The sequence below is a fragment of the Nasonia vitripennis genome, chromosome 3 (genome assembly GCF_009193385.2).
Source record: "Nasonia vitripennis strain AsymCx chromosome 3, Nvit_psr_1.1, whole genome shotgun sequence".
Classification (NCBI taxonomy): domain Eukaryota; kingdom Metazoa; phylum Arthropoda; class Insecta; order Hymenoptera; family Pteromalidae; genus Nasonia; species Nasonia vitripennis.
Window position 1 is genome coordinate 18,846,990 of NC_045759.1, and position 143,151 is coordinate 18,990,140.

At 48.4% G+C, this 143,151-nt stretch overlaps 3 protein-coding genes across 13 annotated transcripts; all 3 read right to left on the minus strand.

Moving 5' to 3' along the window:
- Positions 1–1,791: 1,791 nt before the first annotated feature.
- On the minus strand, positions 1,792–73,368 carry LOC100117520 (EF-hand calcium-binding domain-containing protein 1). 10 transcript variants are annotated; one of them, XM_016984697.3, is made up of 14 exons: positions 73,156–73,368; positions 72,919–73,079; positions 72,763–72,843; positions 71,850–71,960; positions 71,520–71,778; positions 69,361–69,570; positions 64,968–65,006; positions 46,568–46,672; positions 46,289–46,490; positions 46,101–46,213; positions 45,800–45,984; positions 45,529–45,675; positions 45,368–45,451; positions 44,736–45,202 (listed from the first exon to the last, which is right to left on the minus strand). In XM_016984697.3, the coding sequence occupies exons 1-5, from the start codon at positions 73,280–73,282 to the stop codon at positions 71,590–71,592; spliced, it is 669 nt and encodes a 222-aa protein (XP_016840186.1). In that variant the 5' UTR covers positions 73,283–73,368; the 3' UTR covers positions 44,736–45,202; positions 45,368–45,451; positions 45,529–45,675; positions 45,800–45,984; positions 46,101–46,213; positions 46,289–46,490; positions 46,568–46,672; positions 64,968–65,006; positions 69,361–69,570; positions 71,520–71,589. The 10 variants fall into 10 exon arrangements, with proteins under 10 accessions (XP_016840183.1, XP_016840182.1, XP_016840189.1 ...); XM_016984698.3 differs by lacking the exon at positions 69,361–69,570 and adding an exon at positions 71,421–71,453; XM_008207122.4 differs by lacking the exon at positions 69,361–69,570.
- On the minus strand, positions 42,357–44,375 carry LOC100117480 (gastric triacylglycerol lipase). The gene is made up of 8 exons (XM_016984692.2): positions 44,132–44,375; positions 43,854–44,055; positions 43,662–43,776; positions 43,335–43,572; positions 43,091–43,234; positions 42,917–43,004; positions 42,683–42,834; positions 42,357–42,624 (listed from the first exon to the last, which is right to left on the minus strand). Exons 1-8 carry the CDS (start codon positions 44,294–44,296, stop codon positions 42,472–42,474), a joined length of 1,257 nt encoding a protein of 418 aa, XP_016840181.1. The 5' UTR covers positions 44,297–44,375; the 3' UTR covers positions 42,357–42,471.
- A 23,713-nt stretch (positions 73,369–97,081) lies between the features above and the next one.
- LOC100117558 lies at positions 97,082–98,768 on the minus strand. 2 transcript variants are annotated; one of them, XM_001601708.5, is made up of 5 exons: positions 98,615–98,768; positions 98,315–98,523; positions 98,164–98,245; positions 97,893–98,090; positions 97,082–97,830 (listed from the first exon to the last, which is right to left on the minus strand). In XM_001601708.5, the coding sequence occupies exons 1-5, from the start codon at positions 98,681–98,683 to the stop codon at positions 97,402–97,404; spliced, it is 987 nt and encodes a 328-aa protein (XP_001601758.3). In that variant the 5' UTR covers positions 98,684–98,768; the 3' UTR covers positions 97,082–97,401. The 2 variants fall into 2 exon arrangements, with proteins under 2 accessions (XP_001601758.3, XP_031783269.1); XM_031927409.1 differs by having other exon boundaries at positions 98,315–98,549; positions 98,615–98,713.
- Between the last annotated feature and the right edge of the window lie 44,383 nt (positions 98,769–143,151).

Here is a 143,151-nt window from a genome sequence, read left to right on the forward strand (position 1 = left end):
TATATAATGGAATACGCGGCGCAATAAATTTATAAATAAAATTTGGGACGAAAAGATAATTCCTTCACTCCTTCGCGGCGACAGCAACACGTAGTTCGGCTGTATCGCAACGCCATGACACTGCCCCACATGGAACTCAGCCTACATGCGCACTACACTTCGGGGCTATTTTTCTCTGCCTCTATTCTCGCCCTCGTCGGTAAAAGTCCGCATTTAGCCCTCCTTTCTATCTTTGTCTAGCTCCTGCTGGGGAACGAGGCATTATTCAGCCGAGCTTTCAATGTCTCTCACGCACGAGCATAGCCATACACACTGGCGTGCATAGGCATGCGTGTAGTGTAGCCCCCTCGTGTGTTGGTCCTGTTCAGAAGCTTGCACAGTGCAGCATAGCAGCACACGCTCGCATACATAGCTATAAACACGCACACGCGAGCACAGGCATCAGGGGCGACGTAAAAGGGAGAGGGGAGCAGCGGCGCGGAGAGAAAGGCCGAAGAAAAGAGGATCACCTGGCGGCAGTTCCCACGTTTCTGCGATTCGCGCGCCCGCCCGCTCTGTGGCTACTGCTGCTGCTGCATCAACCCCATCGAGAGCAGTCCGTTTTTCAAGGATCTCTTTCTCTCTCTCTCTTACCCGCGAGTCTCGAGGTATGCGTGATGCTCGGGGCATGCGTGCACGCTGAATAGGGGATAAAGAGGAGGGCAGCAAGTAAGCAAAATCGACAGGTATGAGGGAGAAAAAGAGAAAGAGCGAGAAACAGACAAGCGAAAAAAGGAATGTGGAAAAGGGGGACTGCCGACGACTCGTGCATCTATTATACGACCTGACCGCTTCTCTCTTGCGCGCGCCGCCGCGCTACGGATGCTATTATAAAAGTGCGCGTGGCCGACACACGAAGGGCGCGCGTGGATTCGCCGTTTTATAGCAGCGCCGACGAGCCGAGCCGAAGAAAGAAACGCGACGTATAAAGGGTGGGGAGAGGCAAAAGTTCGTGTACCTTTGACCATCATCAGGGCCCGACGACGGCGCAGGTAGAGGAAAAGTCCTATCCAACGCGCCGACTAATAAACCGTCTATACATAAACCTTTCTGCTTGCCGCGGCGTTAGCGACGCTGTATAGCGGGAGGAAAGGTTTTTTTACAGACACCTCTTTTTAGGGTTCTTTTTTTAATGGCTCGAGGATGGCCTATGCGTGGGGCACGCGCTCGCCAAGGATTTTCCGCTCGGGGAAAAGCGCACGAGGACAGAGAGCGCGGCGATAATAAATCTTTATTATACGGGCTAGGGTTTCGTCCCTATACGCGTGCGCGCGCGAGTCGGCCGCTACACGGGATTTGTAATTACCGAATTGAAGGATGTAAAATTAATGGCCTCCGATTTTCCGATGCCTTTGATTATACGGGCCAGCGCTCGCTTCGAAGACTCTTCGTTCAATGTTTTAAAAAGAGCGGCCAACTCGCTTTCTCCGGGCAAGGATAAGTGATAAAGTCAACCGGAAAAAGGAAGATAATACCGTCGAGGGTTGCGAGCCGCTTTTTAACGTAATCTAATCGCTGCGTTGTTCACGTTTTCTATAATAGTCCGGCGTGACGCGACTCGGACAAGTGTATAAACAATAATTTGCGGGTTCAATCACTCGTCGGCCGGCCTTTTGAGCAACTCGATATGTTTAGTCTCGAGTCATACACGCCGAACGTAAGGACAACAGCCACTTATGATAACAACGATGATAGTTCTGCACAAACAAGGAAACGTGTTTTTAATTATTGTTCGGAATATTGAATGATAGCTTTTACTGATTATTAAACATCCGTTTATCTCTGCTGGTTCTGTGTCGAACGAAAGTGAAATTGACATTTCTTTTGTAGAAAACAAGTTTCGAAGGCGATACGTAATCGAAGCATTTAAAAAATCATCCATTCTGCTCACCTATACTATCCATTTTCATGGCCGCCGCTGGCGTATGCGAGCTCGATGTCACACCACAGTCGGCCCATTGTCTTTGCCTGGTAAACAAAAAGAGAGCGTTGTTAAATTTTTATCCGCCAAGTCGAGTCTGGTATAGAAATGTAATGTACAATCCCAATTTTTGGCCGATCGCTTTTCAGGCGATCTTTTTTTCAAAGCACCTTAGCCAAAGCCCCCCCCCCCCCCTCGTAGAGCTGTGCTCATCGAATCTCGGCAATAAAAGTCCGGTGCATGCATAAAAGGTTGAGGGGAGAGATAGAGACCGGCGGTGCATCACAAAAGAGCATAGGCTCGCTTATACATTCGGCGGACGAGCGCGCGACATACGATACGCCATCAGCTCTCCGGCGGTATGTATACGTATACAGCTTATGAGAGCGTGTGCCGGTGCGTGCGTGCACGTGCGTCAGCGAATGAGGATGTCGGGTAAAAAAATTCTCGACGTCGAAATTGCTCCTCCGCTCGCTCGCGCGCGCCAATTTTCTATGATTACGCGCGGGAGCAGGCTGGGCTATCAGCCTGCGCGCGTTTTCGATTTATGCTGCTCGATTTTTCGTCATTAGCGGGCGTCGAGCGATACGCGCCTAAAGTTACATGTTGTGTGCGCTCCGTTGATATAGCAATAACTACATAGAGAGTATAAAGAGCTTGCGACGATTGTCGAAAAAGAAACAAACAACGACAAGCTCTCGGCATCGGCGTCAAGTGCACGAGCAGTACGCATGTACATAATACTCTCCGCTTATAAAAGAGGGGGAGAGCTGCGTGCGTAGCGCTTGTTGCACGTACATCGCGATATAATGTTACCAGCGGCGGCGCGAGCCGAGAGCGTGCGACGATTTCGCCGACCGCCGCCGCGCGAAGAAGGAAAAGGAACAAGAGGAAGCGCGCGACTCGCGGACCGGCTGCAGCGGCAGCAGCAGCCACAGTAGCGGCCCACTCTCTCACACTCTATATCGAGAGGAGAGCGAGGCACCTTGCGTCGTCCCCCGCTCGCGCCAGGAACAACAAAATAAGCAAGACGACGAGAGAAGAGAAGAGAGCGAGAGAGGCAGAAGCAGCGTTCAGTAGTAACAGCAGCAGACCTGCACACGCTCGCTCGCGAGCGGCTGCTACACTCTCTCGGGCTGCCGCCTGGCTGCGAGCAGCCTGCTGTGGTGAGAACACTCGGCGCTCGGCGTTCCCACCATCGGCCTCGCCGCTGCTGCCACTGCTGCTTCGGCCCGGCCCGGGCGCCGGCAGGAGTGACGCGCGCCAGCGAGCGCTTCCCCCCCTCCCCCCCCTGATCATCTACCTTGCGCGCGCGCACACACACACGCTCGCAGTGCTGGCACGCTTCGCTCTCTCTCACTCTCTCTCTCTCTCTCTCTCTCTCTCTCTCTCTCTCTCTCTCTCTCTCTCTCTCTCTCTCTCTCTTCTCTCTCTCTCTCTCTCTCTCTCTCTCTCTCTTCTCTCTCTCTCTCTCTCTCTCTCTCTCTCTCTCTCTCTCTCTCTCTCTCTCTCTCTCTCTCTCTCTCTCTCTCTCTCTCTCTCTCTCTCTCTCTCTCTCTCTCTCTCTCTCTCTCTCTCTCTCTCTCTCTCTCTCCTCTCTCTCTCTCTCTCTCTCTCCTCTCTCTCTCTCTCTCTCTTCTCTCTCTCTCTCTCTCTCTCTCTCTCTCTCTCTCTTCTCTCTCTCTCTCTCTCTCTCTTCTCTCTCTCTCTCTCTCTCTCTCTCTCTCTCTCTCTCTCTCTCTCTCTCTCTCTCTCCTCTCTCTCTCTCTCTTCTTCTCTCTCTCTCTCTCTCTCTCTCTCTCTCTCTCTCTCTCTCTCTCTCTCTCCTCCTCTCTCTCTCTCTCTCCTCTCTCTCTCTCTCTCTCTCTCTCTCTCTCTCTCTCTCCTCTCTCTCTCTCTCTCTCTCTCTCTCTCTCTCTCTCTCTCTCTCTCTCTTCTCTCTTCTCTCTCTCTCTCTCTCTCTCTCTCTCTCTCTCTCTCTTCTCTCTCTCTCTCTCTCTCTCTCTCTCTCTCTCTCTCTCTCTCTCTCTCTCTCTCTCTCTCTCTCTCTCTCTCTGATGCTATGTAACTCGCTCGCGCCCCCGACTCCATAATGCTCCTGCTGCAGGGGCCCTAATTCTCCGCATCTCTGCGCACGCGCTTTTTTAATAGCTCCCTCTCCATAGCTCATTTCTGCGCGCATCCACAGCCGTTTTCTTGGATCAGTGAGTTGCTCGGTACGAGTATTACTCTCCACCGCGTGGAACGGGAAATTGATGTAATTGGATGATAAAGATTGGAGCGTGCCCGCGCGCGCTCGAGGTGCCTCCGTAGGCGGAAGGAGCCTCATTGTGCAGCAGCAGCAGCTCAACTCGCTCTCCTCACACCAACGAGCGCCTGCACTATCAAAGTCAATCTCTTTTTATTTCCCATACGGCCTAATCACCATACAGGATAAACGCGTTCTGCCGCTCCGGCTGTTTATTTTTCATGATAGGCGGCAGCGACGCCGAGCGAAGAAGCGGGAAGAGGCGAGTAATACCGGTAGCCGGATTATAGCCGGCCGAGAGAGCCTCCTTTCTTCCTCGCTCGCGCGCGAGCAGGCAATTACCGGTATCCTGTCCGCGACAACACGAAATTACGAAATGTCGAGGATGATTGTACGGGTTGTTGCGGAGGAGAAACTCTTATTCTTTGTTGAGCTTTTTATGAACATACTTAGCTCGCGACTTCTCCCTCGCTCTCTCCCTCTCAAGGGCCTCGTCAATTGACACGGTTGTCGATGCTTTAATTTTCTGTTGCTTTTAGGAAAAAAAGTCGCGCTTTTTCCATGAGAAACGCCGCCGATACTCTTTACACAATGATTGCACAGAAAACGCGCCAGACCGGCTTTTTTCGCCGCCTATCCCTCGATCCCTTCGATCAATGAAAAGTTAATAGTGTGTACAGATCCTATATACAGCCGGAGAGGATATACGCGTGTCGAAACGCGATCACTCGAGCATTTAAAACAAACCGACGCCAGAAACCGTCTTGTATAGTGTATAGCTCCGCGCAGTCGCCGCGGCTATTGTGTATCGCGAATGAGCGAGAGATAAGAGATGCATAATACCAAACTTCCGCCTTTGTCGCGAACACACGTATATGGTTTACTATTATAATACTACGCTCCATTGATAAAGCTGAATAAAACGAATTCGGAGAAAATACGACGCACGGCTCATTCAGGAGGAATGTCTTCCGAGGGCTTCTCGGAACGGTCAGTTTAGGATGCGATACGCGAGCGAGCATCACGCATATGGAACTTCCAGCACACTGCGGTCGCCATACGGCGTGGCAGCACGTCTCTGACTCTTATCGCCGAATTCGCTTGAAATTCAAACAGGAGACGACGCCGGAGGCACGACTCCGGCTCTCGCGGTGACATCACGAAGAAATCGCGCGTTTCGTCCTTGTGCGCACTAACAGCGGGACGTCGCTGTATATTTTTCTACATATTGAAAGGGGCGAATCGAGAGCGCTAGAGAAAAAATTGTACAGAGTTGCGAGGCGGACAAAAAAGTCGCCCCTTTCTCGTCGTCGTCGAGCCAGCGACAGCAGCAGCAGCAGATGTAAGTATGGACACACTGCAGCGCGGAGTTTGCATAAATATCACTTGAAATTAAGAAAAAGGGCGCGCCGAGACGCATCTGCCCGCTCGGAATACTCCTTTGGCGAGCGAGGCGCGACAATTACGCGGCGCGCGAAACTAAAAGCGAGCGTAAGTATGTGTGGCGGCAATTGACGCGGCTTAGTCTCGCTTAGGACCTCCGAGAGAAAAGAGAAGAAAGTGCGGCGCGACTCGTGTGCGGGACGAGACAAAGAAAACAGCTGGTCAGTCAGGAGCTAGCAGGGCACAGCTCTATGCAAATTCGTCGATACGTACCGCGCAGCTGAAATTGGTACGCGCGAACACTAACGCGCGCCCGGGCACGTAAGGGGTTAAGCTCTCTCGCGAGAAAAAGTGTATCGGGAATAACCGGCTGCGCAAGAGAGCACTGCAGCCGCTCTGCCGAGTGTGAGAACTTTCTGCGGCTCCTCACTTTGTCACTCAGCACCTCCTGCTCGCGCCACGTCATATGCCAATACCGTGTGTGTGTGTGGTGCGTCTCTTCCCCGTGTCTTCGCTCTCTGTGCAGCATATTGATCAGCTTGCACACGGCTGTACACATACACTTTAATGACAACTTGCTGTGCCGCCTTAGATTGTCGATGTGAGACGGAACGAACGATTTTTCTCAAAATTCCGTCCTTTCGAGAAAGATAAAAAGTAAATTATTCGCGCGGACCGCTACACACGAATGTCCGCAGCCGGCCTCGAGCCGAGACGGGGCGGATAAGAGCGAGAGAAAAAAAGCGATGATTTAAAGTAAGTATATCCTTGCCGCAGGCCTCAATATTAAAATACAGTTTTACACAAGGCTTAAAAATGATCGGTTAAAATCGAATATTTCAATGTACCGATGAGAAAGCAAAAAGCCGAAAGTCCAGATGCACGTACACGCCGGCGCTCGCGTTAATTGAGGGAAGTAAGCCCGTAAAGCAGAGGCGGCGGCGGCAGCAGCTACGTGTACCTATATAGATATTTCTTGATCCAGATCTCTCGTATGGCACGCTGTAACCATCGCGACGTGTTCATCACGCGCGGCTTGCACTGCTGGGCTTCTGCGGTTTATCTGATAATGCAACTGAAACCGTAATGCAAAAGTTCCCATCATTCCAGATCCACAATCTGCAGCCGCGTGTTCCGAGAGAAGGGTCTTCTCTCGCCGCCGCCGCTGATGCTGCGCGCATGTACTCATTTTACTATACGCGCGTTTGATATACATTTTCAGACGAGCGCGGCTTTCGATATTCTCACGATTCTCGTAATATATCGAACGAGATGAAAATTCATACGTCATTTTTTTTATTCCGGTCCACTCGAAATTGCTTCGCTGCGTTAGCGAGCTGAAAAAATTGTAGCACAAAGCCGGTCGACTTGGTATTTATCAGCTGTTTCGCGAACAATGAACGGCATTGCATCTCGCACGCGTTCTCCGGGCTCCCTCCTCGCGCGTCTCGTCCTTGTTCTTACGTGGCGCGTGTGGATATGTTCAAGGGCACGCACGGAGACAAAAAAGGGGGGTCTTACCTCTCGGGGGGCCAAGTCTCTCGCGCGAGCCCAGCAAAAATCACGGCACGTGCCAGACGTCACCTGCCGCTCGATTTATCGATTTTCTAATAACCGACAGCAGCTGCGACGTGGAGTAACACAATTTAACGGACGGAAATCCGCGCGAGAAACGTCTGTTATTTTTTTACCGAGCGAGACAGATAATCCTGGCGTAATCTGCGTTGACTTTGAAACGAGCGCATCAAGAGCAATAGCGGAGTGACGCGTCCCTCTCCGATCACGCGTCGACAAGAAAATCCCTTCTAGACTCGAGCGTGGGCCCACGTTGTGCATTCACTTAGCCTGTTGTGCCTTATCCGCGTGCGCGATGGTGTTAAAGGGCCAGTAGGGGCAGCGAGGCGAGTCCGTGAGAAAGGGCGGGCTAGGACAATGGCTTTGCGCAAGATGCTTTTCTTACAAGCACCAGCGGCAGCAGCGGCACATACGAGTAAGTATGGGGGAAAAAAGACGAGAATAAGAGCCGAGTGCAAGCAGGAGATTGGGAAGGAGAGAGAGAGAGAGAGAGAGAGAGAGAGAGAGAGAGAGAGAGAGAGAGAGAGAGAGCGAGAGAGAAAGAAGAAGGAAAAGAAGGGGGGCCTTGGCACGCGACCAACGTCACCTGCCCGCTGTATTATACGTATGCCGCGAGCCGAGACTCTCACGCGCCTGGGCTTCAGGCCTCGGATCGTCGAGGACTTCACGTGTGCGTGTGTGTGCGAGTCTGGCGGTATATATAGCTATAGTGGATACAACGGTGGGAGCGTACGAGAGCGGCCGATTTTCTTGTATAGGCAGCTGCAGCAGCGGTAGTGCCCGGCGGTAGTAAGCCAGTGTCATGGGCCTTGCGCTTGATCATCAGAGCGAGACCTCTTTCAGTGTTCATTACGTAAGACGGACATATGGCGGGAACGTTGAGATTCGTGCATCGTTAAATTGTTTAACGTATATGCGTATACCGGTTCGACTCTCTGCGGCATTGAATCGTATACGCCCGAGGCTCGGATTCGACAAAGGGGATGCCTAATGATCGTCATATTTTTCCAGTCTAAGCTCCCGAATGCTTTTTTTCTCCGTTTTTTTCAACCCTTTTTTTAATCTCTCTCCGCTATGGATTGAGCTGTTACACGGGCACGGCCCTTTGAGAGCGCGCGACTTTGATTTAGGCACACGATTAATTAAAAAGCCCTGCTTACACAAAGACTCTTCCTGAGAGTCGAATATGGAATAGCGAAAATCGGTATGCATCGCGTGTGTGCGGCGGACTCGAGAAAGAGAGATGCGAGCGCGCGCGAGTCAGGCAACAACCCGCATGTAAGCATTCCTGCGCTGCGCACAGGTAGAGTTGTTACGCTCTTTGAATTTCGATGGATTCCCGTAAAAACAAGGAGAGAAGCAAGAGAAAGAGAGAGAGAGAGAGAGAGAGAGAGAGAGAGAGAGAGAGAGAGAGAGAGTGAGAGAGAGAGAGTGAGAGAGAGAGAATAGAGAGGAGAAAAAAGATCCGAGCGCACGTTCACACACACGCCCAGCAGCCTGCGCGTCCAGGTGTCAAGGCCATTCGTGGTCACATTATACGTATACACTCGCGCGCGCGAGTCCCACGTGCCGGGTTCCCACGTGTACCGCCGTCTGCCCCCTCTTGCTTCTGCTGCCGCTGCTTCCCATCCTCCGCCGCCGCACACCTTTGCGTGCACCTCCCGGCCGTATACTCCTTCTCTCCGCAGTTTCTCTCCTTTCCAATTGAGCGTCGCAAACTTCACCCTCCCGTCTCTGCGCGCGTGTGTGTATCGACATGCGCACACGCGATAACCCTACGTACGCGCGAGCGACGGATTTCGCCTGGGGAACGATCGCACCCTCCCCTATATCGGAATGCACACGACTGCGCGACGACCCTTCCCGCTCTATACACATCCATCCTGTTTTCGTCCGGTGAGTCACCCCGCGCTTTACTTACCTACGTCACGCGTGTGCCGGCTCGTTCTATACCTGACGTCATGAATCGTGCGCGTGAGACCACACATGGCCCGTTTCGCCCTTTTTTCACCTCGTTCCACGCTTTTATAGCGGCGCGTGCAGCGACGAGCTTTTTTGCTTTCTTAGACTTTCTATTGTGCTGCGCGCACACGCGCTTTGCATCGAGAGGGTGAAAAACGCGGAAGCTCATGTACCTCGACGGAAGAGGAGCTAAATGCGGGATTTTCGTTTTACCGCACCGAACTTTCACGCGTAACGATTGAAAGGCGAGCAAACTGCATAATATTATAATATTATAATGAGCATGTAGCGTGTGCAGTTTAATGGCAGTAAAAACATTAATCCGTCAACGACGTTCATGTTCTCTCTTATCTGCTCTCCATCTTGTTTGCGTCATGCATAATATAACGAGAGAGCTGCGAAGTGAGAGTTGAGAAGAAAAACGCGGAATGGAGGAAAAAAATTCAGCGCTTGCTGAAAAATAATGAAAACGAAATTACATACACGCGTATGCGATGCAGACTCCTGCATCATCGGACGGACGGTCGGTCACACGCCAGCATGAGAAACGGCACTGCAGATACAGCCATGCGTATATGAGCACATACATAAGCAGACAGGCCCAGGTGGGCCTCGTCCGAGCGGCCACGACATATGCAGCTGATTACCGCGTGCTATCGATGTGGGAACGACTTTTTACCTGCGGCGCTCGACGCTCTCCGCGAAAAGGCGGCGCAAACGTAAGCAGCTTTTTCGACTCTTTGCTTCTTATCAACTTCTTATCAACGTCGTCGCAATCGATAACGTGCGTGGACTGCTGATCAAAGAAGCTCGTATGGCTTAAACACAATCACGCGTACATGCTTACGAGAAAAATAGCGATGGTTGACAAGAGGCCATACACTCGAGTGCAGGATAAGATTATGGCATTATCAAGGAGAACAGTTGGTGCTTGTCGCGTGCTCGCGCCCGGCTGGACCACCGTGAGAATCCCGCGATGATTTATCAACATGATTCCCATGGATGCTTCAGCACCTGGCGAAGCGTGGCCGCGCGCCGTAGACCGGCAAAGTATTGACCGGCAAAAAGAAGCCGGCCAATCGAGCGGGTTGCGGCCCGCAAGGCCCAGGAGCGGGGACAATACTTGCCAGTCTCTGGCGTCCGATGGGGCATCATCTGGCCTTTGCTTCTACGCACACGCGAGCGCACGCGGCAAAAAGCAAGGCGCATTGCGACAGACGTTTTGGCAATCACACGTCATAAAAAATGCCTTCCTTATGCGCGGATACTTATTATTATCCCGGTAATTAGCTGTTTCATTTCGTTTCCCTACCACGCGCATATGCGGGAGCAGTGTAAGAGTCTGTATTTATTATTTTCCTTCCACTAGCGTTGGACCAAATTTGACATGCGATGAAATCCGAAGAAAAAACGTTCGAGCGATCGCGTATCAGTGCGGGCAGCTGGGAGAGAGAGAGAGAGAGAGAGAGAGAGAGAGAGAGAGAGAGAGAGAGAGAGAGAGAGAGAGAGAGAGATAGGGGTAGATCGAACACTGCTTGAGCTTTCGCATCGAGGCTGCGCAGCGCCTTTTTCTTAGAGTATCGCTTACTCGTAATGGAATGCGCTTCCTGTTGAAAGTAATACTCCGTGCGCAAGCCGATGTCATCGCGCGTCGATGAACGTGCAGAGACGCGTGTAAAGGCAACGTGCAATGCATTTCCTGACTCGACTTTGTCTTCTTTAGCCGTGAGAGCGTACTTATGGACGAAGAAGAGGACGACGACGACCGGTATGCACGGGAGATCCAGATGCAAATTGCGTTTTAAGCATTTTATTTTCCGCTTCGGGGGAATCGACCGAGAGAGGGAACGGACGAAGATGCTGAAAGTAAGGCGAGGGAACAGGTGCCAAGTGATGGCACTGTCCTTGATTGCAAGCCTCGTTTCCGGTCAATTACCACGGGGTAAGAGGCACTCCGTGAGAGAAAACCCGAGCTGACTTCCCCCTTTCGGACACATGTATATTTATATGCCCATGATCTGGAACGTTTAAGATTCGTTATTTTTAACGGTAAGCCGTTTGTACTTCTGGTAGCGTACAGCCGTACCGACAGTTTTCATCGTTTGGAATGGATTTCATTTATAACATGTCTCTGTTACAATGCCGCTACCCTAAGCGGGCCTTGGGCGTTGTCGTCCAGATGGGACGGGAGGGTGCCTATCACCACTACACAGCGCGTCCTCAGGATGCGGATAGAGGAGCAGCCCCTGAGAAAGAGGTTAGCTGCAAATAAATTGAATAAGCAGTCGCGGACAGCCGATAGGAACAGGCGTGGGTGTGATGAGCCCACACTGTCGAACGTATTTATCTAGAAACACTACCCAAGCACCACAACAAAAAACACTTTAAATTATCTCTTATCTCTTAATCTATCTCTTTTATCACACATTACAAAAATGGGCAAAAATTCTGCTGCCGAGGAGGATGCGGGAGCGATGACAACTGCCCCGAAAGGGGGTGTGTAGAATGATTCGTCACCTGGTCTTACGCGTATCTCACTTTTAGCAACGTGCTACAAAGTTCTGTCAAACGTAATACAAGCTAGGCTCACTCCATTCGCAGAAGATATAGTAGGAGATTATCAGTGCGGATTTCGGCGCAACAGATCGGCGAGCGATCAAATGTTTACCATAAGACAGTTGTTAGAGAAAAAGTGGGAATTTTGCGAAACCATACACCAACTATTTATAGATTTTAAAAAAGCGTACGATTCTATTAAGCGAAGCAAAATTTATCAAATTCTAGTACTTCTCGGTGTACCAAAAAAACTCGTGAGATTGATTCAAATATGTCGGAACGGAAGCACGGGAAAGGTCCGAGTAGGCGGTAATGTATCAGAACCCTTCACGATACGCGATGGTTTAAAACAAGGGGATGGGCTCTCTACAGTGCTGTTCAACTTAACGTTAGAGTATGTCGTTAGAAAAATGCAGGTTAGCCAGCTGGGCACAACGCTTAATGGAACAACGCAGATACTAGGCTACGCACATGATTTGGATATACTGGGGGATTGTAGGGAAACGGTAGCAAGAAACGCGGAAATCCTCATAAAAGCGGCGGAGTATACAGGGTTAGAAGTGAGTGAATAAAAAACAAAGTACATGATTGTAGATAAACTAGGCATCTGCAGAGGGGAGGGAGAACTCAGAGTTGGGAATTTCACTTTTGAAAAGGTTAGCGAATTCAGGTATCTGGGTACGACCATAAATGATAGAAACGAGATTAATGTCGAAATAAACAAGAGACTCCATTCGGGTAATGCTTGCTTCTACGCCGTGAGTAATTTACTTAAGTCGAGGCTGTTGTCTAAAAACGTTAAAATAAGAATATACTGTCGGTGGTTCACTAAGCAGGCGGACAACCGTTTTAGGGTATTTGAAAATAAAGTCTTGCGAAAAATATACGGGCCGAAGAAAGATGAGGAAACCGGGGAATGGAGGAGACTACACAATGATGCGTTACACAATCTGTACGCATCACCAAATATTAACAGAATAATAAAATCACCCAGATTGGGATGGGCAGGGCACGTAGCGAAAATGGGAGACGACCGTACGGCAGCGCGTGTCATGAAGGGCAGGCCGATAGTAACGCGACCTCTAGGTAGACCTAGACGCAGATGGGAGGACAACGTAAAAGCGGATCTAGTAGAAATAGGACGGGTGGGTGTCGATCGGAGGGGTGCATCTTGGGTGGGATTGACACAAGACAGGGCAGTTTGGAAGGCTTGCGTAGATGAGGCGATGAACTTTCGAGTTCCAAATGCCATTAAAAAAAAATCTGTGTTGTGTCTTGCTTAACGATTGTGGTATAATTTTATACTTAAATTTAACATACGACTTCAATTGAATGTTTCACTATCATAGATTTGCAACGCACACGTGCACCCTAAACTTCAGACAGATGGAAGAGATATCTACGTTACCGGCGCAAGGAATCCAACTGTAGTTCCCTGTAATGCAGCTACGGGTAAGAAATTTCTACGAGATTTCGCTCTTTACCACCAGGAGCGCGCGCGACCAGATGCAGTTTTAACTCTCCACGAGTGCGACTGGAATCTACCATATCCTCGTAAGCAAACCCAAAAACGGAGTTTCTTAATCGCAGATGGATAAGCAGGTTGTCTTTAGATTTTATCTAAACCTTCTAAACAATCACTAACTCTCTTGCATACAGGATGGAACAATGCTTTCACTCGCCCTCATTATTCCGAATGACTGACTGCGATTTTTGGGGTCAACAAGTACTGTGGTTTTTTTCTTTTAAAAAATACATGTTATTACGAGCGCTGACCTCTGGGCTCAATCAATACAATCCGAAAGAAAAGGAAATGAACCTCCCTCAAAAGCGAAAGTCCAGTGGCTATACAAAGAGAATAAACGTAAATACCGCAATTTGTCGAATCACCCAGGACTTCAACCTCCGTTTCAACAAAACCCTCGGTCGTCCTTCGTCTTTTCAATTAAACCAACGCGCCGCTAACTCCCGCGAACCTTGGAATTATTTCTTGATTTTTCTGAAAAGCAAAAACCGGACAGACGGCGATCTTCTGACCCAGATTTCATCTCCTCCCGAGATGCTTTCACACAGGATGACAAGAAAACATCAATACCGTATAGACAAGGGCACTTTCATGTTTCGTTGGTTTGAAAGAGAAAAAAATTCGCTTTCGCCATATGGCGAAACTTCAATTTCCTCCCACGATTGCGGGGTTTGAATGCAGTATATTCAGTCTTGTCGTGATCGCACACAATCAATAGAACTCTTGGGTGTCTCGCGTGTGCATCCTCAGAGCTGCCGCACGTGATTCGCTCTCTCCTTACACCCACGCAAACCTTTCACGTGCGGTGTTATGATTTCCAAGGGTCCTCTCTTCTACAGGTGCAGCCGAGATCGTGGGACTACTACTCCACACGCCCTCGTCCCCTTATGCGATTCAGAAAGAAATTTTTTTTTTGCTTCCTCTCCGACACGGGATCTTTTTCACCTTTCACTGCATACTCATGCGGTACAATGCACTGCACGTGCGGGGTGTTTTTTCTTCGTACAATAGTATGGGGAGTTGCTGGGTTACGCAATGTTCCGTTACGCGGGGGCTAGATCCTAAAAATTGAGGCGTCCAAGCGCACCTGTCGCAAATTTCATTCAGTCGCGAGACTCCTTACGAAGACATAACGATTTTATAACTGTTACGAGATGTACGTGTAACGGTGCAGCGGTATTTTATTATACTCAAGGAGCAGGAAAAAACTTTCTCGATCCGCGCGGTAGCGTGGGAAATGAGATTTTTATATTTTAGCGGAGTATAAGAGCGCGCGAGCTTCCTCCCCAGATGCGAGCGGCTCCGGCTGTTTTGATCCCGGTGTGTGGTCCGAAATTGAAATTAAGCGACTAATCATAGGCATCATTCCGGAGAGGAGGACCGAACAGTAATTCCAAGGTAGCGAAAACGTGGAGAACAGCTTGGCTGTGTCATCCCTCGTTAGCCTAATTTTACGATCTCCGAGCCGCAGGTTAAGGGTTATTTTTCATAATTTTTGAGCAATTAATGGCGGTTTCAAACTCGTGAGTGCACCAGCCAGTACGATTCCGAGGACAAGATGCGCTCCCTTGCTTGTTAGTTTGATCCTGTAATCGAGGCCCGAAATCGCTCCAGACGTTTTTTGTCGCCGCTCTTCTCTATGCTGTCCGTGTGTCTCGTGCTCCGTCGCGCAAAAAACGACAGCGAGAAGGAAGAAGCCAGGGAAAGAGAGCCTTTTGATACGGAACTCTCGCCAAATGTGCAAAACTGCGCTGGCTCGTCCTCGGCGGCGGATAATTGTTTTGCTCTCGTTTCCGCGAAAGCCCGGCATTATAAGGAGATTCCCTTTACGCTGCTCAATTTAAAGAGTGCCACTCGGCGCCGTAAAATTGCCGGATACTGAATTACTTTCGGAGACTTTCCGGAGAATTCGCCCTTAACGACGGTTCTCATAGCTTCTTTCGCGTTCGTTATATTAAAGACAGAAAGAGGCTTTATTGAAACCGAAATGACTCCGCTTAATTCTACTCGGAACAGTCGTCTCCGATTTTAAAATTGGGCGGATTCATTCTAGCCACAATCGCGGCATTAGGGGAGTAGACAAACCATCAGTCTATCCCGATTAAAATCAATCGCACCAAAGTCCCGAAAGAGCTCTATACTCCGAAATACCAAAAAGAGCGTTAAAAACTTTATAGCGGAAAAAATTGGAAAACGGAAAATCATAAAAGACACAACGATTACTATCGGCTCGCGCGCACGAGGCATCGGCGGCATAACAACCGCGAGCGCGCCGCAGCGTAAAGAAAGAGGTAGGCGCGGAGGCCGCGAGGAGAAGGAAGAAAAAGGCGTGCATAGCTTTATAGCCGAGGCGCGCGCGAGCGGATCGCGGAGCCGGACACGCGACGCGCATGCGCGAGTCGTTCGCCGCGCGCGCGAGCGTCGCGTGGGAGGAAGCGGCGGCTCGCCGCGGACGCGCGCTTCACGTGTGGTGAGAGCGTGCCGCGCGTGACTCGTTGCCGAGAGAAGTGGGGGTCAGCGAGCATAGCACAAGCATCACGGCGAGCTGCTGCCATCTGGTGGCTGGACACTCAAGTTTCGCGGCTGAATCTTACTATCCCTTTTCGCCTATGTTCTTTATCGAACCATCCTGTATCTTTTGAAAAACAAGGACAATTTGAAAAACGGAGCAGTAGGCACGCCTTTATCAACACTGCGTGCGCAACTCAAGGCAAAAACTAGAGTCGTTTAGTCAGACTCGTTACTTTTTATTAAAGCGAAGAGTCAGAGAAACAGTTGCAAGGCGAAACTTTCTTGCGCCCGCGAGACAGATTTTCAATTTGATTCTTGAGAAGCCGCAGCGCTATAATTAAAGCGTTAAACGCCCGAGTTTCCCGTGGAAAGGCGAATTACCGGCGACGGCGTTCGCACGGCCGGCGCAGTGCAGGACAAGTCTGCATCTGTGAAGCAGTCGCTGTTCTTGCAGCGTCCCGGAGCAGCGTTATAAAAGTTAATTCGCGACTTTTTGCCACGGCACGGAATCCGCGCATCCGACGGTATTTTGATGTGGAGCCGACCCGAGACGATAGCAGTGTACGACGGAATTGCAATTTGAATTAGTCGCGAAAGCCGCGCGCGGCTAATGATTTGAGAGGAGAGTGAATGAGGGGCTGCTGCACAGCTGCAGCGAGAGGAAGCCTATAAGTAGATGATATTCGCCAGCCTGCAAGAAACGATGGCCTCTTCTTGCGCGCGCGCCCGCGAGTCTCGGCGCATTTTTTTCCGGGCAAAATCCAGTCAGCCGCGCAAAGCAAGAGACGAACGTCAGTTTCGTCGAAATGCACTCGATTCGAGCGTAATGATTGTCCTCGTTATCGAGTTGACGAGTAGTGCCGGCTCTGCCGCGTCCAAGTACCAAGTTTCACACGACAGAGAGTCAGAAAGAGAGAGCGGGAGAAATTAATTTTTCGATTCTCAACTATTAGGGTTTTTCGATAATTGCCAATTAGCGCGACCCTTCCTTTCGTCCGATTTTTCCCAAAGGAGTTTCATTATCGCTCGGAAATAAAACAAGGGAGCTGCGTTATTAAATATTTCTGCGCTAACGTTAGCAGCGAATTAGCGCTTTCCTACGCGTCACTGAACTTTCCAGAATCGTCGCAAACTAAATAATCACTTTATTGACTTATAATCGACTCCCACAGCCGCACTTCCTCTCGCCTCGAGAAACAATAGTTTCCACCTAAGGCATAAGCGTGAGGGAATGTCACACGTACCCAGGCACAAAGACTCTAGAATTTAATGAAATTCTTCCGGCGCCTCGAATCCGCTTAGAAATTTGTGAATCCCCGCGGACGGGAATAGCCGGGACGATCGTCGAATACGTAATATGAAATACGACTTGTTCGGTAGAAACGAGAAGTCCGTGAGAACCTCACTCGCGGCGAGCACAATTTGACGGAATTATTCAGAAACACGTGTTACAAGTTTTTTCCTCCACTCCTTACACGTTTTTTCATTATTTTCCATTGTCATTCTAATGCGTCGAGATTTATTCCTCCATTATGAGGGACATTCACGCGTTTTCTGTATAAAAGCCTCCGCGCGATTGGAAGACGACGAAAAAACGACTTGGTCTCGCTCGCCGCTCCTGTATAACATCTCTCGGCAAAGTACAGTACATTGTCTCCCATGAATGGGTGAACAAAGGCAAAAGTTAATAATGACAATTTCGGCCAAAACGTCGCGGCGATGATTTAGCACCGCCGCGTCTCATTAACGGCTGCGTATAGCCGGCCGTCGCACGGTAGCCATAAGTCAAAAGCTCACAAAAGCATGACTAATGAGGGTAAAAAGTCCGAGGGCCAAGGAAAAAAGCAGAGGCTCTCGAAGAAGAAAGCTCGGTGGGTCGCGCGCAGGTACAAAGCGCGCGTAAAAGTGCAAGGCCAGCTCTAGCACAGTACAGAGGAAAAGTGAAAGAACGCCGGGAAGATCTAATCGCGGCGGAGTCCGGCGCGGTGACGTGAGTTACGCGCCGCGCCGGCGGAGGCCGACGTGTGCGCGCACGCTAACCCCCATATCGCTCGGCCTCATCATATTTATATACCTTGCACCTCGCCGCGGTGCGGTTCTTTGATCTTCCGTGATGTTCCGCCGCCGCTGCTGCTGCTGCCTCGTGAAATCGAGAGACAGATTCTCTGTCGCGAGTGTAGGCATACATGCGCCCCTTTTTATATACCCCAGAACCGGTTGAAGTACAATATCTAGAAGCTTTTCGACTACACACATTTTTCCAACAATGAACCGGCAGCGGCAGCGAAAATCGAGGTGTGCGGAATCCGAAAGTGCCATCGGGAGAAGATGCACGGCGTGCCGCGGAGGAGAGAAAGATACGGATAGAGGGGGTATACGCAGCGCTGCATACGTTTATTATGCACTCGCCGAGTCATGAATCATCGGCGGCGTTCTCCTCGTGGCGGCGGCAGGTGCCGCGGAATTTTCATTCTTTGCCCCGTTCGTACGTCGCATCGCGGAAGATGAATGAGCCACTGTTTTCGCATTGGGAGTAGCATCGGCAGCTTATATAACCACTCTCTCTCCCGCTCTCACTCCATGCGCCTCTCTTTGCCGTAGCGAATTATTGGTATGAATTTTATTATTGTTTGCTTAGTCAGCGGCGATAGCTTTCGCTTTGTATTGCGATGCGCGATCGCTAGATTATGCATAAGATGTATGGGCTCCGTAATTGACCTTGCGATTGTCTACGGAGTATATTATATCCCGCGATTTTTTCTCCCGAGAGGAGCTCTCCGATAAATCATAATCCGCGTGCGCTTGCATTCGAACGGAGCTCGTATATTACCCTGCTAAAGATTGCGTAATTCCCGAATCTGCCGGCTGAGCAATAAAAATTAGTCAAAACAGAATTTTGATTTTGACAAATGCCTCGGGAGATCTCCGTCGGATCTCTAGGCCTAGCGAAACGTCTCCCCCTCGCACGAAAAGGAATGCAAGATCCGGCGAGATGTCTGCGCGAGTCGGCGCGTCCCTAATGAACTGGCCAATTACGAAATCGTCGAAATTTCACGCAGGCGATCTCAGCGGGCATACATCAAACAACCCCCGTCTCCATAACTGTCACGACGCCTCGACGCCTCTCGTAGGCCGAACATATATAATAAACAAGGACAGGTGCGTGTGTACTCACACGCTCCCAGATAATAGCCCAAGATGCACTTTTGACCGTAAGCGGGGGTATCCCCTCGAAGGTACTTGTTCCTCTTCCTCGATCCGTTCCCAGGCAGACTACAAGCTTATAGTTAGGGATCTCGGCAAAGTGTCGCGTCTCTCGAAGAATGCCCTTTTCCTGTCGCGGCTACCGCAGCAGGGACGACCAGACAAACGAAGCGGAGGGAAAAACTACTCGTAAGCTGATAAATGAAAAGATGTCGAGCTAGCTGGAGACGCTTGTCGTACATCCCGGCTCCGGCGATAAGCTTTCTCGGGATTTTCGAGACAGTTTTGTTTCCTAACCGTCGGCGACAGATTTTTTTCTCTCTACGTGCGCAGACGTCGGCTACACGTTTTCCGATTGTTACGGTGAGTTTCGGCGGCTGCAAGAACAGTCAAAAAGTCGGGGATCTTAACGAAGTTGTATATCTCACGGGGACACGCTGGGGAAAGTTTTTTTTTTCCCGTAATAAAAAAGAACTATCGCCGAGGGAGATAAGAGTTCGACTATCGTGTATTTACTTTATATTTATCTGTCCAAGTTCCTTATACATGGAGCTCACGTATCAGAGCAGATGAGACAGGTGCGAGCGAGAGGAGACGCGAGATCTATTTCTGTCATTCAGCGCCCAGTCAGAAATTCGCATTGTCCCGTCAGGCGAAGATCCATTTTTCCGGCCGCATCATCGTCCCTCACTGTCGAGTCCAAAAAATTTCAAGGTTTAGCATAAAACGCCGCTACATACAGAGCGAAATATTTCGAGAGCAGTCTCGTGACGTCCACAAATTGACTGTAGGAGAAGAAGAAGCGAAGCTAGGCGCGCGCGCGCGTATATATATATAAACGCCTGCGCCATCAGCATCAGGAGCAGCGCGCGGCGAGGCTTTTTACTCAGCTCTCTTTCTTCTCGCGGCGGCCTTCGCGCTCGCATGCGCGCCGTAAATTCATCGAGCCATCGTCGTCGCAAACTTGACCGTCGTCGTCGTCGGAGACTTCTTAGAGGCCGTCGGAACTCATTTATTATTCAGATTTATAGCCGGACTCGAGCTGACTGCCACAAATCGCCGCGCCGAGCGTGAGCGTTTCGCGAGGGAGTGGACCGGGAAGGGCGGCTTCGGAAATTCGACGTTTTGCATACGACACGATCTCCAGGGCGATTTGAATGAGGGCCCGCCGCCGCCACAGCATAACAAGCCGCCGCGGCTCACTCCTTTATATAGCCATGTGATTCCTCTCCGTGGCTGGCCCTTTTCGCTTCGTTTGTGTGTAGCGCGCCCGACTTTGCCTACGCAGGCCGGAGAAATAAAATTCAGATCACGACCGCCGCGGCTACTCTGATGCCGAACAATAGACCCGATCCGCTAGACCATATACTTGCAAAGCAGATGGACTTGCGAGATGCAGTTCTCTTTTCTAGACGACCGACGCGAGGATCACCTCAATGATCGCAACAATTTCGGCTCGAGCGAAACTCTTATTTTCGCGGTGCAGTGCGTGTCTCGCGTGCGCGAGCGCGAAAAGACGAGGGAGTGAATGAAGGAAGGAGGGACGGCACGCGGCAGACAGTATCGGATTGATCTGGCGAGCGGGTGAACCCAATTACCCGCTCGGAAGAGAGGCCAGATTTATTGTCACGTCGGCCCTTGTCACCGACGTTGCGTAGTGGCGGCGACAGTCACTCCGTCTTTCATCCTCGCTCTATACACGTACACACGTACGCGTGGAAGCAGTCCTTTGCGAAGCCGCTGAAATCAGGAGAGAGAAACGCAAAGTAAGCTACGCCGTGTGGGCTCCCTGCGCGACGATCGGCAGCTCACCCAATTATCAGGAAGAGAGAACGCGCACGCGAGCGGCAAAGGCCTTTTGTGTGTGCATCAGCTTTATACGCGCGCGATTCTTTTCTGGATCCTCTTTTCACGCACTCCCCGTAAATATTGGACGACGAGGGAGAAAAATGGTGCCTTTTTCACCCTGATGCTTTTTTCTCTCATTATTGCCAGTGCGTCATTAACTACGGAAAACCATACCCTCAGAACAGCAATATAAATAACGAATCTTTGATGTATTCTTTTGAATAGCTGCGCAAAGTGAAAGCTCGAAGTAGTTTCAATTCGATATATAATTTATAACGAGATTGTTAAGGAGCGAAGCGCTCGATGAAACGAAAGAACCGCTGCTGTAGTCGTGGATATAGTCGGGCGATTACGAGGCTGAAAAGTGGTCAAAACATTTTTATATACTTGAAGAACCGATAATCCGAGGCCGATCTGAAAATCTCTTTCGGTATCATAAACAATTCATAATTGACATGATTTAGTGCGCGGCGCGAGAGCCTCTCGACTGTTATACTCCTCTCGCTCCGCATCACGCGAGAGTTCGATTCTCTTTCGATATCTGTGCATCGCAATACATAAATCAGGCGAGGAAATTCTTTGGCAAATTTGACGCTGGCGAATATTATTCACATATATGAGAAATAGCTGCTCTTCTAAAATTCAATGGCTCATTGAATCGGAATAAAGCCTGCATCATATCACGAGAATAAACAGAGCTTGCGTAAGCAGCATCTACAGCTCTCACGAGATTCAAATCCGTGACGTGCCCAAGCGATCTCATCAGAAGTACAAGAATCTGCATAAAGGGTAGAAAATAATCGGTAATCGATCGAGGGGTAATTCGGATTCTCGGCCAATTAACATTTTCAGTGAAAGCATCTCTCTCCCCCTTGCTCTTATTCAGCACGGCGGCGGATCGAGACGGACAAACTCCCTCCGCGAGTGCACGCCCTAAAGCGTATACAGGGCACGCATTCGAGGATTAATTGCTATCGGGCCGAGTCGATCAGAGATTTCCGGCTACCGTGCGCGCGCGCGCGCTTCCCGAAATCGATTTCTGGCTTAAGCGCCACTGCTCTCTCGCGCGCGAGCCCATAAAAGCGGTCTCTTCGGGCTCTCGCTCAAATTCTCCTCTGTGCCTCTCTTTCGCGTTTCTTTCTCTCTCTCTTTTTCTCTCGGAGCGATATGCAGATATCGGCGTGCGCGTGCGCGCGTGAGAGAAAGAGAGAGATGCACTCGAAGAGAGGCTGAGCGCAGGTGGCTGTCAGCGAGGAAAAACATACTTTAAGTCCGCGGACGTGCGGGCGCGCGCGCGAGCGTTCGCTTTGGGATTTGCCGCTGCCGCTGCTTCTGTTTCTCTCCACTTCTCTCTCTCTCTCTCTCTCTCTCTCTCTCTCTCTCTCTCTCTCTCTCTCTCTCTCTCTCTTTCACTTCTGCGCGCTCTTTTTGCCGGCGCGTGTAATATGTTTTCCCCCTCGGCGCACTGCGCTGCAGCAGCACCGAATTCTTTTCCTATTCGCTATCATTTTCTGTCTTCTCTCTGCTGGAAAATGGAAAGCCTCTCGCGTCGATCTCTCGTTTTCCTCGCTTTTCCCCCCTGGAAATAGAGCAGGCGATGTGTGCACTGTCAGTTCGAACACGGAGATTTGTGCGGCGAATATGGAGCTCGGTAAACTTACGATATTCTATTACGCGGTGCAGCGGTTATGCGCGCGAGCGACGCGTCTAATGCTCGCGCTCACGTAAATAACGGTGAAAGCCCGCCGCACGGATGTATTTGAGTATACGATGATCCGTGATTAACTTTTACGGGCCCGCTAAATTTTGAGCGACCCCGGATATCTCGGCCGAATTTCAGGAGAAACAAATGAGCTTCGTCTCGACATGACAAATTCGAACATAATCTGCCGCGCACACGAGCTGGGTATACATCCGTATCGGACTGAAAGCCCGCGAGAGCTGCAAGAAATCCCCAGCGAGCATGAGTGCGATCTGAAATTATGAAATTTTTTCGTTATCGCGCACACGCGGGGGTACACTCTCGGCGAGATGAAGGAGGAGCTCGAGCCATCGGTATATCTCGGGCTGATATTGAAATCCACTTGGGAGAGTGAGCTCGGGGAACCCGCGGAGAAGAGGAGGTGCTCGCGCATAACGAGGAGCGCGCGCGCGGGCGAGCGGCGCGTAAAAAGTGTCGGCTGTAAATCAAACGAGGAGCTGCTTGCGTGCTGCATACGTACACACACGCGCGCGCGCGCGCGCGCTCGCGAGCGGTAAGAGATGCGCGTTCTCTGCCTGGCGCAAGAAGCCTGAAACTGAAACGTCGCAGCAAGAAGCGCTGGCAGTCCTATAATTATATTATTACCCGCTGCGTAGCTCATGACTCCGCGCGAGAGCTCCAATTTGTCTTGGGCCGCAACGAGTTCGTGTAATTTGTGATTTATCACTGTCCCTGGCTTCGTCTCTCCTTTTTCTCGCGCAGCGACGCGATTCTGAACACACGTGAGAGACTATAAACGCGCGCGTGTAATTTCGGACGTGCTCTCACTCTCTCTCTTTCTCTCTCTCTCTCTCTCTCTCTCTCTCTCTCTCTCTCTCTCTCTCTCGCTCTCTTGTACTTGTAGGGAGTGAGAAACCGAGGTGTCTCCCCGTGCGCGTGCGAGCGCAGATTCTCGCGCGTATTTGCTTTTTGCCAAAGTGCGACGCTTCCCATCTCGCTTTCTTCCTCGACGAGCGTTATAACTCGCGCGTATAGTCGTGCGGAGAAACCGCCGCCGCGCACTTATATAAGAATCCTTTATGCTCCGAGTTGTTAAAATTGCTCCGAAGGAGGTCGTATCACATTTTTTCGGCTTTTGCTTTATTGCCCCCGTATTTTCCCTTCTCCTTTCGACGCGCGTACGCGATATAAATCCTATGGCCGCACAGAGTCCGGGCTTCGTATATTTTTCGCGGATGAGACGAGCCGCCAGTCGGGAATTCGCGACTTATACGTCCCCGGGGGACAGTTTTCACTCGCAGAGCGATTAAAAATGACTTTGGATGTTTGTTTGACTGCATATCTCAGTCTTTATTAATTGCAAACGTGCTTTTAATAAGCACGCCCGACGAGCGCCGGACCATATCAATTGTGCGACGCGCGTAATAACAGATCGAACGAAAATCGCACGGAAGCTGCGAGTCCGGTCCACCTCGTGTACAATATCGGGCGTTTGAAAAATGCCCTCGTACATATTATCCGTCGCCTGCGCTCGCGATCTCGTAAAATTGCAGCACGAGACTCGCTCTTTTCGACGAGAGAGATCGATGGTCGAGTTCTCAGGATGCCGATTAAAATCCGACAATTATAAGCGCATTATACGTCCAGGCGCGCGTATACTTACAAATAATCACGGGTTGTCCGAGGCCCGCTCTACAAATAGACACATCTCAATTAAATCCCCGCATTTAATTGACGCGCCAGCAGCAACGTGTTGACCCGCCTCGACAGAGTGGATCCCCAATTTTCTCGTTTTTTGTTTGCACCGACACACCGCCGCATTGCAAATATGCTTACGTGCAGCAAAGTCGCCGCTCTCCCTCTCACTGTTATTTGTTGATTGACTGATTATCTAACGCGAGAGTGATTTTCTTCCTCGGGCAATTCCTCCGGGCACGTTTTGCTCCGAAAGAGAGAGAGAGAGAGAGAGAGAGAGAGAGAGAGAGAGAGAGAGAGAGAGAGAGAGAGAGAGAGAGTAATTACGCCGGGGCGGGGAAATTGGCCTACTGCGTAATTCGCGCCGCAGAAGCTCGAAAGAAAGAATGTAAATTGCGACGCGACGAAGACAGACAAGCGCTGGCAACGACGATCGCGTTTAATCGTTTCACAAATCAAACTCATTCCTGCGCTGCCGCTGCAGAGGCAGGTAAAAAGCGGCGCAGCTTCGTTTCTCTTGTTAGCGGGATGCGAGAGGAAACTTTGCGCGCTTGCGTCAACGTCGGCATCGGCGAGTGCGAGCGAAACGAGCCGAAAAACGTGCCGGTTTGAAGAACACAGATCGCAGCTGATGCCGAGGAATGCGCCCTTGTACAGAGCCGCGAAACTCGTGCTTAAAGGACGATGATTGTCGGCGAATTTTTGTCGAAAAAACTGCGCGATTCGTCGGCATTATCTTGTCTTGTCTCCGAAGATTGATGCGTCGCGAGCGATTCGCGATCGGCCAAGTGGAATATGTATTTAAATAATACTATACGTTTGTATCCTCTCTTCATTTTTGCCGACATAATTCATCCACTGCCGTAATACAATATAATAAGTCCACAAGAGAACATAATAAAAGTACAGCGAGAGGCGAGTAAATTCAATACACACGCTGCACGCTGCAACCTCCTGCGATCAATTAATTTTTGAACTACCCCTTGATTTACGACTAGGGCGTAATTCTTAATCTCCTCGGATTTTAATTTTCCCGCAGTCAAAGGCTTGTGTGCGTGTAGTGTCGGCGCGGCCGGCTTGCGAGAGAGCGAGCGCGTTGTTAAACAATTAAGCGCTTTCGATAATGGATACCGGCGGTACGTACCGCGGCTACGAAGAGAGCGGTCTTAGAAGGAGAAGAAAAAGGGCGGCTTGCAGGCGGCGGGGTTCATTATCGTGTCGACGTTCGAACGAAGGGGCGCCGGGCTTGTGCTTATCAATTATGCCGATTTATTCGCGAAATCTACAAGACAGGCCGCAGGTGTATACCGCGTATATAGAAAGCCTCCGATGCTCCTCGTGTACTCCCGCGAGAGGCGAGTTAAATTAATTATACGGGGGGCTCGTTGAAGACGCCGCGAAGAATTAAGCGGTTTATCAGATACGCGTGAACGAATCAATGAAGATAATTTTTGCCGAGAAAAAAGCGGATCCGTCGTGGAAACGAGATTTTTAGCTTGCAGGTGGTAAAAAAAGCGCGGCCCACTAATCAACGAGCCGCAACCAGGGCGTGAGCTCAGAACGGGTGATTAACAGTCATAATTCTTTTCCAGCCTCCCCGAGCCTCATCTACGCGGAGAGCAGCTCTAACGTGGGGTAAAAAAGGGGGAATCCAAAGGCAAGGCGCTAGAGGACGGCCGTTTAATGGTTCTACGAATGGGCCGCTTCTCGCCGATGCGCGTCTCGGCTTCTTTCTTCGGGAGCACATAAATTCGTAAGTGTCGGGGCTCGCGCGCGCTCGTTGTACCTGCTGCTGCTGCTGCTGCATCCACTCCTTTTCGGTTCCCCGCGCTGTATGCTATGGTGTAGACAGAACCTCGAGAAAATTTATATGGAGAGAACCTGTTTAATGAACAAAGTCTAGTCGGTGTGTGTGTAATTACCAGTTTCGGTGAGTCGGTGGCACGCTCAGGTCCTATAATTCGATCCTTTTTGTATGGGCCGACGATTCCGTTGCCGGGTTGCGGTGTGTACCTTTCAGGAAAAATTTCGAATATTCTTCGATGCTGCGCGCGCGAGTTTTTTTAATCGCTCGGAGCTTCCGTACGTTAAGACCGTGATATAAATCGAAGCCTGAACAATCGTGACGACCAGCCTTAATTTTTCCGCTCGGACTATTGCCACGTACGTGCATACATACAAACGTGAGAGGCATAACAAAAATTGACAAAAGCGCGCTAAACGACTGCACGAGATTGCAAAAAAGACGAACGTGTGCGCGCCCGGTATCCGCGTAAAATGCGAAATATATATAATGGCGAAGGCAGCGATACCGGCGTAATGGAAAAAAGTGTGGAAGACATGAAAGAAGATGAGGCCGCGCGCGAAGGACATTATAAGTATAAGAGGAGGAAGAAACCGCCGCCGCCGCAGTTGTCGAATGTTATTGCGGCCCGGCTCAATTCTGGGAGAGATTAAATTAACTCCGAATCGCTACCGGAGCTCCGCGCGTGGACAAGCCGAATGTATTATAAGCGGAGGCTGATGCGAGGGAAGATGGGAAACGAGAAGGAGACTCCCCAAGTGCGTGCGGAGATAGCAGGAGATAGCTTTGCATCTGCCGTGTGCCATTGCGATAATTGGCCGATATCCAAAGCGTTCGGCAGCTCGCGACTGATTGAAAAGTTCATTGTATTCGCACGGAGTTTTTTCAACCCATTTCATAAAGTATACGATGCTAATGTTATTTTAATTTCGAAACAACCATCAGAGCCCGCGATTCAGAAAAGTGTGCGTGGTACCCATAACGAGGAAAATATTTGACGCATTTGCGCGGAACACGCCCGCTTTTTTGCACGTGCGAACCTCGAGCCGGGTTTCCGAAATCGTTAAAGCGAATCAACGTTTCTTAAAGCGTGCGCGCAAATATTCGAATTCTCGCGTGGCCGCAACGAGGGTTGCAGCCTTGCGCTGCATATACGTCATTAAAAAGCGATTTGCCGAAGAGCGAGCCGCGCCACTGCCCGAAAAATCCTCCTCCCGTATACCTGTGCGCGCAAAAACGAAACGTGCAGCGCGCATTAAATAAGCATTTGCATTTTTATGCCGCGAAAAAGCGTGCGCGAGAGGTGCCGGCCGTTATCACGCCGTATATACGGGCGCGAGGTTAATAAGAAAAAACGGCCGGTTAAAGCGCTCGTTCTAAATTCATTAGTCGTTGCCGAAAAATACCGCTGCTTTATACAATTTCGTCACAGGAGGAATTCTTCGCGACAAAAACTCGTCCTCCGCGTCGTTTCGCTGCCGCGTGCTCTGGCGACGAAAGTGGAAATTTAGCACTCGAAAAAACGGATAATGAATTTTTAAGGGATAATAGGCTTCTCGTTAGCGGCCGAGGTTGCAGCTCCCTCGCACACACGTGTCTTTTGCCATCGTCCTGCGGACTTTTTCATCTCGCGCACGCGCGCCTTCCCAGAAACGAGCCGTTATTACACACATCGGCGACGAGCTGACTTTTAATTAAACGCGCAAAAGCTGCCGGGGGAGAAAATTTATTTTCAACCTTTTTTCATAATTAGAAAAAGGCCATTGGATCGTATCATTATTTAAATCGCCGGTATATAAAGGAGATCGTCTTTCAAAGAAAGTGCGAGAGAGAAAACTTTCATTCCGCCATAAAAGAGCCATTTTCTCGAATCCGATTATGACGTGGAAGCGTGCGAGCGTTTCAAGTTTCCGACGGGAGTCGGTGTCGTTATGAGACTTGGCTTTGGCGTTAAAAAAACGAATGAAGCGAGGTGAGAGAAATGGACGACCTGCGTGTATGATGTATCCCGCGGAAAAAAGATCCGCTCCAGCAGTATGCGAGCACGCGGAATCGTATTATAGTAGTCGTAAAACTAAACCGCTTTGTATTAGCCCTTTCCTCACCGCGTTTGAGTTTCCGAGTCTCTAGATAGCGCGTAGGTACTTTCCAATTTCATTCATCACAATCCACTTGCGTAATATCCAAATATAGTGGTGTGGCGTTATTTTATTCGAAATCATTCTACCCTTTGTTTAGCTCTTGATGAATAAAATAAAGCCATCACGGTTTCCTAGGTTTGCGTCATACCAATGTTGTTGCCATTTACTCAGCATTCGTAATCATGTATAAATTAATTAATTTTTAAAGGGTAATTTGTAATTTACGCCATGTCTTCTAATCATGGCTAATCCTAATGAAATCTCAGACTCGGTAAAGATCATTTAGTGCGCACAGCAGACTAATTACGATTCAGAAAGCTATCTGCTTCTTAATTTCCACGGCATTATCTGCGTGCTATGTGTTTACTCGGCGATACTCCTTTTGCAAAAAGCGAGAAAATTGCGAAAGGAGAAAATTCTCAGAGATTTCAAACTTAATTCAGAGGGCAGGGAAATAGCGTACACGGTCGTATCTTGACAGATCATTGTTCTAACAGATATTTATGTATACGATTATCCCATTATTCTGGTTATACGATTATCTTATACGCGCTCTGCTGGCCATTATCGTTTAGAAGATTACGATCTTGGTGGCTTTTATAATTAAATTTTAAGGATCGTGTAGCGCTGGCTGCAAGCGCGATCAGCGGCAATCTTCAAAGGTTATATAATGAGTCCGATGTAGCTCGAAAGCTGTGTACGTACGTTTTCGCTGCATGCGATATCCTACATGTAAATGATTGCTGTACAAGCCATACTCTCAATATAAATTAATATTTATCCTCTGCGCAAATTTACGACACTTTGGCGAATATTGAAATTAAAACTTTTAATCGAGGACATTCCATTGCATCGCACGAATCAGGCGCGGCCATGCCGTGATTAATTTATCAACTCTCAAAACAACAAATTAAGCTTGCTCGTATACAAATGTTTACATAAATTTCGTGCTGCGCGAGCGTGTATAATTGAAATATCATGGAAAACGTTCTTTTTTTCTCAAACTTATTTACGCCGGGGCAGTCCGTCTCTCGGCCAGCATAGTTTGCAATAAAAGCAAGAACGCGGAACTTATATGCGGGACCGCGTTTAATGAAAGTCAAGGTATAATAATTCATTTTAGGTCAGGAGATCGAAATCAATCGAGCTGTAATCATCGAGCCTTTCGAAAAGGGAGAGAAACAGAGAGAGAGAGAGAGAGAGAGAGAGAGAGAGAGAGAGAGAGAGAGAGAGAGAGAGAGAGAGAGAGAGCTGAGATCCCATCGCGCAGTTTCTCGCCCTCGAGCCTATCAACTTTATTAAGTTGCGAACGATCGAGGGCCCCGAAAAATTATCGATTTCGTGCAGTAACGGCGCGCACACATACATAATATACAGGGCCGAGGGCCCGATCTTTATCGACGATATCAAGGCCGCAACATCGGCCTCCCAACTCGATAGGACGACTCAGCGGCTTTCACGGACGCAATTACCTGTGTGTGCACACCGATCCGTGTAAAATTCAAGAAAAATCGAGTGAATAGACAATTTTTAATTATCGCGTGTCACACAGAGTTATAGAATTTATCGCTGATATCCAGTTTCCTTTGGCAAAAGTGTTGCACGCAGCGAATATCGAATCGATAAATATCGATGTTTTTAAATTGGCACGAAGAGAGAGAGAGAGAGAGAGAGAGAGAGAGAGAGAGAGAGAGAGAGAGAGAGTAATAGGCTGCATCTCTGATTAACGGTTATGAAAGTGAAAACGAGCGAGTCCATAGGTGTTAAGTGTTCTCTGGTAGTTTGCGTGCATCGATACCACTCTCGCGTCGGCTTGCTGTAATTGCTCGTCATTGAATCGGGCCTTCGTTATAATCCAACTGTTAACTTAAATTACCCTCCTAATCGTCCGCATTGGAATTACGTGGAGCTCGGGCTTAAACCAAATAACCGGCAATTTGTGTAACGCATTGATATTGATGATAACATTTCGGTATCCTCAGTGATACCATGCCGATCGAGTAACTCGCAAGTTGCTAATACACAAGTTGTTAACTGCGGGTATCGGGGGGGGGGGGGGGGGCAACTTGTCGAATGATTTGAAGATTTCTCGCGACGATACGCGTGTATTCAAGGAAAGGATAATCCGATCGAGCAATTTTGAGGCGACGCACAGAGTAGACTCATCATATCATGAAACCGTGGCGTTATATTGAATACATGAAATCCGAACTTTTTTCCGAAACGAAAGCAAAGGGCAAACGCGAAATGAAGCTGGGCAGCACAGCGCTAAACGTCGTGATGCGCACCGTACATAGTCAGAGTGCAGACAGAGCGAGAGAACCGGTCGCGTCGCTCGTCGTTCCCTCCCTCGAGAGCGATCCATTTTTCAAAAGCATAATTGCATTTTTTATTGTGCGCGCGAGGCATATCCAGTTGGGACTGCAAGGCAGCGAGTGCTCGCACGCGCCCCGTGTAACAGCATCGGCGGGTTCTTGCGAGCGCACTGTACACGCTTTCTCTCTCGCTCGCTCGCTCCGGCCAGCAGCAGCATCCATATTCATGCGCGAATAAGGTGCAATTAAACTCCGCGAGGTGTCAGGCCCGCGGAGGGCATTAACCAAGCAACAAAGCCACATTGGATGCACTAACTACTGCTGCGGATACCATTACAGCCAGCTCAGCGTACAATAATGCGAGCATTATGACGCGGCCTCTTGTTGCTGCTGCTGCTGCTGCAGACATCAGTAGCGATGATGCCCCGTGCAGCTCCTGGTGCATCGTTACACAACTCGAGATCTGCACAGAAGCTGCGCAGGATCTTCGCATCGCAGGCCCATATACGCGTGATATGAATTGACTTGGTTATACCCGCGGAATTAACCCGGCAGATGTCTCTTTTATATATACACACACTCAAACCCCCCTACAAGCTGACTCCGGATCTTTCGCTCATGTGCGAGAAGCGAGAGCGGAGAAGCTCCTCTTAATTTACTGCTCGAATATGAAGCTCGCATATAACCTACCATTTTCTAAGAGCCGATGTTCGGCTGTCGTTTTTCAAGCCGCTTCTTTTTTACTCTGCAATTTTATCCCCTTCAACCAACCTGACAAGGATCTCTGGCTCGCTCGCTGAGCGAAACCATAGATTCCGCGATGGATCATTAACGCTCGATTACAGCGATTTCCTTCCTCCGCGCAGTCACAACCAGATTTACGATTCTCCCAAAAAAGTGTAATCGTTTATTATTCAAAAAACAATACACGCACGGCTCTCGAGCACGGCCGTACGTCGAAGACAATTTTTAGAGAGCTCGTATATCAAAATCTATAAAACGCAGCGGCCCAAACTAGCAGCAGTAGCTCAGATCGAAGAGAGAAAATTACGAGGGAAAGAGCAGCGCAGCAGTGAAGGGGAGATAGAAGTGGCGGCGGCAGTAGCGGACTATCGGGAGCCGGGCCGAGCCAAATGGACCGTACGCGAGCTAACGAATCAACGATGCCGCATCGATCCTTGATTAAAATCCACCCTCGGGCTGCCACCTCATTACGCCCGAGCCGCCATATTGAGGTACCGCTGCCGTCGCCGCAGTCCGCGGTTAATTTGACGTCGACGAAAGAGGAACGGCTGACGGTACGAGCGCGCACCTTCGACCACGATTTATACACCGCTCGGGCGAGCGTTAGCCCGTTTAGTTGGCTCGCTGCGTCGCTCGGGGAATTGATTGTTTCAGGCTTGAGTTGATAACGACCGGATTTTGAATTTCATTTTTTCCCGCTATTCTTTCGTCGTTTTGAGTTTTTACGGAGGTGTAGTAGTGGTAGTACTGCGCTAATGAGCAATTTATGGCGGTTTCAAATTCAATACGTGCAGTGCGTATAACGTGTTCGTATACCATACGAAGAGCTTCGATAAAACGATCCGAGCGCGTAGTCGCGTAAATTAGAGTATCACAAATTTCGAATCCCCTTATGTAAATGCGATCTTCATAAAAAACTATACTTAATGCACACATCTCGAACATATTAAGCGAGGAAATAACATAATCGAGCTGGCTGATGTTGCTGCCGTTCTTCGCGATCGTCGCGAGCGCGGCTCTACAGTTAAGATACAAGTTCGTTAAATTTCAAGTATAACGCGCATAATAATGCCATTACGGGAGACAATTTAATTTACTGTAATGGAATTTACGAACATATTTACATCGCGTTATTTGGGCGTAAAGAAATGCTGGCGAGCGCGGGCTCGATCGTTATTATCAACGGGTCATATTTACGCCCGACGACGAAATCGGAGAGAGGCGGCATCGCGGCCTCGATACTGTAGAACTCGTCCATAACCGTATAAATTCTAATTAGAACGAAACTCTCATCCCTCTCATATCTAAATAAATGATAGAAATATCGGCATCTTTTTGCCACTCGGCGAGAAACATCGTCCGCCGTAATCGCGCCGGCGCGAATATATCCACATGCATCCGAGAGCGACAGTTATATCGCCTCGTCGAAAGCTGCACGCCCACCGCAATAATAATCCAATAAATCGAGCGAACGCACACACGCGCGCGATATTTATGGGGACTCGGAATTTATGAAAATGGACTTTATGAGATAGAGCCGCCACTACGCCGCCATGAGAGCTTTAAATTGATTCGAACGCCGAATTCGGCCTATTGTTCGCGAACGAGTCGCGCCGCAGTGGGTACTTATTTGATGTGTAGCGCATCGCGACATTATGCATGTATGCTTCCTCTCGCTGCTGCGCCCGCTGCTTGGATTCGAAGATACCGCGAGAGTGAGAGAGAGTGACCAATAAACTTGTGGGGCCCCGAAATCCAAGAGGCATTGTCTCGCGGGCTAACTAGGCCCCTTTTACCCGGAAGCTTCTCTCCTTCGATCAATTTATTCCCTCTTTGTGCCCCGCTGTGCGGCATTGAATATTCCGTCGCGCGAAAGATGCCAATTTTTGTATACTTCAGGGGCAGCGACTGCTTGAAAGCAGTCGATTTTCAAACATCGCCACTTTTTTTGAGGCGAGCCGGAGGAAAGCAGGCAGCTCTCTCTTAAATTTCACTCGAGTCAGGCCCTTTTATCCGCGATGGGTGTACCGTTAGGTGCGCATGCGAGAGCGGGGCGCGTGTACGTATACACTGTACTGCGTGTTCCCGGGCATAAACCGCAGCGGGAGCGCGAAGGCGCCAATTACGCGGAATTGAAAATCTCACACAATGCACTCGTAAATCGCGACAGTGTGCAGACGACGGTATTTCACCTGGACGATGAACGTTCTCTCTTTTTTTAACTTTCGCTTCGCGAGACTGACGACCGCAGCTTATTTCTTTTTTTCCTTGCAAGCTGCACACCCGTATTATTTACGCGCTTACGGCCTGCCGACGTAGCTCACGGACTTTGGAGAGATCCTCATAATCATGCGTATTTTTTACAGGATAATATTTATAAGTTGCGCGCATTATAGAGCAATCCTACTATGGACTCTCTGTCGGTCCGTTTCTCGACTAGGTAACAAGAGCGAGAGACAGGCTGAGCTACGCGAAGGCCTCCCCCCCCCCCCTTTTAATCGGCTCCTCAGCTATTTCGGGCCGTTTAAAATCGAAAGAAGAGAACCGAGTGGATGCACGCGTCTCGCTCAGTAACCACCTGCTGCGTGGAGAACGAGTTGGCACCTCTCTCTCGGTCTATCCCTGATCTGATGTATAGTAGTGTATAAAAACGATCCGACAAACTTTCTTACAGCGGCGCATCTCGAACAAAATGACGAAAGCTTATCGGATATTAGTAGATCGCTCGGCAAGGATTTTTTCATAATTATTATACATGCAGCGATCGCGCAAAGTTACAACGAAGTCAGCAGCCAAGCATACACAGCATGTGCCTCGTCGCTGGCAGCATCCCGCGGGAGCCAATCAGAGACGAGTCGAGCAAAACGCGGATTTATGGCCAGTAGGCGGTCCAGCCAGTAAGGCCTTCGTGTGCTTCTCTCTCTTCCTCTCTCGCGCGCGCTTACTCTCCTGGTCTCCTTCGACTTCTCAGAGCGAGCCGCTCGCGCGCGCGCCGTAATTACTTCGGGAGTTCCAGCCGCGCCGGAGACGATTTTTTGCCGTCACGCTAAGTGTTTTTCTTAATTGAATTTAAGGTTATTTAATATGCTTTTAGGCCCCGATATGGAGCCCGTGCGTGCGCCTCCCTATACAGAAAATGCTCGGATACGACTCTTTTGCCTTAATCTCGAAAATATTAGTCCTCGATTATTCCCGTTATCGCTCGTTCTTGGCCGGCTCTGTTTCTCAACCGCAGCAAATAGGCTTTCGTATACTCTGCGCGAAACTCGTTTTTTTTTTCGTTATAAAAGGGGAGCCGGAGAAGCTCGAATGTAAGTACGCATCGCCCTTAAAAAGGATTTTTATTTGCCTTCGACGGTGCGAGCGAAACATGCAAAAAGCCAGATTACAAGGTGTACAGCATCAGAGGACTGCGTGAAACTAATAAATAATAAGGCGGGATTTTTATATGAAAGTCTAAAAAGTCAGACTTTTTGCAGCGACAACACGTTCCCAGGGGAAGGCCTGTGAGTACGCGTGTGCGCTCGCACATGGAACCTCCAAGATGGTTTTTCGTGAGAATGAAAGCGGAAAAAACACGGGCAGCAGATACGCGATAAATTCCAATATCGTAAAATTCGATCACGCATCGTGTACGCACATTATTTTATGCTTATGTCGTTACACTTATTTATGGCCGGGCTTTTGAGCGCGGTAATTTAGTTGTGCTCATAAAGTGTGATTAATATACCTGCATGATTCCGGGCATACTAATGAGCCCTTGACGTACAAGAATGTTCAGCGCGTCGCTGCGCGGTCCAGCTGCAACGGGTTGAGTCGTCGTCTACGCGGCGACTTAATTTGTCAAATTATTTTCCCGTAAGATTCCAAATTTCTCGCGACGATAGTAGATATATTTTCGTCACAATTCAGAAAGCTGTTGTTTGGCGTTCAAGGGATTTTTCAAAAGCAACATTCAGCACAGAGACCACTGTCAATACACTAGCATGTAACTTCCTGAAAACAAAATTATTCTAATTCATTCATATGTACTGGTCAAGTATTAATTTATTGATGCATTAATATGCTAACAATTAAGAGGGATTGAGTGACAGTTAACAGGACAAAGTCACGCAATGGATAGGTATAAAATGCATGTTGTACCGAAAGATAGATAGTACCTTGCTGCCAAGATATCGAAAACGCCCGATAAGTGAACCCCAGAAATACGCGGTTTTCGAGGTTTCGTACGAAGAAGATGCAAAAAAAAACTTCAAACTTTCACTGCTTTCGCTTTCGGCAGGGATCAAGCTTTTTCATTCGTCCCGCAGTGATACCTCTTGTTTTTCTCTTAGTGTAACATTATACTGGCCGCTGCGAGAGTATGCAAAGTTCTTCACCGTTACTTACGCTTGCAATGAACTTCGTAAGTTTCGGGACATTCCTGCGTATCTTCGCGGCCGGTGGCGATGACTTTTACATTTGTAAATGCACCGCCAAATTTTTCTCGTAAATCGGTCGGCGCTCAAGCAGGCACGCGCAGAACATGTTCCTCAGTCACACGTACATGTGCGTATGTGCGCTCTCTCTCTCTCTCTCTCTCACTCTCTCTCTCTCTCTCTCTCTCTCTCTCTCTCTCTCTCTCTCTCTCTGCAGAGGGAACCCGGCCTGAGCGCGATTATAAATTCATCTGTGTGTTCATTTCGCGCGTGCAAATCGAGTCGGGCAATAAATTTTAAAGATAACACCTTTACGTCCCGAGCATAAAATACAACTCAGCTGCAGCGGAAAGCTGATAATTTGAGGATAAAGTGACCGTGAGAGTATCAAAATACAGTGGGTTTTATGTTCAGTTTTTTATTTATTTTTTTTTTTTCGTTTTCGGTTACTGGCGTTACGATAAATTAATTGAAATACTCCACGACGAGAGCTTGTTGAATGAATAAGTAGCGCACGTTTGGTTGGAACAAGAACGATCGCGAGAACAGAGAGCTTCGCGTTCGAATATCCCTTTTAGCCGCTACGATTCTGTAAAAGCCGCAGCCTCCTAATCTCAGGCACGTATAGCGCGCAAATTTAGGACTTTGAAAGAGGCTTCCTCGCCCTGAGCCAGTGTCGGAGCACATGCGCGTCTCGGCAGAGACGAGACCGCAGCCGAAACGGAGGTAGCCTGTAATTTCGTAAGTCACTCGAGGAGCTGCTGCTGCTGATGATGCTTCTGCTGCTGCAGCCGCTGCCGTGTCGGTGCGCTTTAGCAAAGCCGGGGTTACGTAAAGAAAGAGAAGGCCCCGAGCTTCGCGTGGTCACGTAGAGTTATCATCGAAAATAAAACTATCGGTGTCTTGATTGCATCGCGCGCTCGTATAGGGGTGGGACCTGAAACAAACGAGAGGATGTCTTTTCTATAGGACGTGTTGTATCAGCTGCGAGAATTTCTTAACGTCGGTGTCTATTACGGCTCTTTTATTGCTGTTTCGAAGAAGAAAAAGAATGCTCCGTTAACGCGCGAAGCGTGTTGCAAATCAAATAAGAGATTTATATCGCGAGCGCGCAACTGTGTATATTTGAATATGACGCGAGATTGCGTCTAGAACGTGACTTCGCGTCGATTTCTGTCAATTTTCACGTCGAATGTAGAAAGTCTCGAGTAGAAAGAGACGAGAGAAACAGGTCCCTTTGTATACACGACCCTTGAGAAGCGAAGGCCTTTTATTTGACGTGTATATGGCTTGCATTTTCCAGCGTGACCTCGCGCGTGATCAGTCATATCCTTCGAGCCTTAAAAGCAGCTTTCAATCTTATGCACAGATGGAGGGAAAAATACAGGTGAGTATACGTCAACAATGATCGCGCTAATGTGGATATACTTGCGCGCGTTCCTATAGAGATGTTTTGTACACAGGCATCGGGGCCACAATGATGTCCCGTCGCGTCCGGAAAAACATTGCTATATTAGTCTCTCGAGCCGCACGGGCGCTGGATTCATTTTGAATCCTGACCGGGAATACTCGCCGAGGATTACGCCACCCGCGCACACACACACAGTCAGTTGGCCGGCAGTCGCGCGATCTATACACGCATAAATTTCAGCCCTCCGGAATATATGGCGGCGTACGTAAGCGGGCTTCGTGTGCTCCGCTTCGCAGATTAACCTAGAATTATGCGATCTGAAGCTCCCGTGCGCTGCAGCGTTTCACGTCCGGTGGGTATACGTATACGTAGCTCTAACTCCATTCCCTCTTGCGCGCGAGATTTTCGCTTTTTATTCAAGATGAAAATATCGTTATGGCTTCATCAGTCGGAGATTCGAGATCCGAGTGCGCTGGGTACTAAACTTCGCGTGGGATTAAGTTGGAACGTCGAATACCTATACGCGCACTTGTGGAGTTTTCCGGCACGTACGCGCGAGCTCACCGCGTATAGCCGGATTTGTCGTCAAAGTTTTATACACTCGATCGATTCACTCTGCCGGGATTTTTGCGTGAGGAAAAAAGAGCTGCAGAGATAAGCTGCTCTTGAATCCGAAATAAATAGGCTCCTACGTTTAGAGTGAACTATTTAAATTGATACGGCATATAGTTGTATTGCAACGTTATAATGGGGCATTCGTCGCAATCACTTACACCTTCAGCGGCGCTGATGGCTTGTTGTTGCAAGAAAAAGATTTTTCTTTCTCCTCGCACGAGAGTCTCGGACGTGACGCGTAGAAGACTGACCGGCGAGCTGCCTCCGATAAATAAGCGATTCGCGGCAAAAGCGAGACATGCGCGACACCATAAATCACTGTCAGGGCTAAGTAGAAGGCGGTGGACTGGCAGAGCCGAGCGAATCCAGACGCGTCTATCCGTCAATAAAACGCGCTGTAATTGGTCCTTAATAATCTCGTCATGACTCGAAATTGCCGGTCAATCGAGCAGCGCCCCGCGCTCTGTTATTATCCGCGACGATTTAATTACAAAATTAATGCGACCCATTAACCGCACAGGGTCGCAAGCACTGCAGCCGCGTCCGAGAATGGAAAGTGCTGATGGCGGACAGAAAGGCGATACAAAGAAGAAAAGAGTAACGAGAGAGAATGAGAGAGACTGGAAGGGGCGTATATTATATTCCCGCACATCGACGAGCGAGAAGAGAAGATTTTGTCGCTTCATCTTGCAAAAAATTTTATTCATGAAATTACGGTGTATAATGTGCTTCGACCGCGCGCTGTATATTATTCTTCCGCGAGAGTTCGGCGTGACTCATCCGTCGCTACATTATTCTATAATGAATCCTTAATGGCCAGTCTCTCACGAGCGAGGCGTTACCGTTAAATTTCTTTAAATCCCTCAATGGTTCTGCTGCCGCTGCTGCTTCTTCTTCGTCGAGCATCGCGATATCAAGAATGGACTTTTATTTTATCGTTTCTACGCCATAACGAGCCAGAGATCTTTATCTCGGCCGATCAAAAGTCGCGATCATTTTGAAGAAGCTGCTTTTTGTGCTATCACTGCTGAGCATTAAGGCGGCCTCGGGCATCTCTTCTTACTTCGTGAAAGTATACACCATACAGCCTAAGAAAATTGTACACATAGATGAATGTGCGATCCTTTAGAAAAACTTGTATAGCTTCGTTTATCACAACTAGAGCTTCCCTTATTGAGCATTTATGATAAATCTTTGTTTAACCCATTAAAGACCAGGCAAAACCTGGCAGAGATATCGAGAAACGAACTGTGCCATCCTTTGCATAACCAAAAATAAAAGTACCCGTGTTTTTTCTTTTGTCGATTACAATTGTTTGTAACAAATTATTTAAAATTTAAACAAATAACCCAAAATGTCATAATTTTGCAAAACTGAATGCGGATATCTATTCTACGGGCAAAAACACGACAAAAACCTATGTAACGTTTTTTTGTCATAGTTCAATTTATTAGTCTAAAACAGGAACAAACTTTTCACATGTAAATCATCCTTCTCATCCGTCTTAGATGTAGACCTGCGGAATAGCGTAGTGTTGCATGCTACAATTGAATGAGCTTATTTTTTGGGTTCATAACTCGGAAACTTATTGAAACTTTTACTACTTTGCGCACGATTGTTTATCCTTATTTTACACTAACAAATTGAACACTGACAAAAAAACGTTACATAGGTTTTTGTCGTGTTTTTGCCCGTAGAATCTATATCCGCATTCAGTTTTGCAAAATTATGACATTTTGGGTTATTTGTTTAAATAATTTGTTATAAACAATTGTGATCGACAAAAGAAAAAACACGGGTATTTTTTTTTGGTTATGCAAAGGATGGCATAGTTCGTTTCTCGATATCTCTGCCAGGTTTTGCCTGGTTTTTAATGGGTTAACGCATCGTGGAAAATACGCGACACCAGCTCATTCATTTATTACATTCATCAATTTTTATTTGATAAAAATAATGGCATGTATGCATGCGCACGTGAAACCGAAAAAAAACAATAAAAATAATCTTGACACGTGTAAAATAGAAGCTACAATAAAAAATTATCATTATACGGTGAGGTCATAGTTTAATAGCGAAAATTTAGAATGCTCGAGAATCAGATGGAAAGTATATGATCGAGCAACCTTGTACTTGCAAATGCACTTTCTCCCCCATCGTGAGGTTACGAGCTCGGCTTATGCCCGCCCGGGTAATATCAAGAGCAAGGCTAGTCACTGCCGCGCATCAAGGAGCGCCATAACACTCACGATTCTCGCCCTTTACGATTTCATTCTCTACCCAGCTTTCATTTTGCCAAAATGAAGCTCACAGTTAACTCCTTTTCGACTTGGCTCGCAATTGCTGCTCATTTAAACTTAAAATGTAACTTTGGAACTGCGGATTAGATATCATTAATGAATATCAACAGTCATGTGGGAGAGGCACTTAATCGCCAGAGCTACTGTTAATCATTCGAAGCGGTTGTACTTAGCAATTCAATATTGGCCAATCAGGCGGGAGGGTAATCCCATTTCGCAGCCAGGTTCTAAATTTATGCAGGCATCCCGTTAATTTCACGCAGGCAATGCCTGGCCGTCGTTCCACCGCTTGACACGTCAAACGCACACATAACTTAGAGAGCTAGAACATACTGTGCGGCAGGCCGCAGCGTAATAGGGTTTACAGCAAGAGCGAGCCCGCTCTGACTCTTAATTGAGTTTCGCGCGTCCGTTTGCCGGCTCCCTCGTGAAAGTGCCAAAGCTAATCTGAGACGCATTTACGAACGCAAAAACTATCGGGCGAAATTGGAGAAGGTCTTGTTCGCTAGCCTTCTGCTGATATTCGCTATACGGTCGATAGGATACTCTGCGCGGGGCCGAGAGGGGCTACCGTTGGCCAACGGACGGATCAAAAAAGACCGACGGGAACACGGGGTTTTTTTACTCCCGAGAACTAGCTGCGCTCAGAATGAGTTTCCGAGCGACCCTGGAGATTCGTCCCGGTGATAATCTCTAACGGCTACCGGTTATATTGATCAAAGAAAGTTCGAGATCCACACCGATACCCTCGTGCAGATGGATATTCGAGACTTTACGTATATATAGTATGACCGAGTGCTACGCGAGCTGTCAACAAGAAGGACTCAATCGTGTTTATTTGTGTTTTTTTAAGACGCGTCATAAAAAAGCAGCAGTTCGATAGAAATATATCAGAGGACTAATGAAAACTATGGTTCATTAAACTTGGGCAAGCAAACGAATAGCCATTTGAATTCGTTCAAGCCGAGAACTTCCACACATCATCGAGACCCGCAGCCCGATCGACTACATTTCGTGCATCTTAACTTTATTGCGTTTCGAATTAAAGAAAAGAAATAAGATTTCTCGCTTCGATTTACAGCCTCGTAAAGTCTTTGCACAACAGATGGTCTGGCTTAGGAAAAAAGAGGGCAAAAGCAAGGAATATGAGGTGCAACAGCGACAGATCGCTGACTGAGTTTCTAATGCCAATAACAATAACTCAGTGGGTCTGTTCAAAAGATAGAGAGCGCAACCTCTGAAAGGCTAAGCTGTAATAGAACGTGCGCGATTTCTTTTAAAGTTACGAGTTATGAAAAGAATAAGACTCTCGGCTCTATTGTCCGGGACAAACCCGCCCCGCACCCTTCGACCCGCCAAGGTACCACTTTTCCATCCGCACATAACTTACTGCTTTAGCTGCCCACGCGAGCAGCCTGTTCGAACTGTGCGTCCCAACTTCTCTATACATATAGTAGGTTAGCAGGTAAATGGCGATTCGCGCGCCCGAGGAAGTCCATTTTCAAGTTACCCGCCGCAGCGGTGGTCGGCGATTATGTGTCACATAAAAAAGTGAACCTCGAGGGATTCCATTGTCTGGCTTCTTCGGCTTTTCTTTGATTTCATTGGAATAAGCTGATGCTGCGTGTAAATTCCGCCTTAATAACTATGTATACACACAAGCGGCTGATGGGCAAATGAAAGGCAGAGAAAACACTATGAAGATGACTTTTTTATGAGCGATTTTGAAACATGAAGTCAATAAAAATTGTATTGTGTACAGCAGTAAATAACGAAGTAAAAAAAAGATACTTTTCATTTATGGCTCCAATTCAATAACAGAAGTAAGGAAAGTAGAATAGGCTCGATGAAAGTTTCGTTGGTATAATATTTTGGCATGAAACATAATAAACAATATTTGTTTCGATATGATCAAAAACTTGTTTTTTCAGTCTTTCTTCCTTTCTTCGCAGTCCCTTATTCAACATTTTATGGTAATAATGATGTACATTTTAAATTAAGTTTTCATATATAACACTTATAAAAAGTACCTTATGCAGAAAAATATTTCAAAAAGTAAAACGGCAGAAACTGGAAGGCTTTGAATTCAAATTTTAGAAGGAAGATACCGTCATCAACGGGCCGAAAACCTGTAATCAACTGCCCTTCTCTTTTGTTTCACTAAATCGAAATTAATTGCGAAATGCGTGGTCTGAAGTTGTGGAAAACATCTTTTGTTATGTATTGGAGTAGAATTGATAGTGTATCATTAAAAGCTCATTTGCCACGTAAATGGACATGCGCGTGTCAATTTAGTAACTACAAAGCCTCTGGCGTTTGAGGCTGAAAAGTTTATTTCCGAAAATTACGGTGCACCTCTATTATTTCTTTGACAGACTCACTATAGGTTTAATCTAGACAGCCGCACCAGCAACAAGTTTGTTACAGCTAAGGAACTCGAAGTTTTATCTTTTACAATGTATTTATTGAAAGTTTCTTTATTAATCTTGCATACAAAATGTTATCTACAAAAGTTATAGAAATACATGACCACTGTCACAATGCCAAAAATAAAGCACTAATGATGTTTCGACATTATTTTCAATAGTGGCTCATAAACCAATTTCTTGGCTTCTACGGACCAAATAAAATCTACATGATTGAAGTTCTTATCGGCAACTTCTTCGAAAGCTATAACGTTCTTCATATTATCCTTCAAATACTTGGCATCCTAAAATCGTTTTATAAATTAAATATAATATCGACAAAAATTTGAATATTAGTCTTACCTCAACTTTTACAAATACATCTGCAAGACTGTAAATAATTATATGAGCAGCATTGATCGATGAAACATCGTACTGGGGCGGTGTCGTTTGATAGTATTTCCCCATATTAGAAGTATACCACCTTGTATTAAAGTCATATTTTTGAAATTTTCCTATGAATAATCGTTTTTTTTAATAGATGTCTTAATTTTTTTAATTTTATTACATTCTATTTTTTAACTTTTAATCACTTACGATCATTATTCATGAGTTGTTGGTAATGTTCAACTGTGTAATACGAAGTGCCAGCTGGAGTATAAGCAAGAATTTTCTGAACATCAGGCTATAAAAAGCAATAATACAAATCTAGTAAAGCTATTAAACAATGAAATTACAAATCAAAGTATTAAAAATGTTAGTTATTTTCACCTCTGATAAGTTGTGAATTCCTCTCGCAAAATGAGATAAAAATATTTTACATGGGTTGAAAGCAGAATTATTGCATGAATCTTTCGCAAACTGAGCTATATCAATTGACTGAGGTAGAATTTCATTTGAGAATTTGTTGGCCAGCTTAAAAAAGTAATATAGTATATTTTCACTTCTTTCATTTGCGAAACATCCCATAAAGAGCATATAAAATGTAAAATTTGTACATTATCAGAGTACTTACTAAAATCGTCGATATCAATGACTTTATAAGAATACTTGCTGGAGGTGTAAAAAAAGCAACGGGTGCCAAACTTACAAGGAGATCAATTTTTTCATTATATTCTGGTTTTGATGATAACAGCATGTAACTTAAAGTTGTTCCCATGGAATATCCTATGTAAGTTAATTTAGTTTGTCTCGTTTTTTCTAATACAACATCAATAAATTTGCTAATATCCTTTTCTGCCATTTCATCCATTCTGTTACAAGCCATAAAAATGTATTTTCAAAGTATTAATTTATACAACTAAAATTCAAATATAATGATCGTTGACATGATCATTATTACCTGAAATTCCAAAACCTGCTAGATTTTGGTCCATACGTGATATGAGATTTAGAGTAAACATTGCCTCTTACGTTTCCTAGCCATACATCATATCCTGCGTCTGCTAAGTAAAAAGCTTAAAAGAGACAAATAATCAAATTAATAACGATAACAATGTATTTAGAATACTATCAATAAAATCTAATTATTTACCTAAAGAACGGTGGGGTCCTAATAAAACTAAAAAATCACTTGAACCAAATAAACCGTGCTGTATGTAAATAACCCGTTTTCCGTCAGTTTTAGGGTGAGATGGGCTGCCACTAATTCTGTGCAATCCTAATATGTAGCCATCATCCGTCGTAATGTTATATTCCTCGGCTTTGTATCCATCATATTGTTCAACAAGACCGATCTTACATTAAAAAAGGGCACAATTATTATTTTTAATGTTATGGAAATATTCAACGTATCTGTATGATAATACTTACAAAATCCAGTATTACTGATTCATTAGTTCTGCTATTGCATTCCTCCTCTGTCCGTACTCGTGCAGGAGAAACATTTTTTGAAAAAAGAATTTTTTTTAAGAAGTCAAAGTAATCTGCTGACGAAGACGTTACAAACGCACATAGGAAAATTGCAATAATTTTCATCGTGTTTTCGAAACTTAGTGACTTGATAAAAAAAATAAAATGAAATAGCAAGGTCTTATCAATCAGCTACTTATAGTAGAAAACTAAATAATGTTTCGAATCAATATTCTTTTTATACAAAAAATATTGCAACAAAGCTACATTTTAAAATGTTTTTCGTGTAGAGGCCATAATTGTTAGTGTCATTTTATTTAATAAATCGTAGTTCAATATGTGTATATGTACCTTTATACTTCAATTTTTTTTTTTCAATTATACACGATATTTGTGTTTGCGCCAAAAAGCAGTACTAAGAAGGCAACTCACGATGATCGAGCAAACCTTGGCTATTCACTGTTCAGCCATACATTTACAAGAAATATCTAAGTTCTTCGGCTCTAAAGCGACCTTTGATTACTATAGAACGATAAAAGGAAAAGGTAAATAAATAAACTATTAGTTAAATTGTAAAACAGTAGACGGTAAATATATTTTATTGGGGCAAAACTTATAAATTTTTCTTTAGAAGTTCTAACAATGGATTCTAAACTAATTCTGGGGCTTTAGTTGACCAAATAAAGTCAACGTGATTAAATGCACCAGAAATTTTCTTAGAATGCACAATTTTGGGTAACTTATCTCTTAAATACTCGGCATCCTAAAATATAAAACATTACATTATTTATGTACATAGTATGACGAATGTATTTTTGTACATTACCTTGGCTTTGACATATAAATACATATTATGCATTTATATGTCAAAGCCAAGGCCACAATATACATCAGCATCGCTGTAAAATATAATGTTAGGAGCAATAATTAATGATACATTGTACTCTGGTGGCGCTCGCTGATTATATTTGATCTTATTTTTACAAGATTCGAAAAAGCCGCTACATCCATAATCATATTTCTGAAAAGTATCTGAAATCCAAGTTTTCTTAAAAATGTGTATTTTTTAAATAGATAAGTATACTCGGTATATTTGTTATTATTGATTTTTAAACCATTAATAATTGCATGCAGTTTAATATAACGATATTTTAGTAAATCTATACTGTATTGTTGCAATTATATTAATATACATACTGTCTGATTCAAAAAGTTGTAGATAATGTTACTCAATATAATAGGATGTACTAGCTGGATTATAAGAATATTCTGAATAGTAGTCTGAAAAATAATTTCAAGGTTATAAAATTATACTAATATAAACTCATTCGTATATAAGAGGATGAAACGACACCTACGTCATTTAAATCACTGATATCGCTTGCAAAGTTCTGAAGAAAAGCTGTGCACGGATTAATAAACGAAAAATTGTGGCAATTTTCTTTTGCAAATTGTGCTCCGTAAACTGATTGAGGGAGAATTTCATACTTAACGTATCCAATAGTCTACACAAAGTATTTCAGATTAGTACTAATCAGAAAAATTTATATTGTACTTTATGTTTTTTTCAAGCTACATAAAACTTTACTAAATCAATTTTCTCGCAAAAATATAATTAGAATTGCTTACCAGTACTGTTCGTATGAGAAAATCTATATTAGAACTTATTGGCATTGAAAAATAAGCTACTGGTGCTAAACTTATTAGAAGGTTAATTTTTTCGTTATATTCAGGTTTGGTAGATAAAAGCATATAGCTCAGTGTTGTTCCCATGGAATATCCTACGTACGTTAATTTACTTTGTCTTGTTTTTTCTAATACAACATCAATAAATTTGTTCCCAGAAACCAGAAAAAAAGTTAAGCACTTATTATTTGAAATGTCGAATGAAAAATTATTGTAACCGTATTGGAAAAAAAATCTATTTTACCTAATTCCAAAACAATGGGCCTTGGGTAGAAAAAGTAGTGTGAGATTTCGAATAAACGTTTCCTCTGACATTTCCTAACCATACATCATACCCAGCATCAGCCAACTGAAATGCTAAAAAAATAGGGGTTGAAAAGTATTGGCTCAGTATATAAAGATATAAATAAACATAACAAGTACTGCTTTTACCGAGAGATTGATTAGGGCCCATCATAACAAGAAAATCACTAGATCCAAAAACACCAGGTTGCAAATAAACGACAGGTTTTCCTTCTTTTTTAGGATTCAAAGGACTGCCACGGATTCTATGCAATCCTAAAATGTAACCGTCGTCAGTTGTTACTTTGTACTCTTCAGCTTCATATTTATCATATTTTTCTATGAGTCCAATCTGAAATTCAGCCAAAGATAGTTTTAACATAATAAGCTCTAGAGGCGGCATATACACAAGAAAACTCAAAAACTTACAAAGTTCAAAATAACAGATCGTTGCTTCGTCTGTTGTATTCCTCTACGGTTCTAACTCTCTCTGGCACTTTGTTTGCAAATATCATGTTAGTGGCACAGCACTGTCTGCCCCACATATTGTAAAAACAAAAGACAATGAAGCAAGAGCAAAAATTATTTTTCCCATTTTATAAATTTGATACTTAATTCAAGTTAAAAAAAAAATTGACTGAACGAACGGCGGTTGTGATTATATACAGACGTCGCACATATCCGGAAACAAATATTTATACATGATATGAATAGAATTTAACACAGTCAAATATGTTGGCCAATTATTGCGCACATACGAACTGAAATAATGGTTTTACGTAGGTTAGCAGTGCTACGCGCCTGCTTATCTTTTACTTCGTGTACAAACTCTTATTGTTATTTTTATCGGTGTTTAAAGTCTAGAATATTTAAATTTTCGGATCACATTCCACATTTTTAAGTTTAACTTCTTACGATCAAATTACTACGCTATATAAAAAATCTTCCGTTTTCTGTGAAAGTACGTGTATAGCAGATTGAAGCAGTCACTAATATTACAGAATAATCCATATTCTTGGATATTAGTTAACGTAAATGAATAGCGATGTAATTTAGTATTTTGTTTTTCTTATAGCAATGTGAATTTGAATTTCATATTGGCCAAACATGTTTTGAGCTCTACGAGCGATAGTTAACCCTAGTCAGCAGAAGTGATTATAGTAGATTGCTTTTGACTATCCATTCATTGCCAGTGCTACCGTTCCGCAATTGCAATTACTCTTTTCTCCGGGTGACCGCGCAATTTCACCGCAAGGCTTCTTTTCGTACTCTAGTAAGTATATGTATCTAATAATACTTTCGTTATCATTAGTCTACTTTTCTTTTTTGCTTCATTACCGACGTTTGTTATTCAATGGTAAACACTGAGACTAGTATGAGCCTGGTCTTTTGGCCTTCACGTTTCTTGCTCATGAGTTGGAAAACAAGAGATAAGCCTAGCGTATTTCCACGAGATCGGCATTTTTTCAGCTGTACACATAGCCAATATATCTACGGCTACCAGATTGATTCAAGCTAATCACAAGTCGTCAAAACGATCGATGAACGTCCAGTACTAGTCAAGATAGCCTGGCGAGGAAGAAGCAAGCAAGGCCCAACTAACTCCTTCGGCTACGTACGACGTACAGGTCTGTGTGTACCATGCATTATTCATCCATGTCACGCATCAGCCCGGCGGGTAACTCGCTCGGGATTGGATTCTGATGAATTTAATCTCGAATTTGCTCAAGGCCCAGCCTACGGCGCGCTGCAGACTCCTTCCTCGCACTGCGCGAGCGATTTAACGAGTTAGTGCCGCTGCTGTTGCTGCAGTAGAGTCGAGAATCAATGCCCACACTGTTCGAAGAGTTCTTCGCAGCAGGCCGATGATGGCTTTCTTCTCGAGGAGCGCTGGCTCGGTCATTTGTTTGTGTCGATTAAGCGATCGATTATTCATTAGGCATTCATGCATTTGCTCATACGCCACAGCCGTTAATTAAATGAAGATTGATGAAAACATTCATCACAGGTTGCGGCAATTGAACGCCGAAGTTTTTCAACCGACTGAACTCGATTGTATCACTTGACATTCGCTTGCAAACTATCCGAAATTGCCATGCAATCTGTTGCTCATTTACCTGTGCATAGCGACGCAGTGAAAACTGTAAGCTGCGCGTATTGATCGAAACCCGATATTCGCCAGGATGAAATATTAATTCAAAGAGGTGAGGATTGCTATACAGCTGATGCATAGACCTGAAATCACGTCTTCCGACGTTATGCCTGCACGGGACCATCTTCGACGGCTTTCATCCAGACTTGACAAATTGGAAACACGAGCATTACGAGGTTACTTATTCCTCCGTTCAATAAATCTTTGTGCAATAATTTAAGCGGCTGTGTACCGCCATCGTCGCCTGTGGAACATGTATAAAATTAACGGCTTTCGCTACTCTGATGATCGCGTGGGTGATGCCTGCCTCACGTCTCCCACTAGCACTAGCTTGCACTTTATGATACCAGCATTCTCGCTAGACGCGTGACGCGAACGAGGTTTATTACAAGCGATAAAGCGACATTCTGTATTCACAATATCATTTTTCGCTTTTTAAAATAGACTTAAAATTTTCTTGGTGACTTGAAAAAAAGACGTGGGCAATCAATACAAAAAAAAGTTAGGGACAAAAATTGTCGGCTTGCGGAGCGTAATTGGGACGAGCATAAATCTCCGATACACTCGCATGGAGATGCGGAACGGGGTGTACAATAGTTTTTCTTGCGAGTAGGAGAGCTCGCGCGCATATACAATCCGCAAGCAGCAGCTGCCCGGCGTACACGTCTCATTAATTAAGCCCCCTGCGCTGCTGCTGCTTCCTCTGCCCTCATCCTTTTTCGGAAGCTTCTCCTGCACTCGCTTCTCTTCGTTCTTCTCTGCCCCGAGGAGGCTCATTCGCGCGTAAGCCTTCTTTGCTTCTCGCTTCGCTTATCTCCGTGCTCGTTGTTGGAAGCCGCACATTCTGCAAACTCCTATGCGAAGTTAAAAATTGACCCCAACAACAGTTCCGAAGGGTCTGTTAGTCTATCCACATAAGTTGAAAAACGAAGCCCCACTAGCTAGAAGACGATAACGTGGCGAGGCTTACACGCTCGGCGAAATTTCACCGAAAGCAACGGCATAGCTGAGCTTAGCGCAATATCCGCGTACACAATAGGAGAAATATAATTTCCCATGCGGAAACTGCCGCTGTTATCAGCTTTCGACGTGTGGCAGTGGCAAAAAGCCATCAGCCGCGTGTGTGTCCATGGAAGCATATGCTCTGCGGCAAACCGTATAATTACTCGGAATAGCCATGAGCCGGAGAGTTGGTGGTATTAGCCGTATACAGCATCCGATCAGCGTAACTCCTCACACCCCTGTGACGCGCGTGCACGAGTCGACAGTGAATTATTTTCCACCAACGTATAGATACTCTCGTACAGCAGCTGTCAGCGAAAATCTGCATCCGTTTCTTCTGACGAGTCTTGCGCGGCCGTTTTTCAGAGCCAATTCACGCGGTCGAGGCGTTTATCCAATCACGCTGAAAATTTCCGCAAACCTCATCGAGAGCATACCAAACCGAACTGCCGAGTCGGCAGTGGAGCGCGTGCTCGCAGTAAAACTTTCGAGCGTATTTGCGTTTTTATCTCCGCGCGCGCGCGGCAATAATTGTGCAGAAAGACGCCGATACATCTTGTCCGCAGCTCGCGCGTTTTACTGCGCGAAAAAGGATCTAGCACACACAAGTCTCGCTCGAGCCAATTTGCAACACTTTGTGCCGCGGAGTAATTTGCAACAGTTACGGACTGATAATGGCCGCGCGAATTTTGAAAAAGCCTCGTTACTCGTATAAAGGCTTAGCCGGGCGCGAGAGGCACATTACGGTAGTCGACGCGAGAGGTGCGAAATATGTATGAAAGCTTTTCAAGGGCCGCCGTATTTTATCGCGAGTTATGATTGCCACCGCGCAAGAAAGCGCTCTGCACTCCGCGCTCACGCGCGCACGATTCATTGGCGGCAGCGGTAGTTGCGCCCTCCAGCGGTGCACTTATATTCTTCTCTCTGACACCTTATTCGATAGCCGTATTCTCTCTCTTTCTCTCCTGCGGCTCGTCGTTGTTTTTTCAGCTGCCGCGACGCTGGAATGCGCGATGCACCGAATCGCGCGCCGGATCCATGGCTCAATTGCTTCTCACTGGACAAAAAACGAGCGGCGCGCCGTAAGAAGGGAAGATTACTTTAATAGCCTTAACCCAATTTGTTAGGTCCCTCGATTTTTCGCGCCGGCTTTTTGCGCGATTATCCTCGGAGGGATGCCTGCCTCGCGATTCAATTCAGACAGGACCCGCGCATGCAGACGGAGCCGCAATAACGTTCAATAGTTATCAGCAGCGCGTCGTCGCGTCGGGTTCATTAGCAGGCGCGCGTTGTAGCTAAGAATCTCACCCCTCCGGGACGCAAAATGCGGCGCGCGCGCGTGTGCACACACATGGCAGGCATAGGCATACAGTTATAGGAGCTAGCCGTATAAATACGTTGTTGCGCATTTCCCAAGGCGCAAGCGAAACGAGGCAGCGGCAGCGGAGCGCCGTAATCCGCTGGCGCTGCGAGGGATTTCTCCGGGATCCGGCCAGGCTAATTGCGTCTTGTAAACACACGGGCGCGCTGCAGCGAATTTATGAAGCTCGTTTCGTCCAAAGAGCCAGCTCCTCTCGCGGGATCAGCCCTCGGGTTCTTCAACGCTGCTGCTGCTGTTCGCGCTGGCAATTACGCAATATTTTGCGGCCGCCAATCCCGCAGACGCAAAAAATCACGCGCGCCGGCTCTCGGAATGACAGCTACTTTGATACGGTTTTGCCGCCATTATCTAGCTTTATTCGTCTGAATAGTCGACGCTTTCTCGGGATTAATTGGGAACGATAATATGAGCAAACACGGATCGCCGCTGTAAAAATGCGATGTAGTTAATTCTAGTTAATTTCGCCGTTCCAGCTGCGTTTGTGATCGAGCCGCTTTGAGCGCGTTAGCCCGCGTTTGCATCGCAGAAGCCTTAAATGAGTTCATATCATAAATTCCTGGCTCACGGGCTGCTCCGCGCTCGCTCCGTTGGTAGCAACATTGTGTATGCATAGGGTAGCCGCCGTCTCCGTGATATAGCTGCGGGCGTGTCGGCGGCGCAGCATCTTTGATTCTAAGCTCGCGCTCGCAGCCCGTTTCCAATATAACCGAGCCGCCATCCGACCATATCGACGCTTATGATGATGATGATGATGATGATGATGATGATTATGCCCTCGAGACTTCGCATATTACCTCGCGTCCGTTTGCACCTGTTGTGAGTGCGCTTCTCGCGCGCCGCTGCAATGCATCTTTCGTATTTTTCTCCTTCTCTATAACGCAGTATGATGCACGCGATGCTTTTCGTGTGATGGATCGATGTCGCCGACGACTCGGCTGTGTCTTTTTCTTTATTCGCAGAGAAAATTTCACGAACACACACTTGCCCGGAAATTCTAGCGATGGCGGAACTTCTAACCGATGGTCCATTACGTGTAGTCACGACGCGGTACGTTGAACGCGAACGACCATCGCAGCTGCAAGTGGCTACCGCAGTTTATACTCTTTCGAGGTACGTATCGAGGCATAAACGATGACTGACGCGTTGCAAAATGGCAGATTACGCACTACTTGTATGCAATAAAGATAACCCATGATTCGTACAAGATCGAAAAAAAATTCAACTGTACAATTACACCGGGTTTCAGAAAAATTGTATATGAATCGATGATTGATTTGTTTGTACTGCATCCGGACTCTTATATACAGCATCCTGCATATAATAATGCGTTTTCTTCGAAAGCAGTCTGTCATTCCTAGCCGAGAAATAAGAACTGATGCAAAAGGATAAAGTCATCGGATCAGCGCCCATAGATACATCTACCGTGCTGGAGATCGCAGGGCTTGATTAGTGGCGCTTTAAGCGCGATTTCTCGTTCTCTAATACGTCGGAGGCCGGAGCGCGCGGACGGGCCGATAAATTAACGTTGATACGCGAGTTGTGCGAGCAACCGAGCAGGAGCAACAGAAGCACAGTAGCAGCCGTAGCAGTCGAGGACGGCGAATGTACTCCGGAGTCGAGTATGTGTGGATATACGACGACGGCGACGCGGCTCGTAGAGATGTGGAAGAAGGATGGGCCGCAGGTGTTGGCTACACCTACGAATGCCGCGCGCCAAGTATATAGAGGTATAGGGACGATGCATACCCTCTCTTGACTCGCTCGGCGGCACTTCATCTTTGTACGGCCGCTCGATCTTACAGCTCGCTGCTGCAGATTCTTTTCGCGACGCGAGTCAGGGCTTGGAACGAGGTGTATGGATCGGACATTTTGCTCCCCTATACTCGTTTATCCAGACGTTTTTCTGAGAGTCTCTTTGCATTAGGTAATGCAAATAACGTGTACACAATTAAATCGCTCGACTGTTTTTCATCGGAATCGACTCGCGCGCACGAACGCACCGCTCATTTCTCATGAAGCTCGCCGCGTGTATAATAAGCGCGATCGCGGTTCTGTGTATATACCTTTCTGAATCATTCCCGGCTTGCGAAACAGTGCGAAGGATCATTTTCTCTCAGGGCAGCGCAGGCTATAAGCCGTGAGAAAGGCACGTAAGGTGGCTCGCTCGAGGAATTATCGGCACGAGCTGCCCGCTCCCGATATTTCCGAGAACCTTATTCCTTAGCCGATCTCGCTCCTCATATCGTGCGTAATCGTGCACCGCCGCGCATTATATGTATACGTAAGCGTCTGTAGACACACCACTCGCGAATTGAGAGATCAAGCTTGGGCCGCCAAAGATTGGAGAACACCTACGTGTGCGCCAGTGCTTTTGCTCGTGCAGAGCCGCCGAGAGCCACACAATGAGCGCGATGTATTATGCGGGGATCTGTGAAATTCAAAATTACGGAGGCTGCAGCTCGGGAATGTCTGCCGGCTTGCGTGCGCAGATTAATATTAATTTAATTCCGCACTTGCGGCGGTACCAGACAGAAGGTTGCTGCTGCTGCGTATGGCCGGTAGAGGCGAAAGGGAGAGCGATGCTTTTCGTTTTCTTCTCCGTGCTGTGCGTCGAGACTAATGATTATAAAGCCCGAATGAAAGGGAGAAGAGCCTGTTAAGCTGCCGCGCGGAGGGATGAACGCGAAAGAAGCCTAGCCACGCCTTTTGCATAAATTTGTGATGTGTTATTCATATTGTTTTGATGAGATAATTTTAGACGCGAGAGAGAGAGAGAGAGAGAGAGAGAGAGGGCCGGATGTTCGCCGTCGTGAGGCAGCGGTTTTGAGAAAAATTCAACGATCTCTTACTAACGATTAATTGCTTCGAGTTTCGCGTGAGTGGCAAAAAACGTTATCACTCGAGGACCCGTTTTCTGAATATAATACCGGGCCATTAAGATGCAAAAGCCGAGATACAATTCGAAATTTCTCATTATACGTATACAGTATACACATAATCGAAATCGATCTCGGCGCGGAGAAAACAATGATCGCGAGAGGGATGCTCGAAATCCTAACTACGTGGAAGCAGAGCAGGGCCTTATACAGATTGCGCAGTCACGACTGCTGCTGCTGCTCACGCGAGGGGCATAAATGAGCTGTCTGAACTGACCCGAGAGAGAGAGAGAGAGAGAGAGAGAGAGAGAGAGAGAGAGAGAGAGAGAGAGAGATAAACGTGTATGCATACGTACACGCCCGAGTTCTTGCGGAGAACTTATTACGGTGGGCCATCTAGTGAAACTTATTAACCGGCCCATCCGTGAGGCGGAAAAGGATCACGCGCGCGCGCCTTAGCATATACGCTCGCTTCCAAGACCCGGCTCTCTTACGCTCTCGCGAGAAAGGCTTTTCTTTCGAGTTCGCGGAAGTTTTTGCGGACGAAATATTTGATATTTTCGCTAAAATGAGATCCCGGCTAGATACGAGATGATCAAAATTTTAATAATATACAAGAGCCGACGAGAGAGTGGCTGAAAACGTGTTAGCGCGTCCCGAGAGATTTTATCGAATAAATATATACGAACGCGAGGAATAGAGCAACGCGATTCAGAGAGAATACGCACTGTCAGCTTTTCTATGTCCGCTACAGATCGACGCAAAGCAAATGTTAATTAATCGCGTATGCAGACAAGAAAACAAGATTTCGTCGTGAGTAAGCGTGTACATCCAGCAGGTCGGAGCAAATTTCGGCTAATCATTGATTGATAATCAGGCAATCAATGCTCATTGAATAATTCATGACTCCTAACAGCTCGCGCTCTCGCTCTCTATCCCTCGCACCCCGCGCGGCTGAATTTGCATTCTAATGAATTAGAAACTCCGTTATAAAGGCGCGCGCGCGTGCGTATGCCGGATAATCGACGATAATACGCGAAGACTCATTGATGAAGCCGCTTGCGCCGCGGCTCTCGGGAATGGAAAGTGCGTGAGCGCTGCAAGTGAGTCTCCAGCGCGCGTGTGACCCCTCAGCCTGACCCAACAGAGCTGCCGGCTCGCGCTTTCTTTTTCCCGCCGCCGCGGTAATTCCTCCGGGAGAATAAAGAGCTCTGCGCTTCAGCCAGGGAATAATGATCGAATCGAATAACCTTCATTTTGCATTATTTTTGAAATTATATCCCGAGTGATTACGCGCCGATCGCTTTGTGCAAGGGGTTGCACGTGTGTGTCTTTTTTGCTACCGACACTCCCGATCGAGTGGGAAAAAATCTGAAAAATTCGGAGGGAGGACCAGCAGAAGCAAATCAACACAGGAACTGTGTAGAATTACGCGGGAGAAAAACTGCGCGGGATCAAGAGAGATATGATATGAAATCTCGGTGCTTACAGTCGGCGAACGTTCCCAAGCTGTGCGTTGAACCCTCGAGAGCTGGCGGCGAGCTCGCCTCAGCTCGCGGTGTTTCGTTACAGAGAAATGTAATTGCCCACCGCTCGCACGTAACTTGCGCGCAATGAAACTCGCGGTTCATTCATCAGCAGCGCGTGCGCGCCTCATTGCGCTACTCGAATTACACTATGATGTTGCTGCTACGACATTCTTAATATTTCCGCGTTTTTTCTCGTAAACCGATAGCGCAAACACGGAGCTTTTTCTTCGCGATCGCTTGTTTGCGGAGGTTAATTGAAAATCGACGCGTTACACACTTTCGCTTTTTAGATAGTATCGTTTACAGGCCGAAGATGCTTTTGTTGGCTCGATGATGGACTGCGACATGAGTAAGAAGCGGCGCGTGGTGTGTCCCATAAATACGGCGGAAGCCTATTAGCGGTGTACAAGAATGCCATTAACGGGACATCCTCGTGAATTAATGAGGGACTTAGCACACGGCTCGCCCTATCTAAACACGTCTCTCGTAAATCTCATTTTAATTGATCAACAGACATCCGCTGAAAGCGTGCGCGGGTTACGCCGCGTTCGGCGACGAGATTTCTTAACGCATCTATAGAGGGATGACGTGGTTTCGGAGGAATCCGGGAGGAACTAGTTTTCGGTAATTAAGCAAGACTCTGAAAACATTATCTCTTTGATTATTCATCAACTTTTAAAGGATTCTCATTGTAGGTTATTCGAAGCGAATTGAATTTCAGGAGAAATCCGACACTAGGGATGAGTGCATATTCGCGCGCACGCGTTGACGCGCGCCTGCAGTGCGCAACCCGAGAAGCAGCCAAGTATCGCATGTTGGGTTGCGAGTAATACAAGCCTTTATATCTTTTAATAATTTTACGCTCTAAAATAATCCAATTATGCAGACAGCGTACTCTGCGTGTAAAAAAGTCCATCCATGATAAATATAATAAACTTTCCCTCATTAGCTCCTAATCAACAGTTTTACGGTATGAACGCTGTGCACTGGTTGATCACCAGCAGCAGCACGGAAGCAATGAAACACGAAAAAATATTCGACTCAACGACCAACATTTAGTAATTCACCCGCTGGAATTTATCGGCTCGAAAAATTGCCCTTCAAATGTCCATTACACACGCGAAACCTTCAGTCCGCCGGGTGACCCATTGACCCCCCACGTGAAACTCACTTCGGACACGATATTATATCCAGCAGAAGAAAAAAGAGACGAATAAAATGATTTATAATGGCGCAAACGGAGCGATGCTGCAGAGCAGCCGTTATATTGCCGGCTAGCGGGCATTATTTCTTGGCTCTGACCTCGGCGTACTCTCTCTCTCTCTCTCTCTCTCTCTCTCTCCCGGGAGAGCATTATGCGATATACAAAAGCGACTCTCTCGCTGGTGTGCAGCACCGTTCTTTTACCTCTATCGCGCCACAATCAGACATTATTCATCATCTGGCTCAGGCGCGCGCGCGATCGCGCTCTCTCCATACACCGCCTACGAAATCCTACCAGAGCCTTTGGTTTCTTTGCTTATCGGTTACTGTTGGCGCACGATACTCGGAAGATTGCGTGAATTCATTCGTTCGAGTTTCTGGGAAATCAATTAAAGCGATAGACAATTAGATATCGAATCTAGCTGAGAATCTCTATTCGTATATGCGTTCCACCTCTGTCATTCAAAAGAAACGAAGGGCTGCGCGGATGGATTCAATTCCATTTGATTTTTTAATTTAGGAAATGCCCCGATAGCGCGCTGGCTATCTATAACTTTTACAGCGCGGGCATTTTTTACGCCGCGAGAGAGAGGGAAAAAGAGAGCGAAGTATAGGTTCGATGAAAAGCCAGACATAGAGAGAAGCCACGCGCAGCAAAAAAGCCGAGAGAGAACGGTTGGGCCGCAGTGAAATCGCGATAAAACAAAACCGCACGAAACGGATCGCTCTTTGGTCGGTGGGCTCTCTCGTTCTCTCTCTCTCTCTCTCTCTCTCTCTCTCTCTCTCTCTCTCTCTCTCTCTCTCTCTCTCTCTCTCTCTCTCTCTCTCTCTCTCTCTCTCTCTCTCTCTCTCTCTACGGCACGCGCGAATCTCACAACAATCACCACTTTGTTCCATCGTGGAAGTCGAAGCTCCCGGAGCTGCTCTGCTCCGCTCCATCTCTTTTCCTCGATCCAATTTGCCGGCAACAACCGCACGCTGCGCGAGAGCGCGGATGGGAAAAAAAGCTTCGCGGCGAAATCATAGCGGCGACGTAATTGATTGTTCGCCTACCTATATATACAGCCCGCGCACACACAATGCAGCGGAGCTAGAAACGATTCGCGGCGCAGCATCGCGTGACGTTCTCTTTACTTCTGCCGCGACCGAAGCAATCGACTACTTCTTCTAAACGACGCGCATTTCGAAAGCTCATTTTTCTTCAACTAGGATCTGGTATTTCTCGGCGTGAGCAATTACACCGCCTTACCCAACATTTCGAGTGCCTTACACTGTAATTATACAAAATAACTTCATTCTCAATTTATTTCGCCCTAGATAATATAGTGAGGGATTGTAGCTACCGGCTGAAAGTATGAGCATCGCGTAGAGCTCACGATGAGCTTGTATATTTTTCCAGCCATCGGGTCATGCACGTACGGCCAAGTGTCGCGTATACTTCGCTCGTTGCATAAAGGAGGTCGTTTATCGAGAAATTATTCCCCGGCTGCTCGGCCCATTGTATTGAACACGTATGTAGCCATAAGCACGCGCGCACAGCTGCCGCCGTACGATTCGCGTTAATCGTAATGGGCGTAATAAGACGCGCTCGGGCTGATATGAATGGGATCGATGAGCGCGAAATTCGGCAACGATCGTAACTTGGGGACTCGGCAATTTTCGTCCGACAAAGTTTCGGCGTTATGCATTATACGCGTCGTCGTTATTATAACGAGAAGGTAGAAGCTTTCCCTTCAAAGGAGGGCGACCCGTCCGTATCTTTCACGGTATATTGAGCGGTGCACGGAGCCTGAAAATCGGAAAACCTGTATATATGCTGCCCATTACACGACGATTCATAAATAAAAACGATATTCCGAGTCCCTCGCGCGGTCGGCTCTTTAAAAGTGCATGCGCATGATATACACGCCGAGCGGAGGGTCAATCATTATTTTTTCGAGTCCACGGTAAATTACCGTCGGCATACGATTTCTTTTTCATTTATCCGAGCGAGATTCTTTCGAGCGCTTATGATACCCCTGATGGACATTGAATTTTTCCCCGTCACGACGCGTCATTTTTAAACGTCTTGACAGCTTTGTGTCATATAGCTCAGCCCGTTTTCATCTTTCGAGCATTGTGGCGGGATGCTCGAGCCCCGATGGCCACGTCGAATCAGAGTAAAATGACAGACGACCTAATGTTTGGGCGTTTCGTCGTTTTTCGAGGGTTTGTACCGCTGCATTCGAGAGTGGAGTAGTTATAAGAATGCGCAAGCGAAACATCAAGACAAGATTTTCAGGAATCTCCACAAGGAAGTGCACTTTACTTACTCGCTGCGGTTCGGACGAGGAGCAATCAACAAAGGGCGGCACTCGCATCGGCACGCATAGGGGCGCCTTAATTTATGAATGAACTGCATGGTGCGCCGCTCAAAGAACGCTCGAAATGCGATTTACAAACAAAGTGCTGAATGGCGAGTCGCGCTCGAGCAATAAACCGGGATAACGTTCTCGCATGCGGGTGCAGATACGAGTCTCTGCACTCTGAACGTTTCCTGCCATTGTCGCGGTACGCGGTGCACGGCAGCGACGGCGACTGCTCGCGCAATATCCTTTGAGAAGTGGCTCTTCTCGATCTTAATGACCGGCGAACGGAGGCGGCTTGTAATTTTACGCGGAAGGAATAGGGGAGCGCTTTATTGCGAGCACGTGCACCGGTGCACTCCGAACGAGAGCAGCGATGTACGTACGCACTGCTGACTTTTAAACGGTGCAAGAAGGGGGGGGGGCAAAAGTTAAACGGGCGGATTACGAGGATTGTCAATATTGCAGTAACCGTGTATGGATAGCGCGGATTTTCAAAGGTATAAATTACGCCGAGTTACCGATGCTCGTAAAACCGGAAGGTTCGAATCTGCTTATAACAGGATAATAAGAGTAGTAGGGGAGCCGCGCGAGCGAGCGCGTCACCGTTTTATTACTATATTTTGACGCAATCTCCATAAGCGAAATTGTTACCTGGAAACGTTTAGTCGTAAAGCAGCCTCGCGCATTTCTTTGAGTACTTTTCGTCCGTAGAATTTTAACATTTAATCTTTTTCCGCGCGCTCTTGTATTATTATTATATTACGATATAAACACATGGCTCGCGCGCGCTCTGTCTCGCGATATCCATAAAAACGATTCCTCGACGCGTGCATACGAGCCCAGCGCGTTCCGAAAGATCCTTAAGCATCGTCGTCGTTTAAAGAGAGCCTAATATAATAGCTTCGGAGCGCGCTGCAGGAACTGCCGCCGCTGCGGCTTTTTCACCGCATCCCCTTTCCGCTTCTCTTTATCGCTCGAATATTCCGCGCGCGCCCTCCCACCGTATTCCCTCCGGAGGCTAATTACACGCCCGCGAGAAACGCGAATAGTAGCTGATATTTATCGCTGCCTCGGCATTTAATGCCCGAGATCATAAGAAGCCCTTACCCACTGCTACTTCCACTTGTTCTCATTCGCTCGAATCGCAGCTCTCTTTTTTAAATCGCCTTCATTGTACAACATTTTCTTTGGCGTATCTTTTGCTCGAGGTAGATGCAACGCGCCGGGCTGATGCTGGCACACGGAGCGAGGGAGAAAGAGCGCAGGCATTAAAAGACATAGCTTAGAGATAAAGGCGAAGAAGAAGAAGTAGCGAGGGGATGAAAGGAAGGAGCGCGTGGTGCACTTATAGAAACAGCGTAAAAAGTCGCCGGCGAGGGATCCGCTGCTTCTGCTGCTGTTGCTGCCCGTTTGCATACATAAAGTCGTAATGGTAAATCTCGAGACGGCGTGCCTCGCGTGTCTGCGGACGGACTTACGCGTCGATGCATAATGGCTCACAAGAGAGCGCGCGCGCGCGCGCGTTCCACTTTTTTCTCTCTCTCTTTTCTTCGCCTCGCCCCCTTTTTGCTTCGTTTCGTACATGAGACGCCGGGGCTGCTTCAAGGCTGCTTGGCGCACTTTTCACGCATGTGCTCGCGCTCCTTAAATTATTAAATTCTGTCTTTTTAAAAGCAGCAGAGCGAGAAACGGTTGAATTGAGACTCGTTGCAGCGGCAGAGGTACCGTTGGAGCGATACTCTGCACTGAAATTTCCCGATATAGACCCGCCAATAAGCGTGAGTGACTCCCGGGGTATATGTATAGGTGTGCCATTGCTCTTCCGAGAGTGTACGGCGACTCACCGCCGCTGTTCCTGCTGTTGCACGAACTCGCGGAACGCCATATCAATCTCGCTCTGCCCAATTACTTTCCGAAGTAGAAAAGGAAGGAGAAAATTATACGCTACTCCCTATCGCACCACCATCGAGCTGTGTATTCCGCGAGTGTATACAGGTATACACGCGTCGTTTTCCTGTGGTTCGCACAGCTCGGATAAAGAAGCTATTCTTTACGCGTGTAGTATAAACATACTTGCGCATGTGTTCTATAAATAATCCGAGTATATCGAGTACAATAAATGAAGTTCGAGGCGGGGGCAGCAAGCGAACGAGGGAGACAAGAAGGAAAAGAGAACAGGAAAGCCGCGAGGACGCCGACGATCAGCTTTGTCCATGCGGATCGACATGCTACACGGCATGAAATGCAGGCTGATCACCGTGCAGCAGCACTTGGCTGCCTCGGTATCTCGGAAATTAAGGAAGGAAGGGGGTCAGGGGTCGGAACGCCTTGACTCACCATTGCTGAGTGCGCGCTCGACTGCCGCGGTAATTGGTGGTCGGGTGAGAGCGCGTCCGCGGGAAACTGCACCACCACGCGAGAGAAGTCTGCGACGCGAATACTGCTTCATGAACGCTGCCCCATTCAATTATCTTATATACATATATGCCAGTTTTTCGATAGACTAGGGTAATGAAAGGGTAATAAAAGTGGTTGAAACAGGAAGCCCTACGATCCGGCCGTTTGTTATTGGAGAAAGATCTATGCGAATTTGCTTTGTTGCTCAGCGTTTTACGACCAATCATCGAAGACACTTGTTTTCTGATGGAAACGCGCGATTTAATTGCTATTATTGTTGAACGATAATGCAACGCTCAAGAGGCATGTCGATGATATACGAAAGTGCGTATTCTTAACTAAATCTGTGTATAATGCCTATATGTGCCCGCAATGAACATTAATGCAAGTGCGTGCGATCCGCTGTTTTCTCTGAGCTCAGCTTTCACTTCGTAAGGGTAATTACATAAAGTACACGCACGCGGCGAGAGTAAGTGAGGCCGCTTTTGTTATTCGAGCGAGCAAAATTCAATTGCTCATTTTACTCGGGTAGAGCCTCGTATACATAACGTTGGAGGGAATGTAGCCTGTAACGAAGAATGAGTGAGGAATTTTTTAAATATCCCCCTTTAATCGCTTCTTCTGATATTATTGCTCGAGTACCTGATAAACTTTATTTTATCTCGTAATGAGCCCCGGTTGGAAAGAAAATGACGGACTGCAGTGCAGCGCAGCGCGTGACGGAGAATAAATAATAACTTTGCCAAACTATTTGATTTTCGAGAGAGCTTTTGCAACGTACGCATATCCGCTCCGCTTTTATCTCTAAGTTTGAAAGTATTTATTTTTTCAAGTATAACTTTATGAAACAAACATCCACACCGCGATGTTTTCGCTGAAATTTTTATCGCGGCGCCAAAGGGAAGTTAGGAAAATGAAGCAAAGTATTATCGAAGAAAGAACAAACAAAGTTAACAAAGTCGAGGGGGAGAGAAAGAGAGGTAAAAAGTTTACTTTTTGCAATGGGATTGTCGGGTAGCGTAAGCAGCTTCGCTCGCGCTGTCGTCGTCGTCGAGCCCTTCCTTTTTTACCCCCTCATATTGCGAGCTGCGCGCGAGCAGTATATGCCTGTCCCGGAAATTGGATCGCTCGTAATTTTCCTATAAGTATGTGCGCGCGCTCGCGCTGCGCAAAGTCGTGGCAATAATGACTGCTAAGTAAAGAGCGCCGATAAACTGCGGGTAATCCGGTCTCGCATGTTGTAATCATGTAATTCGCGCGCGAGCGCCGCTCGAGAAGAAAGCCATCCGCCGATTGCGCGGATATCCTCTTCCAGACTACCTGCGCTCGAAAATAAAACGCCGATGCCCCTGGAGCACCTGTATTCAACTTACATATCTTAAATACGGAATATTAAAAAATGGCGTACATCTCTGTGCATTTCATACTCGCGGGCTCTCGACGTGCGGCCCATGTTTCTTTAATAACAGAACTCGGAGCAGCGCTGACACTGCAGACATCAAAGGGAGGCTTTGCTATGCGAGGAACAGAGAAACGGAAAGCGAGCCGTATAAATGAAGCAAAAGCAAAATCGAATCGTCTCGCTAGCGGCGTAACGCAGATTGCTCTCGCGCGCGAGCGTAAGCTTTTATCGAGGCTGCGCGCTTTAATTTTCGCTCCAGCGACATTCCTCCACGTTCGTTTGATATTTCGCGCAATATCCGAGATCCTATCGTTATCGGAGCTTTCGCGCTCGAGCCAAGCGTATACGTTCGCTTTTCCAGTTGCTCGAGCCAGTTCTATACAATATGAAAAACCTGCAGCGGACGAGATTTCCTTCGCAAATGCGTAACGGCGACGCCCGCCCACTTGGACGTTCGATTCCTATGAGGATACCGAAAGGTGCTCTTAATTTGTCACGAGGTCCCACACCTTACGCATCCACCCTTTTGCCGACAAACACTTGTAAACGCTCGCGCATCTGCCGCAAATTGGATATATGGCTGACTCGAGCCGTAAAAGGGGCAAGCTCTAGCTCCCTCGTTAGGTGCACTCTCAGTCTCAGTGGATGAGAAAAGAGGGAAAGGAGTCACCGCGCCTGATTTCGATCCAATGAACCGTGAAGGGGCAATATTTATACGGGTGGCGACGGAAAATGTTTTCAAAATACCGCCCGAAATCCGTAGTCGTCTCAATGAGACTCTAAAGAGCGAGCCGACGCGACAGCAGTTGGCCCATTGTCTAGCTTGCCGTGTCAGGCAAAATATTCGCCGCTCGAGGTAGTTCAAAGCGCGTACAGCGGCGGCGGCGCTCAACGAGCGTGACGACATTCGAATAATGGCTCCGTCTTCAGTGACACTTGGTGGGCTAGACGGTTTTGTCCGACAGGGATAAGAGGGCATGAGTAGCCTCGTAGCTTTTTACGGATGTAACGAATACGTTGCAATACACGATGCTGGGACGAGAACCGTAAAAAGAGTAGAGTGAAAAAGTTCACCGAAAAAAGGAAGAAAAATCAACGCTCCTTGCACGAGTGGAAGACGTTTTTAGCACGACATTCGTGTCTGGAAGCGCATATAATTAAGCCGAAAACGTTTGCAGTGTCAGCGAGCGGTAGAAACGGAGAGGCCTGATGGTCAGCCGGCCGATTGATATGCAAAACGACTTCATCATTAGCGGCGTCGGCTCCCTTCTGCCCCCGATAATAATGCCGCGAGGATCTCCTTCTCTCCTTCCCTCCCGTTGGAGCGTCTTGGATCTCACGTAAAGGCGGCTAAGGAAGCCAAAGGGTGTCTCCTCCGCCTCCGTGCGCCTTTGTCTCTGAAAGGAGACACGCAGTGGCCACCTCTCTGAGGCTTGATAAAATTTCGCTTTTCTGGCGTCACTGCATCTGCAGCGCTTAGCTGGACGAGACAATTACCACCCGAGCCCTGTGCGAAGAAAGTGTTACGGTACGACTGGGCCTTGTCCTCTCGACATGTTGCCGCTTATAGACTTCGCGGTATTATGTGTACAAGTTTGTGAGAGCTACGGTCACGCCTACGAAGGGCAGATGGACAGAACCAGTCCTTCTCGAGGCTAGCGTCGCTTGAGGATGGGATCGTTGTCTAATTATGGCTTGTATCCGAATATCTTTCCGCGAACACTCGGTTATTAGTTTCTCTTCTATGTATTTCTAACGATGTGACATACGGCGATAAAGAAGCACGTGGAAGTGCGGCAAATCACGCAATGAACACGCGCACGTGTAATTTTCGCATTTCTTTGTGTTCGTTCAGATGAAGTCTAGAACTCTACGAGACAAAGGATATTTGGAATACTAAGGCGAGCGAGTCTGATTTCGATTTTCGAAGATCGAGTGACTCGAGATGTTTATTTTTGCCATTCTACGTATGCTGATAACCATAAGGTACTTAAGAAACCCGGTACCATGAAGGAGTCTCACTCTCTTTCAAACCTTTTAACTGTACACTTCACTCTTTATTAATATATTCTTGTAACGTAAAAAGGCATTCTTTATTTCATAAATCATTATAACGAATTTACTTATTCCGGATTCATTTTCGGTATTTGGCACCTACAAGTGCACGCAACGCGTGCGGAAGAGCCCCGTAGAGAGAAAAATAGCGCTCATCCATTTAGTGGCGAGTGTATGCGCGGTTCTGGTTTATTTTTATGTTAAAGGGTACTCGCGACCGTTAAGTTAAGTCATAAAATCACTTCTTGTCCCGCTTTCAACGTCGTTCCACATATGAAAGCAAGGCGCGTGCGCGTCCTGGCTCTCTATAAGCAAGTGCCTCGAAATAGCTTCCGAAAAATCCCTTCATAAATCAGTTTTACTGCGCGGCATTAAAAGTGTGTTTATAAGGAATCTTACATGGAAATGCTAGTCCCGAAGCTCTAGGAAGCTCCAACGAAATTTTCGAGCAAAGTAACGAGTTACGTAATTGTGCATTACTTACCAGCGATACGATGTATATCCAACAGCGCAATATCTGCACCTGCAACAGAAATAACGTCTATGAGTTATTATATCAACTTAATCTACTAGAAAGGATATTTATTATAAAGAAAGTGCGCATGCGAAAAAACACGTTTCACGATACAGCGAATCGCTTAATTTTGAAAACGTTAACTGCGGCAACATAGCAGTAACGCGCGTATACGTGCCCAGTAAAGCGCGCGGAGACTGCACGCGAGCTTTAATTAACAGCATCACTCGCGGCTGCTGCCGTTTCTGCCAGTCCTCTGTGATATTCGTGCTCGACGTTCCCTTTCTGTCGCGTATACGACTATCAAGGCTGCAAGAGAGCAGCGGAAAATAAAGAGCTTAAACTGCCGAGGGACCGTGTTAGCGACATGGAAATGACGTCGAGTCTAGCCTTCCCCGCATGTTGCACATACATTTGCGAAAATGCGTACCCCAAGCTCGCGATAATTGAGATAAGGGATTAAACATTTAGCGACGCGTCAACGTTATACAATTTACGGCTCAGTGCACGCACCGTTCGTTAAATACAAACATCATACAACGTATCAGCCGCTTCTCTTATTTCCATCTGCATTTCAGCGCTAATCCGCACATCCTCTTATACACGCTCTCGGAGCTTCGTTTTGACTTCTTAGCTCACCGGCGCGCTCTTGGAAAAGTCCGTCATTTTCTCCTTGAATGCTTTCGCGCGCGCGCTCACCGGGATAACGAGCCCCGCAGCTTGCAGTTAGCTTCAGATTACGTATTTCGAAAAAGTCTCCGGAGAGCACCGGCTAAGATAGGAGGAAGTAGCAGTGTAGCGAGTCGCTCCCGGAGAGGAAAATTATTTCCTCGCTACACGCATCCCTTGTTTTTCCGACTGTCTCGTTCCGAGAACGTCTCGATCATTTCTCATTCGTGTTTTCACGTAATTGTCCCGCAGCTTCTCGCTTTCAAAATAGGCTGCTCCCCAAGGGAATACAAATAGCGCTGAATCGATAAGTCGAAAGCGGTCGTTTTGGGAGAAAAAAGTTTCCTTGCGTACGCGAGACGCAGGAAATGCGCAATAAGAAGAAAAAACTCGACCTAAATTTTTCCAAAAGCATGCATAATCAGCTTGACAAATGTAAAAGGGACGAGGAATAATGCCGAAAAGCCGGTAGCTTCGGTCTAGCCGCTGAATGGAGCAGCAATGCGTCAATGCAGACCACTCGATACCTTTCAATGCGACGACGGCTCTCGTCTTTTTTATACGAAACTCGGCGAGGGTCCGAGGCTCTTTTTTAGACACACCCACGCGACGCGAGGATGCTACCGTAGACCGGGAGAAAAAACGCGAAATAAAAGTGACCGGATGTGGATAATCCTGTTCGGCAGGGTCAGATATACGCGCGTGTGCGTGGGTGGGAGGGGACGGCGTGAAAAAAATAAGCTCACGTGAAAAATATACCGATGCACATTTGCCGGGGGCACCTTCTCTCTGTATAAGCGAGAGCGAAAGAGAGAGGGACAGACTCGCTCAGTGTGTATAGCGCAGATCCGGTCGACGTCTAATCCTGTTTTGGAAACTCCGTCTCGCATGACCATGACGAACCCGACACCCCCTCGAATGGTTTATGAGCGTCGTCGTACATAATCTTCGAAGACTAGCGAGTTTCCTGACTACTATAATTCACTCATCAGTTAACGCGTATTCCTCTAACGGCTCTAACTTGTAAAATACTCGGACGGGCGAGAAAAGTGACAAACAATTTCAACTGGCGCATTGATACAAATTGGTCCAACGTTAATTTTTCTTTTTTTCCTATAGCTCGTAAAGTTCCCCTCGGGATTATGAATTATGGCCGCACTGTCGAAGATACGGCTTTTTACGCGCGCGGACGGACCTGATGAGGAATGCAAATGGGAAAGGAAGAGTTTATTTTTACGCGAGCGGACGCGCGCGACTCGCTGCTATTATGTCAAACATCACGTCGCTGGAAAGAAGGCTACGCCCTAGGTCCGTCCAATTATATTCCGCGAATCACAAGACGTCGTGGCCGAGGCTAAATTGAATCCGACCAGAAAACAAACAGCTAGACACCGAATTCCCGTTCTCGCGTGCACGTTCAGGCTTAATGCGGCCGTCCATCAAGAAGCTACAGCCGAAACTCATTGTCCGAAAGAAACGCCAATATACAGTGTTGTTATTTCGTTTCGTTTCCCCCTCCGCTTGAACTTCCCAGCTAATAGCATTTGCTCCAGTAGATGGCGCGTAGGCACTTTTCTGTTTCTCTCATCGTGATCTGCGCATTGAGTCTAGATATAGGGGTATGCCACGGATGCCTGAACAGTCTTGTTGGCCTGCTTAATAGGCTGATCATGCTACAACTGCTTCGTAGTATGCTACTTAGAATACTCTGTTCGTATAAATGTATGTGCGAATAATGAAGGCGATTGCTTCATTAATTTTGAAGTTATATACACAAGAAACGAAAAAATCGCGTTTTCAGAAAATCGGAGCGCACGCGAGTCAGTCGCCCTCGGAGGAGTCGTGCGCGTGTCATTCGAAACAGGAAGCGGCAGCAGCGATGTCAGTACGGTTTGTCGGGGCACAGAAAACAAGCCTCGCGGTGCAGAATATAACCGGGGCGAGCTTCTGAGTAAACACACGCGGCCGGGCTCGCGATAAATCAAGCGATTCATTAGAAGAATCCCCTGGTTCCGCGCGCACGCTGCGGATATAGGTACACCGCGCGCGTTTGCTGTCCCGCTGTTTCGACAAGTCGGTGTCGTGTTGCGCGCGAACGAGCGTATGGCGCGACACGTGTACGCGCGGCCAAACGAGTTCTCTCTCTTTCTAGGCTCGTTTTAGCTCTTTATTTCTCGTTTCCGAGGCTAAACAGCCGTCAGCGGCTATTGTGAGGCCTGTGGTAATTAGATATTTCAGCTGCTTTTTATTCGGGACCGAAGCTTGAATAGCGGCGCGCTTCTATTGAGGCTCCGCGTACCAAATCATCCTCGATCTTATCACGCCAAACAGAGTATTAATCATCCCGAGCGACGTAGAAGTGCTTTTCTCTTCTGTGAGGAATCGCGTCGAGCTTGATTCTCGAATAGTGCGGTTGCTTCCTCTGTCCAAAGATTCGATTAGTGTATACACACTGCTCTCTTCTCTGATGCCGAGCGGAGCGCATTAAGATGTTACATGTCCTTTCTGCCGGCGCGATGTGCTCGAGTCGGTGCGAGATATCAAAGACTCTCGGTTCCTTTGATTCATTCTTCGGCTCGCGGAGAAAATCTTTTTCCGCAAGGGATCACGCTAACGCTATTTTTCAGCGGCTACAAAATTCAGAGTGGAAAAATTTCGAGTTCTCAGATGGACGAGTAAAGCCGCGCGAGGATTTAATCGCGCTGCGAGCTCGTGTCTAACCCATCTAAATCGCTTCAGCCTGTATAACGCTAAAAGCGGCCATACGGAGAGACGGAAGATGCAGCGGCAGCAGTCTCGCGGGATTATCGAAGCCGCGCGTCGGACAAAGCTCTTTCGTAATCCTTTGGCTCGAGCTCGCGTGAGAGAGAGAGAGGGAGGAAGAGAGCGGCTGGTTTTACGGCGGCGCAGCGCCTTTGATGCGGGGGCCCTCAAATCGAATCCCAGCACGTTTTATCACGTAGCTCCGCCGCGCTGATTATAATTTATGTTGCCAGGTATTCTAGAAAGCTCATTCAGTTATCAAAAGTTCGAGGGAACGGAGGGGAAAAATGGTCGACAGATGTTGATGAATTATTCGCGAGATTCTATTATGTATACAGGCGAGGCTTTAATCGAGGCATGTTTCCCATTTATGCGAGACAAACGACTTGATGAAATTAGTTTAATACAGAGCCGGCGAGTCGAGTGCGCGAAGAGCGAGTCACGTATTGGTATAGCCAGGCCCGCGCCGCGCTATTCGTATAATTACAGAACGGAGAGAAGTACGCTGAATATCAGATGCGGCGGCGGCGTCACACTCTCGCGAATTGTTTGCAAAGTTCAGTACAGCCAACTGCACAAAGGCGAGAGAGTACAGAGTGTGTATGCGCCGGGCGCATCTGCTTATACGGCTCGTAAGCAGCAGCAGCGGCACTGCCACGAATTACGCGGCAATCCTCTCTGGAACATTACGCCTCGCGCCGCGCCCCGCGTCTTCCACCCTCCTGTAAACTCCAACTTTGAGCGGGATTCCGAGCGGCTGTAACTCTCTCTCTCTCTCTCTCTCTCTCTCTCTCTCTCTCTCTCTCTCTCTCTCTCTCTCTCTTCCGAGGACTCCGAATCATGCGTTCTAAATTACAAAGTTTGACAATTCGCATTAAAATTCCGCATCGCATTCAACCGGCTTGTAAAAAGAAACACGAGCGGTACGCACTTGTAGCTCGTGTTTTCTCAGCTGGCGCCGTGGAAATCGACGAGCATTGCTCTTTCTGCCGGGTTGCACTGGCGGCAGGTCTTCGACAACACACGCGCGCGCGCGCCTTTCTCTGTACCCGGGAGCCAGGTTTCTCTTGCTCTATTTCTTTACAGCGAGACCGCCGCGTTGCTTGGAAAAATATTTTTCCAAGTCTGCTCGATGGGGCTGCTAAATAATCATGCGGATCCATTAGCTGCTGATTGATGAGCGAGGCTTTTATTGCACTGCGCGAGTTGTGCGTAAAATGTCCAGCGCAGATCTAGATTATATTTGCCCGAACCTCGTCTATACCCTTCCATTCGAAACTCTATTTCAATGCTATACGTTTCCATCCTCGGATTTTCCTCTTCTCGCTCTCTCTCTCTCTCTCTCTCTCTCTCTCTCTTTCTCTCTCTCTCTCTCTCTCTCTCTCTCTTTCTCTCTCTCTCTCTCTCTCTCTCTCTCTCTCTCTCTCTCTCTCTCTCTCTCTCTCTCTAGCCATAGCGGAAATCTCGCTGCATGATCCACTTGGAGCACGCTCGGCTAGCCACAAAGAATTAGTCCCCGTCTTTCTTCCTCCCTCTCTACCCGCGTGCGTAGCCCAGGGCACACACATACACGCACAGGTTATAATACTCCTTACACAATATGTCTTGTTCCAGCGCCTCCAGATTGCCCCTTCCGAAGCATATCCCAGGTATCGCGTCGCGCCGGCGATTTCCCATCAACATATAAGGGACTTGTACAAACGGGACACATTGTATCGGCTGCACGCATATATAGGCACATAATATAACCGAGCCCGAAGAAAAGCAAAGCGCTTCGCGGCTCTTCACCTTCGGCCCTTTAAGCGCGTAATACCGAGATTTGACGCTCGCGCGCGTGCAGGTAGTCGTACAGGGGAGAGTGGCTCCCTTAAGCTCCCGCACATGTTTGAATTTCTATACACGCGCTGCTCAGCCCTCTCCCTCGGCTTTCTTTAATTTGTTGTTGTAGCTGCGCCGGCGAGTACAAGTATCGCGCGAGGCCCGAAAGAACTTCGTCAAACATTCATTATGTTTTTGGTAACACGCGAGAGCTCGATGTTTATCTTACGCGGGGCAGACGCGGTATAGCCCACGGTGCTGATGGTTATACCCTCTCTGTGCTACTCTCGCTGACGGCGGATGATGATTTCGTTTTCTATCGGCTCCGTACACGCGCGGCTGGATTTCCTTTGTGGCCTATTCGAGCGCGCCGACTCCTTTATTTTTTTCTCTCTGTGTTTCCGAGGACTTGTCGTCGTTTGTCCGCCACAGCGACCAGAGAGAGAGAGAGAGCGGATGAAAGAAGGGTTGACGCAAAGGGGAATTTCAGTGGCTTCAAAGAGCTATTGTATGTCCGGCGGAAATTTTCCCGATCGCTTATTTACAGATTCTTACCGAACGCGATCAATGCGCCTCCCGACGCGGTGTATTGACGGAGCGAACAAAAATGTTTGAAAATACACCGAGTCGAGGTAATTTAATCTGATCCGCGCGAAGCCCACTTATTTCGAAAAATTCGAGCTCAATAGAAAAGGGTTTTACTGCTGCGCAACAAAGAACGCAATTAATCGACGGACCATTACAGAGAAATGCCAGCCTGAGGGAAAGTGTAAACATCGGATGCTCGCTTTAGCATTGAACGGGCGGCAGACAGAGGCCAGCGGAGCGCACGATCGCAATTGTATGCTAAGAAAGCTGATAAGGAATTTCCGAGCTGAGTCCTCCTGGCGCAGCGAAGAAAGTGCAGCGTTCGCGCTCGATTGAGTGCCCGTGTCTCGGAAGAGATTACGATCGCGCTCGCGAGGTATTAACGCGGTCCATTTGCGATTGTTTGCAAAAGGGGCACAGCGATGAGAGAGCAAGAGAGACTGAGGATCTTCGCTCTGCTCGATCAGTCGTGAAGCGGCTTCCAACTCGGGCAAACTTGGAAACTCGCTGGAGCAGCGCTGCTCCTACTCCACTTTAGCCGATATTTTCTGTCTGATTTGAGGCATTTGCGCGCGGCTAGTATACCTAAGAGCTGCTGCTGCTGCTGCTTTGGTGCACCTGAAGCGGGCGGTGCGCAGCGCTCTGTGAGTAAATGGGATTTGCCGCCTTTTTCCTCGTGCTTACTTTCGTCCGCTGCGTTTAATCAAAAACACAGTCGAGCAGTCCGGGGCTCCGCGAATACTCGAGGGAAAAACTAGAAGCGGGCGACGCGGTTCGTGAACGTCGTGAGAAAAGCGTGCTTTGCCTCTCTGGAGGGAAAGACCGGGCCCATGCACTCCAGGAAGAGCGAATTCTTCTCCAACACCGCTTTTCGGAATTCCTCCTCCGAAACGTCGCCGTCCCTGTCGATGTCGATTGCCTTCACCAGCAATTCTATCATGTCCTGAAATTAAAGCGATCCGATTAAGGCCTGCAGTTGAGTTCGCACCATGTTTTAAGTAGATGTATACGTACCTTGACGGTCTCGTCGGGATCTTCCTCGGGCTGTACTTTTATAAAGCAGCCGCGTAGCATTGGAAATATTTGCTCCTTGGTCAATTTGTTGGTTTTCATGAGATCGTAAATCTGAAAAGAAATACGCGTGAAATAGGCGGTTGTACACTGAGAGAAAGATATCATTGCCGTAAACATGTACACACATTAGGAGCAATGATTGCTAATATATTCGTGTACATCTTACAAATATTCTATACGAAACAAAAACAGTTTGTATGTATACTATAGATTTCTATAGTATACATACAAAATATTGCGGGAGATATCTGTATGTTAATAGTTAACATATGAATTTCATGGCTATCGTGCGTAGTATTGCGTGCAGATGGCGTTTCTCTCGTACCGCCTAACCTCAAAATCCGTCATCCTCTTTCATACAAAAAATGTTCTTGAGGGTTTATTTATCATGAATAATCAATAAATCATTAATAATAGAACGAAAGCAACTGAATATACGTAAGGAAGCATGCAAAGTGCCTTTGGAATGATATAAGTCAAAATTCAAAATGTTGTCTTTCATCGGCTTTTTGGGTCTAAATACCAGATCTGACAGTTCTAGAGATAAAATAATAAGTGTGATTCCAACTGATTCAGCAGCCTCTGGCATTTCCAAAAAGGTAAATGTCAACTAGTTTATCACTATTAGTTCAAAAGTTATTGAAAAAATTCAAATCTGAAAAATGAATCATTACGATATGATGTTTAACACACTAATGAATTTTTTCAATAACTTTTGAACTAATGATAAACTACTAATGATTAACATAGGTATTATTGGCTCAAATCGAACATGCCTATGTTAACAGTTAACATATATGTTTGCTGTAATGTTATTTTTCTCTCAGTGTACATTTCTCCGAGTTTTCCTTACTTTGTAAGCAAATTCTGTTTGAACTTGCACGGGATCTCGTAAAACGGTCGACAAACTCGTTATCCACTGTTCTGGTGAAATCTGAAATAGATAATGGTTACGGTATCAGACAAAATAATCATACCTCTCGCGAGCAGTGTGACAGTTTTTGCTTACTTGCAATGCGTTACGTTTATCGAACTGCGAGAATACGCGGTCTACCAGGAGATGACGTATGTTTTCCGTGTAGTCTAGTCCCGAGTGAAAAATATCACGAAACACTGTTCGATTCAGCGGCCCCCGCACTTTTTCAATTTTACGATGTATCAAGCCGAGAGCTGAAATATTACAGTCGGTAAGCACGTGCCTGCCGTATTATGATGCTGAAGGTATGTTTATTTTCTAACCGTATACCTTCGACTTCTCTCTCATCAAATCGCGATTCTTGCGCAAGTTTTTTGAACAATTCCTTGTTCTTTCTTCTAAAAACAACCTCCCGCGTCGAATTGTTCAACATATCCATGGGCATTTCTTTAGGCATTTTGAAAATGGTACGCAGAATTTTGGGCAGCAAAATTTTGGTTACGTTTCGCTATCCGTAAACAAAGCCTTCTTTTGTTACTATATACATAGTTCCAATGTACCGCATATTTTTGTTATTTCGCTTCAAAGCTGTCCGCATCGAAAATATACAGCGCTGTAGTTTTTATTATTCCAGGAAACAGAATTATAACATCGCTATTCCGCGGGTTGCCAAATATAACCTTCATTTTATACGCCCGAGTGAAAATTCATTTTGATATCGCGCGTAAAGTGCAATAAATGCCTTGCTTTCGAACACAACACGCGGGATTCATTTTTATAAAAGACAGCGATAAAATCCCAGCTAAGTACACCTAATGGCATCATTTTGGCTGGGGCCGTCCAATAAAATCCCGCTGGAGCTGCCGAGACATTTTCGGGTCTAAAATACAGAATAAGGAAGTCGTTGCTCCGAAGGCATGTAAATTCATTTTTTTCCACAACGAAGTAACAGCTACTTCGAATTTCAACTTGGTAGCATCATCGCCAACAATTAATCAAACTGCACGACTTTGAATTATGTTATTTCAAGCACAAGTTTAGCGGGCTTTTCTACGCAATAAATATAATCAAAGGGAGTATATACGCATTCAGCCCCGACGGTGCGTTTTACGAAATTGAGTCGCGAACATCTTGGTAAGCAGCCAAACATCAGCGTCTGTCCCTGCCCTTCGCGAAAGACGTCATCTCTAGCTTATTAGAGTAAAATAAGAGCTCATTGTTCAGGTCGCCGGAATAACTCGCGTGCGCTGCAGCCTCTCTCCCTCTCCCTCCACACTTTTTCATACTTTGCGGTTTCTCCAACTTCTACGCTGTGTTAACTCTTCTTCCGCGAGTTCCGAGTTTAAAAATGCAAAGCAACCGCATCTAAGTTATAGCAATCTGCTTTTTAAAACTTTGCTCCGCGCGCGCCGGAGAAAACTCGCTTTTCCGCGTTGTGTACAATTCCGCGTTAAAATTTAATAATCTCTTTCTTCAACTCGCTGTAACCGTCTCGTCTGCGCTCTGCGTTTACGTAATTGTACAAGCGTAATTACAAGCAGCGCTAAACGTTTGCCCAAATTTGACGCGGCGCACTTGATTTCCGAGAATCAATTTTCTCTCCTCTGACGCGCCCCGTGGTATTTGTTCTGCAGTCTTCTACAATATTTCTTTCGCACTTGCCAACTTCTTTTCTTCCTCGCGCGAGGGGCATCAGAGAGCAGCTTACGCGGAGTGTACGGAACTGTAATCTCCGGCAATCTAACGCAGTAAACGTTTCAGGATGATGATTTGCGAGCTCCCTCGCGGAGAAAGCAAAGTTGCTGCGCTGCCAGTAAGCAGGAGCGAAAGAATAAAATAAAACAAGAGATAGAGGGGGGAGGGGGAAGAGAGAACACTTTCGACTTTAAACTTTAGATTCAATTTCGCGGGGCGTCAGCGCAACGCCCGACGTTCTGTCCGCCCACTTGCGGGAGCTCGCGTGATGTACGACGCGCGCGTTGCGCATATTCCCTGTGTGCATAAGCGAGCGAATATCAAACTAGGAGGCCAACTCGCTGGTCCGCTTTAAAACAGCCGATCGCTGACGGGGGCTCGAAATGGATTAGGCGACTTAGTGTCTGGCTTTGGACTCAGCTAGACAGGTCGCGTATTATTTGTCTCCGCGTATAATTAGAATGGCGAGCCAGGTGCATCGCGAATCAATACCTTGCCAGCGGTCGTGAACGATTGGCTCGCGCTCGTCTTCGTTATAATGAAGCGCAAGCGCACCAAAACTCCATCCACCGTCTCGACTCTTTTACGAGAGACGTGCGCTGAAAGTCATGCATCCGGGCGAAATATTAAAATTTTTCACTCCGCTCAGTGCCGGAGAAGCGCAGCCTCGAGACAAAAAAGGCCAGGCGCGTGCATCCAACAATTTTCGTGCGCGCGCGTCATTATTTACGACGTGCAGCTCATGCATGCAGGCGCGTGCGGAGAAAGATTCGACGTCGTCACGTATGGCAGTCCTCTCCCAGTTGCATGCTCGCGCGTTGCACGTGTGTAGAGAGAGAGAGAGAGAGAGAGAGAGAGAGAGAGAGAGAGAGAGAGAGAGAGAGAGAGAGAGAGAGAGAGAGAGAGAGAGAGAGAGAGAGAGAGAGAGAGAGAGAGAGAGAGAGAGAGAGAGAGAGAGAGAGAGAGAGAGAGAGAGAGAGAGAGAGAGAGAGAGAGAGAGAGAGAGAGAGAGAGAGAGAGAGAGAGAAGAGAGAGAGAGAGAGAGAGAGAGAGAGAGAGAGAGAGAGAGAGAGAGAGAGAGAGAGAGAGAGAGAGAGAGAGAGAAGAGAGAGAGAGAGGAGAGAGAGAGAGAGAGAGAGAGAGAGAGAGCTGGGCTGCGAAGGGTTGAGCCACTCATTACCGCGTAGCCCTCGGGGTTGCGGCCGGCCTCCCCCGACTCTGTGTGGCACGTAATCGAATTTCGAAAGTTATTGCCGCGCGTGGGTATATTGGCACGAGCATCGGAGCCGCGCCCGAAAGGAAGACTCGTAAAATGGGACTGGCCTCCTCCTCCGCAGTGCCGAGAAAACACACGGCATTAATCATGTTTGAAACGGAAAGAGCTTCGAAAGAGAGAGAGAGAGAGAGAGAGAGAGAGAGAGAGAGAGAGAGAGAGAGAGAGAGAGCTGAACGCGAGAGAATACGAGATACTTCTTTATGGGGCTTTACCGTTCCATCTGCCGATTTTTAAGGGGTTTCGCCGACTCTCGTCGTATCGCTTGTGAACTTCTCTCCCCGGATCCTTTTATTGGGTGATAAAAACTTTTCAAAGTGCAAACAGCTTTATGCAGAATACGATCTTCGAGTGTGCATTTCGCTGCGCGTCTTTTGTGCGTGGGTCGCAGACACGTACATTATCATCATAGAATTCGGGATTCAAGAGTTCTGCACGAATTTTCCCGAATTCACTAATCCTGATTGAGGTCGAGATGTTCCAGGAAATGCGACGGCGGCGGCCGTTAAAAATAAATCAGAGAAGAAAGCTGGCAGAGCGAGGGACGATACATTATTGCGAATGTCTCGAGAAATATTTACTCAGCATCCGAGAAAGCTAGCGACGATTGCGATAACGAGACAGCGACACCGGGACAGAGAGTCATGTAAAAAAATCCTCAAAGCAGCATGCCATGCGGGATTCTTTTTCCCTCTTCGAGGCGTTGATTAATTGCCGCGGGATGTAAAATGTTGCTTTAGACCGAAGCTCGGAAATATCACCGTCGTACGTACGACACATAGCGCGAGAAGAAATCCGGCAAAGTGCTAACGATCCTGACAGACTCGCGCCGCGCGCGCTTTCCGGTAAAAAGGACATTTTTCCGGTACACGATGACTAATGGTTCATCGAGTGTAATTGCGCAAGCAGATGCTGTGTGATCGACACTGACAACGCGGAGATGTGTAATCCGAGTCCGCCGTGTACGGGTAAATAACACGCCTCTTGTTAATCATCACGATTAATGGTTTACAACGGCCTAGCTGGACAACTAATTCTGTATAGTCGATTATTCATCGAGCCATGTGTGATCGTTTTTTCGTGAACTTGACTCTAAACATTCCGAGAAAAGCACAAGAGGTGGAAAAATAACAGCGGAATTAAGGATCAGGCGGAATGAAGCCGACAATGCCAAGAGTGACCGAGTGCGTCGGAATAAACCGTCGCTCTCGATATAAAGAAACACAGCAGCCGTCTGCTGGCAAAAGGAGAAGCAGAAGATCATAGTAGCCGGGCGCAAGACCGCTAAAAGTTCACGCCATGGAAAAAGATGTTTTCCACTGTATACATTCGCTTACACACGCGCAGCCAGCGAGCGAGCGAAAGAAAGAAAGCTTTGGAAAAGACACACAATATCGCATCGGCAGCTTGCCGGCTGCAGCAGCCGTGAACAGGGAATTGTTATGTAACAACATTGGAGTGAGTTGTACGACAAATGTCGGCCGAAGGCTCGAACTAAGTGAAGCGTAAATCGATGGGCTGCTGCTGTGGCCATTCCAACGAGGAGATCTTTCTTCCTCCTACACTATTCTTTATCTGGCTCCTCTGCTTCCCTCTATGCCGCGCGTTTCGGCTATTGTGCCCGGGACACCTTTAGGACCTCATGCGGAGGCATTGTGCAATTTCGAAAATCACGAGGCGGCCGAGATCAGCCGAGAGGCCGGTGAGAATCTTCTCGGGAAATTGGGCACGTGGGTGGCGTGCAGTCACAAGCCAGCGGCTCATTATGTCGAGGGCCGAAAAGAGCGGCGCGCGCGGGCGAGAGAGAGAGAGATCTTTTTCTTTTTTCTGTATTTTATCTGCGCGCGCGCGCTCTGTGTCAATCATTCGTTAAAGAGACGCTTCGCTGCTCGCTCATAAAGGGGAACTTACGCTTTCCTGAGCCCGGACCGACCGGCCGTAAGTTCGGGCCGGCTCTCTCTGTAATTCGAAACTGATTTGCTAATAAGATCCTAAAAAAACACCGACGCCCTCTTTCGAAAAAGCGTTTCATTTGCTCTTTATTATAAAAAAGTTTGTACACTCGCGAACCGCAGCTGCGGTTTTTGATTAATAGTTTCGAGTTGAGCGCTAAGCAATCGAGGACGGCCGGAGGAACGTGGTCTTTAAAGTACCACATTACAGGCCGAGATAAAATTCCTCTTTATCCACTTTACAGAAATATAACGGAGCCGCCGAGGAGGATGCGAGCGTCGCCGGCCGATAAAACTCTCTCGCGGGATTAACGACGCGTCTCTCTATACCGCGCGCGCGGTATAAACACGTGATTATTTTCATTCGCGTGCAACAGCCTCTTTACAAATAAGCCAAGCCTCCCGACAAATGGGGTGTTAGATGTCCCTCTGGCTGTACGTCTCTCTTGTCTCGCGCCGACTGAAAAATTACGCTTACGCATTATCGCCGCGCGAAGGAAACTGACAGAGTGCCTCGACGCGGCCACGAATTTCGGATGAAAAGCGAGAAGGAGCGAGTAAGCGGATATCTCGATGGGTGTAAGTACGCTCGATGGATGGCGCGGGCCGCCGCCGAGAGTAAAATCGTCGCCTTCTTATTTTTCTCTGTCTGCTCATCCCGCCGCTGAATAATATAGTCCTCGCTTATTTTTACTGGCGGCGCCGCGCGTGTACATCGATTATGCGTACAAATGTTTGCCTTGTCTCCGATGCGCGCTCTCCGAGGCATTTCTCACCACGCCGGCATGTATAACGGCTTCATTTGTATGGATCTTTCGGGAAGTGAGTACACGGCTGGCATTTTTCAAAAGGCTCGAGAGAGTTTCAAGTCGAGCCAGCGGCGGTAAAAATGCTTATTTGTCGAAACCCTCGAGAGTTACTTACCGATCAGATCATTCTGTTTGATGTCCTCGAATTACCGATGGAACATAATCGTGAGCATCCCCGAATGGTGCGTAAGTCGAAAAGTAGCGTGTAACCGAAATCCCGCCCAACCTTTGCATACAGGCGGCCGTAGAATTGTCTAATCCGTGCAGGTGTGTGTGTGTACGTGTGGAAAAATCTCATTCGAATGTGGAAAATAATGTTCAACGTGTACGCACGCGGAGGGGCACCGCAGCCCATAATACACAAGAAAGTAAGTCCGCATTCCTAATTTTTAAGCTGCCGGGCCCGCGCGCACATCCAATCTCAGAGGCCGGGCCTCACAATGCTACTCTATTTCCTTGACGCGTACACAATCACGTCAAGCTAATCCTGTTAGGGGACGCTCCGGTGGATCCGTGTACGAGCGAGCGACACCCTGCTGATGCTGATGCCACTGCCGTGCAGTGCTGCTGCGGAGGAGCAACCCGAGGTGTCAGGCTGTATGTTACAGGCCAATCGCGTAGCCAATTGATCGACATGAAATTCCGTGAGCTCCTGCGATAACCCACGCGTCATTAGAATATCAGCTTGTAGCCTGCAGTGAACTGGGAGCTTCGGCGCTTGCGTTGTATTGAGATAATAGTTTTGGTCGTCGGCATTTTACAAAAGCTCTTCTCAACCGATTTTCCCATGAGACTTTTCTTCCTCAAATTCACAACAAACAGAGTATACATACCTGTATACATACTATAACCGGTCAAACATCAGAGAAAAGGCAGCTTTTGGGAATAGATCTAAGTTATTTGACGAGCGAGAGCAAAGCCCTGAAAGGCACGAGGAGAAAACGGGTTCCGGTCAAAAATCGAAAAGTTCGCAAACACACTGAATATCGATGAGTAGGACCGTCGCGCAGCTGCCGCTGGTCGTCGAAAAACAGTCCGACTATACAGTCCCCAGTCAGACTGGCAATTTTTCAGATAATTCGCGCTTTGTCACCGGTCTACACGTATACATTATGAAAGCGGAGCCGAGTTCGACGGTCCTTTTTCGACGATCAACGAAGAAATAATCCTTTCGTAGTAAATTACACTCTATAAAGGAGAGAGGCTTTCGCAGACTTCGCTGGCAGAGTCGCATTAAATCCCATCTACGATCTGTATTGTAGAATTTGCTTGTAAACAAGATTTAGGGATTTGTTCGTCGCCGCGGTGAAAAATATTATAAGCCTTTCGCCTTCCACATGCGCGTATACGAGAGTAGAGCCTGCATTATATATTGGATAGTATACATGAACGCGGTCTACGGTAGCTTGGCATCGCTCCCGAAGAAGACGAGAGGCGCGACTCTCGCTCCCTGCAGTCTCTGTTTACGAAACGTAAAACCGTGAAAAAGCTCGCAAAGAGGATTTCGAACTTAACCTCGAAAATCGACGAAGCTGGCTCCCACAGGAATATATCCATAATGCGGCGTATAATGGCGTGGAATTTAATCCTTTTAATAGCCAACGCGGAGAATCGCATCGTTCCTCGCTCGGACCGCAGAGCTTCGTTTTTTATTCCTCGAAAATCGAATATCAAAAACACACGGCGCAATTCATGAAATTCAATATCGCACCACGCGCGCAGTATACATTATACACACACACTGCGCTCGATCGAACTCTCGCTGCATTATGGAGCAAAAGAGGTTGAGTGCGCGCTGAAAGACTGAGGGGCTGTATCGAGTTCCCGGAGCGCGCGCGAGAGAGAGATTTCATATTATTTTCCGCAGCGAAGGGATTACGATGAATAGCAATATTTTAATCCCCGCGAGGCTTTATACACGAAATTGGATAGCTCCGATAGATCTCGGGCGCGCGAGCTCGCGGCATTATCGATCTTGAATTACCGATACTCGCGCCTGCGCGCGCGCATAAAACTGGGTCGCGAGCGCACTTGTACCGGAGCGAGGCTCATCCTTTTCGTTTTATCTTTTTCGAATATTTATTCTCCATACGTATACGCTTACTTACCCGCCGCAGCCCGATCGAGCCGTTTGCTTTTCTCTTTTACTTTCTCGACTCGTCGGCTTAGGTGTCCCGTGTCTGACGCGGATAAATCCGACTATGTCCTTAGCGCTCGTATCCCGCGCAAGCTCGGAGTGGAATTCTATCGCCTCTCTTTTGTGTATAATCGGCGACTTTTTTATCATTGCGCACACATACGCCGAGCCAGCCGAGGATTCGATACAGCCGCCCGCGTTTTTTCTAGAAAATAATAACGCGAGCCATATATACTCTCACGCTCTTTACGTATTTTATTACTCTATCGATTTCTTCGGCTACACACGCGCAGCTGGCGAAGCGTTTATTTCTCTTCTCTTCAGCCAATATACCGCGCCGCTCCCGTTTCCGAAAACGAATAGCGTCGCGCACGTCTGCAATTTACATCTAGCGTTCGGCGCGCTTCCCCCGAAAAATAAAAGGCCGTCGCTGTGCAAACACACGACTCTCTGCAGTCGGCGCAGCTTTTAATTTCGCGGCGCGGCGATTAAGGATGCAATCGAAAGTCGATGAATTATTTGCATATACCACGCAGCCTGCGCGCGACACTATATTTCTCGCGCGATCGATCGATGTTTATATTGCGCGTGACTGGCTCTTAATTAAACAGCTATATGCACACACGGAATAATTAGAAGTGCCGCGAGAACACATGTGCGCACACGCTCGGATAAGAGACGGCCGACACGCGTGCGATAACGCGTGTAGGCGAACCGCCCGCTAAGCTGTGTTCTTACACAAAGCGTTTTCATGCCGACGCTCGATGGGACACTGGATTCGGTTTAATCGGTTTTCGACGTTTGCCCGCGAGCACGTTCACACACAGCATTGTCGGAAGTTCAATTTAACCCGTGAGATGAGCCGCCGCCTCTATATATAGTAAACGTACTCGGCTTAATTGCTTTGTTTGAAAAAAAGAAGCTTTCGTCGCGCTCTCCGACGCTTTAATCGGCAATTTTTCAAAACACACAGCGATAAATCGAAACGAAACGCAGCTGTATTACCTGCAGCCGCGCGTAATTCCGCGGGTAAAAATCGATTATCGCGCGGAAAAATAAGGTACACACACGGAGAGGCCAGCGTGCAGGCGGGTAATTGGCAATCTTGCGCGCCAAAATTCAATATTGATGATAAAGCGCGCGCTCGAGCGTAAATAAACAAAATTTCGATCGGCGGGCGAGAATCGTGCGAGTCGTGGCGCGGAAGCTCGGTGGCTCGGAGAGGCGTAAATCATGCGCATTTATTATCCGCGAGTATAGCGTAACGTCTCCACCGACACTGTATGCAGCCGCGATACAATCGAAAACACGGTCGCTGACAAGCTTCCTCGCTCATTAAAGTCCGATCAGTCCGGGCATAATCGGGCATTTATAACGCCCCGTCAGGTGCGAAATACCCGCGCGCGGCCGCTCCGTCTTCTTCTCCTTGTTCGCCAGCGTTTATCGCGTAATCGATTAATTATCGGGCCCTATGCCCCAGCTCTCGCTCTCCTAAAGTGTTAATTCAATGTTGCTAAGCAAATGTCGCTCGATACACATCTTTAATTTCGCACAGGCCGTACGTCTCTCGCGCGCGCGCGACGTGTATTTATACATGCCCGGGCCGGCTCGCCCTTGTAATTGCTGTTGATGAGATAACTGGCTCCGCGAAATCTCGCCCGGGCAGAGTCTGCTGCATGTGTGCACGCTGCCGTATATTCGAAATATTCGATTATTAAACAAGGCATCGCTCAATTCCTGGACAGAATATCGGTACTAGGCTATATCCAGGGTGTAACGCTAAACGTTTCCTAGACATTGTGTACGCGAACGTGACTATTCGCGGGATATAATCGGCGATTGGAAGGATAATCCCGATGTCAGTGTACCTGGCTGACAGCGGCAGCGAATGCGCAGTCAGCTCCCAGCTATTACACGGACGTCGAGATAACGCTAGTCCCCAGTGCACACGGCGTGATGGCGCACATTCGCGATATTAATACCGCCGGTAGCAGCGCATCGTTTTCGCCGTCGCCGTGAGATGCTGCGCGCGCCATCTCGCTTTGAGGAATGCGAGTGCGATGCATCTGTTCAGTTGCTGATGGATGTGCATATCGCATGATGGCTTTCTGCTGTCGCAATGCCACGTTTACGGCATTTATCGCGCTCGTTCGTTATCGTTTTTGCTGTTCCATCAACGTGAGAGGAATGAGATCTTTTGTTTCCGCTAACCCTTATTTGCCGGAGCGAGCTACTGAATTATTTGAAGAATAAGATTGGTAGAGTAATCGGATGCTCGTTACGTGTGTGGGTTTTGTAAGTAATTGTCACATAGTCTACGAAATACTCATGAACTGCCGCGAATATAACTCCTTCAGTTCAGTCGATTCGATTTATCTTGATAAGACAATCTCGAAGGAGAACTTTCGACTCTTGGGACACAAACGGTACACCATGTACAGTGCGTACTGCAAATATGTAATTTAAATTGTGAAGCAACTGTCACCGTAGTCAAATGTAAACGAGGAAAAAAGTCAATACACTAAAGTTCAACTTCAAATATGGCTGCTTCTCAATCCACTTTATCGAGCAATTTACCCTATGTAATAATGACTGAATGGTAGCTAAAATTTACTTTCTAGCATTGCGTATTGCCTTAAAAAGCGAGAGTGAAGGCTTACAGCGTCGATTGTTTAGAAAATATTGAAAAAAGCCAAATTGGCTCGCAACGCGGAAGAAAGAGCGAGTGCACGCAGCCTTTGCTTCCTGTTTATTCAAGCTCACGCTTTTTTTCGTTCACGAGACGGTCGCGCATGTTTCCAGATTCATTGAAGTTTACGGGTAGTTAAGGTAAACCCCTTTCTTCCTTTTGTCCTCGAGAGAATGGCCCGCTCGGCGTTGTGAGCGAGAGGAAAAGAAAAAAAGGTAGATCGCTACACGAGTTCACAACACGACCAGGTGCCGTTGAAAGAGATTTCAGGAAACGGGGAAAAAGCCATGGCGCTCGAGGAATAAATTCCCCTCGCTGCGGGCTGCTCGCGCGCGCGCGTATGTGGGTCCAGAGGCAGTGGAGTGCAGAACAAGGGAGAAGAAGCCATCACACAGCTGATTCGAACGCGCGCCCGCTCCTGCGGTGCTCGCGTGCGGCTTTCAATGGAAAATGCAAAAACGCTCCCCCGGAGTGCGGAAAGCGTCCTCCTGTTGTTGCAGGCGCAGGTCCCATTCATCGAGGTGTACCGGAGCATTATCTCCCGCCCGGAAAGAACAACGAGCGAGCGTAGATCGACACCGCAGCTGGGATCGGATCGTGCGACTCAGTGCGCACGACTGGCTCGCTTGGCGTCTTTTTGGTTTTTAACGTCCGCATTTTCCCCGTAGAGATGATCGGACGCGAGCAGATCTTCGTGGGAGATCAAGCAGCGCGTGCCCGTTTCGGGGGAGACTGTGTGCGTACACACTGACGAGTTTCTCCTACTGTGCGGTCAAACAATAGAAAACGTGCTTGACGCTGACGATCTACTTATCCAGATAGAGGAATGGAACTTTTGAAAAGCAGCTTTTGTTCCAACAGTTTTGCGAGTTAAAAAAATAGTAATAAAGCAACGCTTTTTAACGCCAAAGGAATATTCATCGCTGAGGCGTTCCTAATGGAATTGGAAAAAAATCAGAGCACCGAAAAAGTTCATGCAGAAAAACGAGCGCTGAATACTTAAGCTCTAATTCGATTTCCCGACAATATAATACATAAGAAAGCCGCGGCTAAGCGAAGCGAGCGCGTGCCACTTTTGCGGTCCAGTGCAGGCGAGCTAGTGGCATATAGCCTGCGCATTTGCCCCGAGAATTAAAACATAAAAAGAAGCGTAATAACGGCATGTCTACGCATCTTCCGGAATTATTCAGAAGAGGTCTCGAGCCATTGAAATATTTTGGTGTAGAGTCTATTGTGACGCGCCGACGAGTCCGCTTTTCTCCAGGCGAGGGAACAATGCCGTGCTCGAGAAAAAAAGCTCATCCCTCACGTGAAAAGAGCAGATGATGAACAACGACCTCGAGATGAACGCTATGCTGCACTTTTCGAGGAGCGGTGTATCTCATTTGTAAACAAAGCCGATAATATTTTGAAATCCCTATACGTGTACTTCGCGAAACTATTCCTTACGTGGAAGCGAAAAAGCGAAGTATATGTATCACTTAATTAAGCCGCTCGCAACGATCAGCATACAATTTCGAAAAACAATCGACGTACGATAAATCCAGTAAAGACTCGTCGCGTCTCAAAAAAGCTTAATAAGCCCGTAATAAAGCTCGAGACTGTCAATTATGCGAAAAGTTCATCGCGTGCAAATGAATCAGGCCTGACATCATCGTTTTGTAGCTGGGCTCGCACGCGGGCGCTCCATCTGCCATTGTCGCACGAGAGAACAAGAAAAGGGAGCAAGGATTTACCATACGCAGAAGTGCGCGCAGTAAGTCAGGCGTAACGACGGCCAGATTAAAGGAAACCGCGGTGCTATAGGTATACATATGTATGAAGAGAGTCGCGCGTAAGGATCGCATAATAAGCGGCGACACGCCGTTCAAATCGGCCAATCAGTTATACTTAACGATACGCGCATTCTCGCTCTCGTAATTTACGTGCCTACAAGCTGCGCGCATTCGAGCGGCCAGTTCGCCGTTTGATTTCTCGCCGCACAAATCGCCGCATACCCACACGCTCCTTTGCGAAAGTCTTCTTCCACTCGCCAATAGCGTCGTTTTCAAGTGTAAAGGTTGGGAGAGGGAGTGGATAATCGTAAGTCGGGGACAGAAGTGACACATTAGGCAACGCTTTAGCAGACCTTGCAAGTTTAAGAATGAAGTGCTTTATGCAACAAATTTCGATTCAGCATTCCGAAAACCATAGAAAAACTTTAAGTTACTGGGGGGTGCTAAAACTTTAACACACAGTAGCTATAGCCATGCGCAGGATTTTGCTAAAGTCGGCGTATATACAGTTGGCGCAGTGCCGCTTTAAGGCACTTTAGCCTCACTATACATTCTATGTGCATAAGGAAATTTGCTTCGTTACGAAAGAATGAAGAATTCATTCTTTAATCTGCGGAGAAAGGAACTTATCAATGACGCGACTCGCTCCCTTCAGAAACGGAATATTAATTCAACCTTATTGTCTCAGAGATCGAAGAAGAGCAGAGGATATTACAAGGAACTTGGAGCCTTTACTTACCAGCTATACGGCTTCCGAAGTTCGTCACGTCCAAAACCAAACGTTAAAAATAACCGACGGTATAGAATATAAGCGGTTGAAAAAGGCCTTCTTGTTGCTTTTGGTAGTTTACGCGCGAGACCGGCGAGAGATAGAGAGGAATGTTATATCTATTCGACGGAGAAAACTGGTTCCTCTCGGCCGAGCCCCAGTGGTGGAAGCGAAGTGCGCTCCGCGCGTGCCACTCGCCTGTGTCACGTGTGCCTCGTCTCTCCTCTCCACACGGAGCAAGCTGCAAAGGAGACATGGGATACAGAAACGAGCATCGCCGCCAGGTATAGAACTCTAATAAATGCATAATCGTGCACGCTCTCGCGCATATTTGCTCTCTACCTCCATATACTCTCTGTTTGTTTGTTCCACATCGCTCCGGCTCGGCGAATCTTGCCGCTGTAATAGGAAACTCTTGCTCTGGCAATTTTTACGGCGAAAAATTCGATATCCGGGAAACATTTTTTTTTAAATTTCGAAGCAGATGGTAGCCGCGCGCATTTTTCGTATTTATGGCTCGAAGCTACAGCGGCGTGTCAAATGCGTGAAGCTCCGTATTTATAGCTCGCGCGCGGGCTGCAGTTTGACGGCTGAGAGCGCGCGAGAGTTTTATCCCTTTCTCAGCGTGAATGCGGGAACGTCTCTTTCGCGCGAGAGCTTTCGCGTGCGAAAGAGGTTTTAAATTCTTAAGCTCATGCTTGTCTCGCTGCCAACTCGATGGCGTGCGTCCCGCCTCACTCGTTTCCTGCAGGTTCCAAGTGGCCACAGGAACTGCGTATAAACATCTGGCTGCCGATAAATTCGTTGTCAAAGTCGCAGTATTTTATTTGCAGGATAATAGCTCGTAAAGTTGAATGATTTCCCGTAGCGCACGGCGATTTGAAATAAGGAATATTCGAAAACCCGCTCGCGCGTTGTGTCGCGCGTGCCACACGTCACGCATCATCAACTCGAAAATATAATACGCCATTCTGATGTATTTCCGCGCAAGCGAGAGCGAGAGAGAGAGAGAGAGAGAGAGAGAGAGAGAGAGAGAGAGAGAGAGAGAGAGAGAGAGAGAGAGAGAGTCTGACGAATAATCCGAGATCTCGCCCGCGCCCGAATAACTGGTTTCCACTCCCTCGCGTGGACGCGAAATCGATAAAATATAAATTTCTCACTAGCGCGCGGCGAATCACGCGGTGGGCGGAAAGAGAATGGAGCTTTTAACGAAGCCAATTGACTGTGTAGAGCAAGAACGAGCCGTGAGCGGAGGATCTTTGCATTGTAGTAATCCAGCTGCTGTTTCGGAGGATTTATCACGTGGAAGCCTCTGTTCCTTGTGCTCGAAATTTTTTAATCGCTCGAATTTACGCGCATAACGACGATTCACGAGTTTCATCCTGCTCGGTACACGGCACCGGGAATATCGATTGCAGTAGCGCAGCGCAGCCGATCATACGGACTGTATATTCGCGGCGGATCGCCGGTATTTCTTAGAATATTCCAGCGAAACAGAGCCGCGGCCAGACCGCCACCGCCGCATATGAATATTCATGAGGCTACGAAACACCTCTCGCGCGCCGCACCGTATACGCGCATATACAAAATCACTTTCGAAGCTTTTATTTATCTTCTCTCAGTTTTTTCTTTCCGTCCCCCGTCTTATAATATAACAGCGAGACTGAGTGTAAGGTTACGCGTGTAGGCAAGGAAAAAAAGAGACGAGAGCGAGCGCCGTGCGGGAGAAGCGTTTTTAACGTTTTATCAGATCATTTATACGGCGCGCGCGTCGAGAGCCATAAAGCGACGCGCCGGGCAGCGGGATATTTGCATGGGAAGTGCCTGAAAACACATAGGAATTAATTAGGCTGCCATAAATAGCGATCTCTCGCTTATTTACGAGCGAGCTTGAATTTCGCGCTGCGTGTCTCTGCTGCGCTGCGCCGCGCGTCTGCCCTTTGTTTTTCCATTTGCTCCAGCCCGGCCGATGCGTTTAAGAGCGATATTGTCGCCGACGATCGATTCGTTGGAATATCAATCGAGCTTCGACAAACACACGCACTGACGGTTCACCGAGTATTAAACTGCTTGGAAATGTACACCGCGCGGACGATCGTCGGTTTTTTATTGTTTCAATAAAGTATACCTCGAGAGTACAAGACTGCATCGACGAGGCGGTAAAATATAATTAGTCCGGGACGAAAAAGTAAAGCGGAACAATATATCTCAACGCAGCGATCCATTAGTCCGGGCGAAAGAAGAATTACTTACTCGTCATTAATATTGCGATCACGAATCAGCAGCACTCGGCGCGAGATTCCCCCGGCCATAATTACGCGGCGACGCACTTGGCAACAGCAGCAGCAGCGGCAGCAAATATATTCTCATGCCTCTTTTTCCTCGCGATCCGGCGTCAATTACCATTCGTCTATTTTCTTATCATTCCAGCTTCTGTCGCAGCTCGTAAAGCTTGGCGGGAAACCGAGAAAGAAGCTAATATAAAGACAAATAGGCTGCATCAGGCGCGACGCGGATAGCGGAGTAAAATACGCGTCCCGTGAATGGATTCCGCAAGCCAATCAATTTAAATGCTGCTTATCGAAGGCACGAGCTCGATGACTCGGCTCCGAGCTGAATATACATGTGGAGCTGGCGAGTATTGCCAACACACAATGGCAGCTGGATCGACGCTGACTTGCTCTCGGCTCCTCCCAGCGCGTGAAAAGCTTTCTGCCCGGCCTAATGTCTTTAATTACAGGCTACTCTGCTCAAACAATCAATAATCGAGAGGTTCAATCTCTGCTCTCGCGCGAGCGGGCGCGTGTGAACCGAACAAAAGTCATGGCACGTGTACAGTAGTTGAGAGCGACAGCCATGTAGGAGTTCGGGCTGTTTTTCAAGGGGAATAGAAATACGCCCTCATGATTTTACGATACACTTTTTTCACCTGACGAGGCTTATCTCCGCACTCCACGTGCACGCCCCTGATGGATTCGCCGATGGGAACGGCGCGCGCAGTTCACTTTCGCTCGAGATGGATTTTTTCAAGCTGCGCACTTGGACTATTTTGCAGCAACAATACGGAGCGCTTCCGAAGAAAAAAATGTATAGCTCGCGGCATTGGCCATCTGAAAATGAACGATCGGTCGCGCGAAGCGTGTTCCACGCCGCCGGAGGCCGCAACACTTAACTCAATGTCGAAATATAAAAGTGTCGGTTATAAGTGAGTGTCTACTGCCAAAGCTCTCGGTGTGCAAATGGCCTCGGGCCGCGCGCGGCTGCATCGTGTTACTAAGCAAACGGCGCGCGCTTTTCAAAACCAATAACAGAGCTTCGGAGCTGGCTCTAGGCTGCTGCCGTAACGCGGCGCGTCGCTATAACGTGTCATTATCGCGCGCTCGAGGATGGCCCTAAAAAGGGGAGCATCGATAAGGGAGGTGTTGAGAGGAGAGACGCCAGATCGAGATAGCGTCGCGCTTGATTGCGAGGTGTGAACGCCGCCGCATCAAAATCGCCTCTCCGAGCTGCACAGGTGCTCCTCTCGCTGCCTACGATGTATCCCTCTTTCTATATTTATATTGGCCGAGTTTTAAACATAGGTTTCGCGAGGGATAGAATAACGCGCGCTCTGTATGTTTAATGCGTTGTATTTTATTCCCAGCGCGCGCCGGGCGCCACAAATCAAATAAAATGACCGCACCTTCCGAGCCGCGGTGATACGTAATTTGCGCTGCCATTTCGATAGGAGTGTTCCTTATGGAAATCTGCTGAGTTTTCTTTTTTTTTTACGTCGAAAGCGAAAATCAGCTAACGAGCTGGGCTATACAGAGTCGCAGCGAAGCGCCGACAAGAGGAGAGGAGAGTGACGAAATCGCCACCCCTGCTGGCCTTCAATCATCTCGGAAACCGTCGTCACGACTACCACTGCTCCGTGATTTCGGGCTTGGCAGCAGCAGCAACTCTCATCGGTTCATTACGGCGATACACCGCTGGATTCCCGTCACGTACCACGGCAGCCCCTCTCTCCCTCTCTCTCTCTCTCTCTCCCTCACACGCATACAGCCGCGAAGTCTGGGAATATGAACCAGAAGCTGCTGGAATCCTCGGCCGTTTTTGCCCTCGGAGCGTGGAATTGAGCCGCGGGCCCTTTTCTAAAACCAACACGTAATTATCTGCCGTCGTCTGTTATTTCGGCGATCTTTGCCGGGCGACGAGTCGGGAGAGAGAGAGAGCGAGAGCTGATCCACACTTGATCGCGCCTTTAGTCTCTCACCTGCCGCTGCTGCTGCCGCGCGAAGATCCGGCACTTTTTCTTGTTTTCATTTAAATTGGGAATTATAAAAATGATCCCCGGCGAGAGCCGAGGCGCGTCATCTTCCACCATCTGTGTGAATATTTCGGTGATATTTTTCAGCCCCGACGCGCCTCGCGCTGACACTAAGTGCTGCCCTCATGTGTGCACTGAGTACACAAGTCGTTTGAGCTTAATGCATGTCCCTTTTTTCAGCCCGCTCTCGCATCTCCGATCAAAGCGTTCGCGCGCGATAAAGCAAACGCGTTTCGCCTTTTTTCGAGCGAGATAAAGTAAATTTTTATTCAAATGAGCAGCCTGTATGTTTGCTCAAAAATTTTCGACCGCTTCAGGCGAGCGAGGGATGGGATTTTTTAATTAAAAAGCGAAAAAGACGATAATTCTAAAATGTCATCGCTGACCCAGGGGGAAAAAATAAACAACGCTGATCGATAGCTGCGTCCTTTTCGAACGAACTCATTACGACGATCGAGGAAATTGTGCGAAATCATAGGTCCCCAAGCCCAATTTGATCCCCCCATTAGCGAGCAGGTCGAAAAACAAACAATCCGCGATATTAAAAATTGTGAAAAAGTCGACTCGACGATCCCCCAATTATAATACGCACAGAACCGCCGATGTCCCGCGTGTAGACTTACAGGTGGCCTACTTCATTGTCCCACTCATCTACCGCCCGAATATACACAAACGCGGTATACAGGTAGACGAAGGAGGAACGAGACGCGGCTTATACACCCAATATTTACACGGCAGGTGATATCAATTACGCAGGTCGGAGAACGAGGCGCCGCGTTTTACCACTCGCTCGCGAGAAATATCTCTCCGGCTTTCCAGATAATTTGCTCGATTCTCGCCTCAGCTCTTACGCGCATCGTCTCATCCAACTGCTGCGCACACGCTCGGCGAGAAACTCGACGAATGCAAGAGTCCGACTGATATTAGTATTGGCGCGGAATATCAGCTACGGAGCGAGCGAGTTTACGGCAAAACGAATCGCTTCGGCGAAGAGCGCGAGCGCGCGTAATCGCGGCCAGCCGATCGTAAACTCCCCGATATTTGCACGGACGAGTGCGTGGAAGAGGCTGAAGCTCCGCGCGTGCATTACGAAGTCAAATTGCCAAAGATGAAGGAAAAATATGGAGTTTTGCTTTACGATTATTGTTTTTTCGAAAGATCATATCGCCCGCGAGCCTGAGGGGGACTTTTTCGCTCTGGAGCCGCTCAAATTGTTTCCCTCTTGTTTCGGCTTTATTTGCAAGTTTGCACGATATTTATTTAAATACAAGGTATGCTTAAAAATATGCATATTCCGCGAAGCGATTATGCGCTGCTAAATGATCTGGATCGCTCGCCTCTATAAACAGCCGAATTTACGATTCATTAACGGGGCGTTAAGAGCTTTCTTCTTTTCAAGCCTCGCGGCGCAGCGAGGGCCGGATGATTTTTAATACACGCCGCAGGGTTGTCGTCCGCCGGCTACTTCTCGCGATCGAAAAAATAAACGCGTATGACGAGGTAAAATCGCGATCTCGTCGGCGAAAATACATTTAAACCAGATCGAGCAGAGAGAGAGAGAGAGAGAGAGAGAGAGAGAGAGAGAGAGAGAGAGAGAGAGAGAGAGAGAGAGAGAGAGAGATGGAGGAAGAGAGGCTAACCGCGCTCTCCGCTCGATAAAAGCAAAAAAGCCATCGCGCACTTACGTACGAATGCAGTATTGGGCGTGACGAGGCCGTCGTCGCACGCGCGCAGGTGATGCTCCCGTGCTTGCGCCGCAACATCACTGACACGCTAAGTACCGTGATGTTCGACGGGCAAAAACAAATAATAACTCCCTCCGGGGGCAATCTCGCGCGGTCCTCGTCGCTATCGCAATTTTCGAAAATGCTTGTCTCATCACGAATCCCCCCCCCCCCCCCGTGTGTGTGTGTGCCCCGGTGATGTCCTTCCCCAACCCCGAAACGAAGGAGCGAGCGCGCGCAGAGCAGCAGAGGAAACATAGATTACAGGGCGCGCGGCTGCCGTCGTATTACGGTGTTGGTTTTCGAGCCTTTTGTGTTAAAAAGACACGTGTAATCATCTCCCGGCCAAGAGGCGGCTGCTGCTGCAGCGGATACGAAAGGAAAAAAACGGCGGTGGCGCGGCAAAGGAGAATATAAAAATCGAGGAGCGATGCGCGCCGACTAACGGCCGAGGATATAGGCCCCTGAGGGGGGAATTTTATGCGCGCACACCTATATCCACAGCAGGTTTTTTGGAGCCGCTGCTGCTTTGCATAGGAAGCGCGTCAGAGGAAAGCCGTGTGTGTTCCAGAGTGGTCAGAGATTTTTAAGAGAGCTGCGCGCGGCCAAAATTAAGCAGCACCGAGAAAACGCCGGGCCGATCTGTCCACGCGTGCACACGCGCGCGGACGATGAGATCAATTCGTATGCGCGGCGCGCACTCGTGCCCCGACGATGCTTGACGGCTTCATTCGGCTTTCAAGCGACTACTCTTTTCCCCGCGTTTTTTTATCTCGGAATCGTTATTGGCTGTGTCTTTTTTTGCCCTTCGTTACTCTTGCGCGAGAAAAAGACTTTTTTATGCTAAGCGTGTTTGTTCTGCAAACCTATAATACCGTGCAATTTTCGCTGGAAAGGATAAACGAGTAGAGAACTTTTTTCTATACACGGCCAGGCCGATGCTACCACGCACCTGCTCGCTTTCCGACTATTTTTGAGAGCTCGCTCGAGAGCGGGTTTCGGAAAATAAAAGGAAGAAGCAGCGGAATTTCGAAATCTAGAGGCGAGAGTTTGTTAATAAATCAGGCGTCACACACCGCGCGGTTCTACGGATCTCAATCGCGCAGCGAGATTCTTATGGCTGTTATTTTACGTCATAAAAGTCTCGAATTCTGGGGCGATAAAGATCAACATAAATTTATTTCGGTCTCGTTTAGCTGATCCAATTCGTCGTTAAAGTAAGCCTCTGCGGCAGTCGCGAGTGAGAGAACGACAGTCCTGGACGCAGCGATGGTCTTGTTGCCGAGGACGCTCCTATACTCGGGAACGAGATTACGGCAAGAAGAATAAGAGTCCGAAATGAGGCGCGACAGGACCTTCGTCAAATCGTCCTCCTACCGGATTCCCGACGCGAGCGAGATCTCAACTCGTTTACCTGTCGTGTGCGCGCAACGTGTCAACTTCCGTCGCGAATTAACGAGCCCATCTGCAGGTGCGAACGTATGTATATGCGCGAGAGGAGCGAGGCCCGCATTAACGATATGACGCCAGACACGCACCAAAAAGCTCTAACCCTCCTATGTTTACCTCGTGATTTATAATCGCGTCTTTTTGCCAAGAGGCGCGGAGTGTGTTTTTGAAAAATGCGCTCGCGTCTATAACTCGTTGTTGGCATGGTCACGGCGAAATTTCGCTGCGCTGCAGCCGCGTCGAATCGCGCGCCGACACGAGATATCACAAAAACGCGGCTAATTCATTTTTGCGCAAAACAGCGGCAGCAGCTGCTCCCAATTACGAAGCGTTTCCTCAGCTCCGGAGCTTCTTGGTTTTTCACACCTCCTCGACACACGTACGCTAATAAAACACCTGCAGCGACGTGACGACGCGACAAAACCGGGAGCCCACGAGCCGTCACACGGTAATTAAAGATGGATCGGGACTCCGCGCACCGATTATTCAATCAATTTCGCGTCTTCATCGTACACGCGTGCTGCCCGAGGAAGCTTGCGGTTTGCAAATCGCTGCAAAGCGAGAAAGGACGCGATTGAGATGCAGTCCGCCGCAGCTTCGGCGAATAATTAATTAAAATCCCCTGCAATGTTAGCAACGTGCGCGAGGCGAGTACCTGCCAGAAGTCCTTTGGCGCAGAGAGATGGACGGATATGCCGCTGCCGTTGCCGCAATTAACGCGTTGTCGCTGCTGGTAGCAGCTTATCGTGCTTCTCCCAGCGAAATGATCGATCGAGCGCAATTTCGCCTGGTAAATTTGTCGGACGGATCAGCGCCCGGTCGTGATCGAGTAGTCTAGTTCTTTTATCGCGTAAACGCGCCAGCTTACAGGCGTCCTCGAAGGAGGCGAGTTCGGCGGTTGAAAGTCGAACGCGTGAGCGTTGAGAGAACAGCGCGTGTCGTTGCAGGTACAAGGATCTTCTCGGGATAATCTCAATTTCGACTACTATGATGAACGGCTTTCTAATTATAACTCTGGCTGTATCTTATATTAAAACGAGTATAAAAAAATGGGCTGGAATCGACTTTTCAGAGCAGGGGTACGGATTCAAGGCCGCTCGGCAGACTTTGTGAAACGTGGAGATGATGGCAGTCAGATATTGTTCGGAAAGCCCACCTGCCTGTAGAAGCAAACACTTACGCTAAATATCCTTGTAAAAGTAATTGAGCGTATCTCGCGAAGCAAAAACTATAGGCTCGTTCGGGACACCATGAAATTTTCCAATAGACAACCTAACGAATCCTTATACTTACGGTCGAAATTCCTGTACTTTTTTCATCAAACAGTTAATGGTTAATAATCGGCGTCCGCCCTTCTGTACGCCCGTGAAGCCGCCGAGGAGTGAGAGCAATGCAGAAAAGCGGGCGCGAGCAATCAGTGCCGATCAGATCGAATCTGAAGATCGAATCTCGATTTCGGCCGGTGGGAGGAGGGACAGATACCGCGCGCGATAAAAGAACTCGGCACTACTACCGTGTGATGAAAGCTCCGGTAAATCCATCCATTCTTGAAAATTGTAAGGTAATCCAGGCGTGGCCCTCTCTCGGCTGCGCAGAGCAAAGTCCGCCGTCAGCGCGATCGCGTCTAATCTGAGCTGTGCTGCATTAGCGCGCTCGCGCGCCACACTACTCGGAGTAAGTATTATAGATCGACGGATGATCGATGGAGCTATACGGCTCTGCAGATGTCAAAGTGCCGCGAGCTCGTGTAATTAACCGAGAGATCGCTAATGGACCGGCTATGTAAGTGGCTAGGCGGTTCCGCGCTTTCCGAACGTCAATCTTCATCCGAATCCTCAACTCCTCCGTTAATACGCTCTCCTCCCTGCCGTCGTTTTTTCCCGCCTTCGTCGATATAAGACAATGGGAAGGAATTCACTCGCGCGTCTATAAGGTATATTGCGCCGATTCTAAGTTAGTCAGGTGTAAAAACCGCTAAGTGCTAAAATCACGTGGTTGCGTTGACTCACGACGTGTACACCGCTGAATTGATGCTCGGGCGAGTTTGCGTCGCAAGCACGGATAAGGTAAACATTCGAATTCAAAAGTAGCAGAGGATTGCCGCACGAAGGTAAATAAAAGAATCAAATCCTCAGCTTTAAATTGAATTAAGCATTTCCGGCTCTCGAGCTGTACGCTCGCGCAGCTCGGCTGAAAGTGTGCAGGCATTTTCTCGCGGCAAAAGGGCGACAGAGAAAAATATCTCTCGGCGTATGTTCGTGTTCTTGCGTATAAAAGCTCTACGCACTCGAGCAGAAAGAGGCAAGGGGCAAGTAGAGGGAAAAAAACGTAAGACAACCGCGCGCGCCGGTATAGGCGACGCTCGCGCGTCAGGACAATAAATATCGCGAACTAAGTCCCCGCTGGAATGTGCGCAGCTTCGCCTATACCCCCGTAAAAACAACGAAAGCTGTAATGGACGCTGGTACCGAGCAAAACGTTCACTGCTCTCGTCCTGCGCCGCTCCTGCGGAATATAGAAATTCGCTGCAGTAGTCTCGAGACGTATAAGCGTTAATTCAAGGTGCACGAAACAAAGGCATTTCGAATGAGCACGAGGATAATTACCGAACGGCTGTTCGAAATCAGTTAATATCTCGAGGCGACGCAAAAAAATATTGACACAATACATATAAACGCGGTGCACGGGTAGTAATGCGGAGTCGAGGGTCGCGCGAAAAAAGCAGTAAATTACAGCCGTTATACCGAAGTATAACCGACTGATGAAATACCCTCCTTCACTTTCTCCGTCGTAAATAAAAGCACATCCGCAGCTTCCTCTCTGCCTCTCGTGGTGTAACAGCCCGTAACGGTAGCCCCGAAATTGCGCGAAAGATAAAGACGCATCATGCAGGTGGTGAGCGCGCTTATATTTGGCCGAGATCGAAAAATAAAAGGCGCTCTGGCGTCGAACGAGTTCTCACACGTCCTCGTGTGCGTGTGTGCGTAACGTACCCAAGGCTAGACGGCTTGTATGTATAGTACCCGTAGCTCGCGGGGGCAAATTCAGCCACGTCGCGCGCGCAGAGCTTCCTCCTCCTGTGCGCGCAGCAATTTTGCGAGAGGCGCAAGGTGTGCGCAGACGGACGCTGCCGTAGGCAGCACCGATGGTTATTAGCGATGCTGATTTTGGCATCGGCGCGTTATTAAATTTGAAATTCCGATACCTCCTGCGCGCGCGTTAAAGGCGTCGCGCGTATCTCGATTATTCAATTTTTATCTTTTATACACCTCGAACATACACGCCGGGATTACGGAATTCGCAGGGAGCATGTGTGTTCAGCGGGATAAGGCTGTTTCTCTCACACACGGCCGAGGTGCTGGGATCGGGTAATTGCTAATTTTTGCGCAGCCGCTGTGAAGATAGGGGTACGCGCGAGAGAGCTCAGCCGATGATTGAATAGAGCCCGTGGCTTGCTTACACTGTGCGGCGCGTCGCTCCGGCGGAAGAGGTGGAGAGGCTGCGAGAGGAGAAGTCAGGCGCGGAGGAAGATGGAAAGGTTTAGAGCGAAACGCCCATCCTCCTAAACAATTAATGCGCCTTTTTTTACACGCCGGGTGCAAATAACATGAATCATGAATGACAGTGCTGAAATTAATTTATGAATATATTCCGTTGGCAGAGAAAACAGCGCGCTTGATTGCATTGAAACTGTATTAGGTTTATTATACTGTACATATATTATCATGTGTGATGCTCGCGAGTGCAGGATAAAAAGTAAACGAGTAAAGTTATATAGCGTGGACAGTAGCCGATAAAAAACACACGATAAAAGCAATTAACCAATCTCCATTAAGCAATAAAAATATTAGCCAATCTCTGGCAATTACACTCGGGGAAAGCACTCGAAATTCACGGGATTCCGAGGGCCCAGCCCGTACTCACATACGTAAAAGGAAAATAAGGCCGCTCACGACTGCGCACTTGAGGGCAATTTTCCACAGCGCAGCTTCTTGCTAAACCTTTCGCTTAACGGCCGAACTCGTCGGCTTCGGTATGGTGCTCTGCACGTGCGCGTATTTTGAGTTTTTCTTGGAGGGCGATTTCGAGGTCGAGACGCCGCTCCCAGCTGATTTATTCGTGTCCGTCAGCAGCGATAAAGTACTAACCGAGCGAGTTTGCTGGCTGAGCTTGCTCACACCAGTACCCGCTGATGCCTTCTTTCCCTGCAGAGATGACGGCGGCATGACTAGGCTCGGTCTCGAGGAGGTCGGCGTCACCGAGAGTTCCTCGTTCAGCTGGCCCATCGAGCGGCGCGTGAGAGCTTTGGCACGCTGGGTCGTGCGCAGGTTGTTCGAGGCCGAGGATGAACTCTGCTGCTGCGATTTGGGCAGGTTCATGATTGCCGAAAGACGGCGGATCGGTCGCGCCTCGGGCAACAGGAGCTGCGGACGATAGGAAATCGATTAATCACGAGCCTGAGCGCAATGGCTCGATAAAGCTTTACCTCTCTTAGATCCTCTAACTTGTGAACGACCTTCATCACGTTCTTGTGAGCGTCTTCTACCATGCTGTACATCGTCATGTTTTTAGCCGTGTCGAACTTGGGTATTTCCTTGAACTTTTGCTCAAGACTTTCCAGATTTTTGTTGATGCCCAGTTCGAGAAAAGGCTTGTCGATCGAAGGCGTTCCGATTTCAGTTGGCTGAAAAAAATAATCCGTCAAAATCAACTCGAATACAATAGAACACTGAGAAAAACAAGCAGCACTGATTTACCGTGTGGATGAAGCTAGTCGATTTGAAGTTGTCAAAATCAAATGAGTTCTTTTCTTCCGTTGCAGAGTCCAACGACTTGAATCTACAAACAAAATTAAGTAACAACACGATGCGGGTTTCTTACAATAGTAACGAACTTAAGCATACGCACTTATTATGCAGTACGTTGGTCTGATTGTAATCCATTCGCAGGACGTCCGGGGCATCGGGAGTCGTAACGACGATTTCGTTCACCGGTGTTTTCATCGTCGATGGTTCGACATGCTGCAAATCTATGTTGAGCGTTTTGCGAAGCACTTCCTTGACCCCATCGAGAATTTGTAGATTCGTTAGCGGCGTGCAAGTTTCCGGCACGTTGTTCTGCAAACATCATTCGAAAATTCGCACTGCATATTATTCGTAATGCACTGACACTCGATAATAAAAAATACAAAATACGCGCTATATTTACGTTATTCGTCGCTTCCGCGGATGCGTAGCGAAGCAACAAATAGGAGAACTCCTCTTTGAAGTGGTTCATGTTGAGCACTTGAAACGCAACTGACAATCATTTTTGAATTACTGGACTTCGATGTACACTTTGTTTACAGTTTCACATCGGCAGCGATGTATTCCTCGAAACTCGCTCAACTTTCAAAATCAATACTGCGTGTATCGTCGAGTATAAACACTGAATTATTCTCGAAATCGAATTAAGCCGAATAATCTTAGCGTTTAATGCAAAAGTTCTATACATATTATGATAATGCATTGCGGTACATTAATCCCCGAGGAAGATTAAATTTCGTAATGCGAAGAGAGGCTCGAGAGTATCATCTGTATTTGCGCCGACTTTCACGCAGTTTGTTTTAAGGTTCAGTGTAGTTTGTTCCCAAGACCTTCTGTATTTTGCCAACAGGCCCTTGTTCCGGCTAATTCCTGACTGTTTGATGAGCTGGAAAAGCTGCTCTCGCTCTTCGCTGCAAGCAACGAAGAGGCTACGGTAGGTGCTCGAGAGGCGGCTTATTTATTTTTCCGACCGGCCGGAAACTTGCAAAAATATTTTCTCAAACCGCAGCCCGGCCCTTTGAAATTTCAACACCCGCTGCCACTTGAACTCTCTATCTATCTCTCCTTCTCTCTGACTCTGGTACGAAATAATTAATATCCGCTTTGACTAGCCCCGTGCAATAACAGCGGCGTTCTATAAATGCTTCCAAATCGCAAACGCATTCCAGCTCGACCGTCGTCGCCGCTGCTAAAATTCCAAAGTAGGTTGTGTGCAATGTCTCTGTCGCGGCGGATTTCATTCAATTTACCGCGCAGGTGAAACGGCAATTGACAAAAGTCGAGAGTCGTAGCCGAAAAAGTGCCACAGATTTATGCTCGCGCGCCTCATTTTTTCCGTCTGCTGCCCTTATTCGTCCTTTCACTTGTCATGTCCGCGCGCGCGTGCGCTCGCATTAAAGCTGCCCAATTTAGCCGCAGCGGGAAGAGCAGAGATCGTTTCTTCGGATTGTAATTACGTGCTTCGGAAATTGCGCAAATGCCGCGCGGCGCGAACTGGGTCAATTACTCGGGCGCGAAGCGATACGCGTCGTCGCGCTCGAAAAAAAAGGAACACTGCACCGCGCGCAGTGACTTAATTAAATTCAGTTGCAGCTCCCGAGAGCCGATTTATGCTCGCGCGTACATCCACGCACGCACCAGTATACGCAAGAGAGAGAGAGAGAGAGAGAGAGAGAGAGAGAGAAACGTTCGTCAGCGAGTCGGGCTTATTAAGCTTTAAAAGGGACAGACGGAGGTAGAGGGAGAGAGAGAGAGAGAGAGAGAGAGAGAGAGAGAGAGAGAGAGAGAGAGAGAGAGAGAGAGAGTTCGATGGGAACCGCGTCGACGATGATTTCTCGAAATTATTGACTCGGTTAATACCGCTCAATTTATTTTCCCAAACGCGGCAGAGTTAATGGGCTTCAGCACTTTGTTTTCGCCTCATAAAAATTCCCCGAATTATACGTCGTCTTCCGCGCCGAGGCGAACATTTAAATAACCTTTTGCAAATTGATATCAATAACTGTTTATTTCTTCTCTCCGCGGTGATTAAACGGGCGACACACGTCCTTTTATCGCCGGCGTAAAAGCATTTTGGCCGATAATTAGTTAAAAACACGACTGCGTAACGACTTTTACGGGAGCTGCATGTTTACGCGGTGAAATTCTTTTTTCACGTCGCGAAGGACACGTAATATGATTTTTCGGCTTTACCTCGAGGGAGTCTCCTTACACACGCGCGCGCACGTGTTGGTACGGACACTTTGACTTGTGGAGGAACACGAGGGCAGAGACGCGATAAATCTCGGCGGGGAAAAAACTAGCCGTTCAAAATATGCGCGCTTGCGAGCGTTCGAGATGGATGGGTGGAGTGCAAGGGCGTTGCCGGGTTTATAGCTCGGCAGCTCTCGGCTTTCCTCCCGGTCGTTCCCGTATAGCTATGTAGACACAAGCACTCTCGAGATGCGAGTCCTTTTGCTCGGTTGCTTAATTTTTTCCTGATTGAGCGATTAGAAGGGGGCGGCGCTCGAGTCAGTCAAGCTTCCTCCCGACTGCAGACGCTCGTATGCAGATACGTAAGTATAAACTCGGAGTACACGCGTCGCGTCCTGCATCACTTCAGCGCTCCTTTCCTTCCCTTTTTATTCATTCGATCTCCCTCGAACTTTAAGACTAAATCAAATCGTCGCGACTAGAGAGGCGGGAGGAGTGCTCCGCAGCAGCTGCTGTCGGTTTAATGGATTTGGTTAGCTCTTTGGATTCTTAAAAGCATATTGGGAAAAAATCTCGAGGAAGCAGCTCTCAGAGTTATTTATGCCACTAAACGCCCGGAGATAAGGCGACTTTTTTAAATAAAAACGTGATACGGTCTCGCGGGCACTGAAATTAATTGCAAATATTAACTCTTTTTTTTACAAAAGTGTCTTCGGTTATTGGTGTCGGGAAACGGTTAATAACGTTCATCAGCATTGATATGACTCAATTTTGCATTTGCACCTCGAGGACCTGTATTTGCCGTAGCTGGTGGTGTAAAAATTTGCAGAGCCTAGTAAAACAATTCCAGGGAAATGAGGCACGTATACACACACACAAGCTGTACAACTTTTCCGGCGCACTGCTAATTTAAGCTTGTCCCTACAAATGAAAGGGTTCGCTGCGCTTTCAGTGCGCCGTGGCCGCTTTCCAAATATTTGTTATTTCAGTCTCGCCGGATGTCCTTAAAACTCAAAGGATGCACTGCTCACTCGCATCCCTCCACGGCAGCCGAGCATCCCTTTCCATACGGCTGCTGCTGTAGTGCTGCGCGCGTTATACAGCCTCGCGTCTCTGGAATCTTGCACGGATTCCGTAGCGGCGTGCGGTCGTGTTTGATCTTCGAACTTGTTTACCCAGCCAATGGTTTTAACGTCGCTCGCTCGCGCGCGCATTCGTTTTTTGCTCCTTTTATCGTCTTCGCGTTCCTTTTTACGTTTCGGCTCGTCCGAACGTCAGCGAGCCGATGAGTGTACGCGCGCGAGAAGACGAAACGCGTGTTTTTAGATAAGGAGCAATTAGAGGCGAGTCAGCCTGGCTGATGCGCACGCGAGCTGTGAAAAGGATTTTTATTGCGGGCCTTTAAACGAAAACTTTGGCCGGCGTGCGCTGAAAGTGTGCCGCGGAATTCAAGAGGATGCCAACTGTCGGCGCGCTGGAATTAAGCGAGAGACTGACCGGGATTGCCTTGGAATTTTGTTTGAATAAAAGTTTTTTCTGACATGCCAGCGCACTCTATAAGCTTTAAAAAGTTTGCCATAAGCCTCTTGATAGTTCACGGGAAATAAGATCACTTGTTCAATAAGGTGTATAATGAGCTGACGATTAGCGCTAATCTCAAAGATCCACGAGCAGCGCAGCAGAGTCAGTGGATAAACTCCCCCCGTTCCCCACGAAGCAGATCTAATAATGTAGTCCCCCTGGAGAGCCAAGTGTCCCGTAAGTCTCCCGGTTATTTTCGCGTTGACTGCAGGCACTGTGCGTCCTATTTATTTACCCAATATTTAACTTTCGGCAGATTGAACTATAGAGACGAAGACGGCCCCATTTGTTTGCAGATACACACGCACGAGCGCGCCCCTTCCGGAGGATCGCGCGCGCGCGCCTGCACCGCCCGTCTGCGCTGCTGCTGCAGGTTGATTTAGGATTTAAGGATTTTTGGGTTTGTTATGCGAAGATCACGTGGACAAATACACATACTCGGGAACAGCCGAATGATTTCTCTATTCGACTGTGAGAACGGGTGTGGGACACACGCAGCTGAACAGAAAAAAGATAAACACTAAAAAAGTGGAAATACCCCTCGCAGTCCTTTGGGCTTTTATTTTCGAACCACTGTCGAACGATGAAAAGCCTCGTTCTGCTCTCGAATGTATCGTTCCGAGTTGAAAAAAATTTCGTACGAGGCACAGGTCGCGGTGAAATTGAAAATAAAGCTTGACTCCGCCGCCGAAGAAAGGACGAAAGAAGAGGAAAACCCAACAATGATCGGGGAGAAAAAGCGTCGCGAAGAATTTTTCCGGCACGTTTGCGCGCGCGCGCGCGCGAGCAGCCGCATAGAGGGAGCCGCTGTGGGTTTGTCGTGTTTGGATGGTCTTTAACTGACCATTACACCTGAAAGATCCGGAGCAGAATGAAAAAGGGCAGCCCCGGTCCTCGATCCGACCCGACCCACTTCCTGTGATCCCGAATGGGTGGACCCATCAGCGGGAGCAGTGCTGCACAACGGTAATAATAATGACGAATGCTCCCGCGAGCTATCTCGCTTCCGATTCTATTCTTTTGTCCGCAGCGCGCGCCGGCCACCGGTTCTACCTGATTTTTCTCTTTCGCCGCATTAAGCTGTTCTCTAGCTCGGCGAAAGGCTACCGCTGCTACTTTCTTCCTTTCTCTCCTTTATCTTCTTTTTTTTCTTCCTCTACGAGGGAGAGAAACGGTTGGTCAGTGCAGAACAGTGTGTCGGCAATGGGCTTAATGGTCTCTGTTATAGTACCCGTATAGGGCCGGGCTCGTCCTCCCAGTTTTGGCCAGTCGCGAAAAATATTGTGTCAACTGTTTGGGCTCATCGGACTGTTCGTCTCTCCCGGAGGCGGTCTCATTATGTACGAAGAAAACGCGCGCCGCTGAGCTGATCAGTATTGGTGGACACTCGAGATATTTTCCCTCGCATATTGTACTCGCAGCGACACAATGTCGAGGATATAATAAACTTTGGATAATGGGAACCTGGAAATGATAAACCTCAAATCTACCGAGAAAACTTTAATCGTCGTCGGCTTCCACTCGGCTGACTTTCGGGAGAAAAAACTCAGAGACTGAAAAAGCTATGTATATAACGTGCACGTGGAAGAAAGACTCGGCCGACCAGTAGATATATTGGTTTAAGGCGAGCCGCGTTTATGGCCGCACAATAATAATCCAGCAATTGAAGGGGCATCCCTCGGAATGGCGAAATTACCATGAAGACCCGGGCGCGCAACAAAACGCACGTGAGCTCGTATGCATGCGTGCAGCTCGATCCATCATCGTTTAAGCTCCTGCAGTGATCGCGACTCGACTCCGATATATGTTCCACAGTCCATTTGTCCTCCCCCCAGTGGACCTAAAAAAGAGGGAACAAGCTGTCCTCCTCTATTCTCTCGCGTCTTGAGAAATAAATTCGAGGGACTCGATGCGAGGGGAGCTGCGGAGCGTACGGTGTGACATAACGCGTCGCGCGTCGCACGTATATATTATATAGATCTCTCGCACGAGGGATGAAAGAAGGAATAGGCATGGGTACACATAGAGGAAGCAGCGAAACTCGTGGGGGTGTGCGGGGCTGGGCAAAGCCAGCTAGCACCTTTTACGCCCTCGGCCGAATTCATCCTTTTCGCCGAGGGCCAATAGAGAACGCTGTACGAGGCAGGGGGGGGGGGGCGAAGTGCTGCTCGCTCTTTTCTTCGCAGCGTAGGCTTGTGTTGCGACAATGAGGCGCATTGTCGGGGCTTGTTTGCTCGAAGGCTGCTGGCTGCCAATGCTATACCTATATGGGCTCAGTCATGGGAAAGAAGAAGAAAAAGACGACGACGTCGGGCTCGTTCCGAGGGCGAGTGGTGGGGGTGCGGGTCGTGTGGCCGCCGCTTGCGTGTTTATTTAGGATCATCCCATCAATGAGCTCGCACACGGTAATTCTTCAATGCAGTCTCTCTCTCTCTCTCTCTCTCTCTCTCTCTTTTTCTCTCTCTCTCTCTCTCTCTCTCTCTCTCGTAATCCCTGACGAATTTTCGAAAGAAGCACCGTTTCCTTGCCCGACTGTGGGAAAGAAAGTAACGGAGCATCTGCATCTCGAGACCTTGCGCGCGCGCCCGCGCGTTTTTTCTTCCTCTACCCTCTTCTTTTTCTTCTTCTTTCTGTTGCACGCGCGTAGAGGGGCTTCCCCTTTTCCCTCTACTTCAGTCGCGCAGGGGTTAGCGAGTGCGCTTTCTGGAAAATCGGGAGTATGAAAACTGATGAAGAAGATCAGTGTAGCGTGATGTTTGCTTTGAACGGATTACGATCTCCTGGCTTATACGCGCCCCCGACTATGTGTATCGGGCTTTTTTTCTGTCGAATTGATTTCCTATACAGGAAAACTGTGACTGCCACGCGGGAAAAGCCTCCATCCCTCTTTCTGTTTATCTTGCGTGCACGAGTCTCCCCGGAGTATGTTTGCTCTCCGCGTAGCTTTCACGCGACCAAAACACTTTTGGAGGAGTGCACAAAACAATCATATGCGACGAAGACTCATCCGCGCTGAAAGAATGCGATATAACCTTGGCTTGCAATTACGATCGAGCCTAATCGGCTTCCGTCGATAAATCACGCAGAGCGTCTTATGTCCCTCTCTCTCTCTCTCTCTCTCTCTCTCTCTCTCTCTCTCGTGCTCTGCAGTGTAACTCGATGAGCACCAAACGCCTCTTTCGGTTCCTGTTTGTTGTCGATCCAGTTCTCCTTGGGTGTACGGTTACGCGAGCGCAGGCTACTTTTTCCCTAAGCGCGTGCGTCGGCGTGGCGTCTGCTTCCGAGACGTGAAAATCCAATCTGTCGGCGAAAGAGACACTTTCCAGATACCGCGGCAGCCGACTAAGCGGTTCATTAGAAGCCTCCACGCGCGCTCTCTCGTCTGCGGCTCTCCTCAGCTGTGCGGTGCGCCCCACATTGCTGTCTCTCGGCTGATTTACTCACGCCGAAAGACTATCGTATTTTCGGAGACCTGACACACTCGCTGCACGTGCCGAATAATATTTTCACCGGTTTGTGTGTACATTGTAAACGCGCAGAGATGGGTGGATTGAGACACATACCGCGGCCGACTTAAACGCATCATTACGTCGTATAGGCGCTGAGGGTAAAAGAGAAATCGCGCAGCCGAGATAAGGTACGAGTTTCTGCGGTGATTCCCCCCGTCCCAGAATTCCGTGTACTTCGGCAATGTCGTACACGCAAACGCGCTCGTGCCTCCTTCTTTTGACACGAGAGAACTGCCTTGGCCGGGAGGAGCTTTTACGAGCGGCCCGCAAGATCGCGAGTAATAAAACGAGCGGAATCCCACAGCAGCAGCGATACGAAAGCGCAGGTGCGAAACGAGATTGACGCGTCGCCCGTTTCATGGGAAAAAGTTTCGAGCACGGCTCGTTTCGCTCGGCCAATTGATAATCAATTGAATTTTAAGTATTCATTTTTCCGCGCGACCGCGTCGCTTTTTGCGCCTTCTTTTTTCGCTGCCGAGCATTTCGTATAAAAAACGAATAACCGACTTTACGACCTTATAATTAACGAGTACGCGGCGGAATTTTAATTCCGCAGACTGCGCGCGCTCCGCAAAAATCGATACACGCGGGACAACAAATACCATGCGCGGAACCGCGTGGAAAGTCAAACAGCGGGTCAAAGTTCGAGCGCACATACGTATACGGGGCGCGCGAGGGAGCAAAGAAGCTCAATCAGGCAACTGGAGCTGCAAGTCAAGCAATTTCCATAAATTAGTTTGTTTCTGCCCCGAACCAATAGCCACGAAGTTTCTCTTTCCGTCCGAGATGCACATGTGCAGTAGCCTTGCGGCGCCGGGGATCTCTCTCGAGTGACCCTTCTGAAAAGCCAGGCAACCGTCGGAGCCGTAGTCTATACACACGGGAAGTGGGTGGCGCACGGTGTGTTGCCTGTCGAGGCCAAAGTTATGTGTACACCATTCACGGATAAAGCAGCAGTAGCGAGTTTGCTTATTTTCCGATGCAGAGGGGCCAAATGCGTGGGCGTCGTCTCGGCTGCTATTACTACTGTGCTACACGCGCTACGGTATAGGAATTCATTCCCGATCCTTTGCAAAAGACAAATATTATTCTGGCAAGCTAAGGGCGTACCGCAGGGCCACCCCCAATACGCGCGGGACTGCACACCGCGAGGAAGACTCGACCCGCGCGCATATTTTTTCTGTTTTCACAGCGATAGCTCGCGGTCGATATTATATTTGTTCTTCCGCTCGCGCGTCGTGCCTGTTTTGTATAATGTCGGATGCGAGTGTAGGGACGTGGCCTTGAATATTCCGCCACGGGTAAAAAGCCGCGTTCGACATTCTTCTCCTGAGTGCGTATACGAAAATACGCGCGACTGTTGGAAGCACAAACGCATTATGTAAGCAGCTTTGAATACGCGCTCGGCTTTTCTTCGCGTCTTTGGGAAATAATTCCGGATCCGGAGCCGATGAAGCGTCGCACTTGGCGGAGAAAAAAATCGCGAGAGAGGCACTCGATTTCCTGCTTACGAGGGCTTACATCGGCACTGGAGCGCTGAAACGCTGAATGGTCGAACGATTTTTTTCTTTCGCGCCCCCGTGGGAGAAGAAGCGCCGAAATTTCACTTGGCTCGCGCGCGCGCATACGCTTGTTATTACGGTATTACGGATATCGAATGTCCTTTTGGCCTGTCGTCTTCTCCCGGTTTTCCGCTCTTTTTACTCGGCAACGTGCAGGCAGAGGCATCGCACGAGAGAGAGAGAGAGAGCGCCTTACATTCGAAATCTCGGAACGCCGTCAAGGGGAAAAGCGAAGAAGCGTGTACAATGCCGTGGCGCGAGCGAGCGAGCGAGAGCACAGACTGTGCGGAGTTCCGCCCACTTCCGGGCAGCCTCAATGCATCCTCGACTGGCTCCTAACTACCCTAGCCTAGTAGTTAAGCCACGTGAAACGAAGAGACATGTCCCTTTCGACGCCGCCGCCGCCACCGATTCTACGGACGAGCCTCGCCGCTGTGTACTTCGAATTTCGAGTGTACAATTACGAGATAGACCAATAACGTCCGTCTCTCTCTGTCTCCCGTGAATATAAAAAAACGCCCTTCGATGACGATTTTATCCAAGGCTACCCGAGAGATTTCTTCAGCAGTTTTCTCGGAACCTCATTTTCGACAGACCGATAGGTATACAAGTTCGCAGTTTAGGGCTGCAGCTCGAGTGCCGGTGTTTTTTAATGAAATCCTCGTAATATCTCTCGCGTAACCAATAAAGCATAGGATACGGCTTATTGAAGTTCTCACGAGTAAGCTGCTGCCGCTGCAGTCGATATTTCTTACATTAGCAAAATTGCAAACAACATCGGCGCGTTATTAAGCCACCATAAAAAGCCAATTTGGACTACAATGGGCCCTCTCACCAAAGCAATCGCGCCGAGAAGCAACAGCAGCAGAAGCGAAGGACGAGTTTCGAGATGTTCATCCCACGTTCGATGTATATGAGGAGTGATTTTTCTCTCTTTCTCTCTAGACACGGCTACAGTCGATCGAGCCTTGATTAAAAATGAAATTGCGTATAACGATTTCGAGGTGGAAGATTAGCCCGCTCTTATTTGATTTGCAATTCAACGGCATTACGACCGGCTGCCGATCATTATTAGGGCATATTTCCTGCCCCCATTCATGTCATTGCTATTAGCGTTACACACTGCGCTGCGCGAAACGTATACTTAGGACTTTAGCCCAATTTCCAGCTAGACGGTCGCGCGCGCACGAAACGAATCCACTTTGAACATCTTTTCATCAAGAGTGAAGCTTGTCTCATTGTCGAGTGCGCATAATCCAATCCAATTGCTGTTTCTTCGGTTCCGCGCCGTGTACATATTATGACAAGAACATTGTCCGGCTGACAAAATAACGGCCGCGTGTTTTTGACGCTCGACTAACGCCGCTGGACCAGAGAGCGAGACGCAGATAATCTCTCCCGAACTCATTTCGAACCCGTTTTCGCTTATATACGGCACGAGAGAGAGATTTTAGATTTAGATTTAATAATTTTTTATTTTTGTACATTATGTTGTACATATAAATACTTATAGTGATGTGTGACTAGGTTAACACAAAAGGTAATAGTTGTGTAAGTGTGTGTGTGTGTGAGAAAGTGAATGATGAAATGTGGTGAGATGAGGTGAAAGTGTGTGTATGAGATGATAAGTTTACATCATGTTTAAGTGTTTTCTAATTTAAAGAAGTGTGTTTTCGCCGCCTGTTTGAAATGTGAAATAGATGATATGTTGCGTAGATGAGATGGAAGGCTATTCCAGAGATAGGACGCGCTGATGAAAAATGAGTTCTTCAGCGCCTCCGTCTTGAAGGGCGGGATGTCCAGGGGGGTCACCTCCCCCCTCACAGGCCTGAGCGCGACGTGAAAATCGAAATAGGCTAACAAGTAAGATGGTATTGAAGTAGTAAAAAGTTTTTTGAGGAAGCATGCCATAAAGTATCTCCTACGTCCGGCGGTGGTAAGCCATTGCAACTCACGCCTATAAGGGGAGATGTGCTCGTCCCTTCTTACACCGTAGATGTATCTGATCCCGGTGTTGACAAGTCTCTGTATCTTCAGGTCGAGGTCTTGCGTCAGGTCACAGTAAGCCAGTGCGCAGTAATCTATGATTGGAAACAGGAGTGCCTGCACCAAATGTTGGCGCAATCTGAGATTAGTGCTCTTCCGAAAAAAGTAGAGCCGATACATTAGAGAGTGAGCACGTTTACACATTTGTGTAACGTGCTCTTTCCACGAGAGTTTGGAATCGAGCACCAACCCCAGATTGCGCACAGATGATTCGTAGTCGACCCGGGCTCCCCCTATAGTTATGTAGGTGTTAGCAGTAGATGGAAGAGCGTTGATATAGTAAGGGGAGCCCAGAACGATCGCCTTTGTTTTACCGACATTCAGCTTAAGTCTATTTAGTGCTGCCCAGCCCATTATCCTCTCGGCGTTAGCACTCATCCTGACAGAACAGGAGTCGAGCTCCTCAAGGGGGCATTGACAGTAGATTTGCAGATCATCCGCATAGATTAGATGGGATACATCTGAATCAAGGCAGAAACCTATGTCATTGATGTACAACGCGAACAACAGGGGGCCCAAAACTGACCCCTGTGGGACACCGGTGTTTAGTGGTAGGAATGTTGAGAGTTCGCTGTTGTCACCAATGACGGCCTGCACTCTTCCGGAAAGGTAAGATGCAAGCCAGCGGATAACCTGCTTGGAGAAGCCGAAAGAAGATAGCTTTCCGAGTAGCCTGACGTGACACACAGTATCAAACGCCTTGCTAAAATCAAAAAGAAGTAGCAGCGTGACCTTTTTCCTGTCTATTCCAAGCCTGACATCGTCAGTTAGCTTAATCAAGCCAGACTGCGTGCTGTGGCCGGTGCGAAAACCAGTTTGGAAGTTGTCAAGGTAAAGCCTTGTTTCGAGATATTCAGAGATTTGTTTGTGCACCAGCCACTCCAGCGCCTTGGACAGGAAACAGAGAAGAGAGATCGGACGGTAGTCAGTTACAGCTGTTGGAGAATTGACTTTATTTAGAGCTCTTACTAGTGATGATTTCCAGGCAGAGGGAAAGCGTGCCTCGCTCAGAGACAAGTTGAAAATTTGACAGAGTAAGGGGGCGAGTATTGGCAGTGCTTTATGAACTACAACCTGTGGGATGCCGTCACTTCCTCTGGCCTGGGTATTGAAGTGTGATACTGCAGCCGACACGTCCGATTCTGTGATTTCCCTGAAGATGAAGTGTTCAGGGAGGTCCAGACTCTCCAGGGTTCGCAGATACTCCTCAACAGATGGAGCTTGAGGGTCATTAGAGATGGAGCTAAAGTATTCGTTGAGAGTACCCGGAGAGAACTGAGCAGGTGTAGGTGTTTTAGAAGTAGTAATACCGAGATTTCCAAGCTCTCTCCAGATCTCTGCAACGTCGGTCAAGGAGGACAAGCGTGAATAGTAGTAATTCAACCTGGCCTCCTCAATCCGTTTATGGGCGTCGTCCCGTGCGATTCTATAAAAATATAGATCCCACAGTAAACGACTTCTGCGAAAACGTCTGTAGAGCCTGTTCCTTTCAGTTAAAAGGTCACGATGAGCCGCGGTAAACCACGGGTGACGCTTACGTCCAGGTGTCACAGTCTTTAATGGGGCGAGATGATTGATGGCGTTCGAGATGTTAGCGTTAAGGATGGTGATGCATTCGTCTAGTGATGACGTGGCGAAGGATGACCAGTCACATGTACTAAGGAAGTCCCTTAGCTTCTCAGCACAGATTCCTTTATAGTTTCTGTAAGTGTATGTAGTAGGTACGTGGCGTGGAATCTGTACGTCGAGAGTGGCCGTGATCCAGTCATGTCCGTTAATGAAAGGGGTGTCAGTCTTCCAGTATGATAGCAGGCGATCCTGCTCATCAATCAAACATAGGTCAAGCCAGGTGTCAGAGTCCTGTCTGTGATGAGTTGCACCGTATGGTACAGAAACAAGGGAGTTTTCATCAATGAAGGCTCGGATGAAATTTGCATCTTCTGATGAGGACAGTTGGTCAGCATTGAAATCACCCATGATGACCTTCGTGGAGTAGTTGTGTATATGCGTCGTTAGTTGTTCAATAAAGTTAGTTCCCTGGATAAAGGGTGAGTGAGGAGGGCGATACACAACTCCCACGAAGATGGGTGATATTCCCTTAGAAGAGACTTCACAGAACAGATACTCCGGCTTACCCGGCTTGCCCGACCATTCGCCGTCGGATGACGAAATGACGCTAGCAGTCAGTGAATGATGAATATAGAGGGCCACACCTCCACCGTTCCTGTTTCTGTCCCGTCTGTGTAGAGTGTAATCATCCAGTGAAGGGATGGATGATGATATTTTGTCACTCAGCCAGGTCTCAGTCACAGCTATTACGTGAAAGAGGGGACGAGTGGACAAGAATAGCCTGATCGTCTCAATGTGACCCGTTAGGGAGTTCGCATTGAAATGACAGACTCTTAGACCCTTGGACAGAGACGCTTTAGAGGCAGATATGAAAGAGTTAGATGATTTAGATGGTGGTCGTGGCGGGATGATTGGTGTGTGTCTTAGCGTGTGATGTCCGTGCTGGTTGTTGGCGACGTTCGGGCTAAAAAAGCCTCAAGATCCGCCTCAGTCGAAATAATAGTGGCCCGTTCGCTGTCCTCGCCAGTACGGATGTATATTCTGCCATCCCCAGAGAGAGAGAGAGAGAGAGAGAGAGAGAGAGAGAGAGAGTTGTGCCCTCTCGCGTGAATGGCGTCCCGCGGCGAGGCTTATTGCGAGCGAGAGATCCCAGACACATCGAATTGCCCCGACTATACGCTCCACTCGCGAGATTCGAAGAAAGCGGTTTGCTCCAATTCGCGCGTAGGATCCTTTCGAAATGTGCCATTGTCTCGCGCCACTCAACAATGGCCGTTTTGTCGAGCGCAAAAGAACAGGGAGTAGCGATTCAAGCGAGAGAGAGAGAGAGAGAGAGAGAGAGAGAGAGAGAGAGAGAGAGAGAGAGAGAGAGAGAGAGAGAGAGAGAGAGAGAGTAAAAAAGGGAAACGAGATAGGTCTATCGTTTTAACGATCGCAGAATCTCGTCCGTTGGATCATTCGACGCGCGTTAAATCGTCCATTCGTAACTCGAGCCCCGAGATTTCCTGCCGCAGATTGCGGCCCTTTATTCGCACGTAAACATTCAGCAGAAGACAAATAATGCTCTCTCCCGCGCAGTCTCGCGCGAGACATCGACGTTCGCACAACCCTTCGATACAATAAACTAATAAAAAGCCACAGCCCTGGATCAGTTCGGTCATCACGGGTTCGTGCTGTGTAAAATCGGCTTACCTCTGTAGTGTCCTACAAAGTTTTTGTCATCAGGCTCCGGGCCCTCTCGATGCAACAGCAAACTTGCCCATCTCTCGACGAGTGTTTGCAAGTACTTAGGCTTGGCCAGAGCATCGGGAGAATCGATCGCGCCGCTATAAAAATATTTTCTTTCAACGGCGAGGTGGCCGAGACGGCGTCCCCGCGGCGAGTCTCGAATGGTCTAAACCGTAATTACCGAGCGCGAGCGCCTTCAAAATCTAATTACTTTTCTAGGTACGCCTACTTAGCGCCCGCGCGCCGCGAAACTTTCCCGTGACTGCACGGCTCGCGCGCACGCAACAGCACAACAGAGCTGCGGCGGTGGCAAGAAACGATCCGAGGGGCGGCCTACCATAATTAGTTTATTTGCGCCCGAGTGAGAAAGAGAGAAAGAGAGAGAGAGAGAGAGAGAGAGAGAGAGAGAGAGAGAGAGAAAGAGAGAGAGGCGAGCGCTCTTTCATTAACCCGTCGCGCCGGGCGTCGAACACGTCGGGCCGGCTTACTCAGCTTACTGGAAATTTCTTGAGAGCTGGCTGCGGCGCGCACAGCGCTCTCCTCGATGCTGATGCCGAGAAAAACTCGAGGGGCGGGAGTGCACAGCGCGAAAGGCTGCGCCGAGAAAAACCGAGGCGAATTTTATATACGCGCGCCGCAACGACTTTGCACTTTTACGCGCAGGTGCTTGTACGTATAAGACGCGCGTATACGTTGCGCACGACCGAGTTAGCGGCGCAGATCTTAAGTAAGGGTTGAAAGGGAGAACTGTTTACCTTGTACTTTGTAGTCGCTCTCTCTCTCTCTCTCTCTCTCTCTCTCTCTCTCTCTCTCTCTCTCTCTCTCTCTCTCTCTCTCTGCAGATAATAAGCTCGCGAGCATAATACGGCCAACTCGCCAGCTCTGTTTTCCTTTGCGCGCAAACTTCTACTTTTTTCTCTCCCTCTAACGAGTTTTGCGCGAGCTGCAGCTCATTCTTTCTCCTTCGAGCAACGATCTCGAAATAAAATCTGGGACTTCTTCTCCAGAGTCATGTCTGCGGCATTAACTCGCTCCCGCAGCGGGTGCAGCTTTTCGCTTTGAAGATTTTCACCAGCTCGGGAGCTGGAAAAAGGGCTGGCTGATGTATGACTCGGGACTTTGAGATTTGCCGCGCGCGGCGTCGAGTGATTTGCGCAACCCCTTCCGAGAGGGGAAGCAATATTAGGAACGAGCGAGAATTACCTGCAGCAGCGGCGCTGGGAGACAAAGGAGCCCGGTGAAAAATTAGCGGTGGCAGCCCGTCCGAGCACGCGCGTGAAGAGCCGCACCGAAGACGAGAAAAAGGGGCTTACAATAGGCTACTGCTCTAGGGTCAAGGGTGTAGGGGTGTGGTCTCTCAATTTGCGAAATCACTTGCAGCGGCCGACTCTCTCGTACACTCTCAAAGAGTTCTCTCGCTCGCACGTACGCCATATGTCGCTTGCTCGTTGCACGCCTAGAGGTGTGCGGCCTACAACTCCCCCGGCTTTTCTCCAAAATGAGAAATTCTTTTGTGCACTGCTATTCAGAGATGCATGCACGTGCAGGTGCACAACACACTCCATTCATAACCTTTTCACCGTGGACAATGTAGCGCTTTTTGTAACAGCGCTACAGCGCTTAATGACACTCGCGCATAATTATTTGCTGGCTTTCGTTCTTCTCCTCTCTCTCTCTCTCTCTCTCTCTCTCTCTCTCTCTCTCTCTCTCTCTCTCTCTCTCTCTCTCTCTTGCTATGGGTAAATATGCAGCGAGTGAAAGGCTATGGCATGAATATGGAGATTTATTTTTCAACGACTATTTTTCGACGCGTTCCTCGACTCCCTCGGCGGACGGCGCGCGAGAAAACTCTCGTATCTAACGAAACGTAAAATCAATAATTCGAGCAATTTGAAAACTCTGAAAAGCGCATCTTTTTTTATATAAAGGTACGCGACGTACCCCCATTGAGGCGATCAATCGATTCCTTTGAGAAAATTTTCTTTGGCCGGCTGCCTCGGGCTGGGTTCCCAAGATTCCCATGCTTCATAAATAAGGATTTACGGAAGAAATCGTCCGGCTGCTCCATATAGGCATAACGGCCAATGCGCACACACGCGAGAAACGTCTTCGCTATTATATTAGGCACGCACGGCCGGGGTGCTTTTTTCGTGCGCAGCTATATAAAGACCGCGGGATGCCCTGTAGCGGCGGACGCCGGTCCTTAAATAAATTTTGCAAACCCATAAATAATTAATAGAATCGTTACGACGCGGCAGCGGCGGCGGCACTGGCGTAAATCATCCGACGAGTCGACGTATCATCGGATGTGTTCTTCTCGCTCTCTCAGCCTCTGATCGAAAACCTGCGATATGGCTGCCGTTCCAGCGAATTAGCCCCGACGATTCCTCTTTTTTTTGGCACTAAAAATTCCGCATCTACTATACACGTTATACGTTTTGCTCTCTCTCTCTCTCTCTCTCTCTCTCTCTCAATCTCTCTCTCTCTCTCTCTCTCTCTCTCTCTCTCTCTCTCTCTCTCTCTCTCTCTCTCTTGTGAAAAATACAGTGCGGATAGAGAATGCGCAGAATCCGATATCTCTCGGCTGGGAAATTTTCGAGGGACTTTTTCCGAACGAGTGTCCTTAATTCTCGGGCGAGCGCGGACAGAGGTATGCGAGACTTGAAAAATAAACGCAAAGGTATTAGTTCTAAATTGCCCTTGATGTTGCGAGCCATACACGGAAAGAAATGCATCGTGTTTGGCTGTAATACAGAGGTATGGATTCAATAGGCGCGCGTAATTACCGTAATATTGGCAAATTATTGCAGGTGCGCGTGTGCGTCATTTATCGTCGCCATGCTCGCGCGAGCCTAAATCCAGAGAAGCGTAGCATGAAAGGATCTCTTAGAATTCCCCCGAAATTGCGGCATAATTCGGCCGAAATTCGTCCAGCTCTCGCATATACATACATTGAGCGTGAGAGAGAGGGAATAAGCGTTGCAGTGCGCAATGTCTGAGCAGAGAGAGCAGAGAGAAGGAAGATAATTGCGTGTTTTGGCATTATCCACGGATTCGTTTGAAAGGCTTTGCAGGGAGGGAGAAAGATAGTCTCGGGATGCTGGGCCGCGCCAATCGCGCTCACAATGCGATGAGAAGAAGACGGAGAGAGGGAGCGAAATTTCGGTGCATCCGGCCCACGGGCATCACCGCGGAGCCGTGTGTGTGTGTGTGTGTGTGTGAGAGAGAGAGAGAGAGAGCAGGTGCAGGTGCATCGAGGCCTTCTTCTCCTTGTGCCGCTGCAGCGCGGAGCACACATTATGCGCGCTTGCCCTCGACCTACAAGTACCTACACACAGGTCAGACTGCTCTCCCGCTAGGAGAGAGAAACGCGAGCATTATGCACATGCTGCATTGTTGCCTGGCGCGCGTATAATGCGAGGGCAGGTTATAATGTACGAGCAGTTACGGCCCCGAGCTGTAATCTTCTCTAATAATGACGCAATGCGATGTGCAATACTCCATTTCGCCTCTCTCCCCCTCTCTCACCGCCGACAGATCAAATATTTTCCTCCCATGTACAACAATGTAATTCAGCGGATGTGCCCACCTGTACCGATGTCATTACGATGATTCCAGACATAATTTATTCATAGTCGTTTGAAAAAATGGCCAGTACGCACTTTCGTATATCATATAGTACACGTGCGCGCGCATCTACCAAAACAGTTCCACGGGCCGTCGCGTCGGGCTAGATAAAAGAGCCGAAGAAAGGAGAGAGAGATGAGAGGAGAGAGGCTGCGCGCGCTTTGAAAGCTATCATTATACATCTCACGCGAGTGGGCGCGCGCGCGAACCGGAAGCCAAGCCGCGTAACCGAGAATCGAAAAAGGGCTCCCCTCGTCTCATCATCTCTGCTACACTACTGCTGCTGCTGCTGTTGTCTATTTCGGCTCATCATCTCGACCGCAGTTTTGCCGTTTTCCGGGCCCAGCCGAGCGAGACGGATCTCGGGAATCGGGAATGACCTAGGAGCTGCGAGCGTGCGATATGTGTGGAAGCGAGAATAGGCTGTCGGGTTAATCGAGGTATTAGCGCCCTAGGCGGCGGTTCGCGCGAATGCACCAGCCGTTTCCTCTTTCCTGTCTCGTGCCGCGCCGCGACGAGGCCGATTACACATGAGGCGCTCCGCTGTAATTGACTTATTTTCTACAGATTTATGGGCGCAACAGTCTCGACATATGTTCTTCCCCTCTTGAGAGTCGAAGGTCGCGCGCGCGCGAGTCATTGTGCGCGCGCTCGACGGAAATGGCTCTTGCTGCGCTCTTGATTTCCCAAAGTTTTCGTGTTATCGGCTATTTTTATCCGCGCGGCGTTAATTAGTCGAGTCGAAATAAGAGAATGTGACAATTAGGTGCGGGGGCCACGTGTTTCTCAAAAGTCAGAGCCAGTAATGTCTTACTAATGAGGGAGCCAACTCGTGCGTACTACACCATACAGAGTCGACCGGGAGTGTCTCTCTCCAGACGAACACATGACTATATTATGCGACACTGCTACGTGTGCTTCGAGCCGCGCACGTGTTCCTCGAGATCGAATGTGCGTACCCTTCCATTAATTTTCGTAAAACTTAATTTATCAAAGCGTAAAACGTCACGATAAGTATTTTTTGCCGGTAGCGGCGGATGGCCTTTCTTACAGCGGCGACGCTTCGTCCCGGCATTCTCGGATCGACACGCCAATCAACGGAGTGTGTATATATATATATATATATATATATATATATATATATATATATATATATATATATAGACGCGCGGGCTCACGCGCTCTCGGGACGGCATTCCAGGGCGTACGACACGCCGATGATTTGCTGTCACCCCCTCGTCTCTCTTCGGCGCTCCCTGAATCATTTAGTCGAATCAAAATTCTCGCATGGATGCCATTTCATCTCGTTGAGGTTCACTGCCGCCGCCGCCGTTGCGCCGCTCGACTTGATATAGCAGCTATACAGCGCGCGCTGCTGCGTAATAAATACAGAGCGGAGAGCGAATGTCGCGTGTTCCGGCGCATGAGCATAAATCAGCCGTCGGGAGTGCCGTAATTGAAACAACATAGTCGATGATTTTTCTAGGAACGACTCGGCCGGCGCGGCGCTCGCGGGAAGAACTTTTATCGCTTTTTTTTTCGATCTATTTTATTGGTTTGCTTAAAATTCTCGCCACGCGCCAAACCGTCCTCGTCGCGGCTGGAGAAAATTTGTTGCTCCGGTTTTTTTATTCTATCCCGATCATACCAGAAGAACGTCCAACCGAGTGGGTACATGGTCGAGGAAAAGAAAAAAAAAACAAAGTGCTGAAGCCAAACTGGATCGACTGTCTAGCACATAAGAATGACAATCGCTAAAGTCGTGTCTGCAGCAGCAGCAGGCGATTCGCTCGTGCACTCGACAGTCGTTCATGCGGATAAACTCTCTCTCTCTCTCTCTCTCTCTCTCTCTCTCTCTCTCTCTCTCTCTCTCTCTCTCTCTATTGTCTGTGCGATTCTCGATTCAGAGGGAGAAAATCTCGTCTGGCGAAATAAAAGGAGATCCGCCGCTGCGACGTCTCCGCCTCGCCCTCTGACGATTTCGGAGAGAGCAGCGCCTAGGCGTAGGCAACCGCTCGAACCCTCCCGGCTTGTCGGCGCTACCCAGCCCCTGCAGCATCAAACCTGTTATGCAGAAGCACTTTCTCCTCGTGCGGAGGGTTCGACGAAGAGAGAAAGAGAGCACAGATTAAGAAAACACTCGTCTGCGCGGGTACGGATAAAAAATACGTTGGTTTGTGTAAACTCCGATCGACTTATTAAAGCGGAGAACACGCCGGCATTTTGCAAGCAGCGCATATAACGAAGCCACCTTGCTTGCGACAATTCATAATTAATTGAGCAAATCCGATCGCTGACAGTTTTTTCCTCCTCCCCGCCGGCGAAGGACCGAGCAGCCGCGCGCGCGCTTGTGGAGATAAATAAAGAAAATCGAGTCTGTCGTGCGGTACAAATGAGACGAGCCCTAACGAGGCCTCCCTGCGCGAGAGACAAGAATCGAGCCGCTGCTACCGCTCTTATATACGTGTACTTTAATTTCGCACACACGACAATGTGCTTGTTATAATGGAGCGATTTCCAGGGCCGCACGCTCTGGCCTGAATAAAAGACGACGAGCGTGCGCGCGCGACACACGCGTGGCATACATATTTAAATAAATATACAAATCCCGCGTCCCTTCACTTGCACGCATGCGCATATTTTGCCCCGCGGTATGTTTACTTGCATGAGCGCCAGCTGCAGCGCGCGAGCGAGTAGCCGTCGCTTTTTCTTTCGAGGCATCCGCGATTTTTGTACGCGACACAGATTTCGAGCAGCTCCTGCCGGGGCTCTTATTATTTTTGGCGCTCAATCCTCGGCGCGTATTGGGTTCTATTCCGCGGAAAAAAATGAAGAACCCGCTCTCATTGACAAAACTCGTTCCTCACATTATACGTTATTACGAAAGTGCGCACACGCGAACTGTGCAATCTTAATGAATTTAAATTTATTTGCGGTGTGTAAATACGCGAGGATAAATTGGAAATATGCGTACGAATCGCACCCGTCTTCTTCTGTTTTCGAAAGATTACACGCGAGAACCTGTCCCAGGACGGCGCGCGCGCGCATATCTCGATACGAGCCAGGCGTTTGGCGAATTTCAGCAAAACGATCGCCAGCGGTAATTTTCCTTATCTCGCGTATAACACTTACATACAAATCATCGGAATCGCTTATGCTAATCGTCACTTATTCTGCACCTCAATAAGCATAAACAAACTCCCGGCACAATGTTGCCCCCGACCCACAGAACTATGGGGGGACCGGTTCCATCTCTCGTCGCGGCGACGAGGCGAGTTAATTAAAGCAGCGTTAATATAAATCGATCGCTACAGCGATCGGGAGGAACGTGCCCCGGGATTTCAATTTCAGCGTATATCCTTACTCAGCCTCGATCGTCGTCGTGCCGCTGCATGACAGCTGCTGCCCGTTAACATAGCGACATTTAATAAATAGTGTCATCAATTACCGCGTTCCAACCGACCGACGAGCGTAGTCGCCGCGTAGAGTATGGCGTAATGTAGCGGCACGCGCGCAATCTTCGCTGATCATCGGCAGAGCCACGACTGTGCACCACGAGTTCCTGCACTAGGATCTTCGGATATGATACAGTTCTTTTTTCATAATACGAACATAGCTAATTAATATCTCTGATAAATCGTCCGATTCATTAGGTGTATCCGTATCTTTTTTATCCAATCAACTCGACGAGCGAGCTATGCCACGAGTTTCCCTCCAGTCTCAGATAACGCGTTATATTCAAATGCAAATGCGCAAATTACGAAACGATCTTGCCGAAGAACAATCACAGCACGGAATCGATCGATGACGCCTTCGACAAAAGATCCACATTGTTCGCCTGCCGCGCTACAACGGCGTTCCTTATTCATTAAGAGCGTGCGAAGATTTTCAGCTTTCACTCTCTTGTACCTATAAGCTCGTGGAAGTATACGTATATTTCGAAATTCAATCAAGCTCGCATAATGCCGCGGCATTAACATAAGCATCCTCGGCTGCAGAACAAGCATTACACCGCGCGGCGCGGATCTTAATGATCCAACAAAGGATCGGGACTGCCGCCGCTGTTACTGCGCATGCGCTATGAATCTCGGAGCGCGTGCCTTTCTCGCCGCGCGAGAACACCTGCGTGACCCTGTCGCACCGCGATTTAAGGCTCGCGTTATGTTTGTTAATGTTCGCCGGCGCGTCGGTCTTTATCTCGCGAGTACGAGCATCTCCTCTCTCTCTTCTCTCGTGCCGTGCAATTAAGCCGGATTTATACAGCGCGGGGAGGGCTCCGAAATGCTGCTTCTCCTTGCCTTTTTCTTCCACTTCTTATATTCCTTTCCTTTTTCTCTCTCGCCACGGCCGCTTTGTGCGCTCTGAGCTGAGCGTCGTATATGAAGATATTCGATGCCGCGCGCGCGGCGTTTCGCAAGATCGCCCGGCAGATTATGCGCGTACGTACACAGATTCGGGCTTATCTCCTCTGAAAAGTCGAGCTTTCCGCGTGAGCGTCCCATTAATTTTCAGATTTATCACCGCTTTCTTGTACCGCGCGCTGCGGAACCCGAAAAAAATAACGATGTACGCGTTGCGCAAAAGACTTCTGTATTCCCTCATAACTTCGCGCTCGTGACGTGTCTACCTCGTATATATAATTTCGTGCCGGTAATTTTCGCGAAAAACCAAGCAGGACAAAGAAAAAGCTCGGCTCTGAGTACACACGAGGAGAGAGAGAGAGAGAGAGAGAGAGAGAGAGCGCCAGATGGAATTCACTCCCTTAGAAGGACAGCATTGCATAGACCTCGGCTGCTGCTGCTGCATGTAGGTGTGTAGCGAGCAGTGGCGAGAGAAGAATACTCACGGTTGAATTACCGCTCACTCTCGCTCGCCGTATGGACTACTGCGGCAACGAGCGCAGCACTGCAGCCACGCGCGGCGCTGAATCACCGGCCGATGATTTGCATAATGAATTCGCGCCGTTTTTTCATTCGGAAATCATATCGCTGAGCGAGGCGCCCGATCTTTCGGTCACGAGATAGAGCCGCGAACTGAATCGCCGTAACCGTCGCTGCAATTTCGCGCGTACGTCACGATCGACTGATTAATTACGCTCGCTTCGTTTATTTACGACGGCCGCGGGAGAGAAATCGCGTGCGGCATTGTACGGCGCGACGATGCGGTTACGAGGGGCCTCGATGCAGTGATGCGTACTTATATAGCGACGACGACGAGGAGGACGAGGGAGCAAGAGCAAATATGTATCAACGCCCCCCGAGGACTGCGCGCTGCAGCCCTTTGCGTCTGCCCGCCGGGCGAAGGAGACGGCGGGCGACCGGTCAGAAAAAGAAAGCTGCGAGGCTGGCTCCCTCTCTCTCTCTCTCTCTCTCTCTCTCTCTCTCTCGTAGAAGAGCAAAGAAAAGACAAAATTAGTCGGCGAAAAGAAGCAAAAAAGAGGAGATCAGGAGCGAGCGAGTAGTCAGAAGAAAGGGGAATATGTATGTATAGGTAGGAGGGGAACAAAACGTCGGGGAAGAGAGAGAGGAGATGAGGGACGACGAGGTAAAAAGATATAAACGGAGAGCTCTCCGCAGCGAGCGAGAGAGAGAGAGAGAGAGGGAGAGAGAGAGAGAGATAGAGAGAGAGAGAGAGAGAGAGAGAGAGAGAGAGGAAGGAAGGCAGGTGTTTCCGTGCGGCGCGCGCGCGCGCGATCCTTCGCCGGCTCGCGTTTATGCGCGCACGTGCTTTATTGCCGGCCCTCGGTGACTCCACGCTCTGCTCGTCAATCAGCGAAAAAAGCACTTCTCGCCGTCTCTCTCGGGGTCACGGTCCCTCGCTGCGCTCCTGCACGCGCATGACAGAGAAAGTCCCCGATCATCCGAATTATCCGCTCTCCGAGAGCTGAATTACGCGAATTGCTCGTCGGTCCGCCAAGATTTGAGAAGAAAAAAATTACTTTTCCTCCGGAGAATCGAAGTGAGAAATGAGCCGGCCAGAAAAATCGCCGCGGCTAACAATGCCGAGGGTCCTATTAATATTTCCACCTCATAATACAGCTTTCGGTAACGTGATACCACTCGACACATATTTTAAAAAGAGTGCCACAGCCGTATCATCCCTTCGTCCTCGTTTCCCTTCTCGTCACTCGTTATCCCCGAGACTTATCTCGCGCTTCATTTGTCTGGTCCTCTATCTCTCTTCCTCTCTCGCTCTCCTCTTTGCGCTCGGCTCTTTTTCTCTCTCTCTCTCTCGGACGCGTGTCCCCCTTTTCTTCGCTGCAGCAACACTTCATAACCGAAGCCGACCCTTTCGAGAGATCGCCTCGCTGTATTATACGCTCTTGTAAATTTTCTCCTTTCGCTATTCAGTCATCCCTTTTCTCCCCGAGATAACAAACCGTCCGCACAAAGCTTGCTGCAGTATAATATAGATTTTCATCTTCGGCCCGAGAGCACGCGCGCGAGTGTTATAAAATAATAATAATAATAATAATAATAATAATAATAATAATAATAATAATAATAATAATAATAATAATAATAATGTAAGGACGGCGATGAAATCGAGAACTCGCAACATTTATTACCGCGGCTTTTAGCGAGCGTGTGAAAGAAGTCGCGCCGAGGTGTACGCCGATGCTTGCCTTTTTCTTTTGCGATAGCAGTACTCTTTTACTTCGTGAATATCAATACAGCCTTAACGGGTTCCTCTGCGAATGATACGTCGGTTAGTGCACGCAAAAAAATTAATGCTCGAACTAAAAATACGAAGAAACGAATTCATCATGTTCCATAATGCTCGAGCGAGCATCGCAGACGCGTGATCGCTCACTTGAGTTTTTGCGCGTTAGGCGCCAACTCTCACGCAAGTAGTTTATTGACAATTAGCTAAATGCGTTCTCCTCCTGCCGAGCTTTTTAAATTCGCAAATTTAATTTCTCGCGCGCGTGGTCGTTACGGAGAGAGCTCGTGAAAGGGAAGAAAAAGTGTCGCTTGCGCCTGTACCTCACGGACCTCGTAGCTGTGAATCTCGTGCGAATCGTTCCAACCATTACCTAATCAGCGCACGCTTTTTGATATTTTCCATACTTCGATTTATTTAAAAATTGTTTGAACTTGAATTAACAAAATATTTTTGGCGGCCAGTACCGGAAAACTCGACACCGGGAGGATCCGGTTCTGCAGGTTTATATTATGCACCGAAACTCGGATATTCAAATTTACGCATCGAGCGCGCGCGTGCAGCTCGAATCGAGTCACTATCTTCCTGCAGAAAGGCGTTCCTCCTAAAAAGTATCCGAGAGCTGCGCAAGAGCCGATACATGCGAGAGTTCACGCTGTGTGCGCGTCAGACGGACGAACTTATATAACGTCAGTACGATTGTCGGTGCGTTTATCCTCGAAATCGGTAGACGATGTACGCGCGAACGAGAATTGACATGGGCTGGCAGGTACACGAGCTTGTTTTCTCGTATTCGACGGATGTACTCCATTTCGCTTTTCTTATTATTTCTGCAAACGCCACCTACGGACATGGTTTTTCAATTAAAATCAACGTCAAGGTGAACACGAGCTAGAATTTGTGCAGCACTGAACGTACAACATGTCCGCGTGCCGAATGAAAATCTTGGAAGGGAAAGCCGTGCGCGCTTGGAGGATCGACGCGATAAACATCTCAGGGATCGATCGACAACCGCTTGTTAAAGTGAGGCGGCAGCTCGACGAAAATCGGCTCATTCCGCGAGTTTGACGTATAGCTCGATCTGCCTTCCGGCAACAATAATGAGCGCGCGTCACTGCGCATGCATGTATATACGCACACGTCGAGCGGACAGCATATCCCGCGATGAGCGCACGCGAGAAAGTCAAGAGGCTGATCAGCTGCGGGAGAGTTTCGACCACGCGCGCGTCCCTTCTTGACTTTGATTCATTATTACTTCGTCGCAGGAGTCTTACAGTCAATTTTAAAACTTAATTAAGGTCCCGGGCTGCGCAAATAGCGCACTTTTCGACTGGAACTCCTCTTTCTATGATGGGAATGATGTATGGTGCTTTTTATGAAGCGAATGACTTTCCGGGCCCGGTTTTCACTTTGCACTGCAGAGGAGTCTCGAGACGACGAAACACGTTTTTCTTGCGAAAAGCCGAGGCATTTCTTATCGCTCGCTGCTGCTGCCACTGCTCAACGGCGTGTAAATTCAGATTAATTTATGACCGCACCAGCATGAAATCGCTGACAGCCGGAGAGTTGCCTGCACTGAATCCTCTAAACAATACGAGTAACACCTGCGCGCGAGCGTCATTATGTATCGAGGTTGCATTGCAAGAAAACAAGAATATGACGAAGAAAACATAATCGGTGGTAACTCGATACACTACTTACGCGGCCTAATGAGTGTGATATTAATTTTTTGCTTCTTTCTTCTCCTCGGTAATAAGAGCTGCAGGATGTGTTATCGCGAGAAAAAGGCTCGGTAATGCCCGAATTAATTTGTACCTGTTATTGCACGCGCATGAGCCAAATCGAAGCAGTCGAAACCACACAAATAGCGTATTATTGAGCAATATTATATACACGGGGCGACGATCGTTGCTCGCGCCGCTGGTAACTCGATCCGATACTTTACAGAGCTAATGAGTGATATTCAGATGGTTTCTTAAACTCGATTCGTTAAGTGATTTGTCGGGAGAAACATAGTAATCATCGGACTCGCAGCGCGAGCCGCCAGCAGACCTTTCATAACGTGACGCTCGATCGTCGTGTGCAGTTGTCGGATAGCCGCGGACGTCGCGATCACTTTCCCAGGACCTTCGAGGGTTATGTACAGCTCTTTTTTCTCCGCACACGTACACGAAAGTGCAGACTCGGCCGCGGCGCGATTAGCGCATAATAGAGATGCTTAGATCGAGATAAGATAATTCACAACTCGCCGAGTGGCCGCGTATACGATAATTACACGCGCAGGAACAAATTTCGATCGTTTTTCAATCTTCGTATACACGGCGCGCGGCTCGGCTAAATTTTCCAAGCTAGCAATCAAATTTCCCTACGGACGCTATATTATATCGTACGAAGAAAAATAAACTCGGCCGCGTCGGATACACGCCTCGGCTCGATAAATCAGCCGATAAGTTGACGAAGTGTATAGCGAAGAAAGTTACTGTCTCGCGCGGAGCGGTATCGGCAGTGTCCATTTGTCAATCAAGGTAAAATTACGGCGAAAAAAGAGAGGAGCAGCGCTGCCTGCCAAAGAAGGAGGGAATCGAGAGCGATGAACCACATCGGCGAGGAATGACACAGCCCCGGGGCGCTCTTCTCTCCGCGCGCTCATAAATCTTCTTAAATATCTTCTCTATCTGCTCGTCAAGCGGACTATGGTAGCAGCAGCAGCAGCAGCGCAGTAGTAGTAGTACTAGTAGAGCGACTATATGGGCCCTCGCGAGCAGCTCGGATTATTGCGGCGCGATTCCGTCTTCGGAGCGGCAGCTGCCTACAGCGGCCACTTAACCAAGAGCGCAGCGATATTATATACGCGGGAGTCGCAATAATCGGACCTCATCTGCCGCGCGCGCGCGCACTCGAGACTTTCTCGTTAAGCGCGTAATACCCGCGAGCTTCCATGCCTCCCATCCTAAATTTTCAAGATGAATTTCCAGCGGATTTTACAACTTCAACGCACACGGTCGTGCGACTTCCCTATGATAAACAAGCGCAGCATCTGACCCAGCACGCGGAGTTCTTTTCTTCTTTCTCGGCAGCATCCGTGTCTCTCGTCGCCTTCGCGGAACAATCAGAGCGCAGAGCGTGCAGCTGCTCTGCACCGTCCGAGCTTTTATCTGCATAATAGTATTTGCCTCCCGCCATGCCGGCTAAATTGCTAGGGACGTATACACGCGGCGGTCGATTTAACGAGCGTCTCTCTGTGTAAATGCGAACGAGAGTGTGTATGTACCGGCTGAATCGCTAATGCGGCGCTACGCTGTAAATCGGACGACGCACTGCGCTCGCTTAAGTAATCAGAAACGCAAGCGCGGGGCGTCCTCGGCTCGAGATGAGCTATACGGGGGAGACGCTTTTTTCTGCTCCGCATGGCTAATGCAGCCCCTTTCTCGTCCGCGTATAATTTTCATTGTCCGATTGTTTAAAGCCGTCCATGGAGAGAGAGGGGAGGAGGGAAACTACATTTTTGCATTTTTGCATGATTTTGCATAATTGCGGAGGTGCTTTCGCGGGATAATCCGGCTCGCGCGCTTGACACCTCTCTCTCTCTCTCTCTCTCTCTCTCTCTCTCTCTCTCTCTCTCTCTCTCTCTCTCTCCTTATCCGCAAGGAGCGTAAACGACGCCACGCCCCGGGAATATAGAAAAAAGTCCAAACAGGGGACAGGTGCCAAGTGCTGATCTCCCGGGAGAGAGAATAGATTGCTACGCTCTCGGAATATCATCGTCAATCCGTTGCCCGCGCCTTATCTCCCTACAGCCAGCTATGGCTCTGCCCCTCTCGTCCTTCTTCTTCCGTGTGACCACACAGGCGCGCGCTTTACCTGCTATTTGCATTGTTCCCATACACTCGCACTCGGGCCTGTCATTTAGTCTCGCTCAGCTTCTCCGCAATCTGTCTCCTTCGTTGAGCGCACAATCCTCTCTCTTTCAGCCGAGAGAGCATATCGGGCCTGTATGTGTAGTGCTCCTCCGTGAAATGGCTAATGCTCGCGTCTCTCTCCTGCATATCCACCGTATCTGCTAGTTCCATCAGCAGCACGCGCTCTTGACACCTTGGGTGGTGCTTCATTTAGTAACGATATCTCCGGCTGATCTAGGCTGCGCCGGAGAGGGAGATGAAGAGCTGCTGCACCGGAGCCAAGGATAGATCGCGTAGCAGTATGTGTGTATGTGTGTGTGTGTGTGTGTGTGTGTGTGTTTTGTCTTTGCGCCACTGTCGCGTTTTGCCGTACACGCTTATCGAGAGACGGAGAGCCACTTTCGGCCCTTATGCAAATGCGCACGTCCGGTCGCTATACCTATACCGCGCGGCCAAGCGCCAGTCCAATCTAGGATCTAAGTCGCGCACGGGCCACATACGAAATCAGGAGACCGGCATCGCCACGGCGACCTCTTCCAGATTTATGCACGCGCGGCCCTGCCCCAAATTGCTCCGAGATGTCAAAATAGAACAATGTGGGACTTCCTGCATTCTGAGCGCGCTTTTGTTTTACCTATGCAGAGAGCGGCGCGTCGTCGAGATAGCGATCGCGCACGCGAGATTTTATTTGAAGAATCAATAAAGCCCGTTTAGCCGGGGGTCAGCGCATGGCATTGTTGCAGCGGCGTCGGGTCAGGTATAAGGGGAAAAAAAGGATTATCCCACACGGTGCGAGTTTTTGTACATTGTCTTGTCTGCGAGCGTTATGCTCTCGTGTGTATATTCTCTGCCGATGCAGAAGGCAAGCGCGGTATTTAAGGTCTTTGTAACCTGGCCAAGTTTTGCGGGGGAGCAGACTCGTGGTGAGTCATGGCAGGTGCGCGCGCGCTCCGCGAGCTCGAAAAAGAGACAACGAGAGATCGAGTTCTTCGCAAACGTACGACTAAATGCCCCCTTGCTCTTTTTACCTCTTCCTTTTTTACTCTCCTCCTTCTCCTTCTGCTGCCGCTGTGTGTGTACCCTTCTCTTTTCGAGCGCCGGTCGAAACCTGCAAAGAATTTTTTGTCCCGATATGAAGTACTTCGGCCGTATACGCTCCCGTTGTTCGGCGGACCCTATTCAATCAAGTGCTCGAAAGACAGGCAAATATGCGCAGATAGTCGTTCTTGTAAAAAAGGCCTCGCTCGAGATTACGATAGAAAAAACGTTTCTTTATTCGCGCGCACGTAACGAGCAATCGTTCGTTGCTGCTGCTGAAAACAAACTCACTTCGGTCCGTAACCTAATAACAATTATTTTTATACGTTCTAGCGAGCCAGCCAACTGTCTTTTTCCGCAGCGTCTCGCGAGCTTCGCAGTAAGAAAGTAAACATAAAAAAGAGAGCAAAAGGTAAAAGCCAGAAAATGAGCGAGAGAGCAGCGTATGAAACGAGAAGAAGAAAAGCACGCATGACCTAACGAGCAACAGCAGCAGCAGCATCTTGTCGGCGCAACTGCTCTGGCGTAACGTTACTTTATTCTTAGACTTGCAGTACGTCGAGGACGACGGGGCAGGTGGTGTATACGTACTCTTAGCGAACATGTGATGTTAGCTTCGCTTTATTTACTCGCTGCGCTTCTTCTTCGATTTTTCCCCGTCTCGCGCAAGCATTTTTACTCGGGAATTCGTAATATACGACGAGACCAGCCGACGTCACAGGCTATATACACACTGCGGCCTAATGAAGTAGAAGACTTTTCAGGCCGTTTTCGCAGGCAATTTCGCGCAACAATAATTTAAAGTGACTCGAGAGTTTAATAACTCTTTATACGCCGACTTTCCGAGGGCGGTACTTTTATTAAAGCCAGCACTTTTCTAATTGCCTTCGAAGGCTTTTTCCAGCGCGCAAAAAGCTCCAGTCCCTGCTACGACGCGGCGAAATTAAAAGTGATTTGTTTTTGGCTAACGACGAACGCGTTTATAATCTGCGACTGTATACGTGCGAAAACGTACAGGAAGATTGGAAAGAAAAAAAAATCCTCGACAACTCCTCCTCGCATTTTAAAATACACCCTTGGATATTTCAGAGAGTGGAAAAATGCTCGCCAGCAGCCCCGAGCGCCTATATATCCATAAATCTCGCTCAGGACTTTTACCGCTCTCGCTCGCTCGCCCTGGACCGCGTATATATATTTCCGCATTCTCCGCTATAGCGCTACGCCCTTCTCTTTATTATACACGCCACCCGCGCACGCGTCCTTTCGCTCGGCTCATTCCTTTTTGTCTGACTTTATATATGCATATATAACAGAGGCGCGCGCGTAATACGCACAGGAATTCTTGCGCCTCTCGATCTCTTTGAGCGAGGCGCGGCGCTATATAAGCTGAAAAAGGATTACGGACGAGCGCGCGCGCGAGACGTGTGTGGGAGAGGAGAGAGGGGGGGGGAAGAAGGAGTCAATGCCTGACGAAGAGTAGTTGCCGCGAATGCGAGAGACGTTTGATCGATGCACGTCTTTGTTGCCTCGATCAAGGGTTTTCAGAGAATGAATATGCTCAAGCTTTCATGCTGGAACTTGTTTTCTGAAGGACCTCTTTTTTCTTTGTGCAAATAAGCGAACTGGGGCTCGTTTTAACAATTTCTTCTCTTTTTCGACCCTACTACGTGACACTGACGTGTTCTGTTCCGATGACGAGGGTGCATGAATATTAAAGCCTTTTCGAAAACTTTATGAAGTCACGAGAGAAAATTGCGCAGACACACTGACGGCGAGTTGCTGCACGTCCAAAACGCGATTAGTGTGCCAACGGCCGAAATCGACTCGAAAGTGAAATTCGAGACCGCGCACGTGAATGAGAGTGGAAGTAACGAATCTGCACGCGACGCCAGCAATTTCTCGGAATATTATTATACATGTATCATGACTCACACACTCGTCTTTTTCTATACCTTCTAGTCGAATTGTTTGTCCCGAATTTCGTAGTCAGCTGTAAAGCATATCGAACTTTATTTGTTAACATTTTTCTGTCGAACGAATGACTTGTTCAGCTTCGCAGCCTGCAGTTCGACTTTCCTAATGTTTATTTCATTACTCCGCCTCGCACACACAGCTCCCTTCTCGCAACTTTCCTTATTTGCATTTTAGAAACTTTGAGGGCCCTCTTCCTTTCTCGTTTAGCATTTCTCTGTCCAGGTCCTTTTTTCACGACAGCAGCAGCAGGCTCGTGTGTCCATCTCGCTGAATGCATCTCTAGCGCGCAACTCTCTTGCCGGGTGGTCGACTGCGCGCGCGCTCACATACACATGCGCACACACGTGCAAAAATGTAGAATGTTTTGCCGTTGAGAAAGAAGCAAGGGACTTCCTCTTCATCCTCTTTCGTCTCGCGCAAGCTGCCACTGCTCTCTGTCCGGCACGCGCTTTTTTCCCTCCCTCCCTTTATTCTCTTCGATTTTCCATGCTGAGTTAGACGTCTCCTCGGTGTTATGCGTTGGAGAGAGGAGAGACGTCGCCGGATAAAGAGATTTCCGCAGCGAGAAGCCCGGACAATTAGGAGTCAGGCAGTTGTTCCGAAGTTGGGCCAACACAGCATCCCGAAACCTCTGCCATTGTGAGGCGGCGGTCTCTATGCGGAATCCCGAAAACTACGTCGTCGCCGCTGCTTTTTCGCGCGCAGGATACAGTCGTCGTTCTCAATAGCGTCATACTAAAAGGACGACCGGCTGCATTCATTCTTGACGTGTCTCTTTGGCCAACACGAGATTGTCTCCTCAGAGGCGGCGCGCGATTCCGTGTAGCCACGCAGACGGGGGGTCGCGCCGCTCTTTATGCACACGCTTGACTCCGCTGCAGCGTGTAGCCGAGCAGCTCACGTTTTCGAAGACGTTTTCCCTTCTCCGTCTCTCTTTCTCTCTCCCTGTGTATGTGCGCGGGCGCGTGTGTGTGTGGATGCACGCCTCAACGGGAGTAAATTGCGAGCGCGCCGCACCAGGCGTAAACTAGACGTCACAGGCCGACTGCAAACATACGCACGCACACAACACACAGGCCTTTGTCGCTGTTTACTGTTTACTCGCCTGTTGCTGCTGCTCCGATGCCGCGTGACAGAGGGAATATGCGTGAAAGAGGGACCTCGGCCACGCGCTAATTCAGCAAGCTGTGATATTCTTGAGGGTCGACGAGATGTCTTTCTGAATTTACGGAAGAGTGGAATTGTGTGGCGAGCCGCGGGATGTCTTTTTTTCGGCAGATGTGCGCGCGAGGTGACGTCCCCCTGCAACGCCGTGCGTATGATGGAATGATAATTCGGGTAATAATGTCGTACAAGGTGAGCAACGAATTTTTCCAAGTATAGCCTCTCCTCGCCATGACTTTTCTCCGTGCTCGCGTACACTGCGCGTGAATTTATCCACGGTATTATTACTGTCGCCACGACTGTCGCTATGACAGCTACATGAAAACTCCTCCTTTGTTGACTATGGCCATGTGGTTTTTTTGTGACGGTCAGATTTGGTAGTAATACCGTGGATCAATTCACGCGCAGTGTACATGTTACGGTGCGCGAAGAGAGCCGCGTCCCTCCCTGCATCGATTTATCCAGGTGTGTATATGACGCCGCGAGGTATAATGGCATTAGCTCTTCGTCAAAGCGCAAAAGTCGTTATAATTAAGCCTGGGGCGAACTGGTTATGAAAGGCTCGAGGAATAAATACGGAGGACAATACAGCTCTTTATTTAGCAAACAAGCAGCGCGTATAAAGTGCCTCGCCGAGTTTATTTAGCGCAGCGGGGATGATTTGCGGACAAGAGTGCTGGAAAGAAGGCATTTCCGACTGCCCGGCTCTCTGTTGAGGAAAAACAGGCGAAAGTTAGCGGAGAAAATAACGATAAATTGAAAGAAAAGAAAAAGAGTCGAGAAAGAGATGAGGGAAGATTAGAGGAAGAGTGCGGATAGCAAACGAGTGGAGCGAGAGAAAGTGAACCACAGCCTCGGGGAGTTGGGTCCTCGTAAATAAAGAAAACCCCCGATTATTTTCCCAGAGCTCGTTTGTCCGACGGAGAGACGTGTTTTGTGAGCGAAACAGAGTCGTCGTCGTCGCAAGGCGCGCGCCTCGCGCTGGCTTCTCATTATTTTTTCAACCATCGGTGCAGTGCACTGCTGCTCCACTGCCGCGTGGGTCAAAGGACGTTCGAGAAAAGCGCGGAGGAAAAGAGAAGAGAACACGCGAGTCGAGTGTATCCGTTGCGCCGCGTACGGGAGGAAAGCGAAAGCGCGGCAGGGAATGAAAACAAATTTTCCTCGAAGCTCGAATTTCTCTCTCTCTCTCTCTCTCTCTCTCTCTCTCTCTCTCTCTCTCTCTCGCGAGCCTCACGTTTCTGCGTCCTAAAACAACGCGCGAAGGGAAAGTCGCCGTGCGGTACAGACGATCGTAGGGGCAGTGCTTCGCTGTACGGCCACCCCGAGAGCGCGACGACAATCTCGACTCTGCAAAGAGGAAGAAGAGAGAGTAGGAGACAGAGAGAGACAGTGTGGAGTAGAGTTGTTAGCGAGTGCGGTCACGAAGCGGAGACAGGTTGCAGCAGCGCAGAGAATCGTTTCGTGGCGTGAGGTCTCATCCGCCTCTCGGATGCACCGATCACCCGAGAGTGTATACACAAGGCGCGCGAGCTGTCGTCCGGAGAGAAAGCTGCAGCAGAGCGTAAGCCTCTCTTATGACGACTCTGTTGACTCAATCATTAGCGGAAAACCGCATTTTGAGCGACTTCACGAGCGACTCTGGCTTTCCGCCGGCAGCTCTAATGCGACGGATTTCTCCCGACCCGTTTGTCAAATATTTTACAATAATATTTTCTCTTCTGATCGGGCGATTCCTTAAAACTTTACGCTGGACGCGCGCCTCCACTCCCAAATCATCCGGCTCTACTCGGGCGTACGCTCTCGTTTTAATTAGAAACGTGTTTTCTAAGCGGGAACGCGATCCGTTTAGTTGGTAAAAAAGTAGCCGCGGCGTACCAAAAGCGCTTGACTCGACAAAAACCTTTGGCTCAGGTGGGTAAAAAAAGCCAGCCACGTGTATGTGCATCGTCACACGCCGCAAGTGCATAGAGGCACGTCTGTTTTTCTCTCGTCGCGTGGGGTCTGTATCAGCTTCACCAGAAATTCGTTAAGCTTCCTCTCGAGCGAAGGTCTATATATATGGTCTATAGCTCGGAGCACGTCATCCCGCGATGCATCCCGCACTGTTGTGCACCGACCGTATAGGGCCCCGAGACCGACCCTTCGCTCCGTCACAATATTTTCCCACCGTGGCCGAGCCGTGTGCAAGTAATCATCAGGTGCAACACAAACCTGTTCTCCTGTCTCGTTCGTGTGGCCAGTCCGTGCGGGGGAATTAGGCAGCTCTTTGATACGGATGCGAGGCCTGTAGCTGAGTCGTATCGGAAAATCGTCGAGAAATTCAATGAAAACTAGTGTCTTTAACGTTATTTCTTTTTCTTTCAGGAAGGAACGCGATCAAATGACACTGCAGACTCATTGTACTTGTAATTGAGCATCGGCTTCGCTTTGCCAATTCTCGGGAAAGTGCCCCTGCAGGGGCTAAGAGTTTCTTCGGAAAGAACTACCCGGGTTATTAATGACCTAGTTCAATGCACCTGCACAGATCGAAATCACGCTTTCCCATCGAAAAGTCCGTACTCGATCTTCGAACCTCCACTTTTCATTGTCGTCTCGATGTGGAGAACAGCGTGGGGCTCCCTTTTTTCATCGGTAGGATATTAGGAGTGATTTGCGGACTCTTGAATTTTTTCCAAAGATCTGGCATCTCCCTAAGAAGATCGGCCGCGTGAGTGTGCAGAAAACGACGATGTTGCACCACTTGACAATAAATAGATCGTTGCCTGTTTTTTCAACAACTTTTCTCCTCCCCGGCGTAAAATCAATTTATCCCGCTCGACCGGCAGGAGTTTTTGGCGGCTTTTATCGAATTTACGATAGAGGCATATTCACAGCACCCACTATATAGTCGCGTACAATAAAGGAAAGCCGAATCAGCTTGATCCCGCAGGCCCTTTGCGTCACGAAACGTGTGCGTCTGTGAAGCTCGATCTAGAGCAGCGCGTGTCCTCGTCTGTAATCCTCTGGGCTAGAATATAAGCTAAGCCATCGGCATGGCATACCCTCAAACAGGGCCTGTGGTAGCCCGAGAGCAGCGCGGCGGTTATCGTCTGGATCAACACGCCCCGGCGATCGAGAGTGCTTTCTCCCGATAAATAAATCAGGTGCGCGCGCGCGTGAGCAAACCTGCAAAGGCTAGATGAGCCAGCAAGAAGGATTTGGAATTATGCTCGTGGTTTGGTCGATATTTCAATTTTCGATATTAAAATTCTTCGGTTTTAAGCGCACAACGCGTTTCGAGAAATGTATAATCCAGAAAACTCGCTTTTAAATGCACCTTTTTCCGGCATCGCACGAGCAGCCTTTAAAGAAAGAGGAATAATGAAAGGAAGAAAGGACGTGGTAAAAAAAGCAAAAGCGAGCGAGAGTAGGATGGGAGGTTTGAGGCCAAACTTGAGGTAGACCTGTGGCTCGGTGCATAACGTATACGTGACCTGGCCCCAGAGCAAATCAAACGGCGAAACTCCGGACGGGAGAGAGAGAGAGAGAGAGAGAGAGAGAGAGAGAGAGAGAGAGAGAGAGATTCACACACACATACACAGAGAAGGACACAGCGGGCCGCCCATCGCCACTCTGACCCTCCACCCCGCGACGTTCTCCGAGAATACTCCCTCTGATCGCTTTGTTAAGAGACGCTTTATATTCCGCTGCAGAACCTTCCGTATTTGCTGCTTCGGAGAAAGAGCCGATGCTCTGCTATACATACGCTTTTTTATACGCGAGTGCAGTTCGCTTCGAACATGATTTATGCGCGGCCTGTGTGTATTATGTACGGCAAGGATTTCGACAATTTTTAAATTTTTGTTGCGCGCGTGTACGACGCTTGTTTTCCGCTCGGAGCTGCATTTTGATTTTCCAGCGCCGAGTCTCTATAGAAAGATACATAATGTATCCATATTCGTTTCGATTCAAATTCCAATAGCAACTGCCCGCAGAGCGAGATCGTCTAATATATGGCGCAGCCGTTGAGAGAGAGAGAGAGAGAGAGAGAGAGAGAGAGAGAGAGCGTACGCGCGCAGCTTCGTCCTCGAAAAATCCCCCGAGAAATAGTAGAAAACGCAGCCCACGAGGAATAAAAGAGGAAGAGAGAAAGATAAGACGAGCCGTCCTCCGAGCCTCTCAAAAATTGTTGTTATTGATGCGGCGCAGCCTCGTGTATACGAGGTACTATATACGAGGCGCATCAGGAGCTATGAGAAATCCAAAGGATGCGAAAGCATACATCCCATAAGCGCGCAGCCGAGATGTGATTCACAAGGGAGCCATCGCGTGCATTATTCGTCGTCGGCCGTGAGTGTGTGCGTACGTGGGTGGACACTTTATTTGGCATTGAACGACATCGAGGGATCGAGCGCGAGAGAGCCCGCCGTCGTGACTCGGTATTATTATTTGGGCGCGCAACCGGGGCCCCCATGACGCGAGGCTTTCAATCGTTAGGCGAGCATTCAAAGGCCACTTTAAATCATCCATCGAATGAACGCGCGCGTGTCCGTGAGAGGGACCCGCGGAGCTTTCATAATGATCCGACGTGGGGTTGACCAAATAGTGTGTATGGAAGAAAAAAGATTTTATCGAGACGAAGCCTCGCTCACTCAGCTCTGACCGTTCTTTTTTCAACTTCTATTCTGTACGTATACGCAGAATTTATTTCTCCTATTTCCAAGCTGATGATCGGCCTTATGGGCTGTTTAGGGAGGATGCGTTTCTCGTTTTTCGATCTAACGGTTCGAGATGCTACAAATTACCGGGGGTATTAAGATTTTCGAGAAACGTTAAACAAAGTCCTTTGGTATTTACCTTGACGAAAAACGAAAACAGGAAGAGCGCGCAGAAGCTTAATTCGAGGATAAATCCCTTTACAGCGTTCATTAAGATCCAGTGTTGCGCGGGATCTCTCAGCTTTATCGCGCTAATTAGCCGAGGCGATAAATTCTCAATCAAGGTGCGTGTTAATGCAATCTCTCAATCTCCGCGCGCGCGCTGCGAGATACATTCGTGTTTGATTGCACGGCTCCTCGATCCCGCTCTCTGCACAAGAGGCCCAAAGTGAATGTTTATCGGGAGCAGCAGTTTTAAATACAGCGTAATCGATAATATTTCCGATCGCGTGATTCCATTGAGTCGAACTCGGATGTGTACGTAACTTACATCGAATGCCGATGAAAATACGCCGATAAAAAGATGCGCGAACGCGCTTTGATCGCTTCAATAAATCTCCCACGCGCGGGCGAGTCAGTGTTGCAAGAAATTTATGTGCTATGTACGCGGCCGCCGCGCGCAGCTTCCATCTGCATTCGTACGATTTGGAGTCGGGACATATCCGCCGCGGGGGTTTTCCCCCCGCTATTTCATATTTATCGAATGTAAATGCAATGATAAAGTGCTAGCATCTTTTCCTTTTTGTGGGCTTCGCCGTCGTCGCGGCGGCGGCTCTTTTTCGACCACAGCTCGAACCTGACGCTCCGAGAGCAACGTATTTTTATAATCTTCTAAGTCTCTGGGAGCTGACGCGACTGTATGGGGATTTTATGCGCCTTGTAATGGCCGGTGGCTCGATTAGACGCAGTAGAATTTATGGACGTTTTAGAGATGAAATCTAAAACGCGGTCGTATTCTCATTTGCATAACTGCGTATAAAAAGTCGTATACGTGTACTGATAAACTCGTGCGCACTTCACCTCGGAGTCATGTTTCCATTTTCACGAGACATTCGTCTTTCAGCGCGCGCGGTTACATCGTCATCGCGATGTGAAAATCCCAAGCGCACGACTGTGGAAATAAAAACGATCGCTTAGATATAGCTTTATGTATGTACAAGGGCCATTTGATACAGCCGGTGCGCCTCTCTTCTCCTCTCTCTCTCTCTCTCTCTCTCTCTCTCTCTCTCTCTCTCTCTCTCGCTCTCTCTCTCTCTCTCTCTCTCTCTCTCTCTCTCTCTCTCTCTCTCTCTCTCTCTCGCTCTCTCGGCTTGAGAAACTACGTCGCGTCCACGGCCTATAAATATCTCATTCACGTGCTCGTGTACACATGGTGTTTCAAAGGTACGTAGTGTGCGCTTATACGGGGGACTGATCGTTATATTCGCCGGAGAGATGCAACAAAAAATAAAAGTCGAATACCGAGCGGATGATGAGCTCAGTTCCTCCACTGAAACAAGGAGGGCTTTCAAGCTCGCGTTATGATCCCTTCCTGTGCGCGGAGAGCGAAAGAGCGGCCATTCACGAGTTGATGAACGGAAAAAACAAGGCAGGAAGTGTAACAGCGACCGATGAAAACGTTATTCAAAAGATGAAATTAGTCATACGCATGCCCTAATCCCCGAATTAAGCAGTCTATAATGATACATTGGTATATGCGAGGTCGAAGTTTATAAGTGAAAAACTTTGGCGAGCATCTTGGTAATCTGCTTCTTACCAGTTCACACACAGCCCAATAAGCCGCAAGTCAGTCCTTTAATTAAACTAAAATCGCCCGGGCGTGGATACTTAGCTATCTTATCTACGCTCGCGGTGGCGGCTCGACCTCTTAAACTTTCATGCTTGTAGCGAACTGCCTCGCGACTTTGACTATTCAAAGTTTTTTACCCGCGCTGTAACTAAAAGCTTTGTGACGTCGCGGCACTCGGTTAATTTCGCTCAAGTAGCCACTTGCGCAGGTTGTCGTTTCTGCTATATCTCCTGCAACCTGCCGCAAACCCCTTTGGCGCGTTTTCGTCGTCTCTCCTCCGTCTTATATTCGCCTGGCGAGAGACAACAGTCTGTAGGAACGAAACTGTCAACCGCCGTGTACAGCACACACGAGCGTTTATTTCCTCGTAAAAAATGTACACATCCGATCAAAGGAATGCGCAATAAAGTCTTGAATTTTAGACGAGAGCTTATCCAGTCCAACCTGTTGTTCATGAACCCGAGCAGCCGTCCGTGATGCACTTTATTCTTCGGCGTCGTACGAGCGTCATAAATATTTGAATTAGCCCCCTCTTCCCTATCCATGCACACACAGGAGAGATCAAGAATCCTCTCGCGCATCGAAATAAAAAGTCCGACGACTAAGAGGATTATTCCGTTTCGATTGTGTGCGCGACTCGCTCGGACAATTGGCCAAAGATAGAAAGTTCGTTAGAAACGCGGCGCGGCGGCGGTCCAGTGAGTTTTATATACGTACACACGGCTCGATCGTATTCTAAACGCTTGGCCGGCTGTCCAATCTCGCTTTAGAATTTAGGAGTGACCTTCGCTGGGTTTAGAGCTACTCGTATAGGTATATATGCAGAGTCGATCGAATGACCCCTGCACACGTGCATATATAGATATCGGCGGTGCGTACAGTCGTCTATCACTCCGGCGGCGGTGGCGGTCACTTAATTGGAAATGAATTCGATCCAATCCAAATCTAATTAGGGAGACGAGCGGACGTCAGGGAGTTTTTACGCGTCGGCTCGCTTCGCAGAAGTTGACTCAGAACACAAGGAAATCTAATGGGTTAATTTCTATTTTTGTCTTCCGCGCGCTTGGTTTATAAGCTTTCATAGACCAGAGGGATAATTAATTAGCGTTTTTTGCGTACGCACCGCCAACTGCTTTTGCGGAAATTTATGAAGCTCTGTGTACTGAGAAAGACGAAAAAAAAGATGACAAAAGCAACAAAGGACGAGGGACGCTTTTAGCCGGACTTTATTTAAATCTCGATCAAAGCTCGATTAGGCAGCGAAGCGCGTCACTGTGGCGGCGTCCGCCCACGAGTGAAAGGGTTCCCATTCACGAGAGCGCGCAATAGCGAACAATCCACTCGTGATGGCTCGCGGACAATAATGCGCGCGCGCGCGCGGCGGCATTATCTTCGCCTCGCTCTTTATATTACACGCACGAATGCGAGAGACCAAGTGCCACCTGTGCCGCAGCCTCTTTTATAACGCGGAGAGAGACTCGAGAGAAACGAGAGGAGAAAAAGGAGACGTGGATTCGGGCATTCGACACAATGACCAGCGCGAGAGATGTGTGCACGCGCGTCTAGGACCACCGGCACCGCTGCGAAGCTGCCATTCTCCACGCGGCGGCAAACGGCTTTCGAATTGAACCCGCTCCTTAATTCATTTCTAAATCCCGTGATTCATTCGCCGTAAGGGAGACGGATTCGCAAAAGGATTCTCGTCTTTTTTTGCTCGCTGCGCTGCTTCAACTCTTTTTTACGAACGCGAGGAGATATACAAGAGTCCATTTGGCGACGGGCCTCGCTACCGTCGCCAGTCTAAAGTTGGAAAAGTTCGTCTCGGCTCGGCTTTTATTTTGGAACGGCTGAAAAAGCAGGCCTTTGTCATCCCTATATCCGGCTCACCTTTATGTACAGAACATTAATTATTCGTATTACTGCGCTCGCTCGACTCTTATTATTCCTTTTGTGCCTCTCCTCCTAAGAAGCTTATGCCGTCGCGGTATGGTAAAAAATGCACCGCTGCAAAGAGGAAGATTTCGCCATCGATAGTTTAATGTAGAAAGATAGAAAGAGTCACGGATGTTTACCCAGAAATTATAACAATTAATACACAGATGCACACGTCAAAGGGACAACTACACGTTGCCTTAAACGACCGCGCAAGAAGGGGACGCAAAATCAGCCAGAGCTGCGCAAGAAGAGCACCATATTTATCGCGCGGCTCCGATAAATCTAAGCCACCGGCCGCCACGAGGCGCGAGAGCGATGCTCAGATTGATAAATAATGGAAAATAGTGCCGGCGTGTGTGAGTGTGTACAAAAGCGTCTTTCCAATTTTGCGAGGATGTGCGCACTGAATTAAGATGGAATCGTCAGGGGGGATCTTTCGTGCGGCGCCGATAAAAAATCCGGCGACGCGAGAGGCAAGGTGTTCGGATGCACACGCCGTCGGGTGTGTTGCCGCGCGTCCCGATAAAATCGATGGAAAATAAATAATGTAGAGGATCGAACGGCGCACAGGACTTTTTATTTTCAGCGCCGCGAAGCGCTGCGTGAGTCAACAAATTTGCGGCCGTTCCCGAGTTTACACGCTTTTGAAGTTTATTCGCACGAAACTCTCTCGCGGTGTTTTATTTCACAAATCCGGCGCGGTATTGAATTTATCGCTCAACGTATCGACGGCGCGGGTATTTATTCCGTTATAAGTGAATTCTCGAATTTACGAAGGTAAAGGGGACTCGATTCTTGAAGAAATTCGTAGTTAGTCACGGCGCACCGAATACGCACAAAAGTTGTCCACCCTCGCCTTTTCGGAGCGCGTGGTAGTATAGTCGAATGTAGGTTAAAGCTGCCCCCCCCCCCCCCCGGTCGCGCGCATGCATGCACGGAATAATCCCTATGGAATTTTTTGCGAGTATATACACCGAATAATCCTCTGCGCGCGTAAAAAAATGAGAGGCCGTGCTCGCGCTGAAAGATTTTCGGCTGCGGCACGCGTTAATGGTCAAGAAACGCACAGGCAGCGTTGCTCTCTCTCTCTCTCTCTCTCTCTCTCTCTCGCTCGGTGTAGCGGCTGATTACAGAGAGCGAGCAGCGGCGATGCCTCGAGCGTTGCGCGACGGAAGGTGGCAAAGGGGACCACCTATAGCGGGCTCCGCGCTCTCTCGCGCGCGCTAAATCCTCCCTCTTTCATGCCGCACTTTTGTCCATCATCGTCTCGCTCTCGCACACCAGATGCTCCCCGCCGTGAGTCTTCGCGCGAGCGCAGCCGACACCTCTTTGCGGCGCGCGATATTGAAATCCACGGGTGTCATAATCTAGGAGTTTAGCTTACCAGCTGGCTAATTCTCGGGGGATGTATCGGCAAAGCTGCTGCTCCTGCTGCCGCCGGGGTTTCGCAAAAGCCGTATAATACGCAACCTCTGAATGCGCTCTTGACAAGGCGGAAAAGTTCAAACGCTGGTGCTTTGAGTTTTCCTGAACTCGCGCGTTACGGACACGGAGACGCAGGACAAAATAAAACTGCGAAATGAAATAATAATACAGCTCGCGATCTCCTCGAATGCGGCTGTACAGCTACGGATCTTCCATTTCTTATGACGCAGAGAGAAGCCCTCGCCTCTGAAAGGAAACGCGCCCGAGTGCTTTCCACCTCTGCGCAAATATACAAGACTCTTTCTCACTCTCTCTCGCTCCTTTCTCGGCAGCTCCCTTGTACTTCCCAGAAAAATCGCACGTCTCCTTTTTACGCGACGTACACACGCGTCCGCTCGGCCGGAAGAGAGGGAGAGTACGCACGTCTTTGTAAATAGAGAGCCTTAGTCAAAGGCGTCCGAGTGGCCCACTAAACGCACCCTTTTACGCGCCGCTACCGCTCCCAGCACGTGAAATGCCATTCGGGAAAATAAAACTCGAGTTGGCTCCATTCACGTAAATTCCTCTCTCCGTGAAAAGTGTCCGGAGCCTCTCGATGGGCCAAGACGTGCGCGCAGCTTTTGGCTCAGCTTCAATGCCCAATACTCACTGTATGTGTACCGTCGCGAGCAAATCCCGGGAGGCCATCAGCGCGATCATTGAGGCCAGTAATTTCACTTGGCTCTCCCGAATTGGCAGGAAGCCTGTGCGCTTAACTCCTTTCTTTATCTCCATCGCTCCCTTTCTCTCTCTCTCTCTCTCTCTCTCTCTCTCTCTCTCTCTCGAACGCCTCCCTTCAATGAGAGATTGTCATCGGTCATGGCTTCGATCAGCTCGTTTCTGCAGTCACGGACAATGACTAGGTGGAAAAAGGAGAGTCGCGCGCGCACCTGTCGCAGCGGAATTCCCTGGACATACCGGTGCACTCGCCGAGATTTGGCAAATTATACGCGCGAGATTTTTCAAACCGTATAAAAAATGCCCGTCGTAATTCGCCTCTGCCGCAGCTCTGCGTTATATTGATATTAATTGCGCCGATGCGAGCAAAATTTTATTTCGCCCGACAGATGAAAGTCGCTGATATAAGCCAGCCGAGCAAACTGGTTCCGATTACGCGTGCGCTTACTCATTACGGGCATAAAAATACAAATTTCGTTAATTAGCAAGTACCGCTCGGTGATACGGCGAAGGAGGCTACGCGATAAGTCGCAGCGAACCTCTCTCCTAATTGCCGCGCGTGCCCCGTGAGACGTCGCTCAGCCGAAAGAAATCGCGTCGCAACAATAAGACTCACGCTCGGCTTAATTTACCCGCGGGAGACAAAACGTGCCGTCGGTATAGTAGTATACAGTCCCTCTCTCGCATATAACGAGCTAAAAACGGCCGCGGCGCGAAATTACGACCGCTTAGCAACACATCCACTTATCGCGCGCGCGCACGCTTAGCCCGATTAGCGGGCCGAGATCGGCCGCTAACCGTGTAATCACGCCTCGTGTAGGCCCCGAGAGAGAACAAGAAAACGAGTCGCAGCCGCGCCGTTTCATCTATTTCTCACGTATACAGCACGCGCGCGGCTGATGCTCGAGAAATCCACAACCGCAGCGAGAAAACGTTAATGCGTAGCCGCAGCCGCGACCGCGAAGGAGCTTTATAACGACTTGCTGCTGCTGCTGCTTCGCTCGGCTCGACTTTGAAAAAAAATTGTCTTCGCTTTTTCGAGCTTTTTACTCTCGCGCGCTACGCCGAGTCTCTCCAGGAGGACGAGCTCTTCCCATACGACAGTGATTTCAAAGTACAATTTATCGCGCATAAATGTACACGACGCCCCGCACACTCCCTCCTATACTGTAGTGGCAAGGAGCGTAATAAATGCGAAAAAATGAAGGAACGATTTACACGCGCAGGGACTTATTTGGCGAGCGGATTCAATTGGAGCGGTTACGCAGACGCGTATCGACGAGAGGTGGGACGCACGCGCGCTCTCCCTCAAATTATAATTGGTTCGTAATTAATGACACTCGCTCCTTATTGACCGACGAAGCAGAGCTGGGGGCAATCAATCGGCCTAAGTATATTCGCATGTAAATGGCACGGTCGCTTCTCGGTCCGAGGTTTACTTTCGTCTTTAATTGCCGCGATCGTGCCAGGGGATATTAATAATTGCACGCGAATCCTTCATTTCTACTTTCTCCTCGGCGAGCACTGACTTCCCCTCCTTCGTATGTATATAAGTACGTGTCTTAATTGCTTTTCCGCGTATTTTTTACGGACGCGAGCGAGGACGAAAAGGAGCTAAGAGAGAAAAAAACGACGGGGCTGCATAATGAGCCGCGCCGGACAACTTGATTTCTTAAGCAGCTGCGTACAAATCAGCTCATTTACAATTACGCACAGTAGCTCGGCTCGAAATGAAGAGAAACAAAGAAAGAAGTGACAGAGAGAAGAGCGAATAGTAAAAGACAGAGAGCGCTCGGGTAACTGCTAAAAAGATAAAAATTT

Excerpts from the sequence above, each read along its gene's own strand:
- LOC100117480 (XM_016984692.2), bottom strand. The coding sequence starts at position 44,296 with ATGAAAATTATTGCAATTTTCCTATGTGCGTTTGTAACGTCTTCGTCA. Across the intron at positions 43,573-43,661 it reads AGCAGGTTTTGGAATTTCAG|AATGGATGAAATGGCAGAAA; the intron begins GTAATAATGATC and ends GGCTTGTAACAG. Across the intron at positions 42,835-42,916 it reads ACAACTCATGAATAATGATC|GAAAATTTCAAAAATATGAC; the intron begins GTAAGTGATTAA and ends GATTATTCATAG.
- LOC100117520 (XM_016984694.3), bottom strand. The coding sequence starts at position 73,282 with ATGCCTAAAGAAATGCCCATGGATATGTTGAACAATTCGACGCGGGAG. Across the intron at positions 71,961-72,762 it reads AAACAGAATTTGCTTACAAA|ATTTACGATCTCATGAAAAC; the intron begins GTAAGGAAAACT and ends ATTTCTTTTCAG. Across the intron at positions 71,779-71,849 it reads ATCCCGACGAGACCGTCAAG|GACATGATAGAATTGCTGGT; the intron begins GTACGTATACAT and ends CTTTAATTTCAG.
- LOC100117558 (XM_001601708.5), bottom strand. The coding sequence starts at position 98,683 with ATGAACCACTTCAAAGAGGAGTTCTCCTATTTGTTGCTTCGCTACGCA. Across the intron at positions 98,524-98,614 it reads CCGCGGAAGCGACGAATAAC|AACAACGTGCCGGAAACTTG; the intron begins GTAAATATAGCG and ends TGATGTTTGCAG. Across the intron at positions 98,246-98,314 it reads ACCAACGTACTGCATAATAA|ATTCAAGTCGTTGGACTCTG; the intron begins GTGCGTATGCTT and ends TTTTGTTTGTAG.